This window comes from Neomonachus schauinslandi, chromosome 6 (assembly GCF_002201575.2).
Source record: "Neomonachus schauinslandi chromosome 6, ASM220157v2, whole genome shotgun sequence".
Taxonomy (NCBI): Eukaryota; Metazoa; Chordata; class Mammalia; order Carnivora; family Phocidae; genus Neomonachus; species Neomonachus schauinslandi.
Window position 1 is genome coordinate 122,981,482 of NC_058408.1, and position 144,179 is coordinate 123,125,660.

Genomic DNA, 144,179 nt, shown 5'->3' on the forward strand with positions numbered 1-144,179 from the left:
GTACATAAAAGTTAATTCAAAATAGATCAAAGACATATAGTTAGAGATAAAACTATAAAAGGCACATAGGTGTAAATCTCTATGATCTTGGTTTAGAAAATCTTAAATAAGACACCAAGAGCACAGAAATAAAAAAGTAGGTTTTTTTTAGAAAATAAAAATTCATTAAAATGAAATATTGGGTTTCAAAGAACTCAAGAAAGTGAAAAGACAACCCACACAATGGAAGAAATATTTTCAAGTCATATATCTAATACGGGAATTGTACCCAAAATATATTAAAATGATTATAACTCAATAATAAAAAGACAGTTACATTAGAAAGTGGTCAAAGGATTTGAATAGATAGATACTTCTTTAAAGAAGATATACAAATAACTAATAATCACATGAGAATATGCTTAACATCTTCATTCATTAGGGAAATGCAAATCAAAACCACAATGAGATAGTAATTCACACCCTTTAAAATGGATATAATAAAAAAGACAATAACAAGTGCTGGTGAGTATGTGGCAAAACTGAAACTCTCATACATTGTTGGTCAGAATGTAAAGTGGTGCAGAATGTAATAGTTGGGTGTTCCTGAAACTGTTAAACTTGGTTACCATGACACAGCAATTCCATTTGTAGATATATACCCAAAAGAAAGAAAACATATATTCACCTAAAAACTTGTACACAAGTGTTTAGAGCAGTATTATCCATAATAGCCAAAAGTGGAAACAACTCAAATGTCCATCAACCAATGAATGAAAAAAATGTGGTATATCTGTATTATATATTACTAGAGATAAAGAGAAATGGAGTATTGGTACATGCTGTAATGTGGATGAACCTTGAAAATGTGCTACATGAAAGAAGCCAGTCACAAAGGACCACATATTGTATGATTCCATTCATATGAAATGTCAAGAATATGCAAGGTTATAGAGACACAGTAGATTAGAAGTTAACTGTGATGAGAGTTGATGGAGAATAAAGAGTGTCTGCTTATGGGTATGGAGTTTTCTTTTTGAAGTGAAAATGTTCTAAACAGATTGTGGTAATGGTTGCACAACTCTCAATATAGTAAAACCCACTGAATCATATAGTTTTAAGTGGGTAAATTTTATAGTATGTGAATTATATATCAATAATGCCATTAGAATTAGCACCCAGTAAAAGTTGGTTAACCATTAGAAGGGAAAAATCGGATGCTAAGGAACACAGCAATGGCAAATGTAGGAATCACTATTATTTTTAGGAGTGAAAAAGAATAAGGAAGAAACTAAGCACTTAGAATAGGGCTCCCAATCCCTACTCTGAGATTCAGACCTTATTGAAGAGGTTGTAGCTGCCACAGGTACATTCAGCTGGCTAACAGTAAAGAAATTTGTCAGATGGTGCAGACCTCAGCTGGTCTGTAGGGGTAGTCAATTCAGTAGCTGTGAAACTCATTGGAGGATGCTGGTCAGCTAGAGCTCTTCTGTTGTAAAAAGCCTGCCGAGTGTTATAGAAACTCACTGGAAGGCAGTGGTAGCCTTAGGCTGGTCCATAGGTAGTTGCCCCACTGAGTGGCAGAGAAACTCACTAGAGGGTGTGGCCAAGCTGGAGCCTACTAGGTGGCTGAGAGAAATTTGCTACGAGCACTGATGGGCTAGAGCCAGTTAGCAGAAATTGGCCTGTAGGGCAGCAGAAAAGCTCAGTGGATGATGTCACAGGCTAGAATTGGACCTGCTAGGTGGCTGAGAAGCTCACTGAAGAGTGATTGTCACTGGCCATCCCTAATCCACTGATGGGAAAAATCACACTGGAACCAGGAAGGGACTACCAGTGAACTTCTTAGTGATGTTTCTTACCCTCTTACCAGTGCATTTCTGATGGCCTTGGTGAGTACATTTGTTCCCAGGAACATAATTTTCTGGTGGGTCTTCTGCCCTCACACAATACATCCACACTAGCATGCTTACTTCCCTGTGTCTTAAATTTTTTCCTCCACTATCTTCCATAGCAACTCAGACATTGCATCCTCAATTAGTGAAGATCATCACTTTCTCTAGTCCTGCAGGAGCCACCTAGTGAATTTATACCATCTCCTAGGGGTCTTGCCAGGGTGTTAAATTCTGTATCCTGAAGTTAATAAATTATTTCTTATCCAGTCTTATATTCTGGCTCCTTTGCTTAGCCATTTTCAAAATCTAGTCCTATGGTACTTCCTCAGCTCCTGCCAGTACATTGTGCCTAATTCTTTAATCTCTTTCAGAATTTATTCTTTTCTTACCTCAGCAGGTCTAGCACATCCATAGCTGGTTTGTGCTGTAATTTAACTTTAGTTATTGGTCTAGCAGCCAGGAGATGGGGCATATCCTAAAGGAAATTTCTGTTGTCTTGCAGGGGAGAGGCCTCTGCAATGTCTTCCTACACAGACAGGGTCATAATTCTTAATGAGAGGGACACCTCTGTAGACTCTGAGGGTTTAGAGGAGTCTGGGAAACCAAATAATTGGTGGCATTCACCACCAACAATGAATTCACTACCATTCATCACCAGATATACTCAACCCAACTGCCAGGGTCTCAGGTTTTCTGAACTAGGACTCTTGACACTGGCAAAACAGACCTGTCTTGGTTTAGAATTAAATTATCTTTGCAATTCAGCAACTCTATTAAATCCTGAGTTTGATCTTCAGCTTTTTCTTATCTCTCGGCAGGAGATTAACAATTGGGTTGCCACTTTATACCAGGGATGGTCTATGCCTCAAATACCCCCAGGATGAGGTCCTCATTACCAGCTGGGTGGTTAATAATCTGGTCCAAAGATCTATCTTACTGCCTATATTCTTGGACTACTCCTGGTACTAACCTTGTCAATTGGGTTTTCTGAGGAGAAGATGCTGAGTTCGGAAAGCAAGAGGTTTATTGAGCAGTGATGCCTGGGAAAAATTAAAGGGGAGGGAACAAGATTGAATAAGAAAAACCTTGAAACCATAGTACAGACGCTGGTGGGAAAAAAAAAGGTTTTGTGAGTAGAAGCAGGATTGGGTATAGAAAGCCTCAGTCCACCATGCATTGCTGATAAAATCAGCCAACTCAATGAGTGCATTAGGTCAAAGACTTCTCATTAGAGTTCCCTGTTAGGCAGAAATGGCCAGAGTGAAGACTGTCAAGGAAGAGCATAGACTTGGCTCAAAACCCAAGGTAGATTATAAAGGCACTAACAGCTGAAGGCTGTCAGCTAATTGCATTCCTCACAGTTGAATGCCAAGTTTTTTCTGGATGGGAAATCCAAGCAGTACACCTCCATGGCTGCCACACTGTGGGGTAATGTCAAGTAGTATGACATTTGTGTCCCTGGAGTCCCAGAAGGGGAGGAGAAGGAGGAGGACAGGCAAAATATTTGAAGAGTAATGATTGAATTTTTTCCTAAATTTGATGAAAACTATAAATCCCAAGATCCAAGAAGCAACATGAAGCTCAAGCAGGAAAAGAACAAAGAAAACCACACTAAGACATACCATAATCACATTCTCATAATCACAAGTGATAGAAAATGTTAAGAGTGGTCAGAGAAGAAAAAGCACACATATGTACTCCGAATCAAAGAGAAGAATTACTACATACTTGTCATCAGAAGCTACACAAGCCAGAAGACAGTGGAATGGTATCTATAAGGTACTGAAGGGGAAAAGTCATTCTTGAATTCTTTAGCAAAATTATTCTTCAAAAATGAAGATAAAGACAATTTCACATAAGAGAAATCTAAGAAAAGTCATCACCAGCAAAACTGCACTATCTTAAATGTTAAGAGAAAAGCTTCAGGTGACAGGAAAATGATGCCAGATGGATATTCGATCTATACAAAGGAATTAAGACCACTGGAAATGTGAGTAAATGAATAAATATTAAAAGACTTTACCTGCTTTGTTTAGGTTCTTTTAAGGAGAATTCAACATTTAAGGCAAAAAATAACATCATGGTATTTATAACATGTAGAAGTAAAATGTGTAACAGTAGTACAAAGGCAGGGAAAGAGAAATGGAGATACACTATTGTATTTGAAGATAAATTGTGGTAAGTAAAAGATGTATATTGTAAACCCTAGAACAACCATTAAAAAGAACAAAGAGATATAGCTAATAAGTCAATAGTGAAGATAGAGTTGATTTTAAAAACTTCAACCCACCAGAAGGCAGGGAAAAAAGGGTGGAAAAACTGGTGGGATTATATAGAAAACAAATAGAGATAGTAGATTTAAACCCAATCATCAATGACTGCATTAAATGTAAATAGTATAAACACTCCCATTAAAAGTCAGAAATTGTGGGGGTGCCTGGGTGACTCAGTCGTTAAGCGTCTGTCTTCGGCTCAGGTCATGATCCCAGGGTTCTGGGATTGAGCCCCGTATCGGGCTCCCTGCTCGGCGGGAAGCCTGCTTCTCCCTCTCCCATTCCCCCTGCTTGTGTTCCCTCTCTCGCTGTGTCTCTCTCTGTCAAATAAATAAATAAATAAAATCTTTAAAAAGAAAATTGTGAGAGGATAAAAATATGTAGACTTGAGAGCAAAAAATAATGCTAGGGATAAAAAGAAAACTTATGATAAAGAGATCTGTTCATTAAGAAGATATAACAATTCTAAAGGCCTATGCACATAATACCAAAGCTTCAAAATATATGAAGCAAAACTGAGAGTTACAAAGAGAAATCCACAAATACACAAGCATAGTTAGATATTTCCACACTCTCAGTAATTGATATAACAAGTAGGCAAAAAAATCAGATCAGTAAGGACATAAAAGACTTGAGCAACATTACCAATCAACTTGAGCTAAATGAAATTTTATAACACTGCACCCTGTACCTTCTTTTTTTTTTTTTTTAAGATTTTATTTGACAGAGAGAGACAGCGAGAGAGGGAACACAAGCAGGGGGAGTGGGAGAGGGAGAAGCAGGCTTCCCGCAGAGCAGGGAGCCCAATGTGGGGCTCGATCCCAGGACCCTGGGATCATGACCTGAGCTGAAGGCAGACGCTTAACGACTGAGCCACCCAGGTGCCCCTACCCTGTACCTTCTTTACAAGTATATGTGGGACATCCACTGGATCATTCCGATTTTCAGTAAATTTAAAAGAATTGAATTCATACAGACCGTATTTTCTGTCTACAACAGAATTCAATCAGAAATCAATCTCAGAAAAAGATTTGGAAAATTGCCAGATGTTCAGAAATTGAATAGCAATTTTCTGATCAACCAATGGTTTAAAGAAAAGAAATCACAAAATTTGAAAATGTTTGAAGTGAATGAAACTGAGCAGAAAACTATATTAAAATTTGTGGGATGTTCTAAAGCTGTGCTTGGAGGGAAACTTTCAGCTTTAAATAGTTATATTAGAAAACAATAATGTTTTAAATTCATTTATGTAAGTTTCCATCTTCAGAAAGCATGTAAAGAAGAGCAAATTAAACCCAAAATAAGTAGAAGGAAGGAAATAATAAGGGCATCTGTGGAAATTAATGAATAGAAGACAGACAAAGAATAGAATCAATGAAAGCAAAATTTGGTTCTTTGGAAAGATCATAAAAATGATCTTTAGCTGGACTGAAGAAAATAAGATATATATTACCAACATCAGGACTGAAAGAGGGGATATTATTCCAGACTCCACAGACCTTAAAAGGATATGAGAATATTAGTATCAACTTTATATAAATTTAACATTCTATTTGAATTAGATTATTTGGAAGACATTAATTAACAAAACACATAGAAAAAATAGAAAGTCTCAATAGCCTTTATCTATTAAACAAATTGAATTCATAATTAAAAACCTTCACACACCAGCCCAGACGGCCTTAATGGTGAATTCTATCAAACATATTACGAAGCAATAATATCAGTGCTATACAAATTCTTTGAGAAAGTAGAAAAGAGAACATTTTTCATGTCATTTTATGAGTCCATCATTCCCCTGATACTAAAACCTGACAGACATTATAAGAAAAGAATACTACATACCAACATCCCTTATGAATGTATGTAAAAATCCTTAACACTGTATTAGGAAATCAAATCAGCAATATATAAAAAGGATGATACATCATGATCAAATAGAGTTTACTCCAGGGAAGGAAAATAATATATTTACAATACATGTATTTGTCAAGGGACTTATATCCAGAATATATAATGTATTCTTATAATTTAATAAAAAGAAGACAACCCAATTTTTTAAATGGGCAAAAGATTTGAACAGACATTTCAAAAAAGGAAGATATATACACATGACAAGATGTTCATATCATTAGTCATCAAGAAAACACAAAGCCACAGTGAAATACTACTACATACCTACTAGAATGATTAGAGTTTGTGTGTATGCATAACCACATTTTTCCCTTGGGGCAAAGACCCATAGCGCTCATCAAATTCTCAAAGAATTTTGCAATAACTAAAAGATTAATAACCATGGACATAGAGAAATATTTGGGATTTTCCTGAGACAAAGTTAAAATTATTAAATGTTCAAAAATACTTATAGGTTGGTTTATTTGAAGGATTGTCCACTGACTACATTTTATCTCTGCAAAGGAGATTTTGGTTAGTGGACTAGAAATTAATATTTATTAGGCACAACTAATTGTCCGGTATTTAACATATACTAGCTTATCTTAAATCTTGTATCATTACCAGAAAGATATCACTTTACAAATGTATAAACTGAGGCTTACACTGGTAAGAACATGCCTGATAACATACTCATAAATGGTAGGACTAGGGTACCCGGACCTAACTCTGAAGCTGGTACCACCTCATCTTGTGTTTAGACACAGCTGCTAAATGCCAAGGGCATTCAGTGCAACTAACCTTGCTGGGAGGCAAGTCTTCCAGTGGCTTCCTGCAACACTGCCTGGAAATAGAGGCTGAGTTATAGGGCATGTTAGGGCCATTTTGAAGGACAGGAATTCAGCCTGGCTTAAGATGATGTCTCATTCACATCTCTACACTCTATTCCCTGCGACTCCCTTGTAGGCAAGTCTGTCATGGCTGCAGTGGGACTGGTTTAGCTCCAAGACTGCAGGTTTATCTGAACCATTGCTCTGGCTGACTCATTATGGCACACTTCAGGCTTCTGGTGGCCCCAGCCTCCTCTTCCCATCTCTCGTGTACATTTGAACAAAGGAACAGTCCTCCTCCTACTGCAGCTGCAATGTAGTTTGCAACATCCTTGATGCACAAAACAGGAAGTGTAGTGGTTTGTTTCCTTGAGCTGCTACGCAACGTACTTCTCCTTGACTAGCAACTTTTATTCTACCACATAGCTTGCCTGAAAATCTCCTGCAAAACCACTTGTTTGTCAGGTACTGCAAGTCAGAGGCAGGGCCTTTGAGATCTCTTGAAAGCTTTTCTAGTTTCATGGAGTAGCCTAGGAAGGTTTTAGAGAAGTAGGTAGGGCCATCCCCTTGTAACAGGTAGGGGGAAAAGACTGCTATCTCGGATAGGGTGTTTCTCCAGCTTTGGGGAGAAGTGGATTCCTCAGCAGAGACTGGCTTATCTCCCAGCAATTTTCCCAGCCTCTGCTCCAAGAAACATACCCTAGCAGTGCTGAATATCAGTCGACTGGATTAGTAGTATCTCATGGCTGTTCTCCTCCATCTAGCTGGAATAGGCTACCTGGGGGAGAGAACAGGGATGGATCCAAAGAGGTTGCTATGGAGCCAGGATCACTGTGGTAGCAGAAGGAATTAGTGAGAATTTACTCAAGTAGAAAATAATTCCATATAACACTGAGGAAAACTGAAACAGAAACCTCATACTTCACAAATAGATGCTTTGCTTTACAAAAGATAAACCCAGTTTTCTTTAAATTATGAATTACCTAACATTTTAAATGATTCCATTGTTTTCCTAAAAGGAAAAAAGAACCTTTCCATACAAGATTTCCAAAACCCATTTATATTTGATTTCATTGTCAAAAATGTATACAGATTATACTAGTTTCCTAGGGCTACCATAACAAAGTATTATACATTGAATGACTTAAAAAAAAAAACCCAGAAACTCATTGTCTCCCAGTTCTAGAGGCTAGAAATACAATTATCTTTGCAAGTGGGTCTGTGTGTTACTCTGAAATATTGCCTTCTAGTTTTTCAAAATCTTTTCAGATTTTGCTATCTTATTCAGTGATCAAGTGTATTCCTCACTTAATTATTAGATTTATCTTGATTAGTTGCTTTATCATTTAAGTACCTGTTTAAAGTACATAGTAGAATGCAAAGCTTTGATATAACAAAGTATATTACATTTCTGGGGTGATCTAAGACCTTGGATATGACTGTTCATAATGGTATCTCTTTCATTCCTTAGTGTTCATCAGTGTCTGCTTTCCTGCTCTTGTTCTGTGGGATGTTTCCCTAGTTTTTCTCTCATCTCCCTTTGAACCTCATATCAAGCTTAGGGCCCATTTAATAGACATGCAGATCAAAGAGGGTATAATTATTTTTAATAAGCAAAGCTAACAACATAATTGTGGACAAGAACTTCCAGAAAGTTCATATCTATATACATCTCCTATGGCTTAGTTGCAGTTTCCCACTCACAAAATGGACATCCCCCTTAATCTGTACTTATAAATATTGCACATTATCTATATTTTATTTTCTACACATTACAATTTCAACCAAGACATAATTGTCAAGCATTGGCAGTAGACATTACATTAGTGTACCGGTGACCATTGTGGTGACCCAAATTTCCAGCAGCTTTGTTTTAATCCAAGAGTATTATTTTCTTATTTTGAAAATAGAGAGTTATTTTCTTACATGACTAAAAAGACTTTACACCTATTTCTTTTAAATAAAGACGTTTATTTGGAGAATATTAGTAGCATGATAACTCAACCTCACCAAATATTCACAGTTCCTCAGGTCAGGCAATAGAACAAGTCCATGTGAGCTTCTTATAAAGAAATGGATGACCACCTCAGTAGCTGCCTCCATCTTCTATCCTATTACTGGATGATTCAGAATTCAAAATATGAAGTTTGGGGACTTTTTCTCAAAACTAGAAATAAGTAAAATGTCTGAAGCAATGATGTTGACCTTTTTCAAAAAAATCTATGAAACTTTAACTGCATATTTCAGTCTTGTTGAATCTTTTGTATTATTCTGACTGTCGATAAGAACCAGAGGGCTATGTTGATGATTCTTGATAATTTCAGCAACACTTCCAAAGTACTAGAGCAAGAAAACACAGATGAATTAAACATTGGAATTTATGTTAACTTTAAGCTCTGCTCCTCCAATCTTCTCCCACTTTCTCAAGTTAGTCAACGTTACAGCTGACATTCTACCCAAAAAAGTCTAATTTAACAAAGGCTGGAATCTTCGAGGTGGCCGACTCTGGCCTTGCCTGTATTCAGTTACACTAAAAACACTGGCAGCCTCAATTAGTGTAACCACTTAGAGAAATTACTTCGAGTTATGATGTAATATTTTAATGACTTTTTATTTAGTAACAAGTGTAAAACTCTCACACACTGAATTTCTCTACATTCCTTACAAAATATAGATTATCTGTTATGTTGCACAAGTATTAGATACAAGAACTGATGTAATAAATTAGCCCTAGAATTTAGTATCAGAAAAGAGTTATTTCCCAGATTAATTCATGCTTGTTTTGTTTTTGTTTTCCTTTTTAATAAAGAAAGCTTTATAAATTCTCATATTTCAAAAAAAATAAATTCTCATATTTTCATTTTTGCTCTAGCTCCCAGAGCTAATTAATAATTAGTTTAGATTTAATTAATAATGGAATCCATACTAGGCTTTTACCATACATATTTATTTTCCTGTGTGCTAATTCCTATTGTCTATGGATTTTAATTTAAGGTTATCACAAATATTCTCCTGAAAAATTATCAAAATTTTAAATGAAAGAGAAAATAAATATAACAGAGAACAAGAAATGCATTGATTATATAAAAGTGCTACAAGCTCATAATCATAAATAAGTGCATCTAGAGTCATTTTCAAAAAAGCAGTAATTATTTTGCAACACTGCCATAAATTTAGCAATGATCACCAATTGATGTATGGTCTTTTAATTTTTCATACAAAGACAAATATCTAGAATAAAAGTTTTTTAATCCTTTAATTAATTATTTGGAAAGCTTCCACATATCTATATGCTGAATCAAATATTCAGAATACTGGTCAAATTTTTCAAATGAAATACCAGTTGTCTTTTAGATAATTGGCTATCTGAATATTAGGTTAGGGAGGAGAGATGAGATACAGGGACCTTCGAGCATCTTTACTCTTTATTTCTGAACTTGCTCTTCAATCATTCAGCCCTTTTGCAATTGCCAATGAAATTCTTTTATGATATTCATAAAGACATTCATCCTGTTTGCTTGGGATAGCATGTTGTTAACTTGAATGCAGTTGGAAGTTAAGTTGATGGACTAAAGAACTAGGAAATGAAATGGCATGGCCTCTTTGAAGTGGATTCCAAGCGAAAAAGTGTTTTCTGAACCCAGGAAACACAGTAGAGAGTTGCTATACTTACACAAACAAACATCTCATTCTGTCATTCCAGTCCTTGAATATTTTTGAGTATTTCTTTGTTGGAGTGTTTGCAGATTGAAATGTTTGAATAGGGAGTTGAGTGGAGTTGAAATGTGTGAAGTAGGGAGCATAGTTGAGGCATACTGAACGTAGAACTGAGCATAACTTAGTTGCAGTTTCCCCTCAGTGCTTTTTTTTAAAAAAAAATGTCTACAGTAATTCATTGTACTTGAGATATTCATACATAGACAGAAAAACAACTTGTTTGATAACTCAAAATCTCATGGTCCATAAAATAAAGCAAACATATATCAAAGCTATAAAATTACTTAATACCATATTTACATAATGCCAAAACAACTGCATAAAATTGTTAAAAAATTAATCAATTGGTTTCTTTTTCTAACCATATACACCCAAACACAAATACAGGGAAAGAGACTTTTCACGATATCCACATTGTTGATATCATGTAACCAGAGTTTTCATTTTCCATTCAAGTGTTCAGTATATGGGAGAAATAACCTCTTTATTATGTATATAAAAAAGAGTTTTAATGGACCCTGTCAGCACTTCCAGATACCATTATAATAATATGCTATTTGTTTTGGTATCTATAGGCTGGATATGTGGGGAGTGGGCTGAAGTTCTATTCATCCTGTCGTAGGGACAAAGACTCTTTAGGCCAGAGGAATCACTGTTTACCAGAGTTTCCTTAGCAGGACAAGAGTCCAGAGCCCCTACGGGAGCTCAAAACTTAAGAGAATTTCAGGACCTCTAAACAGGACAGCTCCTTCTCCCACCCTTAAGCTTCTTCTAGTAGTACTGGACCCCTGCCTGGGGAAGCTTAGAATGAAACCATCCATCCAAAGTCACTCTGTCCTAAGAGGATCACCACTATCTATTACACTGATTACTACTGAAGAGAATTTATTTTAAAGATTTGTCAGATAAAGGTTTCAGTGAGAATGAAGGTTTTTGTGAGTAGGGAAAAAAAGCAGACAGTTCTGTTAAAGTTTAACTGGTATTAAATGACAAAGCAATCTATATTTTAAAACCCAAGTTTGGTCTTGATCTGAGTTTTTGTGATTTCAGATTCAAGAGTTTTGCATATCTAATTATCTTAGACTTTATTAAAAGCAAAATAAAACCCCAAACTATAAAACTCCTAGAAGAAAACGGGGAAATCTTCATGAGATTGTATTTAGCAATGATTTCTTGGGTATGACACCAAAAGCACAGGTAACAAAAACAAAAATAGACCAATAGGACTACATTAAATTTAAAAACTTCTGTTCATCAAAAGTCACAATCAATAGAATGAAAAAGCAGTTCATGGAATGGGGGAAAATATTTGCAAATCATCTATTTGATAATGGGTTAATATCTAGAATATATAAAGAACTCCTACAACACAAAACCAAAAGATCAAATAACCCAATTTAAAAATGGACAAAGGACTCAAATAGACATTTCTCCAGAGATGATATACAAATGGCCAACAAACATATGAAAAGCTCAAAATCACTAATCATCACAGAAATGCAAATCAAAACTGCAATGAGATATCACCTCTTACCCATTAGGATAGCTACTATTTAAAAATCCCAGAAAATAACAAGTGTTGGTGGGCATATGGAAAAGTTGGAACCCTTGGGGCGCCTGGGTGGCTCAGTCGTTGGGCGTCTGCCTTCGGCTCCGGTCATGATCCCGGGGTCCTGGGATCGAGCCCCACGTTGGGCTCCCTGCTCGGCCGGGAGCCTGCTTCTCCCTCTCCCATTCCCCCTGCTTGTGTTCCCCTCTCTCACTGTGTCTCTCTCTGTCAAATAAATAAAATCTTAAAAAAAAAAAAGTTGGAAACCCTTGTGCACTGTTGGTAGGATTGTAAAATGAAGCAATCATTATGGAAGGCAATATGGCAGTTCTTCAAAATTTTAAGATAGAACTACCATATGATCCAGCAATCCCACTTCTGGATATATATCCAGAAAAACTGAAAGCAAGGGTCTCAAAGAGATATCTGCACACCCATGTTCATAGCAGCACTATTTACAGTAGTCATCAACAATAACCAAAAGTCTATCAACAGATGAATGGATAAACAGAATGTGGTGTACAGTACAAAGGAATGCTATGAAGCCTCACAAAGGAAAGAAATCCTGTCACATACTACACAATATGGATGAACCTTGAGTATATAATGCTGCATGGAATAAGCCAGTCACAAAAGGACAAGCATGGTATGATCCCACTTATATCAGGTATCTGAAGTAGTCAAATTCATAGAAATAGAAAGTAGAATGGTGATTGCCAGGGACTGGGAGAGAGTGGAAAAGGGGAGCTGTTTTCAATGAGCATAGAATTTCAGATATGCAAGATGAAAACTTCTGGAGATCTGTTTTACAGTGCTGTAAATATACTTAATACTACTAAACTATACACTTAAAAATGGTTAATATGGTAAATTTTAAGATATGAGTTTTTTTTAACCACAATTAGAAAAAAGCGAAATAAAGAATACACTCATTGACATAGACCTTACCAGTTTGTTTTACAAATGCAGCTCTCCTGCCTGTAATCACTCAATCAACAAATAAATTCATTCATTTAATAAGTACTAATCAAGTATCCACAGAAGGCAGACATTCAGCTATGGTTCTGGAAATACAGAGATGAGCAAGACCTAGTCTAGTCCCTGGTATCACCTAGTGGAGAGGACAAACACTTCAGCAATTATGATGCTTTCTAACAATTCAAACACTTTCTAACAAGTGCTGGGTTTGGAATGAGTATAGTTCTTTCTGAAAGAGTATTGAAAATAAATATTTACTAACTTGAATTTTTTAAATGCTATCTCCTCTGCTTAGATTGTTCCTTCCACTTTCCTCCTTCTCATCTTTAACTTTCATTCTACCTACTCAAACTCAATGCTTACCATATCTCTGTTTAGCCAGCTTGTTTTGATAAGAAAACCCTGAAATATGGGCTGGAATAATCCATAAATGGTCAGAAAGGGAGTGAAACTTGTTCTGGCCTTGAATGATAGATTGAGTTTGGTCCAGATTAAAGAGGAGTTGGACTTCATATTTGGTTAGTATTCAAGACCTACTGTAATGCTTTTCTCTTGCTACAGGCCCCAAAACTCATTCTGGTCCAAGGGCTATAGTCTAATATTTCAACACAAGTTTCTGTACCTCCTCTGATCCTTCCCTGGTCATCTACTTTGGTACTTGAGTTGAGATCCTAGTTCTTGACTTAGGAGCTCTGGACACTGACCTTGATTCTACTTGACACTTCAACTTTGACTTCTATGTTTCACTGAACCAAAATACTGAATCAGAGTGCACTAAGTAACAGGATAAAGGGACTAAGAAATGCAGCCTTTATGCCATACAAGTCTTTCCTCCTTTCTGTTTTCTCATAGAATATGCTGCCTGAGCACAGTATTTTATCTTGTACTCTTTTCTTTTCATGACATGTATGCAAGCCTTGCACCAAGTACTCTTGTATCCTTTCTCCCCATCTCTAGCACGTAATACACTATGATACCATTGTGCTGAATACATAGTTATAGAGTTGGATTAAAAGAGAAGTTACTGACCTCTTCACCATTTTTCTTTCTGCCCAAGGCATACTGCTTTGTTGCCTCAATAAATCTCACAGGGATATTATATACTCGCTTATTAAAGAATACAACTAATGTATATGGCTGTTTGGAATCATGGCCAGAGCTTTTCCGAATAAGAAATGATCCATCCTGTTAATTAAAAGAAAAACACATTATGGTGAGTATTACTTAGGTTTTCACAGGTTATAAATCAGTTTATACCTATGTTATATTCAAAAGGTAATTATTGAGCTATATGATTTTTATTATTGATTACAGTTTATTATTTTCCAAGAAAATACTTCAGTAAAATATATACTTATAGAAAATCCTGAGTGAAGTCAATGCTAGCTTTTTGATGCATTTATATATTTAGAAATGTATGAAGGGACACAGTAAGATTAAAGGTAGCGAGCACTCTTGAACTAGGAACCATGTCTACAAGTTACCTATGAATAAAAAAATATGAAACAAATTCCATTCAAAAGTACTATGAGAAGAAAGCTGAAATTGGGAATCAAAACATTTCAGCTGATGAAAACTCTCTTCCCTAAAACTTATATTGAAGCAGAAAAAAAACTGTAACACAACATACCAATTTAAATAAATATTTTATAAAATACTCTAGGGGTGCTTGGCTGGCTCAGTCAAAAGAGCATGTGACTCTTGATCTTGGGGTCCTGAGTTCAAACCTCATGTTTGGTGTAGAGATTACTTAAAATGAATAAATGAATTTAAAAACTTAAAAAATAGATTAAATGTTCTAGAATCATAAATCCAAAAATTATGAACAAAAAATGGATGAAAAGCAGAAAGAAGAAATGCAACAAGAGTTGATCAAACTTAGGAAGGAAACTGAAGAGAAAGGCAAACCTATTTCAGAAATGAAGAAATTATAAGATGCCCAAGGGACAATACCTTTAAATGAAGATATGATAAATGACTGAAGGAAGGCAAGGAAGAAACCTAGACCGGGGGGGGGAAAGGAGATTAAAAAAAAAAAAAAGAAATAAAATAGAGTCAGAGTGGTTGGAATGAAAGAAAGACAAAAAAGGTCCAAAATGCATGTAATTTGAGTTCTTAAAGAAGAAAAATAAAGTAATAGAACAGAACTACTTTTTAAGACTGGAATTTAACAAAATGTATTGGAAATAAGAGGAAACTTAAATCTATATATATTGAGAAGGGTTCCATCTATCTGAAAAAATTGACCTGAAAGTCAACTCAGAGACATATTCTGGAAAACTATTAGACTTTAAAAACAAAAGGTCTGCAGAGTCTTCCGACTAAAATATGAAATTATATATAAGGGCGAGAAAATAACATTAGCATCAGACTTTTCAAAAGCATACTATAAAACAAGGCAATCCAGTGGAGCAACGCTTAAAAACTCAAGACAAGGATTTTATAATCAGCCAAGATATCCTCCAGGTTATCAGATTATGAACAGCTTTGAATGTGCAAGAACTCAGGGAATAATGTAAATATAGTCCTTCCTGAGAATCTATTAAAAGGTGAGCTTTGTCAAACAAAAAGAGATAACTGGGGAAGCCAGCAAAGGGATTGATGGGAAAGCATTTAACATATTTAATTGTAGAGCTAGGACTAAAGCAAAGGTAGCAAAAATTAGTATATAAATGTTATATATTCCAGCAAGTAGGGTGCAAGTGAAGAAAAATGGAAGGAGGAAAGAGAAAGAAGGGGAGAAGTGGCATTTTAACTTTGGATTTTCCAAACTGCTCCTAGTGTTCCTACATGATTGGGCTTAGTTTCTCCAAAAATTTACTTATAGGTATTTTTTGCCATCTTGACCTCAATCTTTTAACCCATGCATTGATCCAAAATAGCCTGTTACTTCTCACTCCTGAATGGATCTCATGTAGCACCAAACCTTACAGAGATCTCTCCCTGGAGCCTTCTTCTCTCCCACTGATTGGAGAACAGTGGGGCTTACAGATCCTTGCAGAGAAAGGACAAGCACAAATGAGATGGAAGAACAAAGAGGGAGATGCTAGAGAGAGGAGAGGATGGCAATTGCTCTAGAATAAGTAAATTTTAAAAAGGCCTGCATCCATAATTGTTGCAATTCTTTAGTCAGCCAATTGTTGGGAGGACAGCTGTGCCTATTATAGGCTGAGAGCAGAATATGGGACTTAAAAATGGTCAAACCTTGTTTGATCTGTATAAAGCCTCTTCAGCAGACTTCCGATCGCAGGCACCAGCGTACCATTGCTTGCAGTGAAGGTCCGCTTCCTGTGAAATGGAGGGCATTGCTAAGCATGAGATGGCCCTTCAATAACACGGCACCTTCTGTGCACTGAAAACAAAGTCCCATTTTGCGTTACCAAGGCAGACCTAACTATATTTGGACCAGCAATTTAAAAATGAGTTTTCTGCTTCCTTTGATCAGTCACAGGATTATATAAATGACTTTTTTCTCATTTGGCCTTAGCTGCTAACTTTAGTACTTGAGCATTATTATCAATCAATCAATCAAACAATCCTGCTAGATTCCTGAGTCATTTACTCCTTTCTCCTAAATAAGTTATAAGCTCCCTGTCTATCATGAGCTTACGGTTGTTGCTTTGTAGAGTGCTTCCAATTTCCGAAGCGTTTTCACCAAATATTATTTTACTGGATTCTTTTAACTACTCTGAAGGCAAGAAGGATACATGCTCTCATCCCTCTCTACATTTGAGAAAGCTTAGCGAGACTTGCCCAAGGGCACACAGAGTTCTTTCTCTGTCTTTTTAAAAACTGTGCTGCTTTATGTGTTTTAATATCATATGCCTCCACAGATCTATTCTGAGAAAATTACACAGTTTAAATAGAATCTATGTGAGAGGAAGAACAATAAAAACAACACACTTCTTGGCTAGTTTTGAAGAAACACAAATTGTTACTTAGGGCATCTAGAATACAAATTGGAATACATGGAGCAGGGTCTTAATCCCTGAAAACAAAATGCATTCTGTACCCATCAGCAAATGACAACTTGCAAGCTGACCTAAAATATAGTCTGTCCTCAAGCTTCACCCCAAACTCCTCATAAGACATTAGAAGACGTTGCCTTTCCTGCAGTTTAATGGTAACAATAAGAGTTCATTCATACCTGTTCTGACAAATGGGGGTTAGATGAAAATAGGCCATCCACAGTTGAGCCTCCCCCTTCTGGAAATCCTGAAAGGGATTTGAAAAATCAATGGTCTTCAGCGTATCTTGAGCAGTTAGTGTGCCCAGACTCCGACACCATGCTAGGTGCTGCAGGGGTCACTCGGCATTGAAAAATCACACACACGCCAACAAGTCCCTAAAAGCAGTGGTTCTCAAAGCATGGTCTGGGGGCCCCAGGAATCCCCGGGATTCTTTCAGGGAGGTTATGAGGTCTTTTCCAAATCACTGTCTCTGTGAAGCCCCATTTTCTTCATGTACTTCAGCCAGAAAAACATTGGAACAGCTTGAATATAGAAGCAGATATGAGAATCAGCTGTCTCTATTACTCTAGGTATTAAAGAGATTTTATTTTATTTTTTTTAAGATTTTATTTATTTGACAGAGAGAGCACAAGCAGAGGGCGAGAGAGGGAGAAGCAGGCCCCCCACTGAGCAAGGAGCCCGATGAGGGACTCTATCCCAGGACCCTGAGATCATGACCCAGGCCGAAGGCAGCCGCTTAACCGACTGAGCCACCCAGACGTCCCTTAAAGAGATTTTAAAAATGTAAAACAAGGGGGCGCCTGGGTGGCTCAGTCGGTTAAGCGGCTGCCTTCGGCTCAGGTCATGATCCCAGGGTCCTGGGATCGAGCCCCGCATCGGGCTCCCTGCTCAGCAGAGAGCCTGCTTCTCCCTTTCTCTCTGCCTGCCGCTCTGCCTACTTGTGCTATCTCTCTGTCAAATAAATAAATTAAAAAAAAAAAAATGTAAAACAAGGCCACTCTTCCCACTAAAGTGTTTTTGTTTGGAAAATATAGTATGGAAAATATAGTAATTTTTCATAAAAAATATGTTATTTATGTTAACATGTAACAAGTTTAACATTTTATTTATCTATTTTTTTTTAAGATTTTATTTATTTATTTGACAGAGAGAGACACAGCGAGAGAGGGAACACAAGCAGGGGGAGTGGGAGAGGGAGAAGCAGGCTTCCCGCCGAGCAGGGAGCCCGATGTGGGGCTCGATCCCAGGACCCTGGTATCATGACCCAAGCCGAAGGCAGATGCCTAACGACTGAGCCACCCAGGCGCCCCAAGTTTAATATTTTAAATGAAAAAAAATAAAAGTTTTAATTAAAAATGGATTAATAAATGTTTTAATTGTCTGTTTTTAATTAATACATTAAATATCAATAGAAAGAAACGTGTGAACCAAAGTTCTTTGGGTCTGCAATGATTTTAAGAGTGTTAACATGGCCCTGAGACCAAAACATTTGATAATTGCTGCCTTATGGCATAAACTTCTTCAAGGAGTTTATAGTCTGTATGTGGAGACACATGAAATAGAGAAAATACTTCACTGCATTCATTCATTCATTCATTCATTTGTTTGTTCATCATTGTGTGCCTGCCATGGATCAAAACACTGGGGATAGATATACAGCAGTCAAACAAAACAGCAAAATGCCCTGCCCTTCTGGAGCTTAAATTTTAATGGAATGAGTGAGATAGACAATAAAGACATAAGTAAATATATACACAATATTACAGAGTCATATACATGGAGAAAAATAAGCAGGGAAGGGGTTGGGGACTAGTCTTGGATAAACAGTATGTTTAAATAGGCTGATCAGGAAGGCCTCACTGAGGTGACACTCGGGTAAGATCTGCAGGAAGGGAGGGAGGAGGCATGTGGCTATCTCAGGAAAAAATGTTCCAGGTAGGAGTAACAGCAACACGCAAGGGCCTAGCATATTTGAAGCATAGACTGGGGGCCACTGTGCCTGGAGTGTGAGGGAAAAGGGGAGAACAAGGGATGGAGTCAGCCAGCAGGTAAGGAAGGGACCAGATGTGCAGGATCTGGTGGACCCCTTAGCATGACTTGAGCTTTAACTTAAATAGCTATCATCTACTGCAGACCTTCTGTATTCAAAGCACTATACCAGGTACTTAATCTTCTTATTTTGAAAACAGTTGTACTGTTTTTATTAAAAAATTAAATGTAAAAGATGACCAGTATGACCAGTGAAATATTCAATCAATATTAAAAAAGAAGTAAAAATTATCCCAAATTTATTTACTTTTGAAAATAACTCTATGAAATAAATATTCTTGGCTCCATTTAACAGAAAAGGAAACAAGCCAGAGAGGAGCTAACCTCCTCCAGATGGACATGTTGCTCAGACACAAGGATCCAGCCTTACCCACAACCTGATAGTACTTTCCATGACTTCACTGTACTTACTTGGCAGAGGTATGGGTTTGTGATGGATTTGTCTGAAAGGAAGAAGTCCAGATTAATTAAAGGGCAAAGCACAAGATGAGTAAGTTTGACATTTTGCTTGCACCAAAGATGCTCTGAGCAGGGGCATCATCCAGGAGTCAACACAAATGGCCAATAAAACATATCTAAAGATAGGAAAGGCATCAAAACCTTCAAGGTAAGTAAAACTGTCCCCTTTAGTTTTTAAAAAGGAAGAGACTTGACTGACGTGTTAGATTTTGGTTAAGACCGATAATTAACCCAAATATTACATCTTTGTGGTTCTAAGCAGTTCTTGTAAAGTTTTCTTCCTATTTAACACCTTTGAAAATTTAATGAGCACTGGATGTTATATGCAACTGATGAGTCACTGAACTCTACCTCTGATACTAATAATACATTATATGTTAATTAATTGAGTGTAAATTAAATTAAAATTTAAAAAATTTAATTGCAGTGCAATGAAATGTCAGATCTTTACCAAGCCAGTGTCACTATGCAGTGTGACAAAACAGGTGTTAGGGAAACTTATTTTTAAAGGAAAGGATTCTTACTTCTGGGCAGGAGGAAACATTGATGACTGCATATTTTCTTGTCTGTGGCTAGCTGTTCGGTGGCGCTCAGCAGGTACAGGTTTTTCTGCATTAAGAAAATGCTCATATTAGGCTAGAATGAAATGTCTGTCTCCATGTCCAACCCAGCAACATCATCTGAGAAGAACTGGATTCGGTCTGATGTCTTCCCATGAACATGTCTTTCACCAGGATGCCATCTGTTTATGCACCTGACCGTCTGGTGATGTGTCTGCACGAGCAGGAGCAGGACTCCTACCAAGCAAAGTTACAGGCACACCTTCCCATTCTGTAGCAATACCCATGGGGACTGAGCCTATGGGGTGGCCCTTTAAGTGTGGGAGTATAGGTGGAAGTCAGAGACAAACCAGTTCGAACCACGCTGGTGTCCCCCACACAGGTGTTCCAATACCCTGGTGTATCTTCATTAGTCACAAGAGGTGGTATAAATAATTTTTACTGGTAAGAGGTAAAATATCAGAGTTTGCAGATAATCGATTCTTTTTGAAAAATTACCCAAGCAAATTCAAGGTCAGCCCTATAATAATGTTCATCTCACTTGCATTTCACTGTGTTTTCCTGAGTGGGAGAGGAAGGGGTGGAGTTATAACCGGTACGCAGGGAAATGGGTGTAACCTGAAATGTAAGAAATTTATGTTGAATTAAAAAAAAAAAAATTTATGTTGAACACAGTGAACCTTACTGCTGAACCATTGATGAATGTGATTATAAATTATTTTAATGCTTTATTCTTCCTCAAATTTGGTCCAGGGTGTGTTAAAATCTGGGTGTGTCTATGGGTGTGTGTCCCACATGGAAGAAAGGTGAACTCTTGCTCTTCCATTACAGGAACCCAAAAAGAATAAAAGTCGTATCAACTCAAAGACCCAAATAAATGGTAAGACAGACTTCGGGGTTTCTTGTAATGCAGCGAAATTCGGAAGCCTTGAATCCCTGAAGGATGTTTTAAGTCTAGGTCAAGTTACTTTGAGCGACCATGTGAGATATTTTGTTCATGACATTACAGCTTGGTAATTTCAGAAGGAGAAACAGTAAACACACTTGGTTCCCACAGCCTGCTGAGCTTTGACCACTCTGCTTTGCCTCTGCAGTCCCGGAGGCTTCCTTCCTTCCTTCCTTCCTTCCTCCCTAGGTGAGAAGAGGCTGCTTACCTGCACTGGGTTTGGATGATGGTTGCCTTTGTTCTTGAAACAAGTCACAAAACTGATGGCATGCCAAGCTCTTGCCCTAGGAGCCCTTTGGCAACAAGGACACCCAAGCTGCATGCCATGAGCTCCTTCTCTGCTGGTTTTCAAAGGCCCCTGAAGCCAATGGAATCTGCACAGGGTCGAGCTTTCTTCCTGCAGAAGCTCACCCTAAGATTCCACTATTACTTGGGCTCCCTGCTCAGCAGGCATGGAAGACTGTAAGGAATGGAAGGACAGCAAGGCAAAAGCCTCAAAGGACAGGCAGATGAAAGAAAGCAAGACAGCAGAAAGGGAGGGATACCTCAGAAATAGCCTGGAGAAAAAAAGATGTGGGAAACAGATATAAATAACCCCAGTGGAGCAGTTAAAGCAGACAGGCAAGTTGTAGGACACATTCAGAAAATGTCCACTGTCCATCATCAGAGAAACCAGGACATTTTATGGAGATGTGCCCACGTGAACCCAGGAAATGGGGAGAACACTCGTTAGTGTTAGAGTTAGATGGGTTCAGGATTCTAACTTCTTTATAGTGTTTTAAGTGTTGAGATTATGGGTAATTCTTACTTCTTTCTGTTTTCTTCCCCCCCACCAGTATTTTTCAAATACGAGTATTTTTTTAAATGGGAAAGTTCTAATTAAAGGTATATGTAAGATTTTTAGGCTATGGTAAGACAAAAGAAAACATTTGGAGATGTATTAAAACAGATATTCGAATTCAGAAAACATTATTTTGAAAACTTAGCAAAAGAACTTGTTCAAATAAACAGATTTTTAAAAATTTCATTACCTTAACTAAGCTATTAGTTCTAAGATATGTGAATAGCTCTGAATAAGGCTTCATATCTTTGTAAGGCCATGGCACTGTTTCTGGTAAGTCATATGTCTACAGACAGGCAGGTTTGGGGCGTGTAGACTATAGCCTTGCCCCAAAGACACTGACACGAAAGCTCAGGTCCTTACTACTCTTTGCAAAGTGAAGGCCATTTTGTTTAGAAAGCTGAGTTTCATATATACAATTGCCTTTTAAATAGTGAAAGCAATTTAGAAACACACTTATGTACAAATCCTTAATTCAAATAACTTTAAGAGGACACCCTCGTCCTTCAGAATAATATAGATTTACCTTCACAAACACTTGTGGCATTCTGTGGAGAGGCAACTGAAGTCTATTAAAAAAAAAAAAAAAAAGGCAAGGATATTCAATACAATGGAGTGTAGAAATAAATGTCAAAGCAATATTACTAACATAAATATTTGGGGAGGACATTTCTTTGATGCATAGCTCTTCTTTCAATCACAAAAACAACAATAAAAACACACCGTTCCCAGCCTAACCTTTGCCTTCCACGACAATGGATTAGGAGTAGGTCAGGGAAGGATCAGTGTCATCCTGGTGTAGGGACTTCTCTGCTCAGTCAACAGGGCTGATGGATACTGTGACCCCCAGTAGCTGCTGACCAGTAGGTCTTGCACAGTGGGGAAGAGGCATCTGGCTTTGGGCTTAGGGCCCCACCTCAGTGTTTGCTAAGTGACCGTAAATGTCAGGCTAGGGAGTAGGTACTAGGTCAAGGTGGGCTTCCTCAAATAGTGGGCTGGCCCAGGTTTCCCACATTCTGGCCAGAATCTGAGTTTAGTTAAGCCTATATGCGCCTGATACACCATTAGCCTCCCAGGCCAGCAGATGGAAAACAGGCTCAGGGGCTCCCCGTGGGGAAGGCAGATGTCAGGGGAGGCAGGGAGCCTGGCTTCCACCTTGGATCTGCCACTTGCACTCAGTGAAGCCACGCTGAGTCAAGTGAGGATGAGCTCCTCCCCTGCAGCATCTTCCCTGGCTAACCAAGAATGCAGAATTTCTCTTGGACTGTCTGGGCAGCAACTTCAGTTGCTAAAATTGCTGCGTTCACCTTAGCCGGAAGCATTGTCAACTTTAAATAAGGGAATAAGCATAAGCATTGCAGGAAATATGAAACACATTTAAATGCAAAATTAACTTACTGTCTTCAGGGGTGTAGCTGGTTTTTTCCTGGGGGATAAAAAGATGGGGCTTTGTTAAAGCATAATAAAGATAAAGTGGAGCTGACTACTTATCATTTTACTCTCGAATTTAAACTAGAATAATAAACGTGATATGAGTGTGTTGGACGACTGTCCTTGAAGGGCAGAGGGGGATGGAAACAGGATTTAGCCGTGATCCTCCTAGCTTCAGATAGGGTCCACTGACAGATGGCAAAGAGTTAACTGGGGATAAACAGAAGCACCAGTTGCCAGGGAGTGGGGAAACTGAATTCTTCTTCCAGTTCTGCGGCTGATGACTCTGTGACCTCAGGCCTCTTTCTCTCGCCTGCAAGGCCTGGTGGAGCTTTAAGTTTCCTTGTCTGTAAAATGAGTACTACCATCAGTATTTTCAAAGCATGTATGCAGAGCCCTCCCAGCCTCCAAGGGCACCCTCGGGCTACTGCCTGGGGCCGCGGGTGGAGATAGGAGGATGGCCCAGCAGGGGAGGCAGCCCCCAGCACCTTCTTGGCCAACTGCTGCCCTGCTCAAGTGACTTACTCTCTACTAGGATTTCATCCTGAACAGGGAAATCCAAGACCAACACACATGTGAAAACCACCATGATCTGTGGTCCTGAAGGGGTTTTCTGAGCTAACGCTCTGATTTGCCTTCGTTCCGGTAGAGAATGTAATCTAATATTTTAAGGGTATATGCTTCTCTTCTGTATTTATTTTAAAGACTCTCTCTCACCTTCTCTCTCCCTCTCTCTTGCTTTGTTTTTGGCTGAGAGCTGGAAGACTGGGGGAAGAACACTAAATTCCTAAGTGCACTGGGTTAGGCTTTTCATCTGTTATTTAAACCTCACAGTGACCTCTAAAAATGGATATTATTGTTACATTTTAGAGATTAGGAAACTGAGGCTCAGAGAGATTAAGTGACTTGTGCAAAGTGATAAAGCTGAGCCAAGGGAGAACTTTTGGTTAATAGACCCTTGAACTTAAGAATGTCTTTGCTTTGGGGCGTCTGGGTGGTTCAGTCGGTTAAGTGTCCGACTTTTGGTTTTGGCACAGGTCTTGATCTCAGGGTCGTGAGATCAAGCCCTGCTTCAGGCTCCAAGCTCAGTGTGGAGTCTGCTTAAGTTTTTCTCTCTGCCCCTCTCCTTGACGCGCTCTCACCCTCTCTCTCTCTTTCTCTCTCTAAAATAAATCAATAAATCTTTAAAAAATGTCTGCTTTACACAGAAGCAGGATTAAGATTATAATCATGCAGGCCAGCTTTGCACATATTTAAGCGTGCTTTTAAAAATATCCTATTGAATCAGTATAAAATTATGGGGTCACTGTGATACTAACTCATCTCCTAACAGTTTACAAAGCTCTTTTAAATTCAATAAGGAAGAATGACTCTCTTATTTCACCTTTGAAAGGAACCTCGGCAGTGTGGCTTGGATCAAACCATCCAGTGCATACGGATCATTACCTACTTGAAAGAGAAGTGGAGGAGGAGAAAGCAAAGATGAAACCTGCTCGTGGGTCTCAAAATTATTCAGGTGCTGGAGCTTCTGTCTGAATGAACACAAATCATTGAACTCAAGATTTAACTAAAAATTTAGGGGAGGAAAGGCTGCTAGTCTTATTTTCAGCAGGGGACCCCCTCGTCCAACTTGAAGCATGCCACGGGGGTGGAGGAGGAGAACAGCAGCGGGGCTTCATTTCCACACTCTTTAGGAACACACCTGTTGTGATGTGAGGTGCACCTGTATCTGAGCTTGGGCTGGGGCGCTCTTCTGGATGGAAATAGCAGAAAAGCACCCGCTTCCCCCCAGGTTCTCAGCCAGGACCCCTTTGTGGATTGCAGGCAGGCCCTGCCCACAGCAGTGGTGGAGACCATGCACTCACATCTCACAGAGCTGGTCCTGCACAGCAGGTACTCACCCGGCCCTGGGCAGCGGGGATGGTGCAGCAGGAGAAGGTGACTTAGCATCCCAGGCCCCGCTCTTACGACCTGCACAAACACACACACAGGTCAGTCCCCAGCTCCTGAACCTGGGGCCGATGGTCACAGTGAGGCTGGCCTTCCCGAGAAGCTCAGAAATACAGGCACATTTTTGGCTTCTTTCAGTTAAGCATGTATAGGTGGTTACATTGATGCTATTGGGGAAAATCTGTAGGCAAAGGTGATGGCATATTTATATAATGTCAATTTATAAGCTCAGAACCAGGATGTGAATTAGGGACTCCATCCTAACATTTCTAAATGACTTCCTCTTTTTCCCAATGGGACAAATGCAGAGCCCCTTGATTTTATGGGTTCAGTGAAGGGCCCCCAGGCCCACAGCCAAGAGCACCCAGTTGCATCTATATCCGCTGCAGATGGGCACACCAGCGGTGCCTAGAGATGGAAAGACACGGACCCACCACTCCTGCTACGTGCCTCTAGCCATTGCTTTTGCATGATCACACTGACTTATACTCTACACACCTAACCTCCCAACCAGAGGCTCTTCATTCACCTCCGAATTCTCAGGACCTCTGCCCATTGCCAGACAGGCACATTGAGACAAATGACAAGCTACTGCCCAAATCTCATCTTCCAAAGTTACAGAAGGGACCCAGAGGGCCTTGTCCACTGTACCTCATTTCCCCCCAAGACAGAAAGCAGACAATCACGAGGGAGGAACTGAGAGACAGGCAGAGCTTCACCGCTGGGACAGAGCAGGCCTGGAGGGGAGCGCCAGACCCTGGGCCAGCTCCCCAAGCGTCTCCTGCCTGCCTCCTCTCAGGCTGATGCTCGCCTGCCTGGACATGACAGCTCCGTAAGACAAAGCTCTTTATTGCCTTAGAACGAACCGAAGATCTATTTTATTAGGAACCTACTACATTTCTAAGTCCACAATTCCTATTGGACCTACAGGGGTACTCTGTAAATAGAGGTTGGACCTGCCCTCAGTATGTCTTATTTTAGTTTGCAAGATAAAGCACAAATAGGTGAGCACAGAGACATAATCACATACGAGGAATTACTGAGAAGCTGGTACGGGAAGAGCACTGTGTTGGGGGTTGTGGAAGAGCTGGAGAAGCAGGGATATGCCTCTGCGTCCTCGGGATTTATAACCTGAGGGCACGCACACACTGTGCCCCCTCAGCTGACAGGACCACCTAGCCCAAACACAAGAAAGGGGCCTCAAGAACTATTGAAAATAGAGCTCATGGGGCGCCTGGGTGGCTCAGTCATTAAGCGTCTGCCTTAGGCTCAGGTCATGATCCCAGGGTCCTGGGATCGAGTCCCACATCGGGCTCCCTGCTCTGTGGGAAGCCTGCTTCTCCCTCTCCCACTTCCCCTGCTTGTGTTCCTGCTTTCCCTCTCTCTCTCTGTCAAATAAATAAAATCTTAAAAAAAAAAAAAAAGAAAGAAAATAGAGCTCATAAAGCTCATTCTCATGTACTTTACTAGAGAGAGGCCTTCAGGCCTTCACTCAGAGCCCATCCACCTGTCTTCTACATTCAGTTCTTACACAGGGCCAATTTCCATGAACGCTCACAAATGAGAAGAGCAGCCAAGAGTGCGTGGTGTCGCCTCCCCAGCGCTCTGTGAGGGAACGGCCCCTCCATGTGACTCCCACTTAGATGTTATCTGACCTTGATGTGACTTTGGAAAATATTTTGGAAACATTTTGAAAAAGAGACCACATTTGGAATTTTTAATATTTCACATGACGATAAACTGAAATGTCATCTGGAGTATGCGTCCAACTGTGTTTCATCAGCTAGTGGACCAAATTGATGCTGTTCTTCGAATTCTTTTTTTTTTTTTTGAAGATTTTATTTATTTATTTGACAGAGAGAGAGATAGTGAGAGCAGGAACACAAGCAGGGGGAGTGGGAGAGCGAGAGGCAGGCTTCCTGCCGAGCAGGGAGCCCGATGCGGGACTCGATCCCGGGACTCCAGGATCATGACCTGAGCCGAAGGCAGACGCTTAACGACTGAGCCACCCAGGCGCCCATGTTCTTCGAATTCTTAATACCTGATTGACCCTATTAAAATACCTCTGGCTATTCATAGATTTTGATGGAGATCTCAGGGAAGGGGGGAAAAAAAAACCACCCTTGTCTGAAAAATAAGGAAGTAGAAAGAAGGCCTAAGTCAGAATTTCCTCCCAGGGGTTTTCCCTCTTTTTCAGTTCCATGGGCTCATCTGGCCTGGGTACATTGCTGTTGTCATATTTACTGCCTGGCTTCTCTACTAAGCTTCCCTTCCCTTCATATCTTTAGTCTGCCAACATGTTCCTTCCCCCTTCCTTGCTCATAAATCACTTCTGCGATCAGAGGGAGGGGCACGCCGCTCCCTCTGTGGTGGTAATCCAAGCACCAGTGGAAAACCCATGGTCTCTGGTCAGGAAGATGGGGTTCTAGTTACTTCTTTGCCACCAAACTGGCTGGTGGCCTCTTAGAAGCCACTGTGCTTCAGTGTTCCCCTTTGTGAAATGGGGACACAACCACCTACCTTACCTAACTCAGAGTTATTGCTGCAAGACAGTAGGAGAACTTTGAAAATGTAAAGAATTAGCCAAATATAAACTAATACTGCTGGAAAGGGACTGAAAGTATTTGAGGTTAAAAACATTACGCTAAAGAAAAGAGCCAGATGGAGAAGGCTTTATACTGTATGCTTCCATCTATATGAGATGTCCAGAAAAGGCAAATTTATAGCAACCGGAAGCAGATCAGCAGTTGCCTAGGGCTGGGGGTGGGAAGAACATTCACCAAAAACAGGCATAAAGGATCTTTTGGATTTGGGGTGGGCATGGAAATTTTCTAAAACTGGATTGTAGTGATGGTGCAAAAAACCTCTGTAAATGTAATGATTTATAAAAAATACTGCATTATACATGTAAAACGAGTGAGCTTTATGATATGTAAATTATAACTCATAAAGGATCTCAGTAAATGTGATTATCGCTATTTTTGTTTTAGCATCTTGTTATCAACCATCGCAGTGTCTCCAGGTGCTGGGCTCTATGCCGGGTACTTTAAATGTGCCATCAGCAAGCCTCACATCACATCATGTGGAGCAAACGGAGGCTCAGAGAGGTTAAGTGGCAGGGCTGGGTTTGAACAGCAAGGCTAGCTGAGTTTAAAGCCAGGTGGACATTTTCCTCTCCAGCCAACGCCTCCTAATGTTACTCTGGGGCGTGATTTGGCAGGTCAGATTCACTTGCTGTTTCTCCCTTATATGGGGAAAGATTAGTGAAAGAGAGGCGGGCTTTTGTGGATGCCCATGGGAAGATGGAGAATGACTCTCTTATCTCATAGGCCGGTGACCCTCTCTGCTGCTCTGGGCCTGAAGTCAGACCTAGGGGCACGGCTGAGGTAGGACAACCTGGTCCCCTCTTCGTGACCAGGATCCTTGCTTTCTGGCAAAGCCAAATTCTTGGCTGGAATACTCCAAAGGAGAAACTGGGAATGTGATAGAGACGTGTCCAAAAGAATAATAAAAGAAAAGTCGGCTTTATTTTAATTGTATTGAGCAAAAAATGATGTTAATGTTTGCACAACTGGTGCTTACCGAAGTTTCTCAACTAGGAAAACGACCTACTCTTAATTTTTCCTTCTATCACATGTATTTTATGCATCATCCTCTCTTCAGTTTTACATACAATGTTGGTTAAGTTTCCTTATCCTTAACAATCTCAATGTTGGCATAGTAAGCCCTTGGGATTTCATGGTCTTCTAGAAACTCTATTATTATTGGGACTTGCGCACCAGCTGGGGCATCCCTTACTCTCAGGCACTGTGTGAGCTCTTACCAAATAAAGAGATTTAATTTAACAGCTTCAGAACAATTTGGCTTATAGGTAAAATTCAACTTGCAGGCTGGCAGGGAATTATAAATTCCCAAACTCCTCCCCCATTTTAGGAAATAAGGAGAGAGAACACTTTCTAAAGGCTACCTACTTAGAGGAAGTTGAGAAATGCATGCCCTGTCTACCTCTTCTGACAAAAGCTACAAATAAATCAGCCAGGGGCTGCACGAGCTTACTTCCAAATCACATTTAGAGATAAATCACCAAAGCACTTCAGTCTTTCAGTTTGTTTAGACCAGTGGTTTTTAACTGGGAGTATTTTGTACCACCCCCCCTACCCCGGGGGTCATTTGGCGATGTCTGGAGACATCTCTGCTTATCATTACTGGAGAGGGGTTGGTATTGGCACCTAGTGGGCAGAAGCACCCAAGGATGCTGCTAAACATCGCACAGTGCACAGGACAGAGGGGACAACAAAGACTTATCGAGCCCCAAATGCCAGTTGTGCGGAGGTCGAGACACCCTGACTTAGGGTAAAACTCTATGCAGAAAGGAAGACACAACTGTCCCCTGAGATGTGTCCAGGGCCCTCTGCCAGACTGGCCATGAATCAAGGCGTGCAAAACAAAGGATTCGGAATAACGGCACAAAGAGCTATCACTTTAGGAGCAGGATTCCTATATGTTTACTCAACTTAATCCCCTCCCTTCCAAGGACCAGGTGCCACTTTTTCTCCATGTTTTCAGAGGAGGAGACTAAGACACGTAGAGATCGCTCAGCCTGTTTGGAGCCTGGCACCTAGCGCACGTCAGAGCCAAGCCCTCTGGCTTTGGAGTCCGTGCGGTCCTGCAACTGCCCTTCTCCATGTGGAGCATGGAGCACAGGCAGAGGCCGCCCCTGCACCTAATCCACTGTGTAATACTCGGCAAGCACCCTGTGAGCCGTCAAAGAGCCAAAAGCAACATCCATTAACCAGAGGCTGCTGCCCGGGTGCACTGCTCGGACAGGAACATCGACCGGAAGCCTTAGCACTTCCATGATGCCTATCCAGGCCCCGTCTAAGTCTTTAAAGGGTAGTAGATGGTTATACAAAGACACAGGCAAGGAGTCTGATTATTCCTTTTATCAAAATCATCTCTGAAAACTGCACACTCAGAAACTCATTCTAACTGTTCAGGTTTGTCCCTTCCAAATTATCTCACTTCCTCCCTCCTCCTGTACTTCTCCCATCTGTATCCAACAATCACATAACCAGGAAATTATTTTCTTGTTCAGGTTTGGTTCCTTCTGATGCCTCTAGTATTAAAATATAGCTACGCTATATTTTTCAGAGTTCATCATGAACTCTGAGAAACAAACTGAGGGTTCCAGAGGGGAGGGGGGTGGGGGGATGGGTTAGCCCGGTGGTGGGCATTAAAGAGGGCACGTTCTGCACGGAGCACTGGGTGTTATGCACAAACAGTGAATCATGGAACACTACATCTAAAACTAATGATGTAATGTATGGGGATTAACATAAGAATAAAAAAAAATAATAAAAAATATAGCTATGCTAGATTAATAGACAATCAATGAATAATAAGTCCAATGGGCTAATGCCTTCATGGTGGTGCCACGTGATTCCTTAAATACAGCCAGTACTGGGGGACTCATTCACTCTCAACCAACTGACTAAATCCCCATTTCAGCACCTACTCTGATCCAGGTCCTGTCTAGGCCCTGGAAACACAGCTATTAGCAAGACATGGAGCTGAGGGTCTTACAGGAACGACAGGCAGAGATCTCAGGGGAGACTAAAGGGGCAGTGTGGGTACTACAGGGGTGCACACCAAAGGGATCCACCCCTATGTGCGGTCAGGAAAGGCCTCCTGAACACGTGAGATTTAAGGCAACATCTTCAAGGAGCTTGTAATGTACTTAAGGAGATTAGACTGAGACCCAGCATAATCAGAGAATAGGTATGGGCTGAGCGTAGGTGGGACGAGACTTAGAGCAAAGGAGAGCTCTCTGTGGGCTACAGAAAACACAGGAGGTTTCCTAGAGGGGAGACCTCAAGCTGGGCCCTGAGGATGGGTAGGGTTTGGTGTCATAAAAGTGAGAACATAAACAAAGACCACAAGGCACAACCCGTGATGAACAGCTGATTGGAATAGCGGGGGTGTTTTACGAAGAAGAGGTCCTTGCAAAGTAAGAAGAACACTTGAAAAGGCAAACACCAGAGATTATTAAGCTATCATTCTAAAGGAGGGCTTAGGCCTTCATGTACGTTTCAGGGAAAGGTTTTCTGTTCTGGTCATAACAACCCTTCTCCCTTGTTATCAGGAGTCAGGCGTCACCACTCCGGCTGGGACCAAAGCAACCTTGCCATGCATGACCTTTTAGGTTGTTGTGTTGACATGTGTTCCCAGAAGTTAAGATGAGCTGGAAAAGGTGGCTCTGACCTCTTCCCCCCACACATAAAGAGCCTGTGGGTTTGGGGGGAGAGAATAAATAAGACAAGAACTTGTGAGGAAGGTGAACAATTTTTCAGGAAATGAGTCTGTGGTCTATAAAGAAAATAATTTTCTTTCATTTTCTCTCGAGGAGCATGTCCCTCGAAGCAGAGCTCAGTCTCCCAATATCTGTGTTCAGCCTTCAGTGCTGGGAGGAAAGGGAGTGTGTGTGTGTGTGTGTGTGTGTGTGTGTGATATGGGCTGAGTGGGGGAAGAAGGAGGGAAGGCTGGAGAGGAGGCCCCTGCCCCTCTCTGCTGGAACAGGGTGGGGTGTGGGCACCACCCAGCATCGCAGGCCTTGGCCTTGGGGCTGCCAATCTGTACAGCACACAACTAGGAACCATGGGGTGCATGGTTTGGGTACAGGTGACATGGTAAAACTAACTTTGAAGTGGAATAAAACTGGCAACATTTGGAGGCTTTCAGAAGCTCATCTTCGTGACGGAGGAGAAAGCCTAGAGGCAAGGGTATGGCTAGTGGACTCTCGAAGACAGGAGATAGGAGGTGTTAAGTGACAATGTAATAGACCAGGGTGGTCACAACTAAAATGGAAGCGCGGATTCTGGAGAAGACATAGCAGAGGCTTTGGAAAGAACCCAGGCCCTCAGACATGTGGCCTGCAGGCTAACAGGCACAGAGGACTAGGTCCACCCTACACGGAGGGAGGCCATGAATGCATTGAACGTGAGGCCATGGGAATGTCAAGTGGTTCAGAAGAAAAATCAGGTCAAAAGCTGGACACCAGGAAGTTATTGGCTTAGACAAGAGAAGTGAAACCAGAAAAATGGATGAACCCCAAAGACGTGAAAGATAATACTCTTTCCTGAGCATTTGCTGTGCTAGGCACGCATGAAAGCTTTCCCATGCACAATTCCAGAATTCTCCTGTCACAGGGCAGGGACTCTTATCTCCATGTACAGAGGAGAAAATCTGGAGAGTGGAGAGGCAAAGGATGGCCCAGAGTGGTACAGGTGGCAACTGGGAGCACTGGGATTCCAACCCAGGTCTGTCTGGTCCAAAACTCAAGCTCTTAACCACCACACTATTCTGAAAGGAATGGAGGGCTGAGGGCCAAATGGTGCAGACATCCTCAGTCAGTGCAGGAGCGAAGGAGGAGAAGCCAGCAAAGTGCCAAGTGAGGTAGGAGAAAAACCAGGACTTGGCTAACAGAGGCCCAGGGGCCTGGGGGGTGGGCGGCGCAGGGTCCCTCAACATAGTGGCCACCAGAAAATGGAGGAGGACAAGACCTTTTGTCACAACTTATTAAGAAATTTGGAAAGACAAGTGATTCTTAATATTTGGTCTGAGTTGTTTATCTTATTTGGAAAAGACTGAAAAACCAAGCCCCCAAACATAATCATTTCACACACACAAAACCCAAACACCAAATCATGCATGTACTTTACCTGAAGCTGTCCCTGGAGGAGGGGCTGGCTTTGAGGAGTTATTTGGCTTGATGGATCTATTCACCATGGGAGCTTAAACACACAAACATACATACATATAATAATCATAGATACAGTTCATTGTGGGAGATTCACACTTACAGAAAAATGCATCGTGGGAACAATGGGGTCAGAGCAGGGAATTTGTAAAGAATGGGAAAGACACTTGTTAAATACATAAGCCATGAAAGAAGTCTTCTCAGAAGAAACGTCTTTGATTAAAGGGATAATCAGATTATTTTATGATAGGGATTTTGTTAAAGTGAACGCAGGCTTGGAATTTCACCGGCCAAACTGGCGGTCCAGGAGATGAAAGAGTTTTTGTTTTCCTCATCAGGAGAAGTATATCGAACCAATAGTGGAGGGACCAAATTCCCATCTCTCCTGCCACATGCAACACACAGCATTTCTCTTGGATTTTCTGGGGTTTCGGAGTGGGGAGCAATTTAATGCCTATTTATGGTTTCATGGTGATGGGTGGCTGAGGAATTCAGGTGGGTCTTGAAGCTGCTGGTGCTATCTGGGGAGGCCAGGAGAGGGCTGCTACAGAACGGCAGAGGAAAAACGGAGTATGACTACTTCAGAGTCGAGTTTGTGAGATGACGAACGTTACTTGAAGAGGTATCCTTTCCACAGGATCCTAGCGTCCACAGCAACCTGATCCAGAGTGAACATGCCCTGCTCCACTCCCGGCCTGAGGGTACGTGGCTTTTAGAGATCATTCACCATCACATTTGTTATTCCTCGAAGGGCTTCACCAACAGGTGTCTCCCTTCGCCTGAGAGAGCACTACATTTAGAGTCAGGACACAGAGAGGCTTTCACTCCCTCATGTCTTCCGTCCTCTGTGGACATTGTTCCGATGCAATAGTTTTGAGGCCAACACGGTGGCCTATGGCTTTGTGAGGATTAAGTTTTATGAGAAATCCATCCTAAGTGAGGACAGTTAAATAAGAACCTAGATGCTTTCCAAACTTGAGATGGGAGTATTAAAGCACGGGAGGGGCTGGAGGAAGAAGGGTGTGAAGGGTGTGACTGAAATGGGTCTGCATGGATGCTCTGCCCCCCCCACCCCTCGCCAGGGAGGCAGATGGGAGAAGGGGGGGCCCGGACTTTGTGTGCCCCCTGCTGCTTGCTACCCAATAGTCTCCTGTGCCCCTCCCTCAACAGCTACAATTTTCAGGTGCTCAAAACTACAAACTCTTGCCTTTTTCAGCTGGAAATGAACTGTCTTCTGTGGGGTGAATGTAGTTCTCATCTTCATCGTCCACAGGGACCACGTAATCAACCTGAAAGGAATACAGACGTGAACGAGGAGGAAGCTGTCCACTCCGGGCTTACTGTCTGGGAAGGAGTGGTTGTTGTTGTTGTTGTTGTTATTTAAAGATTTTATTTATTTATTAGACAGAGAGAGAGAGAGCGCGCACAAGCAGGGAGAACGGGCAGGCAGAGGGAGAAGCAGGCTTCCCACTGAGCAGGGAGCCCAATGCAGGACTCGATCCCAAGACCCCGAGATCATGACCTCAGCTGAAGGCAGACACTTAACAGACTGAGGCACCCAGGCACCCCAAGGAGTGTTTTTGTTTTTTTTTTAAGATTTTATTTATTTATTTGACAGAGAGAGACACAGCGAGAGAGGGAACACAAGCAGGGGGAGCGGGAGAGGGAGAAGCAGGCTTCCCGCTGAGCAGGGAGCCCAAGGCGGGGCTCGATCCCAGGACCCTGGGATCATGAGCTGAGCCAAAGGCAGACGCTTAACGACTGAGCCACCCAGGAGCCCCATAAGGAGTGGTTTTTAAAATGCCTTTATTTTTTTTTTTTTTATTTTTATTATTTTTTTTTTTTTAAAGATTTTATTTATTTATTTGAGAGAGCGAATGAGAGACAGAGAGCATGAGAGGGAGGAGGGTCAGAGGGAGAAGCAGACTCCCCGCCGAGCAGGGAGCCCGATGCGGGACTCGATCCCGGGACTCCAGGATCATGACCTGAGCCGAAGGCAGTTGCTTAACCAACTGAGCCACCCAGGCGCCCTAAAATGCCTTTATTGAGATCGAATTCAGACACGATTAAATTCCCCTATGTGAAGTGTATAACTTGGGGGGTTTGGTATACTCCCAGAGTGTGCAAGCATCACCGCAATCTAAGTGTAGAACATTTTCATCGCCCCCAAAAAGGAGCCCAGTACCTGTGAGTGAGTCACTTCTCATCTATCCCTTCCCCGACCTAGTCAACCACTAATCTACTCTCCGTCTCTAAGATTTGCCTATTCTGGGCATTGCATAGAAATGGAATCACATAATATATGGTGACTTCTTTCACCTAGCATAATATTTTCAAATTCAACCATGGAGCATGTCGGTACTTCATTCACTTGTATGGCCAAATAATATTCCAGGTCTATGAATGTACTGCATTTTGTTGGTCTATTCATCAGTTGGTGGACATTTGGGTTGTTCTCTCTTTGGGGCTATTATGAATAATGGCGCCAGGGACATTCAGGTACATGTATTTGTGTAGATGTACATTTCTCTTGGGAATATACCTCGTGGTGGAATTGCTGGGTCACATGGTAGCTTCTGTTTAAGTTTGAGGAACGGCCAAACTGCTGTTCCCAAGTGCCTGCCCGCTCTTCCATTCCCACCAGCAGCGTATGAGGGCTCCAATTTCTCCACGTCCTCACTGACACTTGTTATTGTCTGTCTTTTTGAATATCGCTATCCTGAGACAGGAAGTGGTGTCTAATTATGGTTTTGGTTTGCATTTCCTGATGGTTGATGATGTTGAGCATCTTTCTGTGTGCTTCTTGGCTCTTTTTATATCTTCTTTAGATAAAAGTCTGACTCTTTTGCCCATTTTTAATTGGGTTGTCTTTTTTATTACTAGGTTGGAAGAGTTCTTTAAATGCTCTAGATATAAGCCTCTTATCAGATATATAGTTAGCAAATTTTTTTCTCCCATTCTGTAGGTTGTCTTCTTACCTCCTTGGTCGTGTCAATGCAGCACAAAAGTTTGACATTGTGAAGCCCATTTTAACTCTTTTTTCTGTTGCTGCTTGGTGCCCTATCTAAGACACCCCTGTCTAATGCAAGGTCATAGAGATTTATACCTTTGTTCTCTTCTAAGAATGTTATAGTTTTAGTTCTCACATTTAGGTCTAGGATCTATTTTTGGCTAGTTTTTGTCTTTGGTGGGAGAGGGGTCCTCATGTTTTTGCATGTGGATATACAGTTATCCTGGCACCATTTGTCTAAAAACCATTCTCTCCCCACTGAATGGTCTTGGCAACTTTGTCAATAATCAATTGACCATAAACTGGGGGAGGAAGTGATTTCATATTGCTAGGAAACAAAGGAGATAATCAGATCCCAAATGTGGTTTTTGCAGCCCATCTTGGTGGGTAGCCCAGATGGATTCTAGAGAAACAAAAACCAAACATTTATTGAGCACTTATTGGCAAGTGCTCATCCGAGTACTCTCCATGTGTTATTTCACTCCATCCTTATAACAGTCCAATAAGGTAGGTGCTGCTGTCAGCTCCATATCAAGATGAAGAAACTTGAAGAACCCGAGGCACAGAGAAGCGGAGTAGCTTGCTCATGTCCCCATAGTTAAAAAGTAGTAGAGTCTGGGATTCAAGAGTCAGTTCAAAGATCCATACTCTTAGCCATGACATTCTATGACCTTCCTGCCTTCCCCTTCTCTTTCTATCTTATTTCTACCCTCTCTTCACTTAATTGCTATTTCTCATCTCTTCACCTCCAAACCTGGCCTCTGTGACCTTGGATAAGTTTTTCAACCCCTTTGCCCCTCATCTGTGCCATTTCCTTATCTGTAAAATGGGGGTGATAGTACCCATTTCATAGGGTTCTTGGGAGGGCTTAATGGGATAAATACAAAGTCCTCAGAACACCAGTTGATTGCTAGCACTCATCAAGTGCCCGCCACTCTTGTCCCTGTAGCACAGATGCTCCTTCCTCCTAGGTTTTGCTCCCTCCCCAACTATAGTTAGTCTATACCCCTATACTGTTCCTGGAACCTGCACAGCAGAGCTAAATAGTTTTAGTTATTTATGCTTGTGCTTGACTTCTTCTTTTCCTAGCTAATGGTTCAGCCAGATCTTAATGTTGGCCTATTTTTTTCTTTTTTAACCTCTTTCTTTATCTTGACTGTCCATCTGCCCATTCCAGAATGCAGCCTCTTCCATACTTCTCCTTTTCCTACTGGTTCAGACTTGCCTGAGCCACCTCCACAAGGCTGCTATTAGCAAAACTCTGCCTCTCCCCACGGGAGTCCACTCTCAGCTACTCACAGAAATGGAGAGCCTTATATAACGCACCGTATTCATTTGTATTCTGGGTCTGAATTTGTATCTTCATATAGATTTGCCAAATGCTGAAAGAATTCACAGTGAGCTCCTAACAGCCAGTCTCCGCGTCCTGTCTCCTGCTCAGCTTCTTCCTGCCAGCCCCTTCTCACCCCAAAAGGTCAGCACCGCCTCTCAGACAGACAGACAGACAGACAGACGACTGGCCAACCATCCTTTCTCTGTCAGCGGACTTTCTGACTTAAACTAGCGCTACAGTAGAGGTCATAAACGGAAAAGTTTACAGAGGCAGGCAGGGAACAGCCATGGGGACGAGTGCAGAAGAAGGCTGTGCGCACACCTCATAGGAGTGGTGGGGACTATGACCAGCGCAGACAAGGGTCAGGGACTCAGAGCTGAGCTGGAGGGTTGCCGTGAGGTTCGGCTGCTTTGAGGCTGTGACTGTTTTCAGGAGAAACTACAAAATGGGGTTTTGTAAAGAATCTAGAATATGCTAGAAAGGAACATATGACACATGAAATCCTTCCATGTGAGAAGCACTGTATTTAGTGCTGTATATGTGTTCTCTTACTAAATCCTTAAAAATAACCTGAAGAGATTAAAAACTGAGGCTCAGAGAGGTTATCTGGTTTGCCCAAAGTCACACAGCTAGTAAGGGTCAAAGCAGGACTTTGGGCCTAAATGCTGCCTCTATCTTATTGAAAAGTTTCTCTTTTCCATCTCCTGCTGGGCTACAAATTATATTAAGGTGGAAATGTGGGTCGTTTTACAACATGTTTGTACATGTTAGGTTTTATCACCTTTGGCATTTAGAAATAGTTATTTCTGGGGCGCCTGGGTGGTTCAGTGGGTTAAGAGTCTACCTTCAGCTTAGGTCATGATCTCGGGGTCCTGGGATAGAGCCTCACGTCAGGCTCCCTGCTCAGCGGAGAGTCTGCTTCTCCCTCTCCCTCTGCCCCTCCCTCCCCTGCTCGTGCTCTCTCTCACACAGATAAATAAAATCTTAAAAAAAAAAAAAACCCACAAATTATTTCTTCAAAAGCTGCTGTAAGATTATGTCCAGGGATGGTTAAGAGTTGCCTTTATTGTTATTTTGCTTCTGAGACCGTTATACTTGTAGGGTTGTTCTAATGGCTAAGTTTGAGGGCTTGCCTTTGTCCTCATTTAAAATACAAGTACCTCTGGGAGGTATTAGGTATTAGGCCTTATTAGTCATTCCTACAACAGTCTGAATGAGTTTATCAGCACCTTTTCAAACAGGAGCTATTCCATAGGGAATGAGACTCATAAAACCTGGGTGCTGACAGACGGGAGATGATGAGATAAACCCAGAGTGGAGCCCCGGACAGTCTGTCAAGGTGGGTCCCTGGATAGCAGGGGCTGAGGGAAAAGGGAGTGAGAAGCAAGAGGTGCCAAAAAGGCAAGTGAGGTGCCGCCTTCTCCACAGGCTGTGCAGAGGCCTCCCTACCACTAGGGGTCTCCCTTTGTGCCCCACCGCACACCTCTGCGTCTCACAGGAGAAATGTGGAGAAGTGGAGAGAAAAGGGGGAGGAAAGAAAGAAGGCAGATGGAGCAGATAAGCAAAGGAGTATAAGGATAGGGAAATCTCTTCGGAGGAAGGAGAAGTTTCACAGGAAACCAAGGAGAGAGATCTGGAGGCTAAAAAGAGGGTCCACAGATCCAGTGCTGGTATTACCCATGTGCTCTGGAAATGAAAAGGCTTAAAAGAAGGCCACATATACCCTTTTTGAGAGGCAAACCTCCTTCTGGTTTGCCAGTGGGGAGTTAGAGGGGTGGGTGGTTAGTGCTGCCTGGGAGAGAGGGCCACGGAGGAGGAGGCCAGACCATCCCGGCCCCTGCCCCCTTCTCCCCTCCCCCTTTCCCCACCCTCCTTCCCCTTCCCTCCTGCATCCTGCTTTCCACTTGGACTGGGAAGCCTTTGGGACAGATTTACGTTACCTCATCCTCCAGTTCTTTGGGTTTGGGTGGGACTTGAGGTTTCTGAAGAGAAGTCAGGGTCGGCAGAGTGGAGGTCAGCCTGGCTTTTGCTTTTGCCGAAGGCCAGTCGGGCTTACTAGGAAGTGTCTTGCTGAAGGGTGGAGACTGCCTCTGGCTTGACCGATTGTCTTGAAAGGAACAACAAAGTGTAAGATGAAAGGGGCTCTGGATCATTCCCTGAGCCGAAGTATCACGAATGATTAATCCGGGCATTCCTTAAAAGTGTAAAATGACATTTGGGCAAAAAATCAACTGCCCATTGACTTACATTATAAAAACCAAAAGAATGTCATCAAAAACATCCTCCCAGGGGAGTGAGGGAGATCCAGGGACTCTGGAGAGCAAGGCAGATGGAGCAGATAAGCAAAGGAGTATAAGGATAGGGGAATCAGCCCAGCGCTCTGCCAAACAGAGTGGATGGATGCCCTTGGCAGCAGAGAGGCCTAAAAGGGGTGTGCTCCTCGAAGGTTCACTGTGCGCTATGAACACTTAAGGGCAGTGATTTTCAATCCTGCTTTCACATAAGAACCCCCCCGGGGAACTTTTTTTTAAACTAAAAAAAAAATTTTTTTTTTTTTAAGATTTTATTTATTTATTTGACAGAGAGTGAGAGAGGGAACACAAGCAGGGGGAGTGGGAGAGGGAGAAGCAGGCTCCCCACTGAGCAGGGAGCCCGATGCGGGGCTCGAGCCCAGGATCCTGGGATCATGACCTGAGCCGAAGGCAGACGCTTAACCAACTGAACCACCCAGGCGCCCCAACACATTCCTCATTTTTAAAGTGAGGATCATAAGATCCACCTTAAAAGGGTTTTGTAGGGCTTAGGAAGAAACCAGTGGGAGCAGTGTGTCTGGAAGAGTGGATGCCTAATAAACAGGACTAATATACGGACGTGACATGGTGCAGGGGCTAGACAACAGGGAGTCTGCACAGTGGAATCTGAGCACGGATTCAGACTGACACATTGTAGGAAAATCTTAGCATAGGAGTAACCTGGCGTGTCCCATCCTGGGAACGGCCCAGGGGCTCACACTGGCTTGTGCCCGCCCCCCCTCCCCCCGTGCCCCCTTAGCTTCTTCCCACTGCCCCCCCCCCGCCACGCCCCCACCTGCTCTCGCCCTGGTGCTGGCTCCTGCCTTGTTGAAGGTGTGTGGTTCACTTCATGCTGGAGGCCTCCTCGGAAGCCTCCTTCTGGGTGGTGGAGTTGTGCTCAGGCTCTAGGGCATCTGCTTTGCTGTGCCGATAACTCTGTTAGGATTTCTAGTTTTATTTGCAGCTCTTGGAGTTTACTGGGATTTCTTAAGGTAAGACCGAAGCCCATCAGAAGTAGCAAAACACAGAAGACAGGCTTTGAAGAGCATGGCCTTGAGTGAGCTGCTACACCACCCTGAATGGTAGTTTCCTAACCTATAAAATGGGCCCACTGCAGCCTCTTCCTTCTCAGGGCTGTGATGCTTGAACAAGGTCACAAATCTGGTGGGCGGTGTGCGAAGCAGAGCGGTGAAGAGCATGGGCTTTGAGGGCTGAGAAGCCCAGCATGCATCCTAGCCCTGCCACTTACAAGAGCTGGGCCCTGTTAGTTCACTCCTCTGAACCTCACTTTCTTCCTTTGTAAAGTGAGGATGAATATCTCTTCCATAAGCTTCTTTTTTTTTTTTTTTTTTTGAAGATTTTATTTATTTATTTGACAGAGAGAGACACAGCGAGAGAGGGAACACAAGCAGGAGGAGTGGGAGAGGGAGAAGCAGGCTTCCCGCCGAGCAGGGAGCCTGATGCGGGGCTTGACCCCAGGACCCTGGGACCACGACCCAAGCCAAAGGCAGACGCTTAACAACTGAGCCACCCAGGCGCCCCTCTTCCATAAGATTCTTGAGAGGGTGAAGTAGGCCACGACTGAAAAGCACTACACTGTTAACTATAAAAACTCTGGCAGTACGTCTGTCTTGCTTGCTGCTGAATGCTCAGGGCTCAGCATAGCTCTGGCACACAGTAGGTGCCCAGTAGGTTAATTGTGGCACGAAGCAAGGGGCTATGCCCGGCGCCCTGTGAGGAGGCAGTTAATGGCAATGACAATGGACAGTTACAGGACAATGGACACTGCCCAAATGTTAGCATCACGTGATCATCACCAACACGCTCCCCCCGCCCCACCTCTGCTGAACTTAGTCACCTGGAACACAGGCTTCTTTTCGGGAGACACTAAAAACCACATCGGGCCTGGAGGCTACATCTGAGCTGTGCCCATTTAACCTACAGCTAACTCCAGACTTAGAGCAGACTAAGACTCCTCACCCTCACCCTCACCACCACAGTCCCCAACAAGGGGTAACCCACGGGCTCCCCAGCTGAAAATCCACAGTCTAGACTCAGAGTGTGACCTGCCTGCGAGGGGGTGGGCATGAAGGAGGGAGGGGCGTTAGCAGATACTGGGATGCTTGAAGATCATCCTTGTTCTGTACAGACATCTCAAGAGAAATTCCAGAGCCTTGTGTGCAGGAAGACCAAAAAGAAGCGGGGACTGACCTCGGGGTTGATTTCTCATGAGACTATCTGGAGTTGAGGTGGGGTAGGGGTGGGAGCAACCATCAGGGTTTGCTCCTTTTATCTTTTACCTCTTTTCAGCATTGGCAATTTAGGAAGGGTACCTTTCCCCCTCGAATGGGCAAGTTGTCCATTTGGGGCCCTGTGGTTTCTGAGTGACCAGATGACCCATGTGGAGGTGGTGGGAGTGGGAGGTGCCCATCATCCTGCCAGCCCGGCTTGCCCGCCTTCCCCTGCCTGGCAGGCTGAGCACCCAGGGCCGGGGCGGGGTGGCTGCCTCACCTATATACTCGCCCCTGGCGAAGGGCAGGGCTGGGTGAACTGTTCTTGTCTCCTGCTCGGCAGGCGGCGGCTCGTAACTGTCGTCGCCAGTCTCCTCGGCGGGTAGCACGTACATCTCTGAGTCCGAGTGTTCGTCTGGGTGTTCGTAGTCGCTGTCCTGCAAGTGCAGACCCCAGGCTCAGTGCCCCAACTGGGTTCGGTCATCAGAACAGCTCGGGCTTTAGGAGGCGAGAGCTGCTCCCCCCGCATAGGCACCAGAGAGCGAGGCTTGGAAGGGGTGGCTAAGCAAGGTTGGGCGGCCATGAGAGGCAAAGCTGGGGTTGAGGACAGGCCTTTCTGCCTCCAGAATTTATCACCTGAACCACTATCCTGGGGGAGCATGTGGGCCATTTAACAGGAAGGGTGGCTGAAACTCTGCGTGTCTGCAAAGAAGAGCAGTCGGAGATAAAAATACATTTTTTTAGAAGGCAGAAAAAGGACCCAATACAATAGAATAACCAATAGGTGTCATTTATCATGGATGCTGAGGGTTGAGGGAAAAGATTAATAAGGAGAGGGTAAGGGGATGCACAGACTATAAATTTTATTTAAGTCTCTATTGAAATTATCGAATACTGACTATTCAATGTATATTGCAAATACATTGGCACAGTAACAGTTCGAAAGAATGTAAACAAAGTCTCCTTCCCGAGGGGCACCATTCCTAGCTTCTTATGCATTTTGTTCAGAGATCACTTAGCTATCCTCCACACGTACATATATTCATGCGCAGGAAATATTTGATCCAGCACTTAAGAGGTCCTCTGCCCACACTGCCTGACACACTGCGTGATCCATACAGGACTTGCCAATGAACGCCCGGTGCACCTGCCTTTCGGCCGGCCTCCTTCCCCTGCAGTCCTGCCCCGCGGCAGGTGTGGTGCTGCGCAAGCCCAGGGTTGGCTTCGCTGCTGTCTCCTCGGGGCCCATAGCAGGGCCAGCACAGGACGGGAGTGCTGTGTGTTTGCAGTGAATGATGCGGGAGGGAGTGAGGGCTGCTCCCTTGCTCAGTCTGTGGGGGATGAGGGAGAGGGGAGGAGTGGGGTGAATAGCAGGAGACGGACAGAGAAAGGCAGCTGAAAAGAGAGCTTTCCCAGGGTGGCGGAGGAGCCCTGGGAGAGAAGAGAAGGAGATCCTTGTCCTTGTCTTAAACCCGAAGAGTCAGGAAGGGACAGGGAGGGGCGAGGTGAGAAAAGCCTTGTAGGGGGATTTCCCCACACCCCCATTTCGATAACAGCAGATAGGGAGGCTCAGCAATCCTTCCTGACTGTGAATGCAGAATTCAGCTGAATAGAATAATGGCAATGATAATTATTATCACAACTGACATTTCTATGCACTTGCCTCCCTCATGTGTCCCGTACCACAATGCTATGAGAGTTTTTTTAAGCCCTCAGAGAAACTGAGGCACGAGGAGTTGAGTAATTCGAGTCTGTGATCTGTGTTCTGGAGAAGCCAGAGCTGTTCTCAAACAGCCGGCCTGGGAGGTGGGGTGGGAGCCAAAGGGCAGCCGGGGGCGAGAGGGGGCTTGGCAAGGCTCCTCCTGCCCAGCCTGAGGCTGTTGGGACCCTCCTCATCCTGGCCAAGGAGAGGACGTGATCCCTGTTGTTGGGCATCCCAGGGAGACATCAGTGACCTTTAATAACCATCTGGAAAGTGAAAGAAGCCATAGGCACGCAGACGCACGTGCTTCCTGCTCCACGGGAAGCTTGCTTCTCCCTCTCCCACTATCCCTGCTTGTGTTCCCTCTCTCGCTGTCTCTCTGTCAAATAAATAAATAAAATCTTAAAAAAAAAAAAAACCTCCCCTCAAATTATTCTATATTCTGGCAAACAAAATTCTTTCATTCATTCATTTAATCCTTGAGCAAGCGCAGTACGTTGGACAGTGGGATGGAAACTTTGAAGAAGGGAATGTGTGATCAGGCAAAAAACCTTCTCAAATTGTCCATTCATTCATTCAGTTAATATTTATTGAGCACCTACTGTGTGCCTGCCATCGTGCTTGGCTCTGAGCATAGTCCCTGCCCTCATAGAACTTACATTTTAGCAGGGGAAACCAACAGTAACCAAATAGTAAATAACAGATAATAAGTAGATAATCAGCCATAAAATAGTTATCACTCATGATAGATGCCCTTGAGGAAATGTTCAGGGTCCTGAAACAGAGAGCAATGGGAGGAGGGATTCTACCTCGGGTGCAAAAAAGGCTTTCCTGAGAAGCAGACAGTGAAGCCAAAGCCTGAAGGACAAGAAGGAGCAGAGCAAGTGAAGAAGGATGGGGACGCTCTTTGGTTTCTCCTCTCTTCCCTTCTTCCTTCTCCTGCCTAAGGTCCGTGAGTCTGAAATCACTGAGCAGGCATGATATTGACCTGTTGTTGTAGGACCGAGGGCAGACCTGCGCACCTGGGCCGTGGTAGACAAGGCCCTGGCAAGGGGTTGCAAGGAAGGCTGGACAGGTGCACAGGGGCCGGATCTCATCTGGCCTGAAGATTTCCTTCTGTGTACAATGGGAATCCAAGAAGGTCAAAATAACTGTGAATGAAGGTTTACTCAATCCTTATTACAGCTGGGACCTTAACTTTGGTTGTTTGGCTTTGGGACACAAATCATCCCCTCCTCTCCAGGCTGATTTTTATTTGTGTTTTCTAAGTCCCCACCATGTGCTCTTTTTATTCAGCCAGCGAGCTCAATTTTCGTGGCCTCCCTGTGGATGCAGACCAGCTCTCAACTTTGTTTCAGCTGTGCCTGATCGTGAGCAGCCAGCAGGGGGCGCCGCTGCAGTGCTTCTGAGGGATCCGCCGCTGCCAGGCCCTGGGAGGAACTCCACACCCAAGTGACCGGCACAGGGGTCTTCTCATCCCCTCTTTCTACAAATCTTTTCTCTGCAGTTGAGAAGGGAGGTACTCCTGGCTCATAATACTCTGAATAAACCCCAGGTGGTATACCCAGTGTGGAGCTGGGCTCCGGCTCAGGGGATGGGAGTCCTGGGCTCTTGTTCCACTGGGCCACTGAGTAACTGAGTGGCCGTGGGCGGGCAAGTCCTTTTCATTCTCTTAGCCTTGGTTTCCTTATCTGTAAAATGGCCTTCTTGGATCCTGTCCAGATAAAACACACACAGAACGGAGCAGGCTAACATTCTGGATGAATTTGATATAAATGAGGAAAAATTGTTGTGTATAAAGTTTTTAGGATGTCTTGTCCCTACAAGACTTCACCCAAGAGAGAAGTGTCCACGGGGCCCTGTGGGCTGCAGAGCCACCTTGAAGCGGGTGATGGTTGACTCTGACACATCACCCTCCATGTCCTCATGGCCGGGTCCCTCGCTCACTCTGTGGTCCCCAGCATCTGCTACGGTCCTCTTGGTCACAGCAAGCACCGTGGAGTTTAAAAGCCTGGTTTTGAGATCTGAGGGCCTGGGTTTGAATTTTGAAACTGCAAGTCACTTAAACTCTCCATGCCTTGGTTTCTTTACCAGTAAAATGAGCAGGGCTGATACTCAAATTGTTTGACAACTAGCATGGCTCAGGTGCTGACCTAAGAGTGGCCCAGAGGCCCCCTGATGTGCCAGGCATTCACACTTTGGGGTTGGTTTGTTTAGGGCTCCTAGAAAAGGCCCAGGCAGTGATGGGGCGCTGGGGAATTCAGGGCAGAGGCCTTTGTCAACTGATACGGAAGTATTTAAAAACATTTCACATTTGTTTTGGCTGTGCTGGTGAGTATTCCGAACAACAGCACTGAAGATGGGGCTAGGAATGCCTACACAGAGATGCTGTGGGGTGATGTGGATGAAGCACTTAGCCTGGTACACACTGGTGCCAGGTCAAGTCAGCCACTGTGGGGTTCTTGCTGCCTTGTCTGTCTGTAGGGGGCTTCTCCAGCCCAGCCATCTCCCCGCTGTGATGTGCAGCTGACCAGCAGCACGTCCTTCAGAAACAAGCCCTTGCAAAGGCCTCCCATGGGCCCTGGTGGAAACAACACCCTGCTGTCCCAGGAGCGAATACTTACGAAGTCATCGGACCACTGCTCCTCTTCGTCAGCAGGGTTCTCTGCAACGGCAAGTGGGAAGCAGAAGGCATGAGCTTAAATCTCAGCCGGCCAGCCCCACTCTGTCCACCACTATCCCACGCCTGCCTTCCTTGCCCTTGGGCTCCCCGGTCCTGTTTACTTGGCCTTCAACAGTTATTACACTTATCTCATGTCCATCCACTTACAACTCCTCTTTTTTTAAAAAAATCCATTCTCAAAGCATAAAGGGAAGTCCCACTGAGGCAGAGCCATGGTACATCTGAACCATGTCTGTCTTTGGTAAGGAGCATTTGTAGGACTTAAGAATAACCCAGGAGGCACCTGCAATTCATACCATGTTGCTTCTCAGGATTTCTATGAATCAATATGTGGATGGTGTAGTAGGAAGAGCACTGGACTAGGAGTCACATAGACCAAAATTCCCATGCAGGCTCTGCTCCTAACAAGTCGGAGAGTGGACAAGACAGCTAACATCTCTGGGCCTCAGTCTCAAGATCTGTAAGATAACAGATCACTTCTGGGATTTTCTGTGGCTCTAACTTTGTCTTTCTTATTGAAAAGCATTTACCTGGTGCTTTACTACATGCCAGGCAAGATTTTCAGAGTTTTGCCCTCATGTAGCTCTCTCAAAAACCTTATGAGGAAGCTGAGGCCTAGTGAACATAAGTCATTTGCCCAACGTCAGATAGCAAATAATAGAGCCAGGAGTTGAACCCTGCAGGCTGACTTCCAAGGGTATGCTCTGGACTCCAAGGCCATGCTACCTCACTGCCTTTGAATGCCAGCGTGTAGGCACTGTTCTTGGCTCTGCAGGCAGGATAAAAGTGGATATAACAGGTCTCAAGGAGCTTAGGATCTTGAAGAATAAAATAGATCTGAATTATGGACAGCCAAGGAGAATATCTGACCCTCTTTTCTCCAAAACACATTTAGAGTATGAGAAGCTTAGCATCCATCACATAAACTGACATTAGATGTTAAATGCAATTCGCTCAGCTAGGTAGGAGATCAACCAGGCACAGGTTCACATGGCAGAGTGGTTCCAGCGACTGTATCAGGGAGGCTCCCAGCTCTTCTCACATCCCACTGAGCAGCCAGGGTAAGGAGGCCCAGTGGATGGTCCCCGAATCCTCCAGCGCCTCAGCAGAACCTTTTCTTGCCATTTCTGGCCCTTGCCATGGCAGACCACTGACTCCAGCTCTAGGAGGACCCCAACGAGGCACAGGGAAAGGAATTACAGAGAAAAAAATGGGGGCCTGAAGGAGGGGTTTAGATCAGAGTGGCCAGATTTTAAGCTATAGCAGCAACAGCGCCCTCTCTTGGGAAAAACATGATAGGCACTAAGAAGGAGCTTTATTTTATGAGTCAAATAATGGGCCTAACTTTGACATTCACAGAAGATAATTCTTATTAAGTTATGATTTGGGCTAACTTATACCGCATTCCAGCGTACTGCAGTCACTGGGGTTTTGCAAGAAACTCGAGAAGACTAGGTGAATAAGTCCCCTTCTCAATATACCAATACCTGGCACTGAGGGGGATACGTTTCTAATACCTTAAGTTTGGGGATAATTGAAGATCAGCACTTAACGTGGCAAGATGTTTTTGTTTCAACCTTTAAAATAGAAACCTTTATAAAATGCCTTTATAAAACACACTTCCCTGCCTTGCTGAGCTGTATTTGCTGAGCCTTTCCTCAGGGGGCCGGGGCCCACTCTCTGGTCAGTCACTGCTGAAAGTACTTGCAGAAGCTCTCTAACTACTTTTCCTGTCCCCATTATCTTTCCTCTCCAACACATACTGTGGACTGTTTCTAGTGATTTTCTTAGAATAAAGTTTGGAGCATGCTGCTCCTTTCCTCAAGAATCATCAGCGGCTCCCTATGGAGTAAAGCCGAGGCTCTGTGTCCACACCTTCGGATGCCTGCCCCTCCTGTCCCTCCCTGGACCTCTCTTGCCGTCGTCCATGTTCGCTCAGTGATACTGGGCATCGCGTTCCTCCCAGCCTGCACTTTTGATAGTTCTCTGCTCTGCCCGGGCTACTCCCCAGCCCATCTTCCTTCTTTGCGTGGAAGTCCCTGTTACAGCTCTGCCATTCGGTCTTGCCCAGTGCCTCGGGTTCTGACCCACGACTCCTTCCTCTGGGCCCTCGCAGGTGCTGCTGGCACCTTGATGACACGTGTGGTCCATTCTGCCCTGTGCTATGATCATTTGTTTGTGCCTCTCGGTACTGAAAACCAAGGCCTATTTAATTTATCTTTGTATCTGGATGACATTTGGCATTTGTAATCTGTGCAGTAATAAAAGTATGAACCAACAAATGAATTGAAGGAACGAAAATTAGGATACTAATAATAGATTCCATTTATTAAACACTTCCTGTGTGCCCTGGGCTGGGATAAGTATATTTTCTCAATTTTCCTCAAAATGGTGCTTTCTGGTATGCCCTTATGGTCTCAATTTTATAGTCGAGGTGCCGTTATGATCTCAATTTTATAGTCGAGGAAACCAGTGCTAAGAGACGTTTCAAAACCTGTGTGAGGCCACATGGCTGGTGAGTATGGGGGCGGGTCGGAGGCCAGGCTCCCTGTCTTGGCCCCTGTAGCTGAAATCTCATGTAAACTGCCTGGCCCTCTACTGAGCCTTCGGATAAAACCTAGAAGAAACAAGAATGGCCCAATTCAGGCGTCATAGAGCGCCGAGGCAGAAAAGAGAGAAAAGCATCACCGTTTGGGAGAAGTTGCCTGATGGCACCCTTCCCTCCCCCAGCTACACGCATCTGCTGGTCCTGCAAGCAACTCACAACATCCTGCTCTTAAAGTCACAGCCTGCAGGCCATTTCCCAAACTAAAAAGCAGGACGGTCCAAAGTACTAGATTCACACTACTGGTTGTCCAGCATCTCAGGGAGCTTCCTAAAGTGGGTGGGTTGTGATTTTAGAATCAGGCTCCCTGGGTTCAAATCCTGGCTCTGCTCTTTACTACCTGCTTGGCAGTGGACCAGGACTTTAATTGTTTAAAGCTCACTTTCTCACCGGTGAAACAAGGGTAAGAATAGTGCCTGCCTCATGTGTTTATGAGAATCAAGTAATACAATACATGTGAAGTGCTTCCCAAAGCCCGGCACACAGTAAATGCTGCATTAATGCTACTTATTGTTGCCTTGGGTATTGCCAATGTCTTAATAAACCCTCAAAACAATACCAATTCTCTTTCACTCCAATGGCAACCGCTCAATATGGCTACCGTAGAGAAATGGACCCAAGAGAGCCTCTAGTGTAGAGGGTGATGCTTTCAGGAGGGTAAGTTCAAGTTTAGTATGGGCCAGGTGGTTTCACTAGGGATGTAAGTTTGCACGCCCCTGGCAGGAAGCTGAGATGCGGGTTGGGCCTCCTTACTAGGGAGAGCCTTTCCAATTGGGTCGTGTGCCTGGCTTGGGGCTTATGTTTCATTTACGGTGTCACAGTCACATGCCGCAGAATAGAGGAGCTCCTCCCCTTGCCTGGCCCAGGCTCTGTGATTCACACGGCTCCCCAAGCCTGGGAGCACAGCAGCTGAGCTGTGAGGTCCAAGCCAATGCCATGACGGCCCCGCCTGCACGTCCGCTCCGGGGTTTGGAGCTTGGGCTCTGGGGTCAGGCTGCCTTGATCAAAATCCTGATTCTGCCACTAGCTCGCAGCATGGACAGGCAAATTGCTTAACCTCTGGGCACCCGTTTTCTCACCACTGAAGTGGATCCGATAAGTAGAGCCCGTGTCATGGGTTTTGCGAGAATGAAATGAAATAGCCCGGGGAAAGGGAGTAGAAGGGCACCTGACACCCATCTATTGAGTAAGAGCGCAGTGGACGCTGCTGGTTACTATTAATCTACTTTCATAACGACCTGAAGGATAGATCAGCACTCTCATCTCCAAGCAGGAAGCTGAGGCTCAGGGACGTTATAAAACTTTTCTAGGTTTACAGTGTTTAGGGGTCAAAGCCGGGATTCTAACCCAGGCTAGAGGACCCCAAAGTCCAAGATCTTATCACCCAGCCATGGAGGTAATAGACCTAGAGTCTAGAAGAACAGCCACGTATCACACGGAGGACAGTCCAGGGAGGTGTAGGCTTTCCTGACAAATGTCTCAACGCCTGGAATCATGGCCAGGTGCTGGGAAAGTTCTGCGAAGGGTACGCTCAGCAAGGGCTGAAGGGTTACATGAGGCTGTGTGGTGAAGGTGGGACTGAATGGGGCCTTGAAGAATGGCAGGACCCGAGTGAGAGAACGAAGATGAAGGAGGGCACCCTCCTTCCACCCCCTACGGCTGGGACCTGTGTGTCAGCCCCAGAAGCAGGGCCTGGCTGATGGCTGGAAGGGGCATCCATAAGGCTCCATAGATGTGCCTGGAATGAACAAGCTGTTCCGGAGAGTCAGGGGAGAAAACAAAGCCAGACTTGTTGCCAGCCAAGGGGGTGATCCAGCCACAGAGGCCACTGTAGGTCCCAGTGACAAACTTGAGGCAGGGAGGCTGATGAGGATGGTGTTTGAGAGGTTCAGGCATGAAATGACAAAGGCCGAACCAGACCAGGGGGCTTGGGAATGGGACGGGATGGCTGAAAAGACAGTAAAAGATTCTGTGGCGAGAGCTTGAGTGAAGCGGTGAAGGGAAGGGTGTGAATGGGGCATCCCTGTTCTGGGTCACGAGCAGCACCAGAGACCCTGGGCGTTGCGGGGTGCCCTCCATGCTGCGTGTCTGACACACACTCAGTTGTGGCCCTGATTCAGCTCTGGAGGCCCTGCTCTGGGCCACCGGGCCTGCCAGTTTCTCCTCTTACAGGGGTGGAGGTGGGATGTGGGGAAGCAGTGGAACGGCCACAGCGGGATGCAGGAAGGAGAGAAGGCAGGAGGCTCAGTTAGATGTGGTGGCGGAGGCAGATGCAGGGAGGGAATAGAAAGAAGAACTACAGAGGCTGCGGGGGAGGCAGCCCGTGGACGGTCCCCCTGGGTCTGTCCCAAGAAGAGAAAGGGATGTGACAGTGTGGGGAGCAGTTCTGAGCCAGCTAGGAGAGCTGATTTGCATCTAAATACTTCGCATCTTAAAAAGTCCCTTAGCCTGTCCCTTCCTCCTTTCTCAGAGCCCTATTAATGGGGGGTCGGAGGACTTGGCCATCGCCTGGCTGGCTGACCTTGGGCAGCCTCGGGGCCTGTATGGTCTCCAGCTAGCCCTAACACGAGAAGCTAGGGGTGAGTGGTCTTTCAGGACTTTCCAGGCTTTCAAATACCTTCGAGTCCAAGTTTCATTCCTCTATCCTTAGTTCCATGAGGCGGGGCTGATGGTGAATGCAGCTCTCCCCGAGTCAGCCTTGCTGGTACCACCAGTCAGAGTGGAGACAGGGAGACAAAAAATCAAGTGAATACTGGCTTCAGTGAGGACACCAGGGCAAGGGCGAAGCAGGGTTACAGTTCACTTCTCTAGTGGACAGAGGGTTGCTATGCATTCCCTGTGCTTCTTACAACAGCCCCTGGGTATTAGGGCCCAAGGGTCCAAGGAGAGAGGCCCTGTCCAGTTCTGACCACTCAGGAGTGTGTGGAGCGGCCAGGGGAGTTTCTCTCCACAACAGTGTGACCTTAGGCAAATATTGACCTGTTTGCCTTCTCATTTATTATTAGACACCCCACCAGTCATGAAGCACCTGAAGGTCAGGGCTATCTTTTCTTCCCCACTCCCTATTTAGTAGATTCAGTGTCACACAAGATGTACTGTGTCATATTTGTCAAATGAGTCAAAGAACATGTGAAACAGCAGAAGCACGTGGAGATATTGATTCCAGAGAAGAAACTATTCCAATGACCTAATTTCTTAATTTTATCCTTGAAGTTGCACAGAACACCTCTATCTCTGTTTTCTTGAATGTTTAAAGACTTGTGCTGTGTGGCCATGAGGACAGACTTAGGAAGCCATCAGGAAATGGACTGACTGCATCTCTGTCCTGCCAGGGCTGTCGGTCCTTGACAGGACCAGAGAGGCTTGGGAAGTCATCACAGGAAATGTCCAAACAGAAAGTGGGCCTCATTTGTGGTGCATGGTGGTGGTGGGGGCGGGGGGTTAAGCACTGGGTTGGATGTTAGGCTGTCGGATCTTTGGGGCTCCTTATAGACCTGGGACTCTATGATTCCATAATTTTCCATCAAAACTCGGGGTACTTAGCAGATGTCATTTGCTTTGTTTTCTTTTCTTTTTTAGAACTTGGGAGAGAAGGATGAATTTGTTCTCATTTGTTAACTAAGCAGCTTGCTTGAGTTTTGGTTTTTTTTTTTTCCCCCCTTGGCTTTTGATCAGATAGATTTTAAAGGTCAGGACAGGATCTTTATTTATTTATTTATTTATTTTTATCTTTTCACTGCAAAGGAATCTTCTGGTCAACTGTTGAGACTTGCTGACTGATTGGCAAAGTGAAGTTAATAAGTACTCTGTAACCTAGGGAGTTCTGGAAAGTGGTCCAACAGGTCAGTCACCAGACTTGATATGTTGGTCAGCATTTCTTAGTGTGATAAGATTTAATTAGTGCCTAAGAGGAACTCAACTGTCTGATTTATTGCAATCTTGATCAGTGACAGAAAAAAAATAGTAAGCATCCGTGAAGGTTGTGGTTTGGTTTTGGTTGTTGCGCTGTAGAGGAAGATATGTCATTGATGTCTGTAGCCCTGCGGTTTTCATTAAGGGCTATATAGGTCTGTCCATGTCCAGGAAATCATTATATTTAGGCCAGTAGAAAGAGATTTTAGACTTATCTTCCCAAGGCATTTCTTCTAGAAAAGGGAAGTATGTTGGATAATTTATTTTGCTCACCACTGCCATAAACAATACCAATCTCAAGATTACCCTCCGCTGACAAAATTGATCCTAGTTGGAATGGGTAGCAGGGCTAAAGTCAGAGAGGAATGAGTAACCATGCACCATCAATAATTTATCTTCCCCTCTTCCCCACCCCCACTGACCCTCAAGTATCCATTTTAACAATTCTCTCTCCAGGAAGCCTTCCCTTCCCCGATTCCTCCACACCCTCCACCTCAGATTAGATTAGACATTGCTGTATGGACTTTCATAGAACGTTGTGCTTCCCCATCACCCTGAACTCTAATTGCTTTTATATCATTGTATCTTCTTTTCGTCACTATAAACACTGTGAGTATGGAGACTATATCTGTCTTGTTTAGCTCTGTATCTCTACCTAAAACCGTGTATGTGCCTGGCACATGGAAGATACTTAATAAGTGTCTGATAAATAGATGAGTGGATGGATGGATGGATGGATGGAATATCACATCTCCACTGTAGTCAAATGCCTAATGGATTTGGGCATTCTTAAAATTAGGATGGGCACTCTTATTTTCAAATGAGTAGAACATCGTTCCCTTTTCAAGAAGTAAACATGAACGTGAAATTAGTCAAGAGTCCAAGTATTTTAGAAATACTCTTACCTGAGGCATAATCCCTTTGAGGAACACTCGGAGGTGCTTTGACTTTCAGCCTATAGAGAACAACCATTAGACAAATGGTCAGTGAGTAGGACAACTGTTGTCAAGGCCCATAACAGAAGCAGAGATAGAGATAACAGACAGATAACTAATAGAATAATGGCTTCTTTTGGACCCATCACATTGAAAAGTTAAATGTATTGTAAATGGAGTGAAGCCATTAACCAGAGGTCTCCCACCTCCCTCATCTCCTCAGTATGTGATGGGCCTGTCACTTGGCAAAGGTGAAGTTCAGTGGTGGAAGGGTTCTGAGAGGTCAGAATACTAGAAAGCACAGAGTTCAGAGGTTCAAGGAAGAGAAATGTTGATTGGTTGATAGGACGGTAAGAGAAGATGAACTCTATTTTAATAAATAATAAATGCTTTAAATATCAAGAAAAATTTTAGCTATAACAGAGCACTTGGTTGTAGGTTGGACTGAGATTATTTAGGCACTATTTAAGAAGTGCCAAATAAGTGAGCAGTGAGCATCTCCAAGTTGGGGATTGTGATACTTAGCTTATTTAGAAGTTGAACTGTTTCAAGCAATTTCAAAACTACTTTAGTATCTTTATGCATGTATAAAATGTTTGAATATTCACAATCCTTCCCCCTCACTAAAAGAAGAAAGTTAAAATTACGTTTTAAAAATGTTTCCCAATTTTTAGGCTTACTATAAGTTCTGATAACACCTCCCATTCTATTATTTGAAATGGGTAAGTTTTCTAGTAAATTATTATTCTTAACAATAGTTGCCCATTTTATTTAAAAATGATTTGCTTAATGAAATTTAGTATGTATAAATAAAACCTACATCCAGTAGCCTTTATTTCCTAAAACATCACATCCTTTTTTAGAAGCAGGGCATAGGTTAACCATTACATGCAAAACATATTTCATTTCTTGTGGGAAAAAAGCAGTACAGAAATTCATGTCTGATTACAAAAAAATTAGCCTGATAAACCAGAATTTTAATGTTGCAAAAATAACAATATTTATATTTGCATAGAAATTCTGCTTTTTGTTTCCCCAAAGGTTCTCAGATCGATTATTTCATTCAATTCTCATAGCAAGCCAGCATGGGCTGGGAAGATATTATCATTAGATTTCTGATGAGGTCCAGAGAGAAAGATTAGCCACGGTGTTATGGGGGGAGAAAGCACAAAAACAAACAAGGAACAGTGCCGGGTCTGTTCCTGGACCAGTACAATTTCGAGAAACACAAACCAACCATTACCCATTATTGCCATCATTTCATAAGAGAAAAGAAAGGGTATTTTAATACCCAAAATGTCTTAAGGTTATCATCTCGGGATAAAAGACAGACTCAGGAAGGGACAGACTCAGGAAGGGACAGACTCAGGAAGGGACAGACTCAGGAAGGGACTGGTGGTCACTGAACACCGACCAGGAATAAAAGCTGTGGTTTGGGCCTCACTTAGCAGCCAGCAGCTGCATGCCAACCCCCAACGCTTCAAGGTCCTTATTTTCTCATTTGGCCATGGACCAGTGACAACTCTGTCACGGTCTTGTGTTAAGAAACCAGTGTGTTCAACCGTGCTTCCTCCTTTCAAGGTAGCACCTGTTGCCTGGCAACGAGTAAGAGGGTAACAGCAGGTCACTCAGAAGCGAAGGGCCACTGACTTCACCCAGGGTAACGACTATGGCAGCCATATTTTCCAAGCTGAGAGGAAACATGGTTTGTCAAGTTTAAGTGTATTTTGGGAACAATAGGCATAATAAAATAGAAACTGTCTGAAAAACTTTGAGCTCCGTGGCTACTCTAAGTATGCCTGACCATGGAATAGAGAGACGTTTTACACAGAGGCTTCATATTATTGAAAAAACTGGTGTATTGTAAGACTAACAACTGTGGGATAATTAATCTAGAATTGCTAGCGATTAAAACAATGACTAGCAGGGTTATCTCATTTCAATGAGATTCTGCATGTGTCAGAAATACTAAATGAGAATAATCACACAGCTCTCTCCACCACAGGACAGAACATGAGGACAAATTCTCCTCCTCTAGGAGATGCCCCACAAGCAGAAGACCATTTTAACTATTTTATGATAATCACTTAAACATATTGAGACTCATTTGCATTTTATAGTCTAAAAACACCATAAAATATGATTTCTTACTTTCAAGTTTAACAAAGACCAAAAAGAATGAAGACACTGTTCTGAAGGCATAGGGAAATGATTTGCTTTTTGATACTTAGCTTATTTAGAAGTTGAACTGTTTCAAGCAATCTCAAAACTACTTTAGTATCTTTATGCATGTATAAAATGTTTGAATACTCACAATCCTTCCCCCTCACTAAAAGACAAAATGGTACAAAATTTTTGGAAAGCAGTATCAATATTAATGGTACAAAATTTTTGGAAAGCCATTTGATAGCATCAATAAAAATTTCAATGGCATAAATTCTTCCATCTAGAAATTTCATTTTAGGAGTTTAGCTTTCTGGTATACTCAAAATATGTAAAAATTATTTATTGAAATGTTATTTATGAGAGTTAAGCTGAAAGAAATGGCCACAAAATTTTTAGTGATCTTATCAAATTGTCCTCCAAGAATATGTCAGTTTAAACTCCCACATTTCTTTCCGATATCTGGTTAAATGAAGGATAATACATTTATAGCAGACTATTAATAAGCTGTTCAAAAAAAATATATACCCTATTTTTACATACCATCAAAGACGTCCATGATATAGCATTAAGTAAAACCACTAAGCAAAGCAAGTTGGTAGAATGGTTTATGAAGTATGTCGCCATTCATGATGAAAATGTGTGTGTGTATAGGTATGTACTATATCACATACATACAGATATATATACCAGACTCATTCATGACAATGTCTATTTTCCTGGAGTTGGTTGAAGTGGGAACATGGAGAAGTGGGAGATTTTGACTTTATGCGATTCTGAACTCTTTGATTTTTTTTCCTGGTGAATCTCTACTTCTTTCACTTTCTGGATAAAAGAACGTAAACAAAAACTTAATGGAATACCATTTCCTCTTTCCTCTTAGATTTTGAGTGGCAAATACAGGTATGTACAATTTTTATCTTTTTTTAAAAAAAAAAAGCTTAAGAGTTTTTGATGTGCAGGAAGATTTGAAAGTCTAGCTTTCCCTCTCCAAGTACCAGTTGAAAACACTATTTTAAGGCCATAATTGAAAAAGCAAAAATTGAAATATGGAAAACAGGTATGGCATCCTAAGGATGCTAAGACTGTGTTCTTCTAACTTCTCTTTTGGATTTCTCGAAGCGTGTCCTAGTGGATTTTAACTAAATAGTTATAGAAACTGATTATCCTGTTTCTATAAACGTCTTTGTTGACATTTGCTGGCACCTTGAGTGGTAGAGCTCACTTTTACTGCAGTGAGAGGAAAAAGCAAAGTGTCCTGAGTATCACCCCATTCATTTTCCATGTTTCCTGAATATGGATCTTACTACCATGGACTCTAGCCATGAGTAAGAAAGGGTTACATGCTAAAGAGGCTGCAACTCCTCACTTGGGTAACAGAGAACTTTGTTCTCTTCCACCTAGCACAGGCTAGAATAATGTGTTATTTATATAAACGAGTGCTTATATAGTGCTATGGAGTTTAACTTACTTTTTGATTTTGTTCATTATTCCACCTTCATTGTTCTTGATATCGTGGACCATCTTTTGAAGTTGCCTGCAAGAAACAAATTAAACATAAAATATTAATAACTAGGTTGATTTAAAAAAAAAGTCTTCTGTCCTTCTTGAATACAAAAAGAAAAAAGACCTACAATAAACCCCTCAAACGGTGTGAATCATATTATATTTAATTAAGTTGACCATCTGCTACTTGAGTAAAGGGAAAGTGTGACTGATTCTGTAAGGAATGTGGTCATTGGGCCATGTCCCTGTCCCTGCCCATTGGATATCTGGGCCAGGCTCAGGCTCTGAAGACAAATTGTGGTTTCTAGATCTGTCCATTCTGAGGACACATGTGAGGCAAAAGCCCTCTGATCAACCTCACTATTCACCACTGATTGTCCTTAGAGCATTCACATTGCAAGATGGAGCTACCTTGAAGGACACATGAGCTGAAATCAGGTCCAAGATTTTTTTTTGGTGAACTTTACTAGGTAGAATCTGGAAAAACTGTCACCAAAAAGTTGTACATACACAGAAGCCATAAAGAAAATGATTAATGAATCTGGCTGCATACACATTTGGAAACTCTGTAGAACAAAAAGTAATATGCACAAGATCAAAAGATAAATGATGTGCTGGAAGAAATATCTGTGACACAATAATAATAATGACTCCGTGTTTTGATTGACAGAGAAATCTTATGACTCAGCAAAGTAATTATTAATAATTTAATAGGAAATGGGCAAAAGATGTGAACACATAGCAAGCAGAAAAGGACAAGTGGCCAACAGACTAATGAGAAGATATTTAACATTACTTATATTTAAAGAAATCTAAATCAAAGCAACAATGAGACATGTTCTACTTATCAGATTGGCAGAACTTAACGTGATAATACCCTGGGTAGATGGGGGTACAAGAATACAGATACTCTTGGGAATGCACATTGTTACAATCAATACCTGTTAAATTTTAAAACCTGCATGCCTTTTGACCCAGAAATTCTACTGCTAGCAATTTACCATTATAAACATGGTCATAAAACCATACCATTATGTACATATAAACCTTTTGCATAATAACCATAATCCTTCCTGCCTCCCCACTGAAAAAAAACTGGAAACAACCTAAATGCCCATCAATCATTAAAAGGGAACTAGTTACGTAGACTTTGATAAAGCCATACAATGGACTACCACAGAACTTTAAAAAAAAGAAAAAAAAGAAACACATACCCGTATTGCTGACACATAAAAAAAATCCCCAACACATACTAAGTTAAACAAAACGGTGAAGGAGAAAAAGCAAAAAAGGAAGAAAGGAATGGAAGTTCAGAATAATGTGTATCACATATTTTTTTCTGTGGGATGCGAAAGGACACGTATATTCCTATGAGCCAGTACATGCATAGCTTTTTAGAAGGACATGCAAGCAGTTATTCAAAGATTGTTTTCCAAGGCAATGGAGTGTCCTCATACAAATTAGAAAAAGGTACCCCTTTCTTCTGGGTGGGCACCTGCGTGGCGGCAGGGCACACAGCCTGGCAAACAGTCAAGGAAGGAATAGATTTCAGCCTCTACTTGTCCTCATAGCTGAGCGCCCTTGTATCGACTGTGGAGTGAAAGCTGGCGGCTCGAGGGGGGATGGGGGCCTCCGTTTTATAAAAAGCAAACTTCCTCTTTACAATGAAGATTTTTCTGTATGATTTGAATGTTCATAGCTTGTGCATATATCATTTCTATCATGTTTTATATGGATATATAAAGAAAAATGTGAACAGGGTCAGAGTACAGGGCCATGGTTTTTCTCTTCATAATAACTTTCTGACTTAAAAATATGTACTTATATTTATATATATTTACATGTAAATATATATTCATGTGTCATGTACGAAATATACATACTTAATTTTATATTGTATATAAAAATGATGTATATAAATATATAAAATATATTTCTTATTTATATTTATATACACCTAAATTATAGATATAATAAATTTTATATATATATGTGTATATATATATATATATACAATTTCACACGGTTCTGTCCTCAAAGAGTAAGATAGTTGAATTCAGTTTTCAGGGAAGCCTTTCCTTTGTTCTGAGGAAACAATGTGCTTGGGCCCTATAGTTAGCAAAATGTAAATCTCGTACACAGCCATTGTTCTCGGAGAAAATTGTGATTTCCCATAAACCTGATTGCAGATTTCTCTAACTCTGGGAGATAGGCCTTGCATTGGGTAATATGAACAGTGTTGCACAATTAAGTTTGGCAGAGGTCTATGAAACCCTGTTGACTAGGGGGAATCTGGAGGAACATTCCCTGGCTCTGCGTGGATTTAGGACACGCGTGTTGCCAAGCTCTTCGGCGTGGATGGAGCAGTTAGAGCATGGGAGGCAGCTTGCTGGAGGAGTGCTGCCTGGCCTGCCTGTTGGCGTCTCTGCTGCTGAGTGTTAATTTAAGGCTAACTAACCCACCGAGGCTGATGTTCTGCTGTAGTTGTTGACTGAGAGCCGTTGGGCACTGAGGGGTGGGGTGAGATTTACTGGGTAGGGATAGACCCTCCTCCCCTCAACCATTCTGGCAAGAGGAAGACTCTCAAATAAGGAATGGGAACTTGCACTGGGGATTTTAGGGAGCTCTCTCCCCTTCCAGGTCTAATGGACTGTTAGGAGCTAATCCTGAAGAGCATAGACCAACCTGAAGGATATTCATTGGTGGGCAGGTGGGGAGGGATACAAGAGTGGCTGGGTTTGGGCTCCGTCTCTGAGAAGAGCCCTACCTGGCACCATCACTAGCCATTTGCAATGAGAGAATTCCTCCAATTGCCCCTGAATATTCAGTGGTATCCTGGCGGTTGTTGTACCCTGGCCTCAGCCGGGCTGTGGGGAAAGGTGTGTTCCATGGGCTTGGAGGAGCGAAGCGCAGAGGGAAGACAGGCTGGAGGGCAGAGTAGAAGGATAAGAGAAACTTCTTTCAGGACAACCTTAAGCTGCATCTTGGGAAATTGTCTACAAAACTGGGGGACCCACTGAGGGGCCCATGTTGGGATGTGGGGAGAGGTCAGTGCCAAGTGGTAATTTGTATAACAGAGGAAATGAGACCATATTTTATATCCCCAGTTAGGGAGGCTGCACTCACTAATTCCATTCATATGAGAACTCAGCAAAGCCCCAGGTTCAGCAGCAAGAGAAGAAAGAATGGATGAGGGAGAAGGGGGACCACCTGCCCATCTGAGACACACAGAGGGATCCTAGAGCTGGACCCTTGAGTTGCCTCAGAACGCCACAGGATTCTAGAATTTGTTCACATATATCCTGCACCAAACCCCTATCTCCTTTTCCTGCAGAACTCTAGGGAATCTCTGAGACAGGGGAATGGGGGAAAATGAAAGATAAGCGGTCTGGGCGTGGAGAGAAGGAGAGATTGAGAGAGAGAGAGAAGTTGGAATGGTTTGATTGGGAGGCAATTCAATAGTTTCCAGTGCAGAACAGAAGGCAACTCTGGCTGTAAGCTGACTGTAATCGAAAAAAACACCTTCAGGCTGAATTAATCCTTAACTAGGTTCAAGGACAAAAGGAGTCAGAATAAAGGATGCTCTCTGAAGTTTGTCAAGAATGGGACACAGAGTAAGGGGCTGATTTGTATAAGTAACTTTGCTGCAGGTGTAGATAAACAGATGTAAACTGTTGCAAGAGTTTGATGTGATTTTGTCATTTGCTCAACTTGGTATCTGATGCTTTTTGGCCCTTCCTAATTTCTTTTCATTATATATTATTAAAATAATTATAATTATAATTTGTAATTATGGCACATTGTTGAATTGTTTCATAAACTATACATTTTGTGTGCAAAATTTTTCTCCTCCCTCCTCCTCTCGTTCACACAAATCCTGATGCCCACAGACTGTCAGTTACAGCCACCAAACTTCTGTTACCTGGAAAAACACAGTGTCCCCCAAACCAAGATGTGATGATGCTCTCAGCTCATTTTATCAAACAGTCTGTGTGATGCACATCAACTGTGTGATGCACACCTTTCCTCCTCTCTGGCATCCACTTTGGAGCATTTTTTTGCTCTACTACAACATAAAGCATATGCAAAAGGAATATACAGGTGGACTGTTCCCAGATTTAAGTACCAGCTGTCTCACTGTGATAAGTCATGGTTAGGTGAAAATAAGCATAAAACAGCTTCTCTTTGATTAGTCCTTTCAGAGATATCCTTCCATGGATGGCAGAGAATAATAGGATCACAATTTAATTTTTAAAATTGTGAAGACACAGCCATGTTCACGTAACAAAAATAAAATTAAGAACAAAACTTACCTGATATATGTTTTAAAAAGATGTTAATATGGTAATTCCTACCAAAATAACACCAGCATTTTTCACAGAGCTAGAACAAACAATTCTAAAATTTGTATGGAACCAGAAAAGACCCTGAATAGCCAAAGGAAAATTGAAAAAGAAAAGCAAAGCAGAAGGCATCACAATTTTGGACTTCAAGTTTGTATGACAAAGCTGTAATCATCAAGATAGTATGGTACCAGCACAAAATAGACACATAGATCGATGAAAGAGAATAGGGAACCTAGAAATGGACCCATAACTATATGGACAACTAATCTTCAATGAAACAGGAAAGAATATCCAATGGGAAAAAGACTGTGTCTTCAACAAATGGTGTTGGGAAAACTGGACAGCCATATGCAGAAGAAAGAAACTGGACCACTTTCGTACACCATACACAAAAATAAAGTAAAAATGGATGAAAGACCTAAATGTGAGACAGGAATCCATCAAAATCCTAGAGGAGAACACAGGCAGCAACCTCTTTGACCTCGGCTGCAACAGCTTCTTACTAGACACGTCTCCAAAGGCAAGAGAAACAAAAGCAAAAATGAACTATTGGGACTTCATCAAGATAAAAAGTTTCTGCACAGCAAAGGAAACAATCAACAAAACGAAAAGGCAACCCACGGAATGGAAGAAGATATTTGCAAATGATATATCAGATAAAGGGCTAGTATCCAAAATCTATAAAAAATTTATCAAACTCAACACCCCCAAAATAAACAATCCCGTCAAGAAATGGGCAGAAGACATGAACAGACATTTATCCAAAGAAGACATACAAATGGCCAACAGACACATGAAAAATGCTCAACATCACTCATTATCAGGGAAATACAAATCAAAACCACAATGAGATATCACCTCACACCAGTCAGAATGGCTCAAATTAACAATTCAGGAAGCATCAGATGTTGAGGATGCAGAGAAAGGGGAACCCTCTTACATTGTTGGTGGTAATGAAAAATGGTGCAGCCTCTCTGAAGGACAGTATGGAGGTTCCTCAAAAAGTTAAAAATAGGACGACCATATGACTCAGCGATTGCACTATTAGGTATTTATAAAGAGGACATAAACATAGTGATTCAAAGGGAGACACATGCACCCCAATATTTATAGCAGCAATGTCCACGATAGCCAAAATATGGAAAGAGCCCAGATGTCCATCAACAGATAAATGGATAGAGAAGATGTGGTATATATATAAATGGAATATTATTCAGTCATCTAAAAGAATGAAATCTTGCCACTTGCAATGATGTGGATGGAACAAGAGAGTATTATGCTAAGCGAAATAAGTTGGTCAGAGAAAGACACCATATGATTTCACTCATATGTGGAATTTAAGAAACAAAGCAGATGAACATAGAAGAAGGGAAGGAAGAATAAAACAAGACGAAAACAGAGAGGGAGGCAAATCATAAGAGACTCTTAATTCTAAGGAACAAACTGAGGGTTGCTGGAGGGGAGGTGGGTGGGGGAATGGGGGAACTGGGTGATGGGCATTAAGGAGGGCACTTGATGGAATGAGCACTGGGTGTTATATGCAACTGATGAATCACTAAATTCTACCCTTGAAACTAGAACTAACTTGAATTTAAATAAAATCTTGAAAAAAAGAAAAGAAACAAAAGATGTTAATACATATTTTTAAGCAGCATGGCATTTCAGCATTTTAAAATAGTAAGCTAATTATACAAATAATTATAATTTAGTATATAAAATATAATACTCATATAAACCAAATCATACATTCACTCCTTTGTCACTGATTTAAAATTTTTTTCAAGCTTTTGAATTAATGTCAACAAGCTTAGTTTTTAACAACATCCTGAAGCTGTGTGCCCCAGGCTGAGCCTGGATCTCAAAAGATTTAGATCCCACAAGTTCTGAGTTGGACAAATCATTGTTTGAAAGTTCCCAGCAGTTTTTTGCCTTCAAAGAAGCGGCTTCCCACCTTCAACTGCACCTGAATCCGGGAGAGGGCTATTGAAACGCAGAAGGTGGGCCCCGCCCCCAGAGCTTCTGATTGGGTAGGTCCAGAGTGGGTCGGATAATTTGCATTTCTAACCATTTGCTTGGGGCTGACTTTACTGGTCAGGAGGCGACCCTCCACTCCCTTTTGTGCTGTGGGCCTTTCAGTTGTGCCTAAATTAAGCAAATAGATGCTTGGGGAAAACTCCTGAATCCCAGTGCGAAGTTTCAGACAAGGAAGCTGAGCGGTCAGTTCAACAACCTCACTGGGGCGTGGGTTTTCCTGGGTTGTCCCTCCTTTGTGGGACTCTGGGCTTTTCTCTGTGTGGATTTAGACTACCCTCTGCCTGTATATTTTTATTTATTTGAGAGTCATGTGCTTTCTACCTGAGCCATAGTCTGCGGAAGCAGCAGAGTGGTGATGGGCATGGGGGGTGGGGGCGGTGAAGGATGAAAGTGCCCCTCCCATTTGCAACAGTGAAAAAGGGACTGGACCTGCTTGGCGCAGAGCCGCAAGGTAGGGACCATTTGGTGACCTTGGGCCTAAGACATGACCATATCCCTGTCTGTGAGAAACGGGCTGTCACTCAGTCTGCAAAGACTCTCCTCCAGAACAGGATTCGAGGAAGATGAGCCATGTGGGTCACAGGACTTGGGCTTTGCTACCTGGATGTTTCCCGTCTTCCTGGGGCCTCCTGGTTGTTGGTCCCTCCACAGGTTGACCTCTAGAAGGATTTCTACAGTGCAGAGGTGAGCTGGCCTTTAGAATGGTCTATGGCTGGGAGCAAAGCTGGGAAGACCTGAAGAAGGATCCAGGACACTGAGCGAAGCCTGGTCTAGTAGTAAATATAAATCATTCTCTGTGTTATGCTTCCTTTCTGTTATTCCCCAAATTTCAGCAGAGACTTACTACGTGTTAATAAGTCTGTTGGGTTGTGTGGAAATGAGGAAAGGGCCTGTGGCCAAAGGTGGAAAGAGCCTCAGGATGCCATCTGGGAGGGGGGGAATGGCTCCAAGAAGACCGGCTCATGGATCTGGAGACAAGCAAGAGCCAGGATGGAGCAGTGTGGGTTGTGTAAGCAGCCCTGGGACTCCCAGAATTCCAACGGCAGGAAATCTGGTAAAAGTGGTTATAGGGGTACTGTATTTCGAATGGCGAAAAGGAATGTGACCTTTTTTTTCTTTGGAATCCCAGGTAAGTATGGCTGGTCACATAGGTTGTACAGTTTTTAATTTTGTGACTTTATTTCTGATAAAAAAAAAAAAAGTAATATAAGTGAATAATCCTGAAAGGCTAAAAGGGCTACATATGGTATGATTCCAACTGGAATCTGGAAAAGGCAAAACTATGGAAACAGTAGAAAGATCAGTGGTTGTCATGAGTTCGGGAGGAGGAAGGGAAGGATGAATAGGTGGAACAGGGGATTTTTAGGGCAGTGAAACTATCATGGTGGCTACACGTCACAGATGTATAAAAATTTGGAAATAATACTTAAAACTTCACTCTTAATTCCAGCCTCCACTATTAACATTTAATTAAATAGCCTTCCAATGTTTTGCTACACATGTATATAGTAGGTAGAGATTTTACATAATTAAGATCATACTTGACATTTCATAACCTGCATTTTCCACTTATATCTCAAACATTTTTGTAAGTGACCATGATCCTGAGGCTTTGTCTGCTTAGCCAGCCAGTCTTTACCTGTACCTTTCCTCCCCCTGCAAACAGAGGGGCTTTTAATGAGCTGAAACTCCAATCTGGGTGGGTGTGACAGGGAGCAGTGAAATGTCAGGACCCCTATACTTGAGGGAGGGGAGAGAGAAGGCCAGACCAGACCCGAGCAGACCAGGATCAAGAGGTGTGGAGAAGATCTGCTGGAGGCCTTGTTTCTGCGGGCCTTGGATGGGGGGGGTTGGGCCCAAGGGGCAGGAGACAGTCCATCTCAGGTTCCCTCCTGTTCCTTCAAACCCAGATCACTCTCTGAAACAGTGCTTTCTAGAGGAGGGTCTGAAGACTACCTAACGCTAGCAACTGTAAAATGAAGATATCTACCTCGCAGTGTTGCCGTGAAGAGAATAAATAATGGATGTAAAGTGCCTGCCCACGTAGGCCTTTTCAGTTCATCGTAGAGGCTTGTCTTGCAGAAGACCCTTGGAGACCAGTTTAGACCAGGAACAAAGTCCTATCAGTGATGTGCGCTAGAGATGGGAAGGGGACGCCTTCCCACCGGGGTTGATCTCCTCCAGGCCAGAAGGTGCTCCAGGATCGGGTTTGGTTGTGGGGTGTCTCTGTTATTGTTGTTGTTTTGTCCGTGTCTTTTGGGGGAAGGGTGACGGGTGGTAGCAGGGAGGGTTGACTGAGAACACTCCCCAGCCTGACGTGGCTGATTGCTACCAACATGTGGGAATCACCCACTAACCACAGTTCTGCATAAAACGGGGTATTTATGTGCCCTGACATGAGTGGCATTTTGATCTTTAACCTACAGAAATACCTTTGCAAAAATGAATTATTTTGAGTTCTTAGGGTGCCTTTAGTACTGACAAATGCTTCCATAAAGTCAGCTGTATTCAAGTGTAAGAAGAGAACATTTTAATCAACACCAAGTGTAGTACAAGTAAAAATACTGTGCTTGTCAAAAAATTAAATTAAATTAGAAACAAAAACTCAGATTGCTGGGTCCTCAACCATCCCAATGGAATAAAAATCCCAGGTGGGGCCCAGCAATCTGCATTTTAACAACCTTCTTGGGACTGGTGATTCTTATGCACACAGGAGGCTGAGAACCTTTATTAAAAGAAGCAAGGTGGGTTTATCTGCTTCTAGGCCAGGCTTAATCGCAAAGAGCACAAGAGAAGGCCCCCCCCCACTCCCAACCTCCAGAGTATTTTCCCACCTGCCTGTATTGCTGAAATATCTTCAAGTCTTTACTCCACATGGGATGCTGAAGGCTTACACAGACACTCTCTCTCCCCAGGAAACTAACATACTGGCAAATAGGAGTTTTAGTCAATGGTGTGATGTCTGCTCTTAATAGGGAGAACAAGCAGAAAGGATGAACTGTGGGTGCCGACGATCAGGCTTTTACCTTCACGGATGCTCAGATCAATAGAAATCTGACCCAGAGATACTTTCCGTCTGCCGGCCTTCTGTTCCCTGGCAACCTGGCACCAGAGCAGGGACTCCAGCTCCAGGAGCTGAACACAAACAGCCCAGCCTTGTTCATTGAGTATTTCTGAATTGAAGGTAAGAGATTACATCGATGGGCAGTCTCCATACATCTTCTTCTTGGAGGAGGAGGAGATCTTGATTTTGGCTACCCAATAGAGTCACTTAGGGTGCTTTTAATAGTCCTCATACCCAAGGCTCCCCCACACCATTGGCTCTCAGGTGATTTTGATGTGTGGCCAAGGCTGAGAACCACTGGCAGCATTACCATTTGGAGATTCCCCAGGAAAGACCCATCAGCTAAGAGAACATGAGGAGAAGAATCCATAGATGCTGACTGCCCTTCAGAAAGGTGTCTGCAGGTTGAGAGCAGCCCCGGGATGGAGAGGGACAGAACAGATGCAGGAAGGATGGATTGGTGGACGCAGGGCTCCATCAGAATCAAGGGAGCACTGGGAAGGCGGCTGCACGTGGATAGTTTGGCCAGATCACCAAAAACTAGTCTCAGAAAATTCCTATTTTACAAAATACCTTTCCAATAATTTTTATTAAATACAGGAGGTGATTTAAAAGATGGCATTAGGGCGCCTGGGTGGCTCCGTTGGTTAAGCATCTGCCTTTGGCTCAGGTCATGATTCTGGGGTCCTGGGATTGAGCCCCGCATTGGGCTCCCCCTGCTCTGTGGGGAGACTGCTTCTCCCTCTCCCTCTGCCTGCCACTCCCCCTGCTTGTGCTCTCTCTCTGTCAAATAAATAAATAAGATCTTAAAAAAAAAAAAAGATGAGGAAACCTATTTAAAAAAATAAAATAAAAGATGGTATTATCTGCAAGAAGTATATTTTTTGAAATTTAGTAGAAAAACAAAAGGATCAGAAAACATCTTGCTTTCCTTTTAGCTCCTTAATGCATTCATAGAGGACCCTGAAAGGCAGGTTTTAGAAGGTTTTTGCACTTAGATCTCTCCAGGAAAGGTGGAATGCAAAGCAGTGTTAATCAGAGAAAATCCTTGCTTAATCTGTATTTAGGAATGGATTAAAGAGGGTCTTAGACAAAAGAGACTCTTGCAAACAGAAAGAGCAGATAAATCCTTCCTTCTTCTTCCTCCCCAAATCTTAACCGAGGTTGGGGCTGGAGCTTTATCTTTTCAGTATCCGTGGGGCTGGTCCTCTGTGTGTGAGGGCTTGTCAGGGCCCTTCTCAGCTCCTGTTCCTAAACCCCAGCTTGCACCAGGCCACATCCTCCTCAAGAGCCTGTAGCAGCTCCACGGTGTCTCCCGAATAATCCTGCTTTTTCCTTTGGCTCAGAGTTATTCACTCACTCAGAGCTCCTGGCACCCTGCTGACGGCCGGCTCTTTCCTGTGAATTATCTACATCTACTTGGTTCCATACCTTAGAACATTTGTGCTCTCCTCACATCTGGCTGGTACCTCCAACATATATGTTCCTAAGATCGTTCTGGAGTAGCAATCTCTCTAACATTTTCCTTGATATATATATAGAGAAGCGAAGAAGACATCCATTCTCTTAACTACTTTACACGATGAAGGAATTTTTAAAAACATAAAGATCATCACTAGGTCTGCTGATCCTTTATCTGACTTTCTCCTTTCTTAGGTGTTTAAATGATGTCCTATTATTGACTCTGGATTTCTTTTTAAGATGCTACTCATCATTTCTGTAGTATCTTTTATTTTTGCTGTTGAAATTTCAACACAAGCATATTATAGAAAGTTGAAGACTTCTGATAAGGGAGAGACTAAGAAGACAATACAATTTATAATCTGGTACCCTTATCCTTAGGCTTGAAACCTCTGGGCTTTTTTTGGACCCTTTCTTTCTGTCTGACTCTCTGTGTCCCATCATCACTTGTGTCAGTTCACCTCTGGATGACCTTACCTGTCTCTGTCTCCTCATGCTCGCTCCTGTGGTCACAGCCATTGTGATCCTGCGGGCAATGGACGACGCCCGTGGCCGCCCCTCTGGTCTCCGTCCTTCCATCTCTCCCCTCCTCCAAAGGCATTTTCTTACATTGCCCCTCTTCATCGTGCCACCCCACGCATGAGGGGTCTTCAAGGTCTCCCCATTTCCCACATGATGAAATACAAACTCATTTGCTTGGCATTCAAAGACCCTCATAATTTGGATCCAACAGACATTTTTAGACATAATTAACCCACAGTTAATTATGGTTAACTGTTAATCATAGCAACTGCTATGAACCCACAGTTGTTCTCATTCCATCCCCTCAGTCCAAGGCCCAGCTTAAGTGGCTCCTTCCCCCTTCCAGATAATTTCTCTGGCACAGGAAGGAGGCCACTTAGGACCGGAGTCCAGAGAGGTCGATTCTACTCTAATCTCTGCTGCTTCCTGGCTGTGCCCATCTGAGCAATTTTTGTTGCCACTCAGTGCCTCATTTTCTCTCGTAAACTGAGAAGACTGGATTCCAGGGATGCTCAGGTCTTCCGAAGCTCTGCATTTTATTTCTGTCTACCCTGGATTTCTAGCACGTCCGACAGTACTACAGATTGGTCGTGTCATCTCCAGGGCTAACAGCTACTTCTGAACTGTGATCTGGCTCATGGGACATCTTTTCTATGCTGTAGCTTAAACTTTCTTTCCTAAACTCAAAATAGTTTTGTTGCTTCAGTTTATGGAAGGAATCCACGTGGATCTCTAGAAATTTGTATGATACATACATGTAAAAATAGAAAGTATCCTTTGCTGGGCATGGGGCAGATCAGAGGTCTCTGAGGACCTGGCTGACTTGAGGTCTTAAGCTGAAGTGTCCTGGGAGCTGGACCCTGCTGGGAAAATGGGAATCCACCAAGCAAAAGAGTGAGGAAGAGCAGCTGCAGGCAGGAACCGCAAGGGCAAAGGCTGAGATGTGAGACTTTCTGCCATGTTTGGGGACTGGTGAAAAGCTGAGAGCAGCAGGATGTGGGGTGTTGGGGAAGGGTGTGATCAAAGATGAGGCTGGAGGCTGGGGACAGGGAGTCAAGGGCCTTGTTAGGTCAAGGAGATGGGTTATAGGCAGCAGGAAACCCATGAAAACCCACCCTGATTAGGGGCGGAGAATGGAGCAGCGCCTCAGGGTGGGGACACTGGTGGCCAGGCGACCAGTAGAAAAGCCCAGCCCGAGGTAGGGGGATACTAGAGGGATGACATCAAGATGCCCTTTAGGGCCTCAGCTGGGCAGAAGGAAGAACTGATGACTGCAAGGTGGACCATCCTGGGGTCTGAGGCAAAATAAATCGGCAGTACTGGTCCTGTCTTCATTTAAAATGTCAACATCTTGTTCATCATGAACTTTTTTTTTTTTTTGGTCCTTCATTTTGATTTTTAAAATACTATCTTAAAATACTATTTGTCTTGGGGCACCTGGGTGGCTCAGTTGTTAAGCATCTGCCTTCGGCTCAGGTCATGATCCCAGGGTCCTGGGATCGAGCCCTGCATCAGGCTCCCTGCTCAGTGGGAAGCCTGCTTCTCCCTCTCCCACTCCCCCTGCTTGTGTTCCCTCTCTCACTGTCTCTCTCTCTGTCAAATAAATAAATAAAATCTTTAAAAAAAATACTATTTATCTTAATTTACAGGTGGGGGACCTGCATTTGTTTTCTTTAGTCCACAAGTACTCCGTGAATACACACTGAGAAAGGCACGTGCAGGACAGAGCTAATGAAACTGAACACAGATCCTTCCCTCTGTAAATGCAGGAAAGGGGTCCCTTCTGCCCCCAAATCACATGACAACAACCTTCTGACTTATGTGAAACCAGAGGACTGGGGGATTCTCCGATTCACACAAAATATCTTCCTTTTGGATAATTTCTGTCTCAAAGCTGAAGTCTCTGGTTACAAATTGTCATCTTGAAACAGAATGCCTCTTTTTAGTGACTGTTCTGCTATTTGCATGCAGCAGAGCCTGTCCAATTGGGGCTCCCCTCCTCTGCCTCGCCACAGCCTCTGCTAGTCCCAGCTCAGGGTTCTAGTCCCGGCTCAGCATCCTGATGCCCCTCCTTCCTGTGTTATCATTGGTGCTATATTTAGATTTGCAAATTCAGCAGCCGAGGGGTCCATGCTGGAGATGGCACGGAAGTTCTGACAGCCCCTTCCATGGTGGAGGAAGCCTCCCAAGGCGGAGGTAACACCCCCCCCCCCATGTCCCAGATGCAGATCCTCAGGCCCAGAGAGATCATGATGCTTGTCTCAGACCATACAGCTTGGGAACTCCGACTCCTAGGTTTACCTGTCATTAAGGTAGTCACAGATACTTGGCAGTGGGAAAATCTTTAGGAATATCCTGGGTCAATCCCCTCTTGTTATAAGGGAGGAAACTAAGTTCTAGAGAAATGTTGCCTTTGCCCCAAGATTGATTAGCTAAAGATTTCCCCAGTCCTTTCCATCACACCCTGTTCTTTCCCTTTCCACACACTGCTGGAGGCTCCTGCCAGAGGCTCAGCTTTTCCATGGCAGGGACTGTTCTACATTTTTGTGCCTCGGTTACAGTGCAAGCCCAGGAAGCAGGGCCGGTGTCAGACTCGGATCATCAACAGCAGCAGCAGGAGAAGCCTGCTGTGTGAGAATACACACATGTATTATGTGCCCGGTGCTTTGCACGCATTACCTCAGCTAGCCCTCACAACCCTGTGAGGTAGGTCCTTTATTATCCTCATTGCTTCTTGTGGTGAAAAAATAACCACATGACATAAGATGGATCATCTTCATTACTTCTAAGTGTCTAGATCTGTACTGGATTCACATAGACATTGTATATTCACATGGTTGTGATGATCTCAGTTTTTGTAGATGAGAAAATATTTGCTCAGAGAAGTTAAGTAATTTGCCCCAGGTCCTACACTTAGTAAATGACAGCTGGGATTGAAAACCAGGGCTTTTAGGGCGCCTGGGTGGCTCAGTTGGTTAAGCAACTGCCTTCGGCTCAGGTCATGATCCTGGAGTCCCGGGATCGAGTCCCGCATCGGGCTCCCTGCTTGGCGGGGAGTCTGCTTCTCCCTCTGACCCTCCTCCCTCTCGTGCTCTCTGTCTCTCATTCTCTCTCTCGCAAACAAATAAATAAAATCTTTAAAAAACAAAAACAAAAACAAACCAGGGCTTTTGACTCCAGAGCCCATGCTCCCAACCAGCCCTGGATAACCTGTGCTGGCTTGTTTCAGCCTGACCCCTCACGTGGGCTTGTGGTGGGCTTCAGCACGTGCTTCTTTGGGCACTTCTGCCTCCCTGTCCCTAGAGAAGACATCCAATCCCTCTACCAACCAAGCAGTTTTTACTGGGGACACGTGTGCCCCACTACTGCCCTGCTGCTGGTCCCCAAGAACTGACTTGTTGCCAGAGGGGAGTACGGGCTCCTAGGGGTCTTGTTCGGTCTTTAGGGAGGGGCAGAGAACAAAGAGGAAGGGACAGATGGTAGGAGAAGTGGGAGAGAGTAGTGCAGGCAGGTGAGGGGAGGGCAGGAATGTGGTTGGGGGCCCTCTGGAGTCTGAGCCATGTTGAGAGCCAGAGTGGCTGGACTCACCAGAGCACCATGTCCCCATGAGTCCCTTCTCAGCGCCCTAGTCAGAAAAACCACCTAGGAGCCCTGGAGTAGAGAACTGCGTGCCCCTACCTGCGAGCATCTCACTGTCAGGGTTCTTAACCAGCCATTAACCAGAGAAAGTAACGTGCAAGTTTCTCCAAACACTCTACCATTTCTTTCTTTCTTTTTCCCACTGAGATCTGCAAATATTTTGTGGTCGTCTTCGGCGTGTCTGAACTGCTGATCTGGGTTATAAGCAGACACAAACTGGGCTGACTTGGCACAAGCAGAAGTAGGGATAATCCTACTAATACCCTGAATCCTTTAAAAAAAAAAAAATCGTGACACGCTTTACCCTATCAGAGGCAGCTAGGCGTGGGACGCGGCATCCTGATGAGATGGCAAGGAAAATACGCTAAACTAGTTTTAAAAAGTTCTTAGAAGATTTGCCACTTGGTGTGACAGTATAATCTGTCACAGCTCTTCCCCCTTCCTGGTCTGCGGGGCCTGCAGGGATGCAGCCCTTTCCTTCCTCTGAGCACCGAGGCAACCTTGCTGGTCCCTGCACTCAGCCAGTCATGCAGCAGGGAGGGGCTTGGGTAAAGGGAAATTTCTTCCCCAAAATGATACACAAGAAGATTGCAAAACTCAAAAAAGTTCCAGGAGGCTCCTGTATCCACAGATGACAGACTGTCTGTTTGGAAGAGTCCCCAGAGGTCATGTTATTTAATCCTGTCACCATGCTCAGCTTTGGTATGCTCTTGGTTCTAACATGGTGCACACGGCAGAAATTTTGCTATGTTCATGGTCTCTCCTCCACCAGCATGAAAATTACCATGTGGGACTGATAACTCCCAAACAATAAATCTGTAAGACGATGTGACACATAATTCTAATCACGTTTCGGAAAATGCCGAAAACCTAAGCCTACGTGATGCTAGAGAAGGAATGTGTTTCTAAGAATTTGAGCTTGTTCCTTTAAAGATTAACCTTGATGGGGGAAAAAAAATGAGTCTTGCCTATGTCTATGTAGTATAATATAATATTGTCACCCACTTGTCTGGCCATCCATCTAAAAGCAAAGATATTTTCAGGGAGTAAAGAATGATTTTGAGGGACAGTATTTCCAATACCTTGAAAAAATTAGACTCATTTAAGCTCATTTCACTGAGATCTGAGTAAAAAGATATTGGGGAATATCAGGTGTAGGGAATGAGGTGGAAAGAAGCATTGCAATTCTTAAAAACCATCCAGAAGTGCTTATTAATAATACATTTAAAAACACTTCAAAACAATATCTAATTGGTCAAACAAAAATATGATCATGGGCCCCTGAAATATAGTATTTTATGGTAAGCATGGAAAATAATTTCATTATCACTTTTTTTATTGTGGTAAAATACACATAATGAAAAATTCACAGCCTTCAGGAAATTCACAATGCTCGCCACCACCATCACTGCCTAGTTGCAGAAGGTTTACATCACCCCAAAAGGAAACCTTGTACTTGTAAAATGGTTATTAGCAGTTTTTTTCTTTTTTTTTTTTTAAAGATTTTATTAATTTATTTGTCAGAGAGAGAGAGCACACAAGCAGGGGGAGCGGCAGGTAGAGGGAGAAGTGGGTTCCTTGCTCAGCAGGACTCGATCCCAGGACCCGGGGATCATGACCTGAGCAGAAGGCAGAAGCTTAACCGACTGAGCCACCCAGGCACCCCTCATTAGCAGTTTCAAAGCAGATTTTCGGGGCTCCTGGGTGCTTCAGTCGTTAAGCGTCTGCCTTCGGCTCAGCTCATGATCCCAGGGTCCTGGGATCGAGCCCCACATCAGGCTCCCTGCTTGGCGGGGAGCCTGCTTCTCTCTCTCCCACTCCCCCTGCTTGTGTTCCCTCTTTCGCTGTGTCTCTCTCTGTCGAAAAAATAAATAAAATCTTTAAAAAAAAAAAAGCAGATTTTCCCCCATTTTATTTGGAGGTATTTGCCGAAATTGCTTTTGTTTTAATCGTGTCAAGAGGTTGTTTTCAGCATTCATCAGGTTTATTAGGCCCAGTCATCTGTAACTGGTTTGCAATGTGATCATTTTTTAATGTGGAGAGGATAGGAAATGAAAAGACCTTCTATTGTTAAAAAAAAAAAAAAGAACTTTGACCCTGAAAAGGCCGTAAAGACTGTTTAAAAGGAAAAATAGTCACATAGACATTGAGGCCCCAGTTTTCCAATGATTTGGTATTACATTTGACATTTTATTCGTGAAAATATATTTCTCATGTTTGTATTTTATTCTATCATAGTGGTTTGCGCTAGAATAAAATGACCATTTCCTTCCTGCCGGGGATCAACTGTGGACATTACGACGCTTCACGTGTTTAAGAGATTATTCTTCCACCTGCAGCTTTTTACACTTTGAACCCAGTGAAGTTAAAAAGTCAACAGCAAAAATAACAAATTGGATGGGGAGGACACTTCTTTCCACCTTTGAGCTCAGGTCTCCACCCTCCAAGGAATACCCTTAGCCACAGCCCCCCACCCCCAACTCCCTTGGCTTAGGTATGGTTTCCCTCCTCCGACCTTTCCCTCCTTCTTATCACCAGTCTCTTCCTGAACAGCGTTCCATTCTCTCAACCCAACAACTGTTGATTGAGCCACTTCTGTGTGGGAGACAAGAGCCCAGCGATCTGCCCTCCAGCCCGCAGGGGCATTGGGTATCGATAGCGCCTTTATACCTTAACCTATTACCCTTCGTGAGGTTTAATTTTGAACCAGGACTCTGAGACACACTGCCTTATCCCACGTGGGTGCCTCTCCAATGACACAATCTGGGGATTTGGGGAAAGGAAGCATCCATTGAGCTCTTCCTCTCTGTCTAACACATTCACTGCTACAACACCCCTATTATGTTGTATATTATTATAATATAGGATATTACTTTCCAGATGGAAAAGCTGAGGTGAAAAGGGATTAAGTGACCTTCTCAAAGACCACGAGCTAGGAAGTACAGAGAAGCGTTCAAACCCAGGCCTGCCTGATTTCAAAGATCATCTTCTTTCTAGTACAGCAAAAACACCTTTCTTCAATTATGCCACACTGGTCCTCTATGTTCAGTCTATGTGCAAAATCAACTCTTCTCTTTATAATTATAGCTCCCTCTCAGTTGACATAAACTATTGTGGGAGCGTTCTTTGAAAAATATGTATCTGTAGATACCAGACGTGCCTGGGTCAGCATGGAATTCAAGTCTGGACCAGGAGACACGTCAAAGCCTGAAATCCTGACGGGCATGGTTCTGCAGGGCTTCACTGGGGTTTCTCACCAGCGAATTAGTTGCCTTTTAGTTTAAAAAAAAGTGCCTAGGGAAAATACAGAATACAGACTAAGCTAGACTAAGCTTTATTGGCCAGTAAATGACACAGGGTTAATAAAGGGGGGTGGGTGGGAGCTCTCCCTTCTCCTTAGAGGCGAACAGGGAGATGGGTTCTGGAGCAGACTCTGCTGGTGTGAGCTTGGATAGTAACTTCCCCTCTCTGGGCCTCAGCTTTCTTGCCTCCAAAATAATGGAGCTAAAGAGATGACCTCTCAGGTGCTTGCCAGGAAACCTCTGTGACCTGGTGGGAGCTTCCCCACTGATGATGTCTGTGTCCTTGCATAGAGCAGGGGGAGCAGGCTCAGGGAACCTGTGGCCAGCACCGGCTACATAATTTCTGGGGCCCAGTGCAAACTGAAAATGCAGGGTCCCTTGTTCAAAATTATTAAGACTTGTAGGACTGCAAGAGCAGAGCGTTAAACCAGGCAGGGTCTCTGGGAGCATGGGGCCTGCGTGGCTGCATGACCACCCATCTCAGGAGCTCAGGGCTCTCTGCTGCACGTTCCCTCCACGGTGGGGATAAAATCAAGAGCTAGCTTGCTGGGAGACAAGGATGCCCCTGGGGTAATGCGATACTTTCTCAGGAAAGTGGCCACACCAGAGAAGTGTGGCTCATCAAGGAGAAGCAACATGCTCCTTAAGCCACTTCCTGGTCTGGCTTTTGAAGCGAGCCCTGAAAGAGCCACGAGGGACTGGGGAAAATGGCCTGCTTGGGGGTCGAGACCAGAATGCTGTTAAAGGATTGTAAACACAACAAGTCGAAAATAAGCTGCCCGCGGTCGTCCTTTCAAAAGGGAGGTGAGGCAGGACCAGCAGGAGGATGTGGGTCCACACCAGAGGAGCAGAGACTTGCAGGAGGAGCTCCGTGGGAGCAGCCAGCCCTCAGCTGGAGAACACGGTACAGGCTGGGAAGGAAGACCAGCCTGCTCCCGGATGTGTGTACAACTGGGCATGAGAACACACGAGCCAATCGGGAGGCTCACACACAGCAGAAGCGATGGACCCGAGGTATGACTCCCCGAGAGAGGGTTTGCACAGCCAGCATCAGAGCTTGGCACAAAAACCACTTCCCTACAACGTGCTGGGAGCCTTGAGGCCCCGGGACCCGGAAGCCTGCAAGCCGGGGTCCCACTTCAGGGTTCACCTCTCCCTCGATCTGGAGGCGAGACTCACGTGGGGGCTGGAATTCTACCCCACAGCAGGTAGGGCCCATTTCTGGAGCAACAGGTGTGCCATCCTCTGAACCTCTGATCCTGGGCTGGTCCCTGGAGGGCCCAGGAAGTCCAGCAAGTGTGTGCAATGAGAAAACTAAAGATGTTCCTGAGGCTTAGACATCAACAACCCTGAGCTAATAGACACAAGATCACCTGAAAGAAGGAGAATGACCCTAGGTCAGTGAGATTTAAGGGGGGCTGGCAGATGGGAATCACAAAGCCAACGACATAATATGTCTGATGGGGAAACAGTGGCAGCCCCTCTGACCACTATCCTACAGAGACAGAGTCTGGGTAAGCTGACTCAAATGGTTTCCTTGGCAAGGTCACATCTACAGGGGGCAAGAGCGTTGTCACCCCTTTGGCTCAGAAGCAGGATCTAGGGTCACCCAGGAGGCTTGAGCATCTGACATTACCGCATATGGCAGCCCCCCCGCATACATATCCTCTCACCGTTTCCAATAGCGTAAGAGAATCAGGCAAACTGTTCACCTCTGCATAAGAGCGACATGAACTTAAAGAGTCGCAGGAGGCTGGATATAGGATTACTTTACAATAGAGCGGGCATAAACTCTTTTAAGAAAAAGTTGCCTCCTCAACACCCATCCATCAGTTTCACAAAATATACACCCGTGGCCCCAGGGAGAGACCAGGCAAGAAAGGCTGACTACCACAGCAACAGCACTAACTACCCCAGGGGATGGCAGAGCTATTCCAATCCGAGCCGCGCAGACTCCGCTGCAGGATCTTCACATGGGACTGAGAAGACGGTTAAAGGGCAGACAGGTACAGATCATCTCCCCTCCACCCCTCGATCTTTTATCCCATAACGCTCTACACATGGACCTCAGGACAACACATTCTGCTCTAGGACCAGCACAGCATATCCACCTCTGTTCAGAGTTTGGCTGTAGGATCAGCTCCATAATCCCTTGGACTGCCTAAGAGCTATGTTATCACTTAATTTGCTTTTTATCCCAACTCTAAGGATTTCCACTCGTGGTTTACCCAGTTTGCTTACAGAGGTAGAAACAGAGACTATTCCAAGATGACCTTATGTCTGGAGATCTTTCCTGCTCTTATTTCTCTGCCTAGGAGAGAACAACATATACCCCAATGGTTCGCGTAGGTTGTGGAATCAAGTTTTGTTTGACACTAATTTTTTCTTTTTTTAAAACAACAACTCATTGAAATATAGGCCCAAACACCTCTGGCCCTTCTCCTTGGCAACCCCTCACCCAAACCATCCTGGATAGAGGAAAATCAGCCCAGTGAGCAGAGGCCCATCAATTGCAAAGATATCTATGACATATTCTAAACATTGACTGCATACCGGCTCCATAAGAACAGACAAATGAAGAAGCGCTTCCAGTGCCGGACAGGACGCATTTACTTAGTCTGAATCAGTTTCTCAACAGCCGCACTAGTGACATTTTGGGGCAGGTAGTTCTTCACTGTGAGCACTGCTCTGTAAATGCAGGATGTTTAGCAGCACCCCTGGAGTCTACCTCCTCGGTGCCAGTGGCACCCCCCCAATGGTGACAATCAATTGTCTCCTGGAGGGCAAAAGTGCCCCTGCTGGAGAAGCACTGATCGAAATGATACAGCCATGCCTTCGGGGAGGGCAGCAGAAGGATGCTTCTAAGGGGTTACTAAAAAGCCGCTGAGAGCTCTGTTTCCCTGCAGCAAGCTGTCATTCAATTTTTCTTTTTTTTTTTAAGATTATTTATTGATTGATTGATTTGACAGACAGAGAGAGAGAGCACACACAAGAAGGGGGAGCGGCAAACAGAGGGAGAGGAAGAAGCAGGCTCCCCACTGAGCAGGGAGCCCGATGCGGGACTCGATCCCAGGACCCTGGGATCATGACCTGAGCTGAAGGCAGACGATTAACTGACTGAGCCACCCAGGCACCCCCATTCAATTTTTCTTATTCATATTCTTTGACAAGCCTAGATTCCTTGCTGCTACTGCATGAGGGCAGTAGTAAGTTCCTCTTTGAAAATGGACCAAAGAGTAAATTCTCCACCGAACAGACAAGGTTAGTCATCTGTGGGGGAAAAATCAAGAGACTATCTGTAAACGAGCACCCTGAAGCATCTGATACCAGCCCAGACTCCTCCAGTCCACTGATGTAGGAGGCCTGGCTGCAATGTAATCGTGGTTCGGTTCTTGAAAACCTAATTAAGTGTATCGCAGCCCACTGGGAGGCCAGTTGCATGAAAAGAAGGGGGTTGTTCAGCTATGGCACGCAGGCAACCACTGGATCCAGGAGAGAGGGTGCCTTGGACGTGTGGACTCTGGTTTTGGGTTTTCCTGGCAGAACCATGCCCAGAGTAGGTGAGGAAAAGTCCCTTGAGTTTTCTTAGCTGATGATCCCGAAAGCTACAAACACTAAGCAAATTCTAGTAATGTGGCTCCAGTCAGCTTGCCCACAAGGAGAAAGAGGTCTTGTCTGAGGATTCCGTCCATTGGTGTGACACAGGATGTCCCAGGTGAGCAGATTCTCAGCTGACATAATGCAGCTGGGCAGTGTGAAGAAAAGTACTTCCTGGAAAGTCTGTCTTATCTCTACCATTAGATGCTGTGCTTTCTTTTCACCCTCCCACTTTACCACTGGCCTTTGCCCTAAGCTTATAAAGAATGAGAAGAGAAATGCTCCCAGACACATATATATTCAAGAGCTGCTCCACCAGGAGCCCCTGGGCAGCTTCCTGCTCTGCTTGCCCCTCCAGTTAAAGGGGGTTGGATCCATTACCATGAGTAGGAAGAGAGACACCAAATGGTCATTCATGATGTGTGGGTTGAAGTACTGATTATTGTGTTTCCTTTTTATTTACTTGTTACACTGACCATGAGGCAGATTTCATTCTGGGCCCTTCAGCCCATGCTGTCTTACTTGGTCTTCATAATGAGCCTGTGAGGAAGGCATCTCTAGTTTTATTTGACCATTGAGGAAACAAGCTTACAGAAGCTGAGTGACCTCCTCGGGACCCATAGCTAATAACTGGCAGTTAAAATTCAACCCTTTTGGGCTCCAACTGCATTGTCCTTCTAAATACATCACAGCAACCAGACGTCTAGGACCTCCTTGGCTGCTGTCTAGTTGTGTTCTCTGACCCCACTGTCTAGGCATGGACAGCTTTCAAAGACTGATGATTCAATCAGGAAATATTTCCTGAGGGCCTTGGGATAAAATCTTTAAAAGCTGCCCATCTCTAAACAGTGGGGTCAGAGAATGGTCTCCATGCCTGAAGGATCACACAGCATCAGAGCTGAGAGGGACTTTGGAAACTGTCTCGTCCAAACTCCTCATTTTGTAAATGGGGGACACAGGGGAGAGGAGGACCTATCCAGGATGATGTGACAGGAAAGCCATATATAGAATATATGGAAGCATCATAAAAGAAAGACTACAGGGCGTGGGAGGTGAATGGAGGTGCAGACAGGGATGAACCAGAGTTAGGGCTGATGATGATACCATTGATGGAAACAGGGAATATCAGAGAAGGAGCTAGTGGCAGAAAGGTGAAAAGAAGGTGAATTTGTTTCTTTTTTTAAAAGTGATTTCTACCCAAACATGGGGCTCAAACTCACTACCCTGAGATCAAGAGTCACATGCTCTACCACTTGAGCCGGCCAGACACCCCAGTGAATTTGTCTCTGAAGAACTGAACTTGAAAAATCAAGTAACTGGAAATTCCAATTGAGGATTCCAAGACCTGAGAAGATAAGTCATGTCCCAGAACCTGTGAAATTAGATCTCCAAGCGAGAGCCTAGCAGTGAGACCCAGACACCCAAACCAGGGTTCTGCTGTGCTCAACAGTTGTATTAGCCACTTAGAATAAGGCAGAGGAGGGGTGTTTGTCATGTCTACGGCCCTTGCAAAGCTAAATGCCGCAGGTGTCACAATCCACAAGAAACACAACCAAAAGAGCTAAAAAGAAGAACTGAAATGAACATAAATTTTATCAAGGATTAATGTTTATGGTATCAATTGTGCCCCTATGGAATTTATAAGAAAGAATAACAATGATATTAATGACTACCATTTTTAAGCTAATAATTGTTAATGTGCCAGGATCATGAAGTGCCCTTGATGGACACTCACTATTTCTCTATTTTTGTGGCTAAGAATTTATGCAAATCCTCATATAAATTTTGATAAACCTAAGAATATAAACACAGCTCCTCACTTCTACTGTCACCTGGTGCCAAATAATTGCAGTTAGGCAACCTTCTGAACTGGTGTTAACTAGTCAGGACAGAGGATGCAAAGCACAGGGATCAAAGACTTCATTTCCTTATTCCTCGTCATCCCATCTAATTACAGAAAAGATTTAAGATGGTGCTTCAAGTCCATTGTGTTTACAATTTCATTTCTTTGAAAAGTTCCACGTCTACAGTGCATATTTTACCAAAACAGGCCAATTCTGTAAAGACAACTGAGTAACCGAGTGGGAAAAAAAAAGTTACTTCTGCCCAAGCAGATCAGTGTAGGGTATGATTATCCACGATATAATTTTGGCTTCCTACCCTATAATCTATGGTTGCATCTTGCCTATTGACCACTCTGGGATTAAGCTGCACTTTGTCCCGAGGGGGTTGGGGGGGGGGATCATAAAGTGATTCAGGTTCTTTTGCCTTTCTTTATTTAAATTCCCATATGGATTTCCTAAAAGGGGTTCTAAGACTTCCTATAGCTCCAGGTTATGGAATGTTTGGAAGGGACTTTGTGAAACCCTCTTGCTCATTTGAGGGAAGCCGTAATATCCATGCCTTGTTAGTTGCTTTGGCATGTCTTTCCTACTGCTCCTTTCCTTTCCCTTCTCACTGTTGTGTCCCAAGTCCAGGCCCATAATGCTAGATGTTCGGGTTCCTGAACTGCCCCCATTACAGAATATCCCTGCCCCCAGCTCCCTGCCCCTCTAGTCCATCCTGTCACCCATGACATCTCTAACCCTATAAACCATTCTCTAACCCCCCATGGGTAGAGCCCTCACCATCCTTTGTGAGCAGGCCCCACCCTACACATCCTACTTTATCAGGACCTTCTGGTCCCATATACCCTACTCCATAGTCTCTGTTGGACAGAATACTTTCACCATCCCAGCAATAAACTGTGCTCAAGGCCAGCCCCAAGTGCCAATTTCTCTATTTCCTTTCTCCCAGCTCATTGCTTTTCCTCCAATTCTTACACTACTTTTGTCTCACCCACCTCTCAAACCTAGCTCTTGAAGTATCTTCTCCGTGAAATCTTTCCTGGCTTCTCCAATTCCTTTCTTTTTTTTTTTTTTAAAGATTTTATTTATTTATTTGCGAGAGAGAGAATGAGAAACAGAGAGCATGAGAGGGAGGAGGGTCAGAGCGAGAAGCAGACTCCCTGCCGAGCAGGGAGCCCGATGCGGGACTCGATCCCGGGACTCCAGGATCATGACCTGAGCCGAAGGCAGTCGCTTAACCGACTGAGCCACCCAGGTGCCCTCCAATTCCTTTCTTACACTCATTCAGTCACTTCCTACTTTCATGGATTCACCTGCCCCCCTCCCATGAGGGTGTAGTGACTCCAGACCAAGGGAAAGACTGAGCTACCTTCTTGTCCCCTGTTGGTGCAGGTCATACCACAGCGCTCACCAACACGCCCTTGATAATGGCTGACCAAGCCAACAGAGCTTACCCGTCCCAGATCAGCAGTTCATTTCAAACCACCATTTACCGAGCACCTAGCAGGTGTAAGACCCGTACTCTCACTGTGAAGGGCAGTCTCGCCGCCAATTCCAGACTAATTTCTCTTACATTTTGCCTCAAAATCTCTACTTCTCTGGCACCTTATTGTTTGTGAAAACGGACTTGCTGCATGTGTCACATCACCCATGAAAAACTGAAGTTGAAATGGTAGCTGGAATATAAAGCACTCATTGAACATTTAAAAGTTCCAATCCTCAAAAACTATGATACTCTTACAATGAGAAAAAAGGATCTTCAAAATCAAGATTTGGGACATTGTCTTTTCCGTAGCTCAGAGGAGTTTTTTGACTCTTGCTCCTTGGGCCACTTGTGGGTTTTTCTAAGTGGCTTTTTATAGATCATTATTATACTGATATAAGAACACTGGAAAAATAGATCTCATGTCCCCAGGCACTTGTGATATACACCCACAAAATAAATAAGAGATAGTACAACTACAATGAACACAAACGGTTACAACATTCCTTAACATTAAACATTCAACATTAATCCACAAGGAAATAGTTAAGGATTCAGATTAGACGAACCCTATCTTAGGCTAGTTTGTTGTATTCAGACTCTGAAAGCTGACCTTTAGTAGAATCTCAGCCCTTGGCTTTTTTTTTTTTTTTTTTTTTTACTGTCTCTCCAGAATTTTCTACCTTCATCTTTCAAAGGCAAAAGCCAGCTAGAATAAGCCCACTTGTTCTTACATATTTCTTTAAAAACTCAGTCTACTTCCCTATAGCAATTGCCACCCACTGCCTTCCAACTAGCAGAGTATTCCAGGATTTCAGTATTTCTCACATGCAGTAAGAGCATTTTAAAAAAAGGAGAAGAAGAAGCAGCAAAAGAAGGAGAAGTATTGGATTGGGGAAAATCTTACCTCAACTTCTGACTGGCAGGTACAGTTATTTTATTAAGCTTGTCCATTCTTTTTGTTAATTATAAGAGCCACGAATAACAGTCAGTGGTCACGTCAGCAGTCCCTGGCCCTCCTAGGGAGAAGCATGGTAAGCCTTTGATCTCAAGAGTCCCAGTCACTTGAGTCTGATTTCCGAGAGTGCAGGCTTCTGGCAAACGCCCTACACTAGGGAGAAGTAAAACTTGCTCGAGCACATAGTCAAGTTTCATGTTTCTACATAATCATGTGATCTGGGTAGCCAGCCAGCTTGGCTGATTACTCCACGTTGTGTAAACTTTAATAGTGAAACCTATTGGACATGCAAATTTCTTTGCAGCTGCTTTCTTTTATAACCAGATTTGTAACCAGACCAGGACTGGCTTCTGGCTGGTCACTACTTCCTGTTGTCTCAAACACATATAGTCCCTGTTTTCAGCAGGTGTCATTCTGTCTCCAGTAGCTTCCTGGGCTCAAGGAAAAGCAGAATAATCAATTCCATCAGAAGGTCTCTTTGGGACTTTCTGCTCATTTGCATAAATACATGGATAAACTTTTCCACTTAAAGAACCGTGATACCAAAATGGCATTTCTGTACCATCATTTAGAGAGCAGAAGGGAGTTTAAGGTCAGGGAGGAGGAAAATGAGAGGGACAGTTTCTTTTATGTCTGGGCACACATCCCTGTGGCCAGCAAGAAAACCCTGCTCGTCTTTGTGAAGAAGATGCACACTTACTACATTTATTCAGGTGACCAGCCCTCTCCTAGGTCTGAAGAATACAGAGAAAGGACATAGTAGAGACTCCAGGTACTCCTCCTGTTACCCCAGGCCTGGCTGAAGATAGAGGGGGAAATGGGAGGCAGAGACAAAAGGAGAGACCTGAAGGAGGTGGGGAGTGAAGAGGAGAAGGGGAAAGAGGAGGAGTGAAGAGAAGAGGGAAGGAGGTGGGGGAAGGCAGCAGTGGCTCTGGCAGGGGTGGAAGTGGTAGATGGATTTCTTCCCCTCTGTATCTCTTCTTTGTACAAACAGAGGTTCTGTATTTCTCTAGGTAAATCTGGATTATTCACATTCATGTACTGCCTCTGAATTTCTAGTTCGACCAGATGTTCAGGAGCAGAATCCTCAGAGCTATTAAGGGGTGGGGCCCTTCTTCTTGGCCAAGCCACTGAGTTGGCCAGGCCAGCGAGGGAGCAGACAATCTTCCATGAGAAAAATGCAAGCACTTGCCTCTTCCAGTTGTTTATTTTCCCCAAACAAGAAGCTCAGTTTTCTACCCTGGATATCTTGTCATGCATCCCGAAGGAGTTCTACAGCCTCGCCCACCCTCTCGCCATAGTTCTTAACTGGAAGAAACTGGTAGACCGGAGGGCGAAGGCTATTACGATGTCATCAAGGATCAAGAAAATCAAGCTTCACTAAATAGGATGATGATAGCCAGCCTGTTTCTTCTAAATTACTGTAAAGTGCACCCCATCAGCCACTTGACTTTTCTCTCAACCAACAAATCTGCTTCACACCTGGACTGGCAACTTCTTATTTCCCCAAAGAAAAAAAAGCAGGGGCAAGAGTTACACTTCTGCTTTTTCTTTTTACAGCCACTTCTTTCTTCTTTTTTACTGTATTTAGTCTGACATAATAAAAATGAGAGTCTGCTTTTCCAGACTGGACATTTTGCCCCATGTGGTGTGTAGCGTGACTGCCATAATGTTCCAGGTCGCCGTGCCTGCTCCGTAGCTATAACCAGCTTCCCAAGAAGATCGGGGCAAGCCTGGAGATTGAGGATACCAGGTCTTAGCTAAAGACTCATAAAAAGAATGAGGCCGCACGACATGGTTTCCACAACACATGGAGAACAACGTACCATAATAAACAGTCTCAATTTACACAGCACAGTGGACATGAAAATTAATCTCTAGATGAACAGATGAGAAATGGATAATCCCAACCTTAGAGAAAATTTGGAACTCTATACACTGTTGATAAAAATTCAAGAAAGTACAATCACTCTGGAAACACTTTGGTATTACCAAAGCAATGTGGGCCATAGACATGACAAAGCAGTACGAAAATACCACGTACACCAAGGTCATGTGCAAGAATTGTTTTGGAAGCACCATTTCTAATAGAAAATTTAAAAACACTGGAAATAACCCAATTGCCCATCAATAGGAGAAAGAATACATTAATTGTGGCATATCGATGTAATGGAGTCCTATTCAACAGTGACAATGAGTAAAGTACAATTGCATCAGTATGGATAAATAACAAAAATAATTTGTGCAATAAAGGCAGGTTAAAGAAGATTACACATCATGATTCCAGTTATATTAAGGCTAAAGACATGTGAAACTAACGAATATATTATTTAAGACACACACCTGGGATGCCTGGGTGGCTCAGTTGGTTAAGCAGCTGCCTTCGGCTCATGTCATGATCCCCGGGTCCTGGGATCGAGTCCCGCATTGGGCTCCCTGCTCAGCGGGGAGCCTGCTTCTCCTTCTGCCTGCCGCTCCCCCTGCTTGTGCTCTCTCTCTCTCTGACAAATAAATAAATAAAATCATAAAAAAAAAAGACACACACCTACATGGTCAAACAGAGGGAGGAATGATAAATGTAAAAATCAGGTGAATGGTCACCAGGGAGAGGGGTTGGAGTGAAGGGGCACACAGGGCTTCAAAGGCAATGGTGGTGTCCTGCTTCTTACGTTGAGTGGCAGGTATATAGGCACCTACTGTAAGTATCAAATATTTAACAAAAATAAATAAAAGAAGATATGGTCTAGAATTATGGGGCAAATCCAGGACAGCCTAAGTCTCAGCTCTATGAGATGTTGAGACTTGAGAACAAGAAGACACTATACTGGAGCTTGGGGATGAGACCCCACCAACCCTGGTTTCTCTTGGGTCTTTCCTTCCATCTATGAATGACAACAAACAACACCATGCCACTGAATGCTTTCCATGTTTCCATGTGATGACACCCATTTCACATGGGAAGAAACTGATCGTAGGGAGGTTAGGTAACTGGCTCCGAGTCCCGCCACTCATTCATGGAAGAGCTGGGACTCAAACCCAAGCCTGCTTCTGTAGTCAAAGCTGAGAATCACAGGGCTTTGCCATCACAAGAGAGGTCTGTGATTCAACAGAGGGTCCTGCTCTGACATAGAGGCAACAACTTATCCATGACCTTGGGTGAATCACTTAGTCTCCCTGACTTCAACCTCTCATCTTTAGAGAACAGAAAAGGGATTCAAGGAGAGCTCAGGCTCCTTTTGACTTGGCATCTGGACACTGGCCCATGTGCACAGAAATCAGATTCCACCAGTGGAAACACCCTCACTGTTTCCAGAAGAGAACCCTGTGATGGTGTTTACTGGATTGCTTCCCAATGAGGGACTAGGTGGTTGTGGCAGTTTACAGAGCCTTGGCTGGACATAGTCCAAGTCTTCACCAGAATGGATGGTTCAGCCATTCTGCTCTGCCACCCACCCGCTGATTGCTTTTATCCTGCAGGGCTGGTTTAGACACACTGCCAAAGTGGGCAAGTGGTGATGTTGGAGCTATGCAGTATGGTTCCTTTTTTTTTTTTTAATTTATTTTAGAGAGAGTGCACATGCATGCAAGCAAGGGGAGGGGCCGAGGCAGAAGGAGAGAGAATCTCAAGCTGACTCCCCACTAAGCACGGAGCCTGACACGTGGATCTCACCACCCCAAGATTATGACCTGAGCCGAAACCAAGAGCTGGAGGCTGAACCAGCTGAGCCACCCAGGTGCCCCGGTTCTGTGGTTCTAACCAAAACCTACTCCCACAATAGTTAGCCTCACAGCAACTATGAGGGGGGCTACTATTATCATTCCCATTCATGACATGGAGGCTGAGCCTCAGAAAGGTGACATAACTTACCCAAGGCCACCTCATCTTGCTGCTCCCTAAGCCAGGCCCCCTAATGCCCAAACCATTCAGTCTTTCTTCCTCTCTTGTGCTGGCTCTCTTTCGTGGGGTGGGCATCCTACAGGAGCAGTGGCCCTGGCAGCTTTGAGACACTGGAGGCTTACGCCTGGTTAACTGGGCTGTGCTCGTGAGGGGCCCAGATGGAGGCAGGCTCAGGAGGAAGCGGAGGGAGGAAGCTTGGCACAGAGAGCAAGTGGGGAAAAATAGCAGAAGAGGCCAGAAAAGGCAGAGAGAGAAAAGGAAGTGTGGCAGATGCTGACAGGCTGTTTTCCTCCTTTGTGGGGAGTGGGGATCAGGAAGGGAGAAAGAAGGAAGAAGACCATCGGTGACTTCAGCAAATGGGCACAGGCTCTTTGCAGCTCAAGGCTCCACTTCCTATGAGACAAAGCTGCTCCCTATTTTACCCATTCAGTAAACTTGATGGTTTAGGTCAAATTGGCCTGGAAGGGCAACATCTGTTTCACTAGCAGACTAGCTTGGGCCATAACAGCCTTTACTCTTGTATCGGCCCAAGTCCCTGGTTGGCAGGATGGACAACTCCTGGGCCACGTGCCGTCACCCCCTCCCTTACCTCCAGCCTTCAGAGCCAATCTGCTGACCAGATTCTCCTTTGTAGTATGCGCGCGGTCACCCCACCCTCATGACAGCCTGGGCGCTCACCAGGATCACGGCTCAGCCTCCCACTGCTTCTTGGTAGCCAACCCTTGTTCTGCATTCCCAGCCCACATTCCCAGCTGATGACTCTTCCTAAGGATTTCAGAGGCTTTTCTTCTAGAACCAAGTACGAATGTCATTCATGTCTCTCTGTGACTGAGCCTTGCCTTAGGATCCATCTTATTCCTCACTACGTCCCAGCAGGGGAGCATCCCTTTGGGGTTTTCTTATTTATTTATTTACTTACTTATTTGACAGAGAGAGAGACAGCGAGAGAGGGAACACAAACAGGGGGAGTGGGAGAGGGAGAAGCAGGCTTCCAGCTGAGCAGGGAGCCCGATGCGGGGTTCGATCCCAGGGCCCTGGGACCACGACCTGAGCTGAAGGCAGATGCTTAATCACTGAGCCACCCAGGCGCCCCGCCTTTGGGGGTTTTCAAACATTCTTTTCTCCTCATTAGTCCCACAGCCCAGCCACCAGCCTGGAACAGGATGGGAAGCAGATAGGAAGAGTCTGAGGCAATTGGGAGGCCAGGTTGTTCCCATGAGTCAGGACTGTGATGAAGCCAGAGAACAGGCAAGGGTGGGGATGTGGAGTGCTCTGTGCAAAGGAATAGGAGCTTCAGAGATGTGGAGAGCAAGGTAAGGCTCACAGCCTCCAGGGGTTGAGCTCCCAGAGACCAGAAGTCTTTGGTAGCAGATGCTCTGATTGATTATAATTTTCTGTTATCTTTTATAGAGTGAACCTTGACTAGTTCCTAGTCTTCCAACCCAGGCAGTCCACCTGGATTTAAAGGGCTACAAAACAAAAGCAGACTTGAGCAGATGGGGAGACATTTCATGTTCTTGGGTAGAATGACTCAATATCATGAAGGTGTCCATTATCTCCAATTAATATATAAATTCAATATGATGCCAAAAGATAAAACTAGATTCAAACCTCAAACCACTTACCAAAAGCAACTCCCATGGATCAGAGAGCTAAGTGTAAGAATGAAGAAAACAGTTAAATTTGACAACCTTCTCTCGGACTTAAAATCCAGAGGCAATAAAAGAAAAGATTGATAAATTTAACCAGAGAAACATAAAGAAATTTTTCATGGCATAGAAAACATCATAAGCAGCATCAAAAGACAAAGGACAAATTGGGAGTAAAGTGCTGCACTATGCGTCACAGATAACGAATACAGAGATGTCTAGAGACAATTCTAATATTGATACTATGTACAGAGATCATAGAGCTATGTATCCCTAATAGATAAAAAGCTCCTAAAAATTGAGATGGAAAAAAAGAAAACCCAAGACAAAAGGCAGCCAAAAACCATGACCAGGAACAGCAAGAGGTCTTTGAACAGATGAAAAGATGCTCACTCACACTTCTATGGAAAGAAAGGCGATCACCATGTTGAAGAGATGGCTCACATATTAGATTGACAAAAATCTAAAAGTCTGATGGCAGGGTGCTCTGAGGACATTGGCACCCTTTGCTGACAGCACGTGACAGTCCTCAGACAGTTAGGGGCGCTGGCCATGCCTAACAAAACTGCATGAATTGACCTTCTGACTTAGCCATCTCACCTTTAGGGCCTTCCCCACCAGATACACATGCATGCCCCCCCCCCACACACACGTGCGCACGCGCATGCACCACATCTGCGCACAGTTATTACAGTTTTACTTTCACCAGCTAAAGATCGGGAAACCTGAACGGCTATCAGTGGGGTCTGGTTGAACAAATTTTGGTCCATCTTTATAGCAGAGTTCAGTGTAGCCATACCAAAAGGTGTGAGCTCCCAGATTTGGTAGTAGAATATGCAAGGTCTGGACAGTGTCAGCTGCCTTTTTTTTTTTTTTTAACAAGAAGATAGAGGAAGTTTATAGACACACACTTACCGCAAAAATAAACATAAACACGGGAAGGATAAACCAGAAGCTAATGAAAATAGTCACCAACAGGAGGCAAAGGGAGCTGGAAACAGCAGCAGTGATAAGGATGGATACAGATTCTCTGAATCTTTTTATGGAGTTTCGAAATATAAACTAGGTTTGACATATCCTAAAAACAAAAGTACGGCAAACATTTTAAAAAGGCAAACCTTACCTATGAAAATAAACAGACACAATGCATGTAAGTGGTAACATATCCCCGAGAAGAGGATTATCTTGAGTCTTGCACACAGTCCTCTGTACATCCTCAATAAAATATATTCTAAGAATGAAAATAACTGCAAAGAAATCTCAAATTCCACTCACTCCTTTTACTTTGAGTAATAACATATGTATGAGGATTTTTGAAATGATGTCAAGCTATGAAAAGACATGGAGGGACCTGAAGTGCACCTGAAATCCCTGAGGGAAAGAAGCCAGTCTGAGAAGGCCACAACCTGTTTGCTTCCAACCAGATGACATTCTTGAAAAGGCAAAATGAGGGAGAGAGTAAAAAGATCAGTGGTCACCAATCCTACAGTCTCTTGCACATTATTGCTCTGCTCCCAGTGGCATGTCTTACCTAACTGCACCCAGAGCCCTGGCCTTCTCGTGCCTCACCGTTTCCTTTCCTGCTGGCCCTGGGACGGTTCCTCCAGACAGCAGTATCCCACTGCAGTGCAGGACCCAGATTACCGAGACTGCAAAGTGCCTTGAGATTGAGTTACATTTCATGGCCTTACATTCAATCATAATTTCTCAGGTCTGGAACAGGCCTGAGAGAAGGAGTTACCAGATTCAGCAAATAAAAACATAGGATGCCCAGATCATTGTAGATAACCAACAGATACTTTTTTAGTAAAAGCATGTCCCGAATACTGTATCACATCCTATATTTTATCTAGCAACCCTAAGATGAAGAAATCAAGGCCCAGAGGGTGAACTGACTTGCAGAAGTCCATTTTAGAAAAACCCCAAACCAGAAAAAAAGCAATAGCAGAAAGAATGAAGATCTCCTTACTCCCAACCGACGTACAGTGTTCTGTTTTACAAAGACAACAATGTCTGTGGTCAAGACATGTTGAATCAGAACAAGGAATCAGATTGCTTATGAAAAAATGTACGTGCTTTTCTCTTTATTTATTCTATTTACAATTATTTAACCTAATAATTTTGTTCCCAAAGTGAAATGGCTTAAATGGATCTTCACATCTCCAACCTCAGGTTACACCTACCTCATGGAAGAATTCAAATTCCCTTTTAAGAAATGGTATATGAAGGATTGACAGACTGGAGTTATAATGTGAACCAGCATGCATGTGTCAGCCTTAGAGTTATAATGAGAAAACTCAACGCATCACCATCATCCTCCCAGAGCATGACTTCCTGTCTCCTGTGATTTCAACATTTTCTGTAAGTCAGAGGACCCCTCATGTAAAATGAAACAATTATTAATAGAAAGCCACATTATATAAAGAAATCTTATGACACTTCTATAACATTACTATCTAAAGAGATCTTTCAAATCAATCAATAAATGGTAATCGCCCAATAGAAAATTGAGCAGAGAGCACAAAAGGTTAACTCACAAAAGAAGAGCTGCAAATGGCTGATAAGGAAGCTCGCAATCTCACTAAAGCAAAGAAACAAAATAAAGCGAATATAAGTACCATCTTTTTAACCTATCAAATTGGTTCAGCTTTTAAGACGTGATCAGCTTCAAGTTTGTCAAAGGCATTGTTAAATGGGTACCCTTGTGGCAGACAGGGCTACAAATTGAAAGAAACATCCTAGAAGGCAATTTGGATCATAAAATGTTAATATGCTCAAAAGAATAAAATAGAATTTTAGAATTTTTTCCTGAGTGTAGAGTTATTTACAATAGTGCAGAATTAGAAATGATGTAGTCATCTAACAATAATGTAGTAACATTCAAGGTGGCCAGGTGGCTCTGGCTCACTGGGTTGCAGGATCAAGCTCATACCAGCTCTTGAAAGACAATTAAATTTTCAGAAATGTTGTGAAGCTATTGTTAATATAGCCATTACTTGAAAAATAAATTAAGCCTATAATTAAATAAGTTATATTTAAAACAAAGGTAATAGATATTCAAAACTCATCTCTTTCTGGTTATTTTAATACATTTTGCTAATATCTATGCTCTTGAGATTACTCACCCCTATGGTATCTATCTCGAAGGTAGGATGACGACATAGCAGTTTGCCACTGTACATCTCTTCCCAACTCCACGTTCAGCGACACTGTTGGAGCTTGAAAGCAGCCATGGTCAAAGTATTTACATCACAGGAGTCGGCAGACACTGCAAGTCAGGACTGTTTGGGCTTTTGTTTGAAGGCTAATTATTAAACGTTCGCCAACACACCACCACTCTGGCTGCGTCAGCCTCAGGTTCAAGTACAACAGGATGGTGACAGCACCCTCAAAAGTGCATGATCCACCCCGAGTGGAATATTTTTGCCACATCTCCATCCCTAGAGTCAATACCAAGGCCAGGGAGAAAGTGATACCCATCCTCCATCCTGGAGCTGGGTCGGAGGCCCACCCATGATCCCCACATGAAAGTCAGGGGCTGTCATTGGAAGAAGGGAGAATGGCTACCAGCATTCGAACGATCAAAATATAGGCCCTATGGCTTATAAAGCAGTAGCTTACACTTAGTATCTATGTCCCCAACCCACCTCAAGGTCTTCTTCCATTCTTCATGGACAAGAGGCAAGTGGTTCTGGACTAGTGAAGCTCTTGGTACATGGGGAGAGATGGGTAGGTTCTGATCTGAGACCTCTTCCCCACAGTCTCCAATCTTCCCCTGTGGTGGGATGATGTCCCCACTATCTTGCCCTAGTCCCATTTTTTACTGTTCATGGTTCACTTCCAACATAGACAAAGGAGACATACATTCTTGTGTAGGTTCCTGAGATTTTTAGAAATGAATTTAAATTATTTTTCCTTTAAAGGTTCCTAATCAAGTGGGGGAGACATACAAATAATTATGAACGATGTGAAGTGTGCTTTCATATATATATATATATATATATATATATATATATATATATGCCCACTGAGAGCTAGTGGGGAGTTAGGAAAATGGGGACAACTCCCTAGAGAAAAGGACCTGTGGGCTGGAGCTTGCCATACAAATAGGAAGCTTGTGGAGAGGAACACAGAGGGACTTTCTCTTCCAAGGGAACAACATGATCTCTGGCACCACAAGGTCACCCAGCTTCATTTGCTCCCTTTTTCCCAAACTCCAGATACCTCAAGAAAATTTCCCCTCCTCTCTTGCTCTCCTTTCCATTCTGAGCCAAAAATAGAACTCACACATGGGAGTGACACCAAAGCCCTGTGTGGTACACTGTTGTGTGGGGGAGGAAGAGCACCCGGGCTTTAAAGTGGATTGACAAAGGCTCTGGGCCACTGGCATGACCCCCAGGCTCCTCGGAAGCCTCCAGCTGCTTCCACCACCTCCTTACACAGAACCCGTTCCTCTTCCAGGGAGGCACTCAAAGGAAACAAGTTTTACTTCTTTAGCTTTTCTCTTTGGCTCAATTACTGTTATCCCCACAGCAGACATTTCTGTAACAGTCTCTCAAGCCTGGGGACCAAAGCCCAATTTATAGCTTTGCTTCTATGGGAAAAAGTGCTTTCAAGTTCCAAACAACCAACTTACAAATAAATGATTGAACTCAATGAGCTTCCTGTGATCTTTTGCACACTTCAGTGAGAAAGGCTGGTAAGTGTGTGTGTGTCTGAACATTTCTAAATATGGGCTCCAGGTGTTACATTTTCAGACCAACCAAGTGTGACATTTTTTCCCTCTTAAAGCAACAGAACCATCTCTTGGGCGAACACATATCTGTTTAAGGGAAAACTTGGTGAAAGAAATGGCCGGGACCAAAAATATAATATAGCAATGCTGAGAGTTTAGGGAGAGAGGTATGTATTTCCAGAGTATAAGAAAAGAGGCTAACGTATTTTTTAACTTTATTATTACAGGCTCAGGCAAAACAGTAAGGCACCTGCAAGCACGGTGTGGGGGTGGGGAGGCGTCAAAGCCACTGAACAGCTGTTTTACTTTGAATCTAGAGATCGCCAGGATGAGGTCGCTAGTCCGCTGCAAAGCAAATCCGGACTCACCAAAATTTCTAAACCACACAGTGAAGAGAGCACAGTCTGTCTCCCTGAGAAGTCAATAGCATCAGATAATGCACGCATCAGAGGGGGTGACCATGCAAATTGCTTTTTTGCATCGAAAGAAGACTCTTGGGCTCAACACTTGATTCATTTCACTCTCCCACCCTTGCTTCCGCTCTTTGCTACACCCTTGACCTTCTCTGTTCAGTCTCTTTATTTCTATAAACATCCCCACATAAATTTCTGCATCCCTGAATGGTAGGCATTTTTAAAATTAACATATGCCGTATTATTAGTTTCAGAGGTAGAATTTAGTGATTCATCAGTTGCATATAACACCCAGTGCTCATTCCATCAAGTGCCCTCCTTAATGCCCATCATCCATTTACCCCATCCCCCCGCCCCCCTCCCCTCCAGCAACCCTCAGTTTATTCCTTAGAGTTTAGAGTCTCATGATTTGCCTCCCTCTCTGTTTTTGTCTTATTTTATTCTTTCTTCCCTTTCCCATGTTCATCTGCTTTGTTTCTTAAATTCCACATATGAGTGAAATCATATGATGTCTTTCTCTGACCAACTTATTTCGCTTAGCATAATACCCTCTTGTTCCATCCACATCATTGCAAATGGCAAAATTTCATTCTTTTAGATGGCTGAGTAATACTCTCTTGTATATATATATACCACATCTTCTTTATCCATTCATCTGTTGATGGTCATCTGGGCTTCTTCCCTGTTTTGGCTATTGTGGACATTGCTGCTATAAACATTGGGGTGCATGTGCCCCTTCGAATCACAATGTTTGCATCCTTTGGATAAATACCCAGTAGTGCAATTGCTGGGTCTTAGGGTAGTCCTATTTTTAACTTTTTGAGGAACCTTCATTCTGTTTTCCATAGTGGCTGCACAATTTTGCATTCCCACCAACAGTGTAAGAGGGTTCCCCTTTCTCTGAATGGTAGGCATTTAAAAAAAATACTGGTAACTACCAAATTAAAAATTAAAAAAAAAAAAGCTAACCTGCCCTTCTGAACACAGTCCAATATTTCATAGTGAGCAGGACTGACTATATATCTTGTGGGATCTGGTGCAAAATGAAAATGTGAGGCTCCTTGTTCAAAAATTATTAAGAATTTCAAGACGGTGACAGCAGAACATTGAACCAAGCAGAGGGCTCTTCTGAGGGTGGGGCTCTAGGTGACAGCACGCCTGCACACACTCCCACGGAGCCGGCCCTGCTGGAGGGTTTTTATGAATGAGAGTGCGCACGCAGAGACACAGACAATTCCCTAGGCTGGCATAGAATTAACCAGAAATTCACGGTGAAAATGTAATAATGTGACCTCACAAAAAAGTGCCAACATTCTGTGGTGGTTTCCAATACACTTCCTGAGAACTCACTTATTTATAACGACACAGAGAAAATGCTGTAATTCGTTACAGCACCTGGGTCAACTGATGAATGGGGTGTTCTGGGTGATCTGGTCTCAGATTTTTGGAACATAACAAAATACACTTAAAATGTGCCAAACATGGAAGGAATCTTGTCTTTGGAGACGTGCAGCATTTGTTTTCTCAAAAATAGGAAGGCTTCATGAATTTGCGAGTCATCCTTGGGCAGGGGCCATGCTACTCTTCTCTGCATCGCTCCAGTTTTAGTACATGCGCTGCCAAAGCGAGCGAATGGAAGGCCTTTTGAAGTCGCCCTTCCCCCGGGGCTGGAAGCATCTATAATAAGGCATGTGGAAGAGCTCTGCGTGCTGGGAACCGTGATCCGCCTTAGCCACCGCGTCACTGTAACTGATCAACATAAGTGCGGGGTAAAGCCAGGTTTACAGCTGAGTGCATCCTGAAGAACAGGTTTCTCTGGTTCCAACAACTCAAATCACAGTCGCATTTTTCTTCATTAAGTGCCCCACACCTGCTACCCAAATGGTAGTTTCACTCTCTCCTGGCTCTCCTGCTGCTGGTTTCACGGACAACCCCCTCTCCCAACCCCTACCAAGTCCACATCCAGTGTCCCCACCCCCTGTCCTCCTGGGCAATCTCTCTTCCCCTTGTGATAATGGAGTCATTGTCCCATGAAGTTTCTTGCAAACTTGGCAGGATAGCAGTGACATCTTCCTCTGCCCAGACTTCTGCTGGCTTCAAAGTGGGGAGGGGCATTTGTCCCCAGGAACGGGGAAGGGTCATGGCCGGGACTCAGGCACACCTGTCTCCAGCAAGACTGGTTGCAGATGATGCAGCTTGCATTCCCTGGGGGCAAACACAAGCCACCATTACATATTTACACTTTTTCCTCAGTTGCCTACTCCAATCTTCAATCTAGCCTCATGTGAGCATGAGGCCTGCATTTATGAGTGTCACTGCTTCAGAGATGAGGAAGCTGGAGACACTAAGAAGACAAGGGACTCTGACCAAGCACTGTACTACCTGACGCTCAGCCTTTATTCTGTACTGCCCACAAACCTTTGCTGCAAATTAAATTATAAAGCAGCAAGTGTTAACATTTTCTAGGAAATAATTACATTTACAAGATTGCAAATAAACTCATCCTCTCCCTCCAGTTTTCTCTCCCTCCCCTCACCGCTATGCTGATTCACCTCCTTCTCCCTCAAAACCCAATGCATGATCTAACTTCCTAGTCTTCTCTTCCTTCCTCTACTCAGAGGCTGTCAGAAAACAGACTAATAAGCAAAAAAGCAGCAAACCCACAAAACTCACCAGCAAGGAGAAAGAAACTAACCATCTCCAAAGAAGTTGGAAAGATTTCCAGAAAGTTAATAGATTTAAAAATCTAGAATTGTGTTGTAAATTAACTGGCAATGCTGTACCGACCTGTAAAAATTCAAATAACAAATGTGCCCACAGACCATTATAGTTTATAAAGCTTTTTCACATATACTAATGCACTTTAACTTCACAATATAGTAGGACATGGATGCTATTATTAGACCCACTTTACAGAGGAGAAAACTGAGGCACAGAGCAGTTAAGTGACTGGCCCACAATTACTCAACAGGAGAAGTGAAGTCAGGTTTTCTGACCTGGGAGTCTGTGTTCTTTCCACTCTCCCACACAGTTGGTTGTTGAACTACATTTTCAGAACAATGCACCTGTATTTCTTCTTTTTCCAAATGACAAGAGACACAATTCAGAAAGAGCTACAAGCGTAGTCTAAAGTCTTGCAGCTTGGAAATTCTACTGCTGCCAAATTTAGAAGTCTCTGACCTTCTTTCAAAACTTAAGTAGGTTTCAAATCAGTGGAGAAAATATGGATTATTTAATAAAAGAATCTAGGACAACTAGGAAGCTACTTGGGGGAAAGAGACTTGGATCCCATACCCCACTTTGTACACAAAAATAAATTCCAAGCAGATTAAAGATGTAACCATGAAAATAAAACCATAAAAAAAAAACCTAAAGGAGAACACGGATTTAGTTTTCCTTTCAGAGTCTCAGAGTGGAAAAGGGCTTTCCAAGTCTGACACAAAATGTAGAAGTCATAAAAGAGATCAATATATTGGCTACATAAAAAAATCCGTATGTTTAAAAAGCAGCACCATTAACCAAATCAAAGTCAGAGGACAAATATGAACAAGTATTTGCAACCTATATGCAGGAAAAAGCTAAATTTGTAATCGGTAACCAAATCCCAGAAATCAATAAGAAAAATACAACACACCTAGTGGAAAAATGGGCACAAGATATAAACGGATGGTTTGCAGAATTAGAGCACTTAAAGAGACGGAAAAGATGCACGAACTCACTCATATTAAGGGGAATGCAAATAAAAACTCCACTGAGATACCTTTTTCCGCATGTCTGATTGGCAAAGATCCCAAAGTCTGATAATACACTGGGTGTTAAGAGGATGAGGAAACGGGTCCATTCCCACTTCTCTGCTGTCTGATCTAAGTGTAAATTAGTATATCCTCAATGGAGAACAATTTGCAGATGGGCAAGATCTATAAAAATTGGGCGCCTGGGTGGCTCAGTTGGTTAAGCGACTGCCTTCGGCTCAGGTCATGATCCTGGAGTCCCTGGATGGAGTCCCCCATCGGGCTCCCTGCTCGGCAGGGAGTCTGCCTCTCCCTCTGACCCTCCCCCCCTCTCATGTGCTCTCTCTCAAATAAATAAATAAAATCTTAAAAAAAAAAGATCTATAAAAATTTAAATGCACATATGGGGGATTTCCACCAATTACCTGTCACCAAGGACAGATGGTGAACCTAAACTTGGCTCCAAACCCCACGATGTCGCTCAGCACCAGAGCTGAGGAGGCCAAGGCCAGAGCAGCCCCTGCCTACATGCTAAACAGACATTTAGTGAGTACCTGTGAGCATAAGTAACACTTAATGGTGAACAGGAAGAAATTGTATAATATACATGTTTTATGTACAGGAGACTGTGGCTCTGAGAAGTTAAGTTTCTTGCCCAAGGCCACACAGCTGCTAAGTGGCAAAGCCAGAACCCACCTCTTTCCCTACAGAACTGCTGCCTCCAGCAGCTTCCTCTGCCCCTTTATGATGCCATCGGCAATCCCAAAAGCTCCATAAAAGGAGGGACTCATGTGACACAATGCCGATCCTTATAATTTGTTGATCCAATGAATGAATGGGGTAATCCTACACTAGCCTTTGCAGATAAAGAAGATGCCGCCTTTTCTCTGCACAGAGAAAAAAAAATTACAAAGCAGGAAACGAAGGAGTGAGTTTCAGGAAAATACGAATATTCAGTCCATAACAATGGCAACAAACAAAAGCAAAAGCAAAAACCCTGCTTACTTGCTACATGTGTACATTGCTACATAACGATTTGTTCTCTGCGGAAAACTTTGGTTCAGGTCCCTGGCCACACAGAACAACTACCTGAGTTTTTAAAACATTAGGGATCAGGCTCCATCCCAGGCAAAAGGATGCTGAATCTCCGAGGCCAATGGTAGGGCTGAGCATCCGTGGTTTTCCCAAGCACCACAGTTACCCTCCTGCGCTGCCAAAGTTGTGAAACCACGGGAAGCATATGAAACATTTTTTTTTTTTAAATAAAGTAATTTATTCACAACCAAATGCTCCAGACTTTCTTCAACAGGAACTTTGCTTAATTTTTACCCAGAGACCTTTTAAGGTAGAAAATACTGACACCAAGTGGAAACAACTAGAACTTCCATGCATGGGGCAACGGTCCTTAGAAATGAAGCTCGACTGTGTCTGGTCAGCTCCCTAAACAGCTGTGGGAGTTCCCGGGAAATTGGCTCCTTAATAGTACCACTGATGGGTTTTATTTTGCAGCATTTCACATATGTGTGTGTCACGATTTGCCTGCAAGAAGCTGGCCTTCCTTCTCTGACGCCAGAATCCCAGACCATGCCAGGTGCTGCCCACTGCCGGCCTGTTCTTCTAGGATCTTGTTCACACTGCCTTGCTTTAGCTTGCCTTACAGTGTGTGGATGTGTATGTACCCAGGGCCATACGCAAATGGATTTATAAACTCATGTGTTAGGATGCAACATCACTTACCTTGTGTGTACAGAGAAAATGTGAGCTTTGTTATTTTGTCTATAGAAGAGCTGATTTTCTTTCTTCTTGCTGTAATGTGGGAAAAGAACTAAAGTTTAGTCCCATCTGACCATGTCAGTCCAATCTAAACTGTCCCACTAAGTAACTCTCTTTCTGCTTGGATAACTCCAGAAAATGTACTATTCCCAAGATGGCGCCTGGGTATATGGGAGAAGCATGTGGCCGTGTGTCCTGTGGCATTGGGGAGCTCTGTCTCACATGGTGCTGACACAGTGGAGCTATGACTCAAAGGACGAGAGTGCCTTCTCCCAAAGCCCTGCTTGTGCTGGATGGAGCAAGTTTGAGTTGTAAGGAATGTTGAGGAAAACATTAAAAGTAATGATTTCACAACAGATGTTGGTGAGGATGCGGAGAAAGGGGAGCCCTCTTACACTGTTGGTGGGAATGCAAGCAGGGCCAGCCACTCTGGAAAAACAGTATGGAGTTTCCTCAAAAAGTTGAAAATATTGCTACCCTACGACCCAGCAATTGCACGACTGGGTATTTACCACAAAAATACAAATGTAGGGATCCAAAGGGGCACCTGCACCCCAATGTTCATAGCAGCAATGTCCACAATAGCCAAGCTATGGAAAGAGCTCAAATGTCCATCAACAGATGAATAGATAAAGAAGATGTGGTATATATACACAATGGAATATTACACAGCCATCAAAAAATGAAATCTTGTCATTTGCAATGACATGGATGGAACAGAGAGTATTATGCTAAGTGAAATAAGTCAATCAGAGAAAGACAAGTATCATATCTCACTGATATGAGGAATTTGAGAAACAAAACAGAGGATCATAGGGGAAGGGAGGGAAAAATAAAACAAGACGAAATCAGAGAGGGAGACAAACCATAAGAGACTCTTAAATTCAGGAAACAAACTGAGGGTTGCTGGAGGGGAGGGGGGTTGGGAGGATGGGGTGGCTGGGTGATAGACATTGGGGAGGGTATGTGTTGTGGTGAGTGCTGTGAATTGTGTAAGACTAATGAATCACAGACCTGTGCCTCTGAAACCAATGATACCTTATATGTCAATTAAAAAAAAAAAAAGAAAAGTAGTGATTTCATGTAACAAGTCCAAATATCAAAAGGGAGTAAGAGAGGAGTCTATGTTTCCATATCTTTTTAGCTTGCTACGAAGGCGGACAAAGTAGGGTTAGCGATGGCGCCCATCCACAGTGAGATTCTAAACCAGCAGTTGCATCAGCCTTGGAGGCACAGGAGGGTAACTGGTGCTTGGTGAAAACCACGGATGCTTAGCCTCACCACCACCCTCTGAGATTCAGCCTGCATTTGCCTGGGATGGAGCCTGGTCCCTGATATTTTAAAAACTTAGATAGTTTGGGGCACCTGGGTAGCACAATTGGTTAAGAGTCAGACTCTTGGTTTTGGCTCAGGTCATGATCTCAGGGTCGTGAGATCGAGCCCGGCGTTGGGCTCTGCTCTCAGTGCGGACTCTACTTAAGACTCTCGCTCCCTCTGCCCCTCCCCCCCAACTCTCTCTCTCTCTCTCAAATAAAGAAGTAAATTTTTAAAAAAACAAAAACAAAAATACCTCAGGTAGTTCTACCCTGTAGCCAGGGATATGAACGAAAGTTCTCAGTAGAGAACAAATATTTATGTAGCAGTGTTTGCATGTAACAAGTAAATGGTGTTTTTTTGGCTTTACTTTTATTTTTTACCCATTGCTGTGGACCTAATGTTTGTGTCTACCCAAAACTTATATGCTGAAGCCCTAATCCCCAGTGTGGTGGTATTTGGAGGTGAGGCCTTTGGGAGGCCATTAGGTCATGGAGGTGGAGCCCTCATGAAGGGCGTTAGTGCCCTTATGAGGAGAGACATTAGAGGCAAGATCTCTCTGCCATGTGAAGATAGAGTGAGAAGGCAGCCATCTGCAAACCAGGAAGTGGGTTTTCACCAGGAACCACCAGGAACTGTATTGGCCAGCACCTTGACCTCGGACTTTCTAGCCTCCAGAACTGTGAGAAATTAACTTCTGTTTTTTAAGCTGTCCAGTCTATGGTATTTTTATTATAAGCAGCCCAAACTGACTAAGACACCCACCATGTCCCGGTATCCCAGGAGACTCTAACATCTAGAGTTTAGTGAGTTTTCCTCTCAGAGCTGCTGGGCTTTTCTTGGATTCTTTTCCGGAGCTCTCCCTGTTCTCTCCCCATGTCCTCCTCCCAAGCTGTCTGAAGCAAACTCCAGCTGTAGTTCTCTAAGCTGGACCCTCTTCTGCCTTTTTTAACAGAGCTCAGACAAAGGTGTATTTCCTCTGAGACTAAGTAACCTGCCACCTGGTTCCTTTGAAAGGAACCAGGCTCTTTTGCACCACGAGAGCATAAAGTTATACAAGTTAAAACACCTTGGTCCAATATAATCGCATCATTTAGCACATAACTAGAAGCCAAACTATAGTCTCCATAATTTTAAAACATTGAATATAAAATTTTCTGTTATTTTTAGAAAGTAAACAATTGCTCACAAACCTTCCTGAAAAAAAATTAACGTGGCAAAAGTGAGTGCCTACTCCCCTCCTCCTAAATTATTCTCTTTGAGAAGCCCACATTCAGTATCAATTTCTCAAACTTGTTGCATCCAGAACCGAGCTTCCCACCCTATTCACCAATGTAAGATTGTTTCTACTGAGCCTGAGCGGTTGAACCCCCTTTTTCTCCCAGGTGGTGATAAAAGACTTTCACTTCCTGGCAGGGAATAAAAGGGTTCGGGCTGCATCCCCAACAAAACCAGCTTTAGAGAAATGGTTTGGCACAAACACTCGTGGGCCTGAGCTGTTCTCTTCTGCGTACCAGGTCTCATGGGCCTCTCTGGATGGAAGCCGAAAGCTTCCTAAGCCTGTCATTAGGGACGGTCACCTTTGTGCAAGGATGAGTTCGATGCCCCCTGGGGTGGCCAAGAGTGGTCTCCTGATCGTCAGGAAGGTTTTGACCTCCGTAGGAAGATAAGCACAGCTTGTCTTAAAGAAAGGTAGAAGACTATCAAAATAGGTTAAGTGGCAAAGATGTGTTCTTAGGATGAGTTTGTGGGAAGGCTGATCCTGAAATGGGGATTTGTGTGCAGGAAGCCTTTCGGGGATGCCGATGGGACCAACGTCTGTTGGGGGTGAAGGAAGTGACCCAAGTAGAGGGAATAGTTGTTCCACAGGGTAGACAGAACACAGGCCTCAGCCGATCCCACAGGATGCTCTAGAGCTGGGGCGGGGGGCGGGACGGGTGACTTCAGAGTTGTCACCCCTTGAAACAAGATGATCTGGCCTTCATAACCGACCCCCCACCCCACTACCAGTAACTGGATGTGGCTGTCCCCCGGGAGGGTTCTGCCCTTAGGCCAGGTGGCTCCCTTTGGCAGTGAGCCACCAGCTCTAAGTACTCCCTGCAGGGGAGGAAACGTGTGCCTCAGTCCTGAAAGGGGGCTGTAGGCAGTACAGCAAGCAGCCAAGGGTGGGACATCTGCAACCCTGGTAATGTTTACGGCAGGACGGAGCAACAGTCCATTCCTAAGCGACGAGGAGCAGCCGGGAATTTGAAGCGTATCACCAACATCAACCTCTGCTTCTCCTCTCCTCTGACCTAAGACCATCTCAAACCCCTAGAGTTACAAATACTGCTACAGCATAGAATTGGTCCCATAAAATCTGGTAAAGAATAACTGAAATCTTCAAATGACTCTTTTCAAACATAAAGGCCAAACACATTCCAAATTTGGTTTAAATCTATTTACAGTTTTGTTTGTGATCCTATTGTTCTCCAGTTCACTGTCTAAATGACTCCAGATCCTTTCTTTTCAAAGCTGTTCCTTCCTGATTTGCCTCCTTCTGTCCCATTAACCCCCAGTCTCCAGCCCCACTGCCATTAGCTTCTTTCAGGCCTTTGCCCAAATGTCATCTCCTCAGTGAGTCCTTCTGATTGTCCTAGTTAAAATTGCACCCCAATTGCCCCTCCCCATCCATTTGATTCTTTCCATAGCACTTACCACCATCTGGCCTACTTGTTCATTATTAATTGTATGTATTGTCTGTTTCTCTTTAATAAAATGTAAGTTCCATGAGACCAGGGATAATCTGGTTTATTGACTCTGTTTTCTTATTGAGTAGAAGAGTTCCTGGAACAGAGTAGCCAAGCAATAAATATTGGTGAATGAACGAATGAATGAGTGGCCCCAGTTTCGGCTTTCGTTAGCTCTCTACTGGCTGATTGCAATGGTCTCCCAAGTGGAGTCAGAGCTCTGGATCTCCACCTGTCTGAGGACTCCCCTCTCTGATGCTCTACACCTCACTGCGGCACTGACTTGTTCGTGCTACTGTCCTGCTCAGAAACTCTCCCAGCTTCCTGGCGCCCGGTACCGACTCAGGTGTTCAGTGCTCTCAGAGATCTGGTGCATGCCTCCTCACCCTGGAACAGTGGGCTCCCTCCTCTGTGAGCACCATTCCTGAGCCTCCCCGCCCCTCTCTTCCTCGAATTCTGCCAATGGGGAGATTTTAAGAGGGGCAGCTTAAATACCCTTCAGGTGCTCTGAAGAGTGAGCATGAGGATGGCTGTTGAAGCCCTTCATAAAGCATGACACCTTTACAGATGACCGTGATTGCTACTCCATCATCATAACGTGATGATATCATAAAACTTCTCAATGACATTATAGGGTCCCAAAGGTAGGAGCTAAAGAATCAAGCCCCATTCTCCTGTTTACTAGAAATGAAGCTCATCTAGTGACTCAGGTCACGTGGCACGGTGGAGCCAGTCAGCGCCCGCTGACCAAAGCCAAAGGCTAAATGTTCTGGAACTTTGCCAGCCGGCTGTCTAACATTCATCCTGGCCACCTACCTGCCCCCCGTGCTTATTGCTGGTGTGTCATGCAGAGGGGACAGAGATGTTACTGGTTGTCTCAGGAACACCATCAAGTGACAAGGAGACAACTAAAAGGATCTGGGGAAGAGATGGAAGGAGAAGTTTGGGGAGTGTGGGCCCGTAGTTCTGCTTTAGGCATTTTGAGTAAGACCTGTAAGAGGAACCTAAATGGGCCTGGCACTCAAGAGAGTGGAATGGGCTGGAGATAAAGACTTGGAAATCATCTGGGGACTGGCACTACTGGAGGACTTCTCGCCAGGTGTCCTGGGGCCATTACTGACCCTGTTTGCCCCATCCAGTGGCCAACGACACAGTCATCAGCTCCTGTGGCTCTCCTTTCAGGTTCTGTTCAGACTTCTTTCGGCTACCCCAGTTCAGCCTTCGGTTACCTTGCACCTAGATTATCACCATGTCTCCTAATTTCTTCCCTCCCATTCATCCATTCATTACTGCCCGATTAATTTTCCTAAGGCACCATTTTGTCACAGTCTGCCTTTGCTCAAACAGCTCCCAATTCTTTGCAAGTAAAATCCCAACTCTCCTTTCAAACTCTCCATTGAGGCAAGTACCCATGCTTTCTCTCCTCCACGCCTGATACCCATGCTTTCACCCACCATCCTGTGCACAGCTGGAGTTTAATAAATATCTTTGAATAAATACTAGAACAAATAAGCTGCTGTTTCCATCAACTTCCTTGTTCTTTCCATCCTTTCTCACCTTGTGGACAAAGGTGAAACCCCAAGTCATAACTGAAATACAGTTTTCTTATATTTACTAGCATGAAGGATCCCTAGCTAGAGATTGCTTCTCAGGGACAAGAAGCACATTTTCTAAGATTTTTGTCATCCCAAGGAGGCACTTCGAAACTCCAGAAAACATTTGCTGCCAAGAACCAAGCACAGCTGTTGAGGCAGCAGAGGAAACCGGTGTTCGGTAAAAAACCAAACCAAAACAGAACCCTGCTGCACATTTGGGGATGGCAGAGTTCCCAGATCTACAGCTGAAATGAGTAGATGATACAAGATATTTGATATATAAAAGAAAATAAAACTACCGGAAGCAGAAGTTTTCTCTTGCAAACTGACTTCTTCTAAAGCACAAAAATAGAGCAACGAGACTGCTAGGGATAAAAATACTGTTGTTGATGAGAAGAGGCCCACTTCTCCACCAAACCAGGGTAAACCAGCCACCCTCTCCCTTTGTTCCTGCCCCATATGCTCACACTCATAAAGGTCTCTAAGAATGATCATAAGGAGATCAAGTATTATCCAAAATGGAAGAACAAGTCAGCATTAAACTGAGAAGGGCAACGATTGCGTAGGGGTGTGCCAATGGCAGCCAACGACCAGGTGTGTTCCTTCTGGCATCCTGGCATCGCCTACCCAAGCCAGGAGCACCGGCTGTGTCTGCTGGCACCTGGGAGAGGCAGGGTGAAGGCGAGAGTAGAAGAGGGACAAGCCCCCCAGGGGGCCAGGCGGGTATGTTTATGTTCTCTTATCCCTCACTTACAGTGCAATGAAGCTGGCACCGTAATTGCCATTTTTACAAGTCAGAGGCTGAGAATCCCGTAGGTTAAGTGACTTGCCCCAGATCACATACCTGGTGAGTGGCAGGTGGTTACCAGGCCTAATTCCAGGCCCCCAGGCTTAGTGCATATGTGGTCGTCAACACTTGTTGTGTTCAACAAGATGCTACAAGTGTTTAGAGAACAAGCAAACAAAAGTACAAGCGAGTTGGGAATACATGGGGCTAAACAAAATTTAAAAGATTTCTTGACTGCAAGGCTTCTCAAAAACTTCCATGTTCTAACACAAATTGTATAGTTTGTCTGGCTTTCCTAAATTTAATTCACTACAGAACTTCTTGTTTTGCCCAGAACACTTCATGAGACTAGCGTTCCTCGGAACCCATGTTGGGAATTACGGCAGGCATTCCTTTAGTCTCTTTGAGATCTGAGTCTGTTCCTCACTGGGCCTGACACCACTTTTGGAAGAGTCTAGGGACATCAAAAGGCCAGTGGGAAGTACTCTGAGAAAATACCTCTCAAGTGTATGGGGACGGAGGGGAAGGACAGGGAGGGGAACAAGAGGGGCTGTTACAGGAACAGTGAATACTTCTGAGGACTTTCTGCATGCCAGGACCCTTTGAAGTGTTTAGTCCTCCTACCTGCTTGTAAGATAGAAATCATTATAATCCCCATTGCACAGATGAGGGAATTGAGGCATAGAGAGGTTTGGTAACTTGCCCAAGGTCACACAGCTCATAAATGTCTGGGTGTTGAATTCAGGTAGTCTGGTTCCTTAGCAACTGTATTATCCTTGCTCATATTGAAGAGACATTTAGTTGGGAACGTGTGGAGTGGAGAAGGGTGGTCATGGCAGAAGATTCATATCATAGTTACCCAAACAGCATAGAAGCTTAATAATAATCATATTAAGTTATGTTTGGTTTCTGGTTTCTTCTACCTTAACTGGTGTCTACCATACAAGGTGCTGTGTTAGGAACTAGGGATTCCGATGTAAATACAACCTACATGAGTCCTGCCCCAACAGGAGGTACACGCAGGGGATTAGAGCACTGCAATACAGAGTGACACATGCTCTCATGGGCAAGGGAGCACAGAAGACTGTGCAAGCAGGGAGGACACCTGACCCAAATTTAGGATAGACTTTGACACTGATAAAGGACTTTCCCCTTTATATACCGCTTGAAAGGAGGAACAGTTGGTGTGGAGGTATTTCAGAGAGATCAGATCTTCTTGTCCCCAGGACCACCACAGCAGCTTGGAATTCTAAAGGTCCTAGAATGGCCTGATGACTTGACAGTGTGATCCTTCTCTTGAGCTGCTCCTCTAGGCAGCACAGGGCTCTGGTCCTCCCTAATCTCTGCCATGGCTTTAGTGTAGAAGCAGTAACATCCCGTTGACTGGGTGTCTCCAGAAGGCGCCCATCAATGAGCACTTAGTTTGATCCTGGGCATGGCAGGAACAGGAATGCTCCCCCCAAATCCCCTGTGCTCCCCTGCATTTCCAAGCCCTGATGTATTTAGGTGGGACCGTGTGACTAGTTCTGACCAATGGGCTATGACCAGCAGTCATATGTATCGTTTTTAAGACAAAGCATTTAATTGCTAATGCAAGACCCCCCCCCCAGTGCCCTCTTCTCTGCCAGGGTAACCAAGACAACCTCATCATCCAGGCAGTACAGGTACAAAACTGTGAAGCCTCCACCAGCCTGAGTCTTGCGTGAAGAAGAATCCTCTACCAAAAAGTAGCATGAGAGAAAATAAACTTTTGTTGTGCTAAGCCACCAAGATTTGGGGCTGATTGACCCATATACCGGGCCAAGGGTGTGCTCAACATCTGGTGCAAGTAGCTCTAGAAAATGATGGTTCAGTAAGACGAAATTAATTAATTCCTGCCATTAGCAGCAGTGCCAGTGAGAATAACAAGAACAATTGACCTTTGTGCAGCGGTTCATGATTTTCCAGGCACTTTCATGAGCGTGATTCAGTTTAATTCCTGAAATAACCATGAGACTTTGGTATACTCAGACCCAATTTCAGGTGAGGCTAAGGGGTGTCACACCTCCCTTCCCCAAGCTACGACAATGGCTTCAGCTTTCATAACTGTCATCCTAGCACAAGTCACATGATACCATGAAAAGGACCCTCAGAGACAGGAAAAGGGGCCTCGAAGCCACAGATTCCCTCCCCAGAGTCAGCTTCAGTAAGTTATATAAACCAGGCGGAATTACACAGCCCCTCCCATTCCTCAGTGGAGTCTTGCCTGGTGGTGAGATAGGATTTTCACGAAAAATATGAAGTGTTTGTCACTCAGCCCTGTGCTGTAATTATCAGAAAACACGTTCACTTGCTATTTAGCTTACTCCGAGCAACCTTGCTACCTTTAATCATAGCTTTCACTAAAGCCACATGGTGTCAACTCAAGGTAATTTTTGTAAGTCCTTTGTTTTTGTGGTGGCAAATAGGATTCATGTTTATTATAGAAAATTTGGAAAATACAGAAAAGCACAAAGACAAAAATAGAAATCATGCATAAACCAACAACCAGTGAGATCTACTATTATATCAAGCTTGCCATATATTTTTCCAGTCTTCTCTGACAAAATTGATGCCATACAGTAACTACTATTTTGTACACTGATTTTACAATTATTAGATTGTGAACACTTACCCACGTTTTAGAGTATTTTCTCATGATGTGATTTTAGTGGCTGCATAATGTCCTATCATACTTTATCACCCCCCCACTGTGATTGGACATTTATGTCTTCTCTGCAAAAAGTTGTGATGAACATCTTAGTGCATTCACATTTATTTGTCTCTCTTTCCTAACAAAATGGAAATGCTGGTTCAGGGGATTTGGATGTCTTAAATAATTTTTTTGTCAGAGTTCCTTTTAGAAGGAGTATGCCCCAGAAGTGTAGGTGGGTCCTCATTTCCTATGCCTCACTTTAACTGGACAGCGGATCAGTCAGGGTCCAGTCACGAAAAAGGAAAACACACTAGGTATTTCAACAGAAAGAATTTAACATAAGGGATTGGTTTGACAGGCATTGGAAGACTGAAAAGCAAAAGAACACTGAGATAAGTCTGAGAGTAACTGCAGGGAGCATGGCTCGCCCCTAGGGCTGTGGGGACAAAGGGGCCGAGTTGGGATTGCTGGAACCCCACTTGTGGAGCAAGGAGTCTCCATGGAGCTGCAACACAGATCTTTGAGGAGGGGGCGCTGTGCTGTACTTCATAGGAAGAAGACTCAGAGCCCTGAAAAGGACATGTGCCTGGTTAGTGTTGGTATCTCTGAAGGGCATGAGGAAGCTGAAAAAAAAAAAAGGTCTGAGTGGCTCAGCCAGTTAAGCAATGGACTCAGTTTCGGCTCAAGTCATGATCTCATGGGTTGTGGCATCGAGCTCCTGGTCAGGCTTCCTGCTCAAGGAGTCTCTTTCTTCCTCTCCCTCTGCCCCTCCCCTGCTCACGCGCCTGCGCTCTCTCTCAAAATAAATAAATCTTTTTTAAAAATGCTGCAGAATGGAACCAACTGCTGCAGCCAGAGTGAAAAACCATTACTGAGAAGACCGTGAGTCTATCAGCAAGCAAACCAAAAGGATCAAGACCTTCCCCTCTGTCCAGCCTTGCAGCATCCCTCTAGTGCCCCCTACTGGTAGAGCCTAGCATGGAGCCAGCTGATGAGAAATGGCGTCTGCACAGTCCCCGCCCCAACTTCATAGAGCCCATCATAGAAAGGTAGATTTGGGGCTGAGAGACAATAGCCTGATACCCAGACAGCCATCATCACATTTTAAATTTTTGTTGGTAATCTTTTCAATACCAGCGATTCAAAGCAGATTAAGTAAAACATTGGTTAACATCATCTTTTGATGATTTAGTAGTTTTATAAAACATAAAGATCTGATTTCAGATCCAACTGGCTCTTCTTTAAAAACAAAACACCAAATTACTACCAACTGACAGTTATTTGAAGTGCTTCCTCTGTGCCAAGCACTCTGCTCAGCAGGCTGTGTGGGTTATCTCAGTTAGCCCTCGTTTTACAGAGGGGGAAACCTGAGGCTTAGGGAAGGAAGCACAGTGGTCAAGGTCACAGCTCAAAAAAATGCCGCGGGATTTGGGCCAGCAGCCTGCCATCAGAGCCTGAGCTCTCAGCCATGTCTCTGTGCTGGTTCCCCATCTCCTTTGCCATTTAGGTGACATACCCATTCTTCTGCTGGCCATGCCGTGGGGATGAACATGACAACCCCAGGCTCTTGCAAGAGTCTTGCTTCTCCATGCTGGGGGGCCACAAGGTATTTAAGTCTGTGTCCTTTCACAGAGCGCTCAGCACCTCAGTAACCAGACTCCTCTAAGAGTGAGGTCCAAAATGGGCTCCTGGCCCCAGATTTTTGTCTTTAACAAACAATCACAGAATACTGGAATGGCATGAAAGGTCTTTACCAGATGTCTGAGTCCCTCTATAACATCTCAATGAACAACTGTTTGGATCCCGTTTGAACACTTCTCATAACCTGTACTATCTCACTGTATGATGCAGTCTCCCCATATTTTTGGACAGCTCTAGTTAATAAAAAGTTCATATTTGCAGAGAGTTAAAATCTACTACTCTAGGGCTCCTGGGTGGCTCAGTTGGTTAAGCGACTGCCTTCGGCTCAGGTCATGATCCTGGAGTCCCGGGATCGAGTCCCGCATCGGGCTCCCTGCTCGGCGGGGAGTCTGCTTCTCCCTCTGCCCTTCCCCCCTCTCATGTGTGCTCTCTCTCTCTCTCTCAAATAAATGAATAAAATCTTTTAAAAAAATAAAAAATAAAAAAATATATATAAAATTTACTACTCTATAAGTTCCACCCAAGATTTCTGATCTTGCTCTTTTGGACAACACAACTTTGCAAATGCTTGAAGACAACTGTCACATCACTCTTCTCTAGTGTTGTGGTGAGGAGCTCCCGTGCCTTTGGGGATAGCAAAAGTCTCAAATAATATAGCAAATTGGGTGAGAAGAACTTTGATTTTTATTGGAGAAGACATGCACAGAGGAAGTCTTCTTGGTAGTTGAGAGCACAGGTTTTAAAAGCAGACAGATCTGAGTTCAAGTCCTAGCTTGATAATTTCCTACCTATAACCATATACTAGCTCTGCAATCTTGGGAAAGGTGTTTACCTCAGTGGGGATGCTAATACCTACCAGACAGTGACATTATAAGGATTTAATCAGCTAAGGCTGGTAGGTGCTTGCCTTGACCACATAGTAAATGCTCAAGAAATGAGATCGATAAAGTGTATTGATGAGAGACACTAGTTTTATTTTGCACATAAGTTGTGAAAATGTCTTTTTATGGCAGTAATTCCTAACTGAAGATCATCCCATTCCATCCCAAAAGATCAATTTTAGAGTTACATAATAGACTATTCTCCAGGCTACCTTAGTCCACTGAGAAAACTGAGATATGTAACATTTGGAATCTGAAGACCTGAGTTTAAGACCTGGTTCTGCCTCTTACTCTGTGATCTTGTGTAAATTGTCTGACCCTTGGTTTCCTCACTTACAAAATGCACCAGGATAGCTAAAATGTCCATCATGAACTACTGTGGAGCAATTAGAGGTAACAGATTAGAAGATAGACTAATGTGGAGGGATCTGATCCATTTTTTGAGTGAAAAAGTGATCAGCAGAATGAGAAATTTAACAATGCCATTTATGTAAAATCAAAACAACTACACACAACATGTAACACCCATGGAAACTATAGAAATCCAATGTATTATAATGATTACCTAAAAGAGGAAGAGAATGCAAGCAAGTTGGAAGGTAAAAAGGAATCAAAAATAAAGACAAAGGGGCCTTAACAAATAAGTGAATAAATGAATGAATGAATAATAAATGGGTAGATAGATGCTAACATGGGAGTAATGATGCTTCCCTACCTTCCTAGAGAGGTTATTCTGAGGATCTGGTAAGATTATGCACCAGAAAGCAAAGTTAATTTACTGTTTCCATTATGATTTCCACATTGAACAAATGAGCTAACAGAGATAAAAATTCTCCATTGCTCTTCAGCAGGAAGCTGTCAGCAGGGCAGAGCCCAGGAGACCTTGCCCTGGATGAGAATCTACTAGTAAGATGACATCAGAACTCTTCATGTAGGAGGGCAGGCTCTCCCTCACTTCTGGAGACACCACTTGATGGCACAGATACAAGCATCAGACGCCTCTTCCCATGGATCCTTTGCAAATTGTCCACTTGGGCCCTCGGAAGAAGAGGCCCAGGCAAATGGGTGCTTCGATGGTCTCTCCTCCTCATGACATCAAATTTCAGGACTTGGTCCTCTATATTTTGGAGAAGAAAATGGGAACCACCCGCAGAGCCTTCCTCATGGAGCTGGCACGAAGGAAAGGATTCAGGGTCGAAAATGAGCTCAGGTAGGACATCACTGATTTCACTTTGTGAATAAGCAGGGTTTTTGTGAACAGCTTTTTTGGAACCCAAGGAATCTATGTTTTCTTCCACATACAGAAGAGGTGATGCTCCCACTGGGAAAATGGGTTTGAAATCAAAGAACACATTTGAGCCAACTAATTAAGGGAAATAAGATGAGTGGGGACTGATATAATTATACTAAAACTAGTTGGCACCAAAATATAAGGTTTTTGGGGGGTTTTGTTTGGTTGGTTTGTTGGTTGTTTTTCTTCTTTGTTTGTTTTGTTTTTGTTTTTGTTTTTTTTTACCTTTCACCGTTAGGAGATGAGCTATCCAGGGATGATAACAGAAACTTAATTGGAAAATGTAATGCTGAAACCACTCAATTTTTCCTGACTAAATTGAACAAAATCCCACTGAGGTCAATCAAAAATTTTCAGCTACTCTGAGGCAGACAGAATGGCTTGGTTTCTTGGCAATTAAACTAAAACCCTGGCTGTGCTGAGGTGACTAGTGTCCGTGATGGGCTAGGATGAGAGATTGTGGCTGGCTCTCCACAGGCACCCAAATGTGGCCTTGATCATGCTTTTCCGACAAACTGTCCCAGTGGGGTTCACAGAGCGAGGAGTGCTGGTTAAAGATTCAGGGACAGCTCTGTCCAGGGCCGGTAGACATGGTGCTGAGTGATGAGGTCAAAGCCCAGACAAAAAGGCAACTGAAGCCACTCTTGGGCCACCTAGACTAGTTCACTCACAACCCCACTCACCCCAGCAATTAGCCTTGTTGTTTCTCTAAGTACTACATTAGCTTTTCACAGAACAGCCAGGGGGCTTGCAATGGATAAAGGATGATCAATGCAACTGGCTGCTTTTGATTGTCCAAAGAATAGATTGACCATCACTTTGTCAGGAAAAACTGTAAGAATTTTCTGTGAAAATTAGTTTTTTTATTTTAAAAATAGTCTTTGATATTTCAAAGTAAAGTTGACAGGCATTTCCTGCTGAAGAAATGCCAGCTTCAAATTGCTAGAGAAACACGTGTCAAAAGTCAATAATAAGATATGATGATTTTCAAAATATTCATAATTCATATGAAGAGTCAAGGTCACAGAAACATTTTATTTATTTATTTTTTTACTAAATGCCCTATTCAGAAATTCCCGAGTCTCCCGTGGTCTCTCCCCTCATGTGATTTTTCTTGGTGTGCTCTCCTTTCCCCCCTCTCTGCCTCTTGTTTTCGTTTTAACCCCCTCTCTCGTTTGAGATGTTAAGCCCCAAATCTCAACATCCCTTCCGTGGAATCATAGATTTCATCTAACTGTTAAGTCTACCTTAATCTTACTGACTTACATAAAATGTTGGAATTAGGGGAAGAAAAGATGACGTAGATAAAGAGGCCCAAACCCAGAAATTTAAAAAAAAAAAAAGGAAATTAAAAAAGAAGAAACGAAAAGCCTCAGCAAATATGGAACTGCTTTTTGTGGTAAAGAAATTTGACAAGGGCCAGGCAGGAAGGCGACAGCCAGGTGGTCAAGGTGCCACTTACGTCGAAAGCTCTCGGTTGATACGTCCGCACTTCCAGCAAGGGCTGACTCGTTACAGGAGCAGCTACGAATACAGACAGACACGGTGGCTGAGGCAGGTCCTTGGAGAGACACTGGAGGCAAGTTTCTTCTTTGGGCCACAGAGCCAGAGAGGCAGTTCCGTGCGTCCGATGCCTGCTGCCAAGGACCAAGCCCAGCTGCTCGTGCACAGTGAGCAAGTCGCTGCCATGCGTATGATGGTGGCAAAGCTCCCAGGCTGACAGCCCAGAAGACACATGAAACACAAATGTGTGTGATGGCTCAAAAAGAAACCACAGGAAGTAGAAGTCCCAGCTCTCAAACGGAATTTCTGTGCATAGATACATAGCCCTTAATTGGAAAGGGCAATAGAAATTGTGGTAGGGGAAAATCTCTAGATGAGAAGTCTAGAGACCTTCAATTCTGGCTCCGACCCTTCCCGGCCATGTAGTGTGGGGCCAAGACCCCCTCCCCGCTCTCTGACCTTAGCTTCCTGAAAAATAGTTTGTTCTGAGGTAATCACCAAATGTGATGATGGGCGTCAGTGTGCTCTGGTAAATCAGAAACAGGCATACAGATGTAAAGTGCGATTGTCTTCTTGTTAATAAGCTGGGTCCATTGACCTTTATAGCAAAACCCTAATGAGAGGATTCTGTCTCCACAATATGAACTAGGTCAAATGATAAAAACAAACAGAACAAAGACAGGAAGGAAACCCATCAAAATGTTGTAAGTGGTTATTATTGTGAGGAAGGGATTATTAGGAAGGGATTATGGTTGCTTTTATTCTCTGTGTTTTCCAATGTTTTTACAATAAGTATATATTTTAAATAAAAATGAAGAAAGTTGATATCTAAAAGAAAGGGTACTTCTCAGTAGCGAAGACTATCCTTTCCTTTTCTAGTATATGAGATTCAAAGAAAGAGGAGCTAAAAATATATATATTCTCTGAAAATAGGCAGCAATCTCCATAGTTTCTAGTACATTCTTTGGCTGCCAGGAGAATTATATTTGAGGAAAAATCTGACTCCTACTTTACCTGGACCTGAATCCATAGCTTAGAAATGTTGTACCTGAATCCATTGAACTATCTGGAGCTATTTCATTCCCCAGCGTATGTGCACTGTATCCTTCTATTTGGAATCAGTTTCACTTATATTATATGTTATATTAATGTTATATTTCAGAAGACATGCTAGTCAATGTCCCATAGGAAGTTGTGTCTTAAAATAGAAATCAGGGGAGATGTCAAGTCATTTGAGCATTTTGCACATTCATGAAAAGGATACTGAATTTTATTCCACGGCCAACATTCTAATTTTAAAGCAACTTCATAATCCTCAAATTATCTAGGTCAAGCCAGAGAAGGACGAGAATCTAGTGTTTGTCATGTTCTTATTTCATCCTTAGTTTCAGTACTTTGAGCTATTTTAAAACTCTGTCATCGACCCTCCTCTATGAACACAGTAGTGAAATCCACTATATCTTGACCTAAACTGCTGATGTCGAAGAAGAAAGAGCTGTGGCTGGAACGGGTCACGCCCAGGTGTCTCCGCCCAGCAGCTTAATACTCTCTCAGTTCCATTGTTGGAGCAGAAGAAACCCATCGGATGATACTTTTGTCCTGCTCAGACCTCCTTATTCGTCCACCAGGGTACCTTTAGAACATATTGCCTGATGAAAGCAAGATGTACCCCAACCTTGAATCCCTTCTCCCTATACCTCTCTGTGTCTAAGACCCAAGACCCCCACACACCCTCTTAGAGGACGGAATTTCCTCCCCAGTACATGGATGTAATCCATGGCATAGGGCTGGCCCCAGCTCTGCCACTTGGCTTTACTTCTAAGCTCACCCAATTACTTCTCCCCAGCTCCACAAGGGCAAGGGCATCATGGGGGCCATCTTGTCGACCTCACCCTTAGACCTTTGACATTTTTCTTATACATAGTAGCTTCAGGAAGTATTTGCTCAAAGAATGATTTATCTGGTGAATATAAAACCAGCCAAAGGAACTTGTGATTACCAAGATTAATTTTTGTAATTAAATTTTTTTCTATGATGCACCAGTATTACTTTTGTAATCAGCAAAATAGTAAAGATTTATAAATTCAAGAACATGCATTGTAAACTCTAGTCCTTCTCTGGTCCAAATTACTTCACATTCCAAAATCTGTGGACTTTAAGTTCATATTCATAATCTCATTTAAGGTGGGACAAAAATAAATCAAGGCAAGACTCTCTCTTTCTTAGGTATGTCAGAGCTGGAAATAGTAACCTACCTACTGGTGGTAGTTAACATGTGAGATAAAACCAAATAAAACTGGGCACCTGGGTGGCTCAGTTGGTTAAGCGACTGCCTTCAGCTCAGGTCATGATCCTGGAGTCCCGGGATCGAGTCCCACATCAGGCTCCCTGCTCAGCAGGGGTTCTGCTTCTCCCTCTGACCCTCTTCCCTCTCTTGCTATCTGTCTCTCATTCTCTCTCTCTCAAATAAATAAATAAAATCTTAAAAAAAAAACAAATAAAACTGCTTTGATTTTTCTATGTCGGGGATCCTGAACAGATCAGTTGCTAAGGGAAATTGGTAGGAGGGTTTTTAAACAGTAAACAGCTCAGTTTAACTGTAAATTACTATTTAAAGTCATTATTTACAAGATAAGTCCTACATCAGATGGGGAGAATTGGGGATGACCTCTCTGAGGAAAGAAACCCATTTTAAAGACAAAGATAAAAACAGGTGACCATCTGGGAAGGCTGGGGAAGTCAGATTGGGGGTCAGTCTGTCTCCAGGCAAAGAAGGGTGCTGCCTCTTTCTTTATGAAGAATTTTTCTAATTGTACTGTGAGGCAGGACCAACCAGGAAAAGCAAGACAGGAACAGTGAAAAAACAGGCATCAAAAAAAAAAAAAAAAAGAACGAAAATGTGTGAGTTAATTCTATAACTCAGGGCTTTCTGGACATGTGAATGGCACATTCATGATTCTTATAATCTTTTACCACATGCATTATTATAGACCTACTGTGCTTCCTTCAATTGTCTCTCAGATGAATTGTTAAAAATAATTTAGTCTTGTCCTAAGGAATAATATAAAAACTGTGAAATCCATAAAAACCATGGGTCTGATATGCATACTTTTAACATGTAGATATAAATAAATACATACGCCTTTTTAGTGTTCAGCTATGTACCTGCTAAAATGATTTCATGTACCCACACGGAAATGAGTACCATGTTGGAAACATGGAGGTCATTGAGCCCAAAGTCCAGTGTGCGGGCAGTTCAGGAGAGATTTTTCTCTACAGCAGCATCTCTCAAAGTATAGTTCTTGGGCTGTGGGGTGGTTTGGAAATAGGGTCACTCCCAAGGAGAGGCAAGGACTATTCTCTGTTCGCTTGCATCTGGGAGGGCTTGTGACTGCTTCAACCGATAGAATGACACTAGGTGACTCTTGATGCTGGGTCATAAAGGGCCCTGAGGCTTCCTGCTGCTCTCTGGATCTCACAGCCTCACATAAGAAGTTTGAGTCCCTCCGAGAGATGCCACGTGAAGGTGCTTACGTTGATAGATGCCTCCCTGCATCCTCACCAACGTGCCAGACATGCTGAGCCATATGGCGCGTCATACCTCATTGGCACCATACCTGACAGGTGCCTGAATTCTGGACCCACAGAATTGTGAGACACAATAAAATTGTTGCTCTTTTTAAGCCACTACATTTTGGGAGAGTTGGTTATGCACCAATGAATAACTAGAACTGACTACATGAGAATTACCAAGGGAGCATATTCCTGGGCTCTATGTAAGACTTACTGAATCTGAATCTCTCTTGATAGGGCCCAAGCATCTGAATTTTAACCCAGCTTCTTGGGTGTCTCTGGTAGACACTAGAGTTTAGTTCCTTTAGAGCTATTGATTAATTCATTTATTCATTCCACCAATGGTCTATTTATTCACTGTTGCTATGAATCTGGCCATGTGCTGGGCACCAGGCATAATTATCACCTAGACGATAACTAGGCAGATGATAATATTGTCCCTGCCCTCAGGGACGCCAAGGACCAAGCCCAGCACATTTCAGTTGAGCACTAGTTGAAGAAGACCCGGAATCTTTTTCCCTGTGAGAAGCTGAGGGACGGATCCTAGTTCAGAATTGTTCTAATTGGTTCAAGCCCTCCCAAACCTAGTCCAAGACACCAGTAATTGGCTCTGGCTAAGAAACCAGGTGCACTTGGGGCTCCTGGGTGCTCAGTCAGTAAAGCGTCTGCCTTCCGGTCAGGTCATGATCTCAGAGTCCCGGGATCTGAGTCCAGGGATTGAGCTCCGCATCGGGCTCTCTGCTTCTCTCTCTGACCCTCCCCCATCTTGTGCTCTCTCTCTCTCTCACTCTCACTCTCTCTCAAATAAATAAATAAAATCTTAAAAAAAAAAGAAACTAAAGAAATCCACTGACATTTCAGGAACAGCCATCTCCACAGCACCTTGGGGTCTCTGGGAGAAGTTTGGGGCTACTGCCTGGGGCTTCTGTCCTCTCTTAGTGTAAGAAAAAAGCTGAGGACTCCAGGGCCAAGGCAGGTACCACCTCAGCCCCAGAGCCAGGTTTTGCCCTTAAAAATGACATTCATATGTATTTTTCTCCCAAAGTAGAAAGTGATGATAGATGGTTCATGACAGAAAATGGGAAAATACAGAAAAAAACTTAAAACAAACAACACCTCACTCGGGGGTCTAACCACAGTCTAGTAGAACGTTAAGAGATTGCTTGAGTCATGCACAGCTGGGTTTGAATCCTGGCTTCACGGAGCCTCAAGCCTTGGTTTTCTCATCTGAAATGATATCGCCCACTACATAAGACCTATGAGGACTGAGTAAGAATATATGTGTGTGTGTGTGTGTTTTTCTAACAGTCTGCAGTATTCTGGAGTATTCTTCTACAGCCTTTTCTTTTGGGTATGCTTGTACGTTGTATTGTTGGTGGATCCTTATACAGCAACCCCCCCCCCCCCGCCCCGCCGACGTCCCCAGGGATTCTGGCTACTCTGTTAGAGGCAGGGCTTTGTCCAGAGACATCCCCCGTGAAGAGAGAGTGGTGGTGGGGCAGGGGTGGTAAGAGTGGATGGTGAGGGGCCTGAACTTGGAAGATGAGCCCCAGGGCTCCCCTCAGCACATTTGCCTCTCTGTGAGGCTTTAGGTAAAATTCAGAGCTCAGAGAGCCTGACAGCCTCCCTGTGACTTCTCCATCTTGGTGTGTAGCCATGGCAACTGCTCTTTCAGATTTCCTGGGACAGCTGTCCGTGTCTTGCAGTCTTACTGAGGTCCACATGCTATTGGACATAGATTCCAGACACAAATTCCATGTGGCAGCAGCAGGGACAGTGTGGTCAATGGGAAGTGCTACCGGTTCTCTGTTTCTGCCCTTTGGAGGGAATCAGGGTTTTTTATTATGAAGATACCCTTCCAGATGTTCTTCCTTCTGCCGTGGAAGAGGCACAAAGTCACAGAGGGGTAGCTCAGTTTAGCCCCACACAGAGGCTTTGGACTAACATAGATCGGGGATTGAATCCCTGCTCCACCAATTATCAGCTGGGTGAATTTTTAATGTCTCCAAGGTCTCTTTTCTCACTGACAATTAGAAGAGGGAATGCGAGAAATGTGCCTACCATACGGTCTGGCACATAGTGCTTTCCCATATTACTAATATTTCTAATATTGGCGTGTTCAGAGCAGAGAGAAAATTCCTCTAGCAGCAAGTAGACAAAGAGTTGCCACAACACGGCGCTAAGAAATTGTCAGCAGAACCCATGGGAGGCAGAGCTCTCCTTAGTAGCGCTGTTGCTAAGGGCTCAGAACTGAAAGTGAGCAAATGCACAGTCAGAGACCGAGAATGGTCTGCAGAGGGCGTGTGACGAGCCCGACGCAGGAAGCACGTTGTAGTCCAGATGCAGCTGCCATGGGAGCCCATCAGCCCAACTCAGGCAACGCAAGAAGACTGGGAATGTAGAGCTCATTCTCTAGACGATGTTTAAGTTATTTGTGGTGAAGGACCCGTTTTCCAAAAACTTCATTACAGAGCAACGCTTTTATCAAAAAACAACATACAGGGAGCTGTTGTGATGGTGTCAAATTACAAGGAAAGTTTCTGAATGCTGACTTTTAATTTCTGTGCTTACCTTGTGGGAACCAGGGACAAGCAGTACCCAGCTCTGGGTAGCACCGTGTAGACAGCTGAAGAGGTCCTGTTTGATTTTGTGTGTGTGCTCTATTATTGTTGTTGTCCTTGTCATTTGGTTTTGTTTGCTAATTGCTTAATGAGCAGGGGTTGGAAGTTCAAATCTGAGTCTTCTTCTATAGGCTGTGTGGCCTGTTTATTTGCAAATGTGCTTCTATGAATGCTGTGAAAAATGCATGTGGTTCTCATCCAATAGTGTGAGCTCAGATATTGCCACGCTGTCCCAGGGGAAGCCCTAGTGGGGGTGGGGATGGCAGGAGAGTGGATGGCGAGGGGCTTGAATTTGGAAGTTGAGCCCCAGAGCTCCCCCTCAGCACATCTGTCTCCCCTGAAGTTAAGACAGAACCTTAATACTAATTATAATAGCGAAATATTCTATTATAATTAAAAATAATATAATAATAAAGTTTCCCTCCAAAGGGCAGAAGTCTAGATGGAATAACACTTCCTATGTAGCTCTATTAATCCTTCCATTGTCTTCTTAAAGTCTTCACATAAAGAACCTTTCAAGAAGCTTATTACAAATCACTCTTGGAATGATGAGGACCTAGAATAGGGATGCAGTGAGCTGTCTTCCCCCAACTCTTATTAGGTGTGGTTTCACCACGAAGTACTTCTGCTTTGGCCTGCTGCGCATCCTGCCATCCAGATGGCTCAGCTCTGGCCTCCAGCCCCAGCTCTCTCCCAGCGCCAGCCTCACACCCCAACTGTCAACCGGACATTCTCACTTGGGACCTCTTGCCGCCCTTCAAACGCAGCATGCCTGAAACAAATTTCATTTTCACTCCCCACCCCAAAGAGACGACTTCTTAAATCCCTATTTCTACCAAAAGCACTCTGACTTTACTGTGATAGAGATGGGAAAGTAATATTTGCTCTCTGCTTCAGCTTTTATAGGTGAACTGATGCCAGAGGCCCCTCCTATGTCTCCTTTGCCTTCCTTCCCGGTGTTACAGGAGTCGGACTGCGTTAGAATCATCTCACATGTGGTCATGGTTTCATTTTACTAATTAGCTCCCCACCCTCCCCACCCATCACTCTCCCCTCCAAATCATTGTGTGGACCAGATTAGCCTTTTTAAAAGACACAGTGAGGCTATGCATGTTCTGCTCACAAAATCCTTCACTGGCTCCACCACCCCAGAAAATGAGATCCAACCTCCTCAACCAGGCTTCTAAGGCTTTCTATAACATGGTTGCCCCAACCAACTCAGTCACATCTACAACTACCTTCCAACATAAACTCTTCACTCTGGTCCAGCCCATTCTCCTACTCTCTTCTGGCCTCTGTACCTTTTCTTCTAGGAGGGCCCAAAGTTTTGCCTTCCAGGTCCCTATTTATTCCTCCACATCCAACAAGACTAGACAAAAACCCCTCCTTCCACAAAGCCATCCTGCCTCTCTCAGCTCACGCCAGCTCTTCTCCTTCTCTGCACACCAGTTGCAGATCTTATCCATGCCTCATGTCTTGTCATAACATACCGTTAACCATCTGCTTCACATAAGATATTAATGTCCAGGGGCATCTGGGTGGCTCCATCAGTTAAGCGTCTGCCTTTGGCTCAGGTCATGATCCCAGGGTCCTGGGGTCGAGTCCCACATTAGGCTCCCTGCTCAGCGGGGAGCCTGCTTCTCCCTCTCCCTCTGCCTGCCACTCTGCCTACTTGTGCTCTCTCTCTCTGTGTGTGTCAAATAAATAAATAAAATCTTCAAAAAAAAGATACTAATGTCCAGAAACTTCCCTTTTCTTCTTTGGTACCCTATTTCCTAGCACTACAACCACCACCTCCTACCACCACCACCACCCCAAGGAACCTAGGGCTGTGAATGTAACAGGGAACCAAAACATACCCAGTGAATCCAACAATTAATCAAAAAAAGGAGAAGGAGAAAGAGGAAGTCAAGGAAGAGAAGTGGGGAAGAGAAAAGAATTCTATTTTTCTCTTGGGTGCCTAGATATGCATCTTACTATCTCCCAGATTCATAAATTATTTGAACGGAAAGAGCCTTAAAAAACGTCGGTTCCAATGATAGGGTGCTGACCGTGAAGACTTATTGAAAACCAGAAATAACATACTTGACCCAGAAAGAGACAATCAAAAAGGATCAATACCATTTACTAGCTGTGTGACCTTCAGAGTGTCACATAAACTCTGTCGTTCAGTTTCCCGATTTTTGAAGTGTGAATAACATAACACTTCCTTGAGGAGCTTTGGGATTATTAAGCGGGAGGATGGATGTAAGGTCCCTGGATAATGCTGAAACACGGTACGTGCTCAGTGGTTACTGGGGGAAAGCGTCTCACCTACCCTCCATCACTAGACTGTGCCTTGAAAAACATGAAGAGCAACATTCCCTCAAAGCTTGTCACCATCTGTTAATGGGTTGTGAGACCAGTTTAATGGGATGTTACAAGCATATCTACATATATCTCTTTCTATTTTAGGTCATGATATAAAATGTATTTCTCACTGTGGATCGGAGTCAGACAGTTGGAAGGGCACTGGCCTGAAGCCCTCTACAAATAAAAATAAAATGGCACACCAATGCCGCACACACAGTGCTTGCTGCTTTTTTATTTATTTATTTATTTATTTATTTATTTATTTATTTATTATTTTTTTTATTTTTTTTATTCTTATGTTAATCCCCATACATTACATCATTAGTTTTAGATGCAGTGCTTGCTGCTTTAAGAACAATTTCATCTTCCATCTTCTCTGGACTTTGGTTTTCCATTGACCACAGTCTATCTTGTTAATGTTTTCTTAATTTTTCTTGCATCTGACATGTAACATAGACCACTGTGGTTACACTAATTAAAGCAGAATTCCCTTCCATGGAGGCCTAAATTCTCTGTGCCTATGGTCAGGTCTAGTATGAGTTTTTCTTCATCAGACAACATGTTCTGAACACCTCGAGGAGAGAGGAGCACTTCTCATTTGAAATGCCCTTCAGCTGGTAACGCTGTCTTGCATTCTGCAGTGATTCCATCACCCACATTGTGGCAGAAAACAACTCTGGCTCAGAGGTCCTGGAGTGGCTGCAGGTACAGAATATAAAAGCCAGCTCACAGCTAGAACTCCTCGACATCTCCTGGCTGATAGAATCAATGGGAGCAGGAAGACCAGTGGAGATGATAGGGAAACACCAGCTTGTAAGTGTTATGGTTGTGATTTTCTTCGCCCTTCACTTGATAATTAGGAACATGGGCTGTAGAATCAACAGACCTGGGTTAGACCCCAGGTTTTCTGCTTACCCCCTGTGCGAGCTTGGGCAAGTCACTCAGCTTTTCTGAGCTTCTGTTTCCTCCTTTGCAAAATAGGATAGCAATAGGACCTACCTGACAAGATGGTTATGAGAACTAGAGCGACATAATGCAAAGCACTTACCACAGAGCCTGATCTATAGCACCTAATAAATGGTAGCTCGTTTTATGAGCAAGACCATACACAAATATTTCAAAATGTGGAATGTTGATGTTCTGGTAGCCGGAAAAGTCAAGGGTTCCTATGTTTTTTTTCTTACTATGATCATTCACAAAGAAAAAATAAGGAAAGTTGGACTCTTAATTCCAAGTCCTTCACCATTAATGCTAGAACCATCAGGAAGGTTCAGACCATGACTATGTAAGTTCATGGAAAAGGAAAATGGTACTTAATTGATTGTTCTTTTTCATGTTTATTTTTCCTGACACAAAAATATTACATGTTAACTGTAGCAAATTTGAATATTAGAGATGCATATAACATAAACTTTGACTCTCCTATAATTTTACCCTCTCTCCAGAGACAATTGCCATTAAACTGCTGCCAATTTTTCTTCATAATATCTATTATTATTGTTATCGATTGTTATTAAAAATGGATGCTTATGCATTTGTTTAGGTGAGAAGAGACTATTCAGCTAGCCCCAACCCAGAGCTCCAGAAGACTCCACCACTTGCTGTAAAAAAGATCTCTCAATACGCATGTCAGAGAAGAACCACTTTGAACAACTGTAACCACATCTTCACAGTAAGGGGCGTTACAACAACACCCAGAGCAAATGAAGGGCTTGCAGCTTCTTTCCACAGATCTACAAATCCAATTATGAAATATTCTGAAAAATCTAGGAACGTTTTCCCCACACTCACTCATCCCACCCCCCTCACCTGATCTCTGGTTCTTCTGTCAAGAATGGATCTACTTCTGTCATAGAAATAGACAAATACATTTGGAAAAATATGTATATTCTTTAGAGATGGTAAATTACTATTTATTGAGAGTTGACACTTTTGGGCACAACAGTTGTCAAAGGCAAGTATTCGGAAAAACTGAATACTGTACTTAGTCCAAAACATAGTAAGAGCAAGTTACAAAGAAACAACAATAATGCATCAATAGCCCTTCCTGGGTAACCAAACGACTGAGAGACAGCAGATCTGGATTCTCACCTGTCTGATCTTAACCAGCTTGGGCAAGTCAGTTCCTCTCTCTGAGCCTCAAATATATCCGTTCAACTCTAAGTTAGCTAGATTGTGTCTAAAGCCCCAGCCAGCCCTGAAGTTTGGCAATTGTGTTTCAAATGACCTTAACAAGCCCACAGCTGCTTGTCCTCCAGCCTAGAGAAAGTAGTCAGGTGGTTAAAACATGCAGTTAGTATATCAAATACAAAATTCTCATTTCTAGACTTCCAGCCCCACATGTACGAGGAAGACCAGGAAACTGCAGGACTGGGCCCGGGAGCATGATGCCACACAGCTGCAGCTACTGAAATGCACATGTGCCCTACCTTAAACAACCTGCCTTGGGTCTTTGTCACTATGATCACACCCATTCATTCATTCAGTAAGCTGAATGAGCTTACTGAGCTTACGTACAAGCTAAGAGATGAAAGCGCCAGGTGATCAAAGCAGAATCCTGGCCACAGGCTGGTGGAGAAGTGTGCAAGGAAAGAGGGCAAGGTCTTACTGAGTAATGACTAGTGGATGCAATGAGAGATCAGGCTTTGGTTAAATCATTCCTGAATACCTAATGGGAGCAAACTCAAAGTTTCCTTACGAAGCGTCTGTGACCTGTCTTTTCAATTCAACTCCTCTCATAACAAGGGAGGGGTGCAAAGATATGGGAGACCCAATCTCACCCTTCAGGAGGTATTTCAACACTTAAGAAGAGGAAGAGGCATTTGCAGGTGACTGCTAGCTAGCTTAGGGTCTGGGAACAGACCGTGGTTAGCTTACCTGGTTTCATTCTTTAGGATGCCTTTGAGGTACTGGCTGAACACTATGAGTTTAGAGAAAATGAAGTCTTCTCCCTGGCATTTATGAGAGCAGCTTCTGTACTTAAATCCCTGCCCTTCACAATCATCAGTATGAAGGACATAGAAGGAATTCCCTGCCTGGGGGACAAAGTGAAGTGTGTCATAGAGGTAAGGGTAAAATGTGATTTGTCCTACTTCCTAATATGTAGGGAGGAGGGGGGAAGTAAAAGCAATTAATAGATTTTCCTGTCAACTATGTAGATGTGGAATGGATGGATAGACAGACAGACAGATAGATGGATAGATAGAGAGAGAGAGAGAGATAGATAGATAGATAGATAGATAGATAGATAGATAGATAGATAGAATCCATACCCCAGTTTTCTCACAGCTGGGGCTACATGGGGCAAAGCCAGTAGGAACAGAACTCTCTCATATTATCATTAATCACAGTAAAAGACTCAAGTGTCCTAAAAGCTCGACAGCAGGGGATGGTCCAACTTCAAATACAGGCTCTGTGAAGGACCTCAGTTCCTCTCAGGAGACATTGCCCTCCAGAATGGTGGTAGGAGTGACTATGCAGTGAACCTGATTCTGCATCTCTCCCTGTGTGTTCCAACAAGAGAGCCAGGGATGGGGGATTATTTATGTAATAATAATGTTTAAGGATTCCCCAGCAAAGCGAGTTGGTCATCCGAGAGTAAGTTTCAGTAAAGTTAGGTGCAAGGTAAAGTATTCAAGGAAAATACTCTCAACTCTACTTAGAGCTAGACATCATAAGAGCTTGAACTTGGATTGGTTTTTCAATGGGTCCAAAATTAACCTGCTCAGACGAGAAGTCCTTTTGTCTCAGCTAGTGCATAGCCATCGAAAAGAAAATTATCACAAATATTTAGGCATATTATTGTCGGTGAATCTTTTGGCTTGGTGTTCTGTGGAGTTCTGGCCTCATCTCCAAATACCTGATCATTCTGTGCCTTCATCCCTGAGGACTATAAATGAGCTGGGATTTCTAAGATTACAGGAAATGTCTGGTTTTGTCCAGATCAGCTAGGGAAACAGCCTGCAGGCAACAGGTGAACATTTCCTGAACAATCAAGCTACTACATCTGGGAATTTGAGAGCCCCAGACTCTCTGGTTGTTCACCATCACTAGTGTAAAATATTTTTCAACCGTCCATGCAGGAAATTATTGAAGATGGAGAAAGTTCTGAAGTTAAAGCTGTGTTAAATGATGAACGATATCAGTCCTTCAAAGTAAGTAATTTTACACGTATTTATTGAAAATGGTTTTCCAGGTAATCCTATTATTTATTCTAAGTGGTCAAATCAGCTTGGTATACCATAAAAAAATGCCACAGGCTGGGTGGATTAAACAACAATTATTTATTTTCTTAGACTTCTGGAGCCTGGAAGCCTGAGACCAGGGTGCCAGCATGATCGGGTTCGGGTTAGGGCTCTCTTCCTGGGTTGCAGATGGCCACCTTCTCAACGTGCCCTCACATGACACACACACACACAGAGGAAGTCCCATGGTGCCTCTTCTTATTAAGGCACTAATCCCCTCATGAGGGCCCCACCGTCATGACCTCATCCAAACCTAATCACCTCCCTAAGGCCTCATCTCCAAATACCACCACCATGGCAGTTAGGGCTTCAATATATGGATGGAGGGGGGCACAATCAGTCCAAACTGTGGTTTAGAAAGCAGATGCCAAGGGGCTCCTGGGTGGCTCAGTCATTAAGCGTCTGCCTTCGGCTCAGGTCATGATCCCAGGGTCCTGGGATCGAGCCCCGCATCAGGCTCCCTGCTCCGTGGAAAGCCTGCTTCTCCCTCTCCCACTCCCCCTGCTTGTGTTCCCTCTCTTGCTGTGTCTCTCTCTGTCAAATAAATAAATAAAATCTTTAAAAAAAAAAAAAAAAAGAAAGCAGATGCCAAAATAAATATGAGAGCATGAGCTTATTGCTATGCTATGATGAGGTACAAATTATCTTCTAGCATCTGTCACTCGTGGATACAAATATCATGGGGACACTAGGACCATGGGACAAAACAAACCTGCTCTTAAAGAGCAAACCTGTGTTGGAGGCTCCCCACTGCATCGTGCTCTACCTTAAAGCAGGGCGTGTTACCTCCCGATGTTTCCCACCCTGGAGTTGCAGGTGGCAGGGATTTCTGCCCAGTCTTTTGGTTCCGGAGTGATGCCCAAAAGGTGCTTGTGGGCAGGAGCCGAGGCTTGGAGTATGGACAGCCTGGATTTGAGTTTGGGCTCTGCCACTTATCAGCTGGGCGATGGTCAGGAACTCACACAACCTACATGAGCATCCCTCTTAAGATACGCAGAGCATGAGCGCATGTAAGGGACCCTGGGCCAAGAGGAGTGCCCGAGAGGGGAAGCTGCTGTCACACGTGGACGGCACAGGCAGTCCGCCGTCGGAGTACACAGAAGCCTCGGCAGGTGCCAGGCGCCGCCTCCTCACTTCCGTTCCATTCCGTAACACCCTATGTCAGGAGAGGACCCTCCCGAAACCAAAAGCTCTGTCCAAAGTTACTATCACTCTCCTGCTTGTCATATTCAGAAATTTCCTTACGCGTTTTCCTAATCCCTTGAACTTGAAAAGTGTCGCTTCATTGTCATAATGATCATTTTAGAAACTAAAGGCATGTCTTTCCCTCTGTTTCAGCTCTTTACTTCTGTGTTTGGAGTGGGATTGAAGACATCTGAGAAATGGTTCAGGATGGGTTTCAGAACTCTGAGTAAAATAAAGTCGGACAAAACCCTGAAATTCACGCCAATGCAGAAAGCAGGTAAATTGTCTCTCCTACCCATCTCCTGCTGTAGCCAGGGGCCGGCCAGGTGGTGGTAGAGCTGAGGCAGCTGAACTTCAACTCCAGCCTTGGCAAGCTGGGTCACTTTTTTGTTCTCTGTTTTTGTACTGTGGTTAAAAGCACAAGCTTTTGGAATCAGACAGACCTGAATCCAAATCCTGGCTCCAACACTCAGTGGCTGTATGATCTTGAGCAAGCTTGTTCAAGTCTTTGAGTCTAAGCTATGTCGTCTATAAAAGGGAGGTAGCATTGCTAGTTAATGGGGAGTAAATCAGATCATGCAGGCAAGTCCTCAGCCTGTGCCTGGCAGAGAGCAAAGACGCTCTGCAAGGGGGCCGCTGTCATTCCTGCATCCAGGTGTCACACCGGGTTGTGCTGATGATCTGGTTCTCACTGAAATGGCTCTAGACGTTTGGTCCTGGCTGTCTCCCATGGGGGAGAGGCGTGGGGGAGGAGTCAAGGGCAGAAAATGGACATGAAGATTGAGGAGTAAAAAATATTTGAACAAACTGGAGTCATTGCTGGCACAAATGTGGATTTGCTTTAGAAACTGCAAGACACCAGGAAATAGAAGGGAAAGTGTGCAAATCTAGACAAAGGGTTGATCTACCTGCTCAGGACCCAGCAGCCTGAGAAGAGAAGACCGTGGTGAGACAGCTGAAGCCTGGCAGGACCTCTGAAGGTGGTGGCATGGGTGCTTCCATTTATGGAGGGCTCTGGTACATTTTTTTAAATGAAGAAATGCAAATAAAGGGTCAAAGAATTGTACGTGTTTTAAACATTTACTTTTAACATGCAACAGAAATATAATAAAATTGCAGTTTGAAAGAGCAAGTCACATCCAGCAGTGGTGACTATAGTCATCCTGTTGTACACGACATCCCTGGTACCTATTTCTCTTGGAACTGGAAGTTGGTACTTTTTTGATCACCTTCCTCCAATTCCTCCTCCACCCACCCTCGCCTCTGAAAGCCATAAATCTGATTTCTCTTCTATGAGTTTTTGGTTTTAGATTTCACACATAAGTGAGATCATAGAGTATTTGTCTTTCTCTTGACTTATTTCACTTAACATTATGCCCTCAAGGTGCATCCATGTTGTTGCAAATGACAGGATTTCCTCATTTTAGTGGCTGAATAATATTCATACACACACACACACACACACACACACCACAACTTCTTTATCCATCCACTGATAGACATTTAGGTTGTTTCCATGTCTTGGCTATTATGAATAATGCTGCTATGAACATGGCTGTGCGTGAATCCCTTTGATGTATTCCCAGAAGCAGGATTGCTGGATCACATAGTCGTTCTATTTTTAGTTTTTGGAGGAAGCCCCCTCCATGGGTCTGTGGGAATAACCACATCATTATCACAATGGTGTCTGAGCTTCCATCTACCACTTTCCAACTCTGCATCTTCCCATCCTAAATCTTTACGCATTATCTTTCAAGAATTATCTGGCACAACTTATTGGTCGAGAAGGCTGGTTCTTCAATAAGAAAACAAGAACAGCTTGCTTTCCAGAGGGATGTGAAATATAGTCTCTTTCTTAGTCAGGCAATTGTAAGTCTCTTTCTTACGAGTCAGAAAGCAAGGAGTCATCGTTACCATGAAAAACTCACAACCAAGAGCATAGAGAATACACTCGTCTCTGGGGAAACAGTTTGGTGATACCTGTGGTCATGTTTGCTCTATTTGGGGGCAGAATCCCGTCCCGCAGAGGGCTGGTCATTTCACGTGTCACTCTCTCCACTGACCTGTTCACTGGCACCTCTATAGGATTCCTCTATTATGAAGACCTCGTCAGCTGTGTGACCAGGGCAGAAGCAGAGGCAGTTGGCGTGCTGGTTAAAGAGGCCGTCTGGGCATTTCTGCCTGATGCCTTCGTCACCATGACAGGAGGATTCCGGAGGTAGATAATGAGAGCTGCTTTTGCCTCTCCTGTTCTAACACCTTCCGTGGCTCCCCATATTCAGAAGTTCAGCCTTCTGAGCATGGCACAAAGGCCTTTGGTAATCTGGTACCAGCCTGTCTCTGTGGCCCTGTCTCCTGTACCTCACGTTTCCACCCCAACAATCCCAAATGGCTTGTCTTCGCTCACACGGAGATGTTTCGTGTCTGTGTGACTCGCTCAGTCAGACCCTTCTGCTTGGACTGGCTTTCCTCAAATTGCCACCTGGCTGACTTCTCCTCTTCTTTTAAGATTCAATTCAGATACCACCCCCTCCTCCAGGCTCAGCCAGGCAGCGCTTCTCAGTGCTACCTGCCAAGTAATTTGTTTGCATGCATCCTTTCCCTGACGAAGTTTGTAGACATTAGTGCTCTGTGAGAATCAGGTGCCTGGCACAGAACAGGTGCTCAAGAAATACTGGCCAAGTCAATGAGCAGAATGAACGAACTCTTCACAGAGATGTGTGCCATTGTTGGATGTTGAGGTGTCCTTTCCAGAAAGAGATTCCTTCCCTCCCAGCCCTCCACCCCTCCAGCTGTCCCTGTAGCCCGCTTACCTGCTCGCTGTTGGCCATCCTGGCAAGCCAAGTGTGAAGTGAGGAAGCAAACGGGAGAGGAAGATCAAATCTCAGAGGATGCCCTCAGTCAGTCTCATAATTCCGAGAGCCCTCGCTTTTATCACGTGCATATAGTTCTTGGTTTGCTTGTCGCCATGCTCGTCTCTGTATGGACGTGTGGGGGTGAGTGCGCACGTGGGAGCACAGAAGAGATCATTTCCTTTGTTATTTTTTACCCCACATATACAATCACATATGTACTATGTGTGATTTTTTTCTGTCATAAAGTTATTCTGCAAGGAGTAGAGTTGTACAACCAAGGATATTAAAAAAATATATATATATATATATATATGTATGTATGTATGTATCATGAGCATTTTGTGTTGCAAACCTGAAGCATAATGTATAGGAACAAAGGTGACTTTTAAAAATTGGGAGCTAGGGCGCCTGGGTGGCTCAGTTGGTTAAGCGACTGCCTTCGGCTCAGGTCATGATCCTGGAGTCCCTGGATCGAGTCCTGCATCGGGCTCCCTGCTCAGCAGGGAATCTGCTTCTCCCTCTGACCCTCCCCCACTCATGTGCTCTCTCATCCTCGCTCTCTCAAATAAATAAATAAATCTTTAAAAAAAAATTGGGAGCTAAAAATCTAATTCATTTCCATTTTATGCTTTTTTTTTTTATCAGAGGTAAGAAGATGGGGCATGATGTGGATTTTTTAATTACCAGCCCCGGGACAGGAGATGAAGAAGAGGAACAACTTTTACAGAAAGTGATAAACTTATGGGAAAGGAAGGTAAGAAGAAGACTCAAAAGTAGATATGTGGACACTCAAGCATTCCCTTAATACCGCTGAATTTTGCACACTATTTACCTCTTAATTGTGTAATGGCCATCTGATTGATTGTCAGTGATTCACAACAGCTTACACAATGCCACATGACACGCAATGAGACTTAGCCGCCTGGGGCCCTAGAGTCCATGTTTTGAACATCTGTCTTGCTTATACATACTCGTCCCGTTTCCAAGGGGCCGAGGGCGGTGTGTCTCTGTGTCGAACATTCAGGAGCATTACAGCCCTCAAACAAACGGAGAGCGTGCGCCGTGCAGACCCGGGAGGTGTGAGATGAGCCCGGCAGGCCGAGGGGTGGGGCAGCACCGCTGGGACTGAGATAAAATCCGCCAGGAGGCACACGGGTGCCTGGAACTCTCCACTGCTTTGGGCTGAGATGGGAAGAAGGAAACTCAGGAGGACAAGCTGAGCTGAGAAGCCCCCACCCACTGAGGAGATGAGACTTGCCCTAGGCCCCCTACTGCCCAGCAGAGGAGGTGAAGGATGAGTAGCAGCCAGAACTGCCTGCAGGGTCCTGACTCGTGCCCCACTCCGGTGACAGCCCCACTTCCCACAGAGACCGGAGGGCTCCACCCCAGGGACCTACAGGCCTGGCAGGCTGCTGAGCTGGTGTCTTTCTGGCCCAGCTTCCTCCTTCCTGAGTGATCTGGCCCCTGCTGGGTGTGGGCCACGCTCCCTGATATGGCAGAGAGAGAGAGACCTCAGATAAAGTGAAAATAAGAGCCAGAAACGCAGCACCCCAGTGCCAGGAGCACCAGAAGGGAGGACCCAACGTAGGGACCAAATTCACCTGTGAGGCCATCCCCAGCCCCCTCTGTCCCTCTCAAGAGAGTGGACCCAGGGCAGCCAGGGACTCTGAGAGTAAACTTCATGGGCCGAACCAGGGGAAGGCAGGACGAGGAAGGGTCAGCCCCACCTACACGGGCCCCTCTGCTCTGCTCCAGCAGGAAAGGTGAGCATCTCTCATGGATGGACAGCACAATTCATGGACCTGCTCACCAAGGCCCGAGTGGGGACTGCAAGGTGGGGGGTCCCTGTGAGGACCTAGTCAGTCTCAGTTTTTAGGCACCATGCTCCTCATGCCCTGAGACTGTCCCGGACTAAGATGGGGATGGTGGGGTGGGGACGTGGTGACAAGGAGCCTTCTTTCCTTTCATCTGTCCTCTGTTTGAGGCAGTCATAGCTCTGCCCTCCATGCAGAGACGGGCAGGCACGGGTGGAGGCCAGCATGAAGCCCGTGGGTCTTATTTGGGACCTTAAAAGCACGACCCTGCCGTTTACTGGCTGTATGACCTGGGACGCTTTGCTTAATCCTTCCTCATCTATGAAACAGGGATAGCAAGGCTCTCTCATTTCATTAATGGGGAGGATTAACCGAGAATTAGATGAAGCTCTTGACACAGTGCCTGGTAACAGCAAAAGCCTACCAAACACTGGCCGTTAGTGTGATCATCCCTGCACGATTATCCCTCGAGGAAGGAACAGGGAAAGGCCTCCCTCTCCCTCCTTGTCAGGACTCCCTTAGTTTCCAGGAGGAAGAAAAGAACATGCTGGTAGGAAACGTAGTCACCCTGTGGCTATTGATGGGCAGTCAGGGCCCGAAACTTCAAAGGAATGTTCAGAGAAGGAAAGAAGTTACCCAAGGGGAAATGGGGAACAACAAGGAAAGAAACAGAAGAACATAGAGATGCCCCCCAAACAGCCCAGGCTAGAGAGCAGGAAGCAACATCAGGGGCTGTGTGGGTTGTGTGTGTGTGTGTTTGACAGCCGTGCCCTGTGGCCGTGGACGGAAGTGCCCGAATATGCAGACAGTAGCATTTTATTCCGGGCACGCATTCCCAAACACCTTGCAAGATTCAGAGCAAACCCCTCCCAAGGATGGCCCATCGTCTAGAACCAGCCAATGTGGCGGAAGTGCGAACAGTTGCAATTATTAGGAAGCCAGCTTTGCAGATTTTCAGGGGGGGTGGGTGTTATTGCAAATTTAACTTCAAAGAAAGACTTGTTAATATTTTAATAGCTCACTTTTCAATTGTACATAATTCAAATTTACAAGAAAAGCTGCCATACTGTACTCATTTTTTGTAAGTTTCATTACAAAACTGTGTTTTCCTGAGCTGGTGATTAGACAGCTCCCATGGCAGCATTTGCCTCCTCCCCCGGAGGGTCTCCTGGACTTCAGGGCTTCCCTCCCAGCCCCCTTCAAATGCTCTGTTCTCCCTAATAGCTTTCCTGGGGGAGCCACTGAAGGGCTGGAGTTCCCTCTTTTGAGGTCAGGAAAAGGATCCCCTTAAAGTTTGGCTGAATTGAAACAATGTCTCTTGGAGGGCTGCAGAAGAAACCGAAGCATTCCTTAGAACAAAATAAATCAGTGGTGCTCAAAGTGTGGTCCCTGGACCAGCAGCATCAGCATCACCTGAGAACTTGTTAGAGATGCAGAGTCTCACCCTCCCTCCCTCTGCTGAATCACTGCGGGGACAGGGCCCTACAAACTCTGCATGACAAACTTTCCAGATGCTTCTGATGATAAAACTCGAGAACATCTGACCTAAGGGATGCATGACAACAAATTGCATACCCTAATAACTATGACTGAATTCTTTTGAGATTATTTGCTTCTTTAGTTGATACTCGGATTCAGCATTGCTTACTGCCTCTCTCTGCCCCACATCTGCCCTGTGCTGTGAGGAGTTCCCATAGAGCAGACAAATTGGGCGATCGCTGGGCACATCTTAGAATCACTTCTTATCTTTCTGACTCGGCTACAGTAGGTGAGGTAACCATCACTAATGCTATCCCACTCTCCAAGGCGGACAGAGTGACTGTCTTTGTCCTCAAAGGGGTAAGGCAAGTTTCTGAGCACCGACTTGTAATCCAGAAGTAAGGAGAGGGATTCTCTGGCAGCTTTGGCCTCTCTAATCATTAAATTCCTCTGTGGCCGAGAGAGGAAAATACACCCACTTGCTGGCTTCCTCTCCCAGGGTGGCCACGGGGACTCACACAGCAGGGGCAAAACCCGGCCATGTTCTGCTCAAATCCGTGAAGCTTCTGTTGAGAGCCTTCGTTAAGAGCCCGGTATAAAACGGCAGACCCTGCCCAATGGGGACTCTTCCTGATGTCTTTCTGTTTGTTTTCAGGGATTACTTTTATACTGTGACTTTGTGGAGTCGACATTTGAAAAGTTAAAGTTGCCTAGCAGGAATGTGGATGCTTTAGATCATTTTCAAAAATGCTTTCTGATTTTAAAATTGCACCATCAGAGAGTGGACAGTGGCAGGTACAGCCAGGAGGAAGGAAAGACCTGGAAAGCCATCCGCGTGGACCTGGTCATGTGCCCCTATGAGCGCCGCGCCTTTGCCCTGCTGGGCTGGACCGGCTCACGGGTAGGTGCTACATGGAGCCAAAAGATGTGGGCTGGGTCTACCGGGGGCCAGGAGAGAGACGGCAGCAGCCGAGGCAGGGTGACAGGGAGGAATGCCCAGAAACTTCCAGATTGGGCATTCTACCTGCACGTGGTCAGGTGAGACAGTGGGGCCCCGGGTTGGCAGCAGCTCACCTGGGAGCAGGTTAGACACGTAAGTCCCCCCATACCTCCACCTCAACCCCCCACCCAACATCCTGAATCAGAAACTCTGGGGATGGCCCCCAGCAATCTAGATATTGGCTGACATTTTTTGTTCCTGAAAACTAGAAAAATTGATGGAACAATATATCATAAATGCAGCTTGTTTGACAGACCTGAATCTTTGGGAACGTAGAGTCTGTTGAGAAAGGGGAGAGTTCCAAAAAGAAGTCCAAGGTTATACAAGGTCAGGCCAGTTAGGAATCACTGGCAGAAATGGTTCCTCTTGTCCATTTTCTTTGAAGACAGGTGTGTTTCCAGCACATTCTAGTCTCTTCTCTCAGAGTTCTTGGAAATTATTGCTATTGGTTCTGCAGGTGCTGATAGAACACTAAGCTTTCCGCTGGGCCACTTTAAATGACTTAACCTCTTTGAGCCCCTATTGTGCCATCTCTGTTGTGGGTAACAGTTGTGCCCACCTTCTAATGTCACCATTTGGGTTCAATGAGAGGCTGTGTGGGTTTAAATGTGGCACGTGCTCAGCATATGGTAGCCACTTGTGTTATTATCTTTATGCCCTACTTATGCAGCCACTGAATATGGTATATTTTGTCTCCAGGTCGATACCTGTTGGTGGGTGACCAGAATTAGTTCTAGTCTAAAATTCTGTAGGTGAGAAATTCAATTTCACCTTTTTACCCAAAGATTTCAGGGCCTGGGAATTATTCTCAACACAATTCATCTATTAATCTCACCTCAATTTGGGGCCTACAAATGTGAATGGTGCCCCCGAGAGTTTGGCAGTGCACAACTTGCACAACTGTATGCAGCAGCCCTGGACCAATCTCTGAAGTCTGTTGTGACCAATGTTACAGCCAGCCCGATACCATCACCTCTACTCAATGTTCAGCTTTCTTCATCTGAAACATAAGACATTGTCCTTGCCCTGCCTGTTTCACAGGGTCATTATGAGAAACTAAAGAGGTTTTAACGCAGAAGGCAGACCTGTCTCAGGTAAAGTGCCTGAGCTTTGGGTTTCAGGAGTCTAGGTCCTTAGCTCTATCAGTGGTTGTGTGGCCTCGGGTAAATGACTTAAGCTCTCTGGGCATCCCTTCTTCATCTGAAAAATGGGCTAATAACAGCCCCACCCTCACAGGATTGTAATGAGCATTAAATGAGACAATACCCTTGTCTCAGCACAATTCTGAGTCCAACTGTGTACTTAAAACTGTTCCCTTCAAGGTACTTAAAGAGTCTTTTAGACTCTTGTAGAAGTTGTTAAATATTAACGGCAATAGAGCAGATCAGAAAATTAATATAAAGCAAGAAATCAGCCCAGTGCCTGGCATAAAGTGAGCTCTCCACAAATACTGAGAAGGGTATCATTGCCTGGCTCATAGCCGTGGCCTTCCTGACTGGTCTTTCTGCTTCTGCCCTCACCCAGTACAGCTGAGTGATCCTGTTATAAATCAGATCAGGTCCCTCCCCTGCTCAAAACCTTGCAGAGACTCCCCATTTAACTCCGAGTAAACGTGGAAAGTCCTACGACCCTGCATGATCCTCTCACCCCCTTATGCCTCTGAATTCCTCGCCTACTGCTCTCCCTAAACGGGCCTGGCTCGTTTCATGCTAAGGCTGTGTTCTAGCTGTTCGTCTGCTGGAGTGCTCTCCCCGCAGAGTCTACTTGGCTAACTCCTTCACCTACTTCAATTCCTTGCTCAAATCCCTACCTTCTCAGTGAGGCCTGCCCTGTGCATAGCACTTACCTTTCAACATATCCTATACTTTATTTATTCCATTATTGTGTCTTTTCTGTGTCCCCTGCTCAAATCCAAGCTCCACCAGGGTAGACATGTTATGCTCCAAGCACATAGAACATACCTGGCACATAGCAGATGCTCAGTAAATATGTGTTTAGTAAATATCATTATTCCCCCAAAAAAGACATCATTATCATTTCTTGCAGTCTCTGGGGGAATGTTCTGAGGTTTTAGCAGAGGTGTCCAGGAATGTATCTGCCACCACACATAACAGTCTCTCGCTAACCCCATTATCCCCATCCTCCCCAGCCTTCCCCAACACAGTGCGAGCAGCATTGCTCTAAATCTGGGGGGCTGGGCGGGGGGGCGTGGAGAGGGGCAGGAAGACAGTGTCCCAGGGCTGGGAGGAAGCGCAGCGCTGAGCACTCTCATATTTTCACAGACGAGCAGCCTCTGCACCCAGAATCTGCTTCACCCTGATTTGTCCACAACCCTGCCTCCCCCTCTGGCACATTATAAAGGACTTTTGTTTGGAAAGTCTGTTTTCTTACACACGGGGTGGTGGTGGGGAAGGTCCCAGCCTCGACCAGCTTTCCTAAAGTAGGAGACGGCTCCTCCCACTAGAGGGCGCCATTATCCCATGCTTTCCTCCTACTCTCACATGGGAGGATTAACGTTTCTAGATCTGTGCTTCTCCCAGGAAAATCAACCTGAACGGCAACTGTCCTCTATCTTAGGCTTCAGCTTTCGCTCCCTGCAGCCTCAGAGCCCACCCTTGACCACAGGACATGCTAGTCTGGGACAGGTGGCTCAAACCATCAGTTTTACACAATCTCATCTGAGAGACTGTTAGAGTCAGAGGGGACCTTACGTACTTCCTTCATCCTCCTGTTCGACCAATCAAGATTCAGAGAAGCTGGGTGACCTGCCAAAAGAAGCACAGCCAAATAGGGACAAAATCCAGGCTGGAATTTGGGTCTCCTGACTCTTCATCCTCTCTTACAATAGTGATATTCCAAAAAACAAAACAAAACAAAAAACACCTACTATATTTATCCAGCATTTACTTGGGGCCAGGTATTATCCTGGACACGATCCTCACAACATTTGTTTATTCATTCAACAAACACTTGCTGTACATCTTCTATGTGCCAGGCACTATAAGAGAAGTGAATATGGTCATGAACAAGTCAGGCTCCTATTTTCAGGGAGCTTACATTCTAGTGTGCAGGTGCAAGCACAGAGCTCTGTCATCACGGAGCTTTGCCCTTGGGGAGAAAATTGCTTTGAGAATATTTAGAGAGATTTCACTGTAGAGATTTAGATATCTCTAAACACATAATACTGAAGACATTCTAGGCTTGATAGTAATTTATTTTAATTATATCTCATCCAGCAGTTTGAGAGAGACCTCCGGCGCTATGCCACGCATGAGCGGAAGATGGTGCTGGATAACCATGCATTATATGACAAGACCAAGGTAGTGTTGTCTACCCAAGATGGGATTCTTTAATCCTCATCCCAATGGTTGGCTCCCCGAGCACTTTTTCTGAACTGATTTTAGTGTCCAGGTTCAGTTTCCTTTGCCCTGAGTGTCCTGTTCCCACAGATCAGAGTTGAGGGCACTAGAAGGATCCTGATGGGAGCATGGTCCCCACCTGGCCCAGAATGTACCTCAAGGGCTTTGGGCTCAAAGATGATGAGCTTGTTGGGCCCTCAGAACCAGTCCAGCAGTGAACATTCATTGAGTCTGGTATATCTTTGGTATTTTTAGTGAATAATTCCAAAGGAAACCAAGGATTCCCCCAAGTCATAAATACCACTAAAGTACCCCTTAAATGCAATGAGCAGTAGCATTTTAAGTGACCACATAGGTCATTAATGAGAGTGTTACTGCAAGAGAGAGAGCAACAGAGCTGCCCTGAGATTTAGATGAGCAGTCAGCTAAGCTTACCCACCAGCTATGTAACTCACTTGGTTAGCCTTACACTGGTCATGATCCAAATTCATGCCTCATCAAAATGATAAATTACTGTATGAATTATGAAGAGTTAAATATTCATCTGTTAAATCTACATGCTAAGGTCTACTGTTCTTACAGTGGTCAAGGACACTAAACTAAGCTCTGAGGGGAATAAGACACAAAATAACTAGAAGCAATGATCTTTACGCTCTAGGAGCTTACAGTCTAAATGAGCTGTATTTAGTTAGAGCTATCTCAGTTACAAGTCAGAAACCCAATCCAAGATGGCATAGCAAAAAAGGGGTGCTTGGCTTATATACTGCAGCATCTGGGGGTAATACTGACTTCAGGTGTGGCTGCATCCAGCTGCTAATGCAGGTTTCCCTCAGTGTTGGTTTCATTCTCAAGCATGGGTTTCCCATGATTCCCATCCTTCCAGCTTGACAGAGAAGAACCTCTTTCCTAATAGGAAATATCAAGAGTCCTAGCTGATATTCATTGGCCAGGCCTGGGCCGTGTGCCCATCCCTGAACCCTTTACCGTGGCTCTGATTGGTCAGGCTTGGATCATGTGGCCCTCCTTGGAGATGGAATTAACCCCACACCTGATCCTCATGGACGGAGAGGAAGGAAGGGTGGTTTTCCAAAGAAAAATCAAGGTGCTGCTGTCAGATGAGAGGACTGTAGATTGGCAGGGAAACCTCAGATGTCAAGCATGTGAGTGGAGGCAGACTCACATAACACAATTTAGGAATGCTTACAAATGAACACATTCTAAATAGTTTAACATAATGGAGTACATCTTATATGCCCCACACTGTGCTAAAGGCAAGAAGGGATGACGAAGAAGTGGTGCTTGATCTAAAAGAGATCATGGGGTGGGAGCCTGGTGGGGGTTGGGGTGGGGCAGGTGAGGAAGGCTAGAAGGAGAACCCAACATATACACGTAACCTATAATTGCCTCTCCTTGTTACCTGGAGCAGCAGTGCATCATTCTGGCTGCACATGATAATTACCCAGAGCCTTTAAATAGATTGGTGATAGGACCTCTCCTGAGATTCTCATTTCACTGGATTGGGGTGTAGCTCAATGTTTTTTTTAGAAGTCCCTTCAGGTGGTTCTAATGCACAACTGTGGTTAAGAACTACAGACCCATAGGAAAAATACCAAATGCCCGTAGCTAAATATGTAAGGTTGTCATAATTTTACCTTAATCTGTGAAATACCAAATTTTTGGGTGGGAAAATGTAAAAATTACAGAAGTCAGTTAAGATTAAAAAAAGCAGTTAAGATGACTTTTTATATTCAGAAGCAGGGAATTATGTTTTTGTAATAATTCATTCTGCCAAGACAATTTATAAGTAAAACTTCCACTATGTCAGCATCAAGATGTTTAAAAATATCTGAATGCACATATTTCTTTTTGTACTTTCAGAAAATATTCCTCAAAGCAGAAAGTGAAGAAGAAATTTTTGCACATCTGGGATTGGATTACATGGAACCATGGGAAAGAAATGCCTAGAAAAAGTTGTCAAATTTTTTTCAGCTTTTTTTTTCAGGTTAAATAAATCATGCTTCATATTGTAGTAAAGATGCCTTAGGAAAATATGAGATTCTTTAAGCCTTATTGAAATACAGATTGCCTTTAGGAATAGTTTTGGAAACTTGATAAGGCTGCACCTGGTAATTGGTTATGCTCTAGTAGGCCATTTATATGACCGTTGCTTAGAATTCACAATGCATTTTTCCATAGAAATTGATGTTGAAATTGGTGGCTTATTTCGGGGAAGCTCATCAAAGCCCACTTTTCCCACAGTGTAGCTGAGATACTGTACATTTGCAATAAAAATAGGAGGAAACAAGAGATGGTGGAGTCTTCTTTTTCACTCAAATACTATAAAAATATTCTAAACAAAAGTGTAACAAAATGAAAACGAAGAGTTGAAGACTTATCTTGAGGAGAGAAACAGATTTAACTAGAAGATCAGAGATTCTGGAGGGGGTTCTAGGTCCCTTTTGGAGCTTTTGGGGGATGGCATACTAACTCTAGACCCACTCTGCTCAGGTCATAGTCTGCTTCTCTGTCATCATGGAGCTGTTCTCTAGGCGTCCCAGCACAAGGCCACACACAGGATGTATTCCCACTGCTTTCACTCAGAAGTACAATTTCCTAAATGCCAAAGGAATATCTCCCCTGTTTTCTATCTCTGAGTCTCTCTCTGGATCTTAGTGGCCCTTTCTCTCTCAGGGAGATGCTCTCTCTTGGTCTTTTCATCTTAGGACACCCAGGGTAAGGGAGGCAGCCTTGAAAGCACATGTTGGCAGGTGGCAGTAATTGAGTTTGTAGAACTTGTTCTTAGTTGTTTGAAGAAGAGGGGACTTGTTTCTGAGCAATCAGAGGCCCTGTGTGAGAAAGAAACGCCTCCACGGCCTATCAAAGCGGAGTTGGTAGATGGATCCTGAGATGCTATGGACCCAGGTTCTCCCACTAGGAGACTCTGCTTGTTCACCAGCAGTGGCCCTTCCTGCATGAGGGAACCAGGACTCCTGGAAGCCTCCTCACAGAAGCCCTGGTGAAGGCCTGACCTGAGCCAGCTGATGCTGTTCACAGACTTTCCTCAGATGGCAAGCAAATTGCTACTTAGCCCACCCCTCTGGTCCTGTGTTCATCCACTTTGAGTCTTCTCACTCTCTCTCCCTGGAGAGTGCAGTGGAGGCCTTTTTCTCCAGTCCCACAAAATGGATATAGCCTTCTTTTCTAATAATCTCTTGGAACAACCCTTGCCTTCACTACTCTACCGTATTTACCCTACACACACACACACACACACACACACAGAGTGTATTGTAGAATCACCTTCCTTATGTACTCTCTGATCACAAACACAAATGGGAGCAATGAATGATCCAGCTATGTGCTACCTCTGTGGTCAGGGAACGTATGACTCCACATGATTTCTTCCTTGAGATGTTCAGAAATAAGAAATTGCTTTCCCTCAAACATCCCCTTTAAGTTTTATTTATATCCCAACTTGCACAATGTTAGCTCTGGCCAACCTTCCCATGGAAGCCAGGTGTGATGGTTTTTTTGTTTTGTTTTGTTTTGTTTTGTTTGTTTGTTTGAGAAAAGAGATGTGGAAAAAAGATGATAAGACAAGACACACAGAAATCAAGCCCCTTTCCCAAAATCATAAAGAAAAGCATAGGTCAAGACTAGGATCAAAGGGCTCCTTCTGGACCTCACTTGGTGCTTCACTGCTTATTAAACAACAAGATCTGAGTGTTGGAATGAGTCCTTAGCTCTTTCACCTACAGAGACAAACCAACCCAAAAGTTTTCCAGATCTGCAAAGGAAATTTGGATTGGTTAAGAAGCAGCTTAGTATCTCTCCTCACTCTGAGCACAGATCCCTGGGTTTTCAGCTCTGTTCTAGCTCTAGATCTGTTCCTTGACCAAACTGCATCATTCCAGGCTCAATCTGGGCATAAGCCACCACAATCCCCTCCTTCTCTCCATTTCGACAGTAGGATGGTGAGTGTCATGCATGGGCTCCTTGCTTCCTGCTACAGTCTTCACATATATGTGGGTTCCTTCTGCTCCCATCAGATTCTTCTCATGTGTGGGTGACCTCCTAGGATTCTTGAGAAAATAAACAGGTTTTTTAAAAAATAGAGCAAAGACTTCTGCTTCTGGCCCAAATGGGGCAACAACAACCAGATTTACCCTCCCACCTGAAACAACCAAAAGTCAGAAAGAAAAAAAAAACCCACGTTTAAAACAATAGTTATAAAGATGCTGGACATCAGGCAAGGAAGGATGTAATTCTTGAGAGACAGAAAACAAATGAGAGGAGGCCTACAATTGCCAAGTTTAATGCCCTGGCAGATTTTTTCTGGCCACTCAACTCTCTTCTGTTTAATGTTAGCATGGTATTCCTTCTTCATTCCTTTTACCTTAATCTATTGGTGTCTTTATATTTAAAGTGAGTTTTTGCAGGCAGTATACAGTTGGATCTTGTTTTTATATCCAAACTGATAAAAAAAAAAATTTTATTTTTATATCTCTGCCTCTTAACTGGGGTATTTAGACCATTTATATTTAATGAAGTCATTGGTATGGTTCATTTAGAAATGTACCATCTTCCCATTTGTTTTCTGTTTGTTCTGTCTGTTCATTACTACTTTTTAAATATTTTTCTGCCTTCTTCCATATAGATTTTAGGAGTATCTTATTGAGTTCCATGAAAAAAAAAATCTGTTAGGATCTATTTATTTACTGGGAGAGAGACAGAGAGACAGAGAGCACAGTGGGGAGGGGGAGAGGGAGAGAGAAAATCTCAGGCAGACTCCCCGATGAGCATGGAGCCTGACATGGGGCTCGATCTCATGACCCTGATATCGACCTGAGCCAAAATCAAGAGTCAGGCAACTGAGCTACCCAGGGGCCCCATTGATATACAGTGATTTTAACCAAGAGTTCTTACCTCAGCAATCTTGGGATTGTCATCGATTTCTGAAATTTCACATGGTCTCTCACCTTCCTAAGTTGGTAAAAATAAATTAAGAAATGAAGAAGAAATGAAGGGTCACAGCATTTGCCCATGATCATGATTAAAATCAGCAGTTCTTAAATCTGCATGCACATAAGAATCACTAGACAGCTTTAAAAATAAAACAAAGTAAGCAAACAGATAATAATTACTCCCCCAAAAAATCCTTAAATGAGAAATACCATTGTAAATGAAAATAATCCAGGATTGGACAGTGGGGAGAAGTGGGTAGGAGTAGAGATCAAACAAGATTGGCCACATTTTGATAATTGGGTTCATTATACTATCCTCTCTACTTTAGTATATATTTAAAATTCTGCATGCCACAGCTCTATCGTCCAGAGATACTAATTTAATTGGTTTTGGTGATTGGTATTTTTGGTAGCCTCC

The 144,179-nt window shown here is 43.9% G+C and overlaps 3 protein-coding genes and 1 non-coding gene across 7 annotated transcripts in view; 1 reads left to right on the plus strand and 3 right to left on the minus strand.

Moving 5' to 3' along the window:
* Positions 1 to 8,464: 8,464 nt before the first annotated feature.
* On the minus strand, positions 8,465 to 83,857 carry BLNK (B cell linker). Of its 3 annotated transcripts, XM_044916111.1 has the most exons (18): positions 83,651 to 83,857; positions 57,414 to 57,479; positions 53,750 to 53,799; positions 51,550 to 51,633; positions 46,269 to 46,309; positions 42,223 to 42,379; positions 39,361 to 39,527; positions 34,285 to 34,366; positions 33,040 to 33,111; positions 25,273 to 25,342; positions 23,339 to 23,366; positions 22,467 to 22,509; positions 20,118 to 20,202; positions 19,546 to 19,577; positions 17,262 to 17,329; positions 16,319 to 16,402; positions 14,144 to 14,299; positions 8,465 to 9,210 (listed from the first exon to the last, which is right to left on the minus strand). In XM_044916111.1, exons 1-18 carry the CDS (start codon positions 83,695 to 83,697, stop codon positions 9,091 to 9,093), a joined length of 1,452 nt encoding a protein of 483 aa, XP_044772046.1. In that variant the 5' UTR covers positions 83,698 to 83,857; the 3' UTR covers positions 8,465 to 9,090. The 3 variants fall into 3 exon arrangements, with proteins under 3 accessions (XP_044772046.1, XP_044772047.1, XP_044772048.1); XM_044916112.1 differs by lacking the exon at positions 51,550 to 51,633; XM_044916113.1 differs by lacking the exons at positions 8,465 to 9,210; positions 14,144 to 14,299 and having other exon boundaries at positions 16,310 to 16,402.
* A 12,064-nt stretch (positions 83,858 to 95,921) lies between these two features.
* Positions 95,922 to 96,024, minus strand: LOC123325169. The gene has a single exon (XR_006540277.1). It is a non-coding gene; the product is annotated as a U6 spliceosomal RNA (small nuclear RNA).
* Positions 96,025 to 112,528: 16,504 nt separating this feature from the next.
* On the plus strand, positions 112,529 to 140,762 carry DNTT (DNA nucleotidylexotransferase). 2 transcript variants are annotated; one of them, XM_021699898.1, is made up of 11 exons: positions 112,529 to 112,731; positions 123,503 to 123,680; positions 124,405 to 124,533; positions 125,756 to 125,926; positions 126,944 to 127,015; positions 128,444 to 128,567; positions 130,376 to 130,508; positions 131,791 to 131,899; positions 135,094 to 135,339; positions 138,675 to 138,758; positions 140,676 to 140,762. In XM_021699898.1, exons 1-11 carry the CDS (start codon positions 112,529 to 112,531, stop codon positions 140,760 to 140,762), a joined length of 1,536 nt encoding a protein of 511 aa, XP_021555573.1. The 2 variants fall into 2 exon arrangements, with proteins under 2 accessions (XP_021555573.1, XP_021555574.1); XM_021699899.1 differs by having other exon boundaries at positions 138,678 to 138,758.
* Positions 140,763 to 142,521: 1,759 nt separating this feature from the next.
* The window catches only part of OPALIN (oligodendrocytic myelin paranodal and inner loop protein), an 8,471-nt gene continuing 6,813 nt past the window's right edge, over positions 142,522 to 144,179 (minus strand). The window contains exons 5-6 of the mRNA XM_021699982.1: positions 143,724 to 143,780; positions 142,522 to 142,879 (exon numbers count right to left, since the gene is read on the minus strand). Of these exons, the coding sequence (XP_021555657.1) occupies positions 142,703 to 142,879; positions 143,724 to 143,780 (234 nt within the window). The 3' untranslated portion in view covers positions 142,522 to 142,702. The remainder of the gene's footprint in view (positions 142,880 to 143,723; positions 143,781 to 144,179) is intronic.

Bases quoted from the DNA above. Each gene is read 5' to 3' on its own strand.
- BLNK (XM_044916111.1), bottom strand. From the start codon at position 83,697: ATGGACAAGCTTAATAAAATAACTGTACCTGCCAGTCAGAAGTTGAG. The intron at 51,634-53,749 runs GTAAGAGTATTT...TGGTGGTACCAG, and splicing joins TCAAAGGGATTATGCCTCAG to CAAGGCTGACTCGGGGAGAG. The intron at 16,403-17,261 runs GTATGAATGAAC...TCCATTTCACAG, and splicing joins ACCCCCATTTGTCAGAACAG to GAAGCGGACCTTCACTGCAA.
- DNTT (XM_021699898.1), top strand. From the start codon at position 112,529: ATGGATCCTTTGCAAATTGTCCACTTGGGCCCTCGGAAGAAGAGGCCC. The intron at 128,568-130,375 runs GTAAATTGTCTC...GCACCTCTATAG, and splicing joins CACGCCAATGCAGAAAGCAG to GATTCCTCTATTATGAAGAC. The intron at 131,900-135,093 runs GTAAGAAGAAGA...GTTTGTTTTCAG, and splicing joins TAAACTTATGGGAAAGGAAG to GGATTACTTTTATACTGTGA.